This window comes from Syngnathus typhle, linkage group LG7 (assembly GCF_033458585.1).
Source record: "Syngnathus typhle isolate RoL2023-S1 ecotype Sweden linkage group LG7, RoL_Styp_1.0, whole genome shotgun sequence".
Taxonomy (NCBI): Eukaryota; Metazoa; Chordata; class Actinopteri; order Syngnathiformes; family Syngnathidae; genus Syngnathus; species Syngnathus typhle.
In genome coordinates, this window is record NC_083744.1 from 13335566 (window position 1) to 13473834 (window position 138269).

The 138269-nt window shown below is 39.7% G+C and overlaps 16 protein-coding genes across 30 annotated transcripts in view; 12 read left to right on the top strand and 4 right to left on the bottom strand.

The window, feature by feature from the left end:
* The first annotated feature begins 3754 nt into the window (after window positions 1-3754).
* Window positions 3755-13826, top strand: slc12a3 (solute carrier family 12 member 3). Its single transcript, XM_061283295.1, has 26 exons — window positions 3755-4030; window positions 4167-4295; window positions 4399-4474; window positions 4602-4697; window positions 5139-5278; window positions 5548-5658; window positions 5901-6012; window positions 6103-6233; window positions 6316-6400; window positions 6867-7027; window positions 7332-7439; window positions 7531-7654; window positions 8112-8213; window positions 8643-8798; window positions 8880-8979; window positions 9157-9268; window positions 9669-9794; window positions 10607-10713; window positions 10812-10894; window positions 10993-11067; window positions 11293-11397; window positions 11482-11593; window positions 12004-12090; window positions 12550-12688; window positions 13293-13360; window positions 13432-13826. The coding sequence occupies exons 1-26, from the start codon at window positions 3755-3757 to the stop codon at window positions 13571-13573; spliced, it is 3063 nt and encodes a 1020-aa protein (XP_061139279.1). The 3' UTR covers window positions 13574-13826.
* Window positions 13827-14521: 695 nt separating this feature from the next.
* On the top strand, window positions 14522-19236 carry herpud1 (homocysteine-inducible, endoplasmic reticulum stress-inducible, ubiquitin-like domain member 1). Its single transcript, XM_061283296.1, has 8 exons — window positions 14522-14917; window positions 15318-15395; window positions 15626-15703; window positions 16031-16194; window positions 16510-16620; window positions 16746-17120; window positions 17592-17706; window positions 17790-19236. The coding sequence occupies exons 1-8, from the start codon at window positions 14765-14767 to the stop codon at window positions 17973-17975; spliced, it is 1260 nt and encodes a 419-aa protein (XP_061139280.1). The 5' UTR covers window positions 14522-14764; the 3' UTR covers window positions 17976-19236.
* A 713-nt stretch (window positions 19237-19949) lies between these two features.
* Window positions 19950-28005, top strand: cetp (cholesteryl ester transfer protein, plasma). The gene is made up of 18 exons (XM_061284313.1): window positions 19950-20084; window positions 20815-21141; window positions 21966-22080; window positions 22155-22286; window positions 22888-22958; window positions 23106-23193; window positions 23272-23341; window positions 23415-23475; window positions 23754-23845; window positions 24035-24134; window positions 24708-24787; window positions 24883-24933; window positions 25013-25162; window positions 26019-26086; window positions 26373-26412; window positions 26994-27063; window positions 27484-27569; window positions 27638-28005. Exons 2-18 carry the CDS (start codon window positions 20997-20999, stop codon window positions 27731-27733), a joined length of 1515 nt encoding a protein of 504 aa, XP_061140297.1. The 5' UTR covers window positions 19950-20084; window positions 20815-20996; the 3' UTR covers window positions 27734-28005.
* A 2338-nt stretch (window positions 28006-30343) lies between these two features.
* chka (choline kinase alpha) lies at window positions 30344-45578 on the bottom strand. 2 transcript variants are annotated; one of them, XM_061283033.1, is made up of 12 exons: window positions 45062-45578; window positions 43299-43407; window positions 41231-41284; window positions 38108-38221; window positions 37488-37621; window positions 36038-36142; window positions 35736-35794; window positions 35556-35640; window positions 33755-33863; window positions 33559-33665; window positions 33404-33485; window positions 30344-32878 (listed from the first exon to the last, which is right to left on the bottom strand). In XM_061283033.1, the coding sequence occupies exons 1-12, from the start codon at window positions 45295-45297 to the stop codon at window positions 32819-32821; spliced, it is 1254 nt and encodes a 417-aa protein (XP_061139017.1). In that variant the 5' UTR covers window positions 45298-45578; the 3' UTR covers window positions 30344-32818. The 2 variants fall into 2 exon arrangements, with proteins under 2 accessions (XP_061139017.1, XP_061139018.1); XM_061283034.1 differs by lacking the exon at window positions 41231-41284.
* A 1173-nt stretch (window positions 45579-46751) lies between these two features.
* On the top strand, window positions 46752-50092 carry si:dkey-12e7.1 (uncharacterized protein LOC557553 homolog). The gene is made up of 3 exons (XM_061283035.1): window positions 46752-47012; window positions 47525-48141; window positions 48260-50092. The coding sequence occupies exons 2-3, from the start codon at window positions 47611-47613 to the stop codon at window positions 48845-48847; spliced, it is 1119 nt and encodes a 372-aa protein (XP_061139019.1). The 5' UTR covers window positions 46752-47012; window positions 47525-47610; the 3' UTR covers window positions 48848-50092.
* A 905-nt stretch (window positions 50093-50997) lies between these two features.
* Window positions 50998-62343, top strand: anpeplb (alanyl (membrane) aminopeptidase-like b). The gene is made up of 20 exons (XM_061282865.1): window positions 50998-51635; window positions 52838-52980; window positions 53066-53196; window positions 53577-53697; window positions 54723-54877; window positions 55055-55168; window positions 55412-55555; window positions 55650-55715; window positions 56075-56140; window positions 56203-56351; window positions 57101-57180; window positions 57304-57434; window positions 57825-57880; window positions 57979-58126; window positions 58331-58419; window positions 58988-59104; window positions 60169-60336; window positions 60477-60617; window positions 60952-61015; window positions 61359-62343. The coding sequence occupies exons 1-20, from the start codon at window positions 51031-51033 to the stop codon at window positions 61509-61511; spliced, it is 2841 nt and encodes a 946-aa protein (XP_061138849.1). The 5' UTR covers window positions 50998-51030; the 3' UTR covers window positions 61512-62343.
* Window positions 62273-65737, bottom strand: arpin (actin related protein 2/3 complex inhibitor). Its single transcript, XM_061282863.1, has 6 exons — window positions 65550-65737; window positions 64951-65026; window positions 64531-64663; window positions 63834-64040; window positions 63390-63553; window positions 62273-63222 (listed from the first exon to the last, which is right to left on the bottom strand). Exons 1-6 carry the CDS (start codon window positions 65639-65641, stop codon window positions 63214-63216), a joined length of 681 nt encoding a protein of 226 aa, XP_061138847.1. The 5' UTR covers window positions 65642-65737; the 3' UTR covers window positions 62273-63213.
* Window positions 65738-66340: 603 nt separating this feature from the next.
* Window positions 66341-69387, bottom strand: fam169b (family with sequence similarity 169 member B). Of its 5 annotated transcripts, none has more exons than XM_061282860.1 (7): window positions 69248-69387; window positions 68807-68932; window positions 68565-68667; window positions 68385-68470; window positions 67544-67706; window positions 67206-67388; window positions 66341-66995 (listed from the first exon to the last, which is right to left on the bottom strand). In XM_061282860.1, the coding sequence occupies exons 2-7, from the start codon at window positions 68930-68932 to the stop codon at window positions 66850-66852; spliced, it is 807 nt and encodes a 268-aa protein (XP_061138844.1). In that variant the 5' UTR covers window positions 69248-69387; the 3' UTR covers window positions 66341-66849. The 5 variants fall into 5 exon arrangements, with proteins under 5 accessions (XP_061138844.1, XP_061138846.1, XP_061138842.1 ...); XM_061282862.1 differs by having other exon boundaries at window positions 67544-67661; window positions 68807-68936; XM_061282858.1 differs by having other exon boundaries at window positions 68807-68936.
* A 68-nt stretch (window positions 69388-69455) lies between these two features.
* On the top strand, window positions 69456-78895 carry ldhd (lactate dehydrogenase D). 5 transcript variants are annotated; one of them, XM_061282854.1, is made up of 12 exons: window positions 69456-69616; window positions 70070-70182; window positions 70656-70797; window positions 71200-71341; window positions 71693-71852; window positions 71980-72179; window positions 72294-72422; window positions 72632-72759; window positions 73431-73521; window positions 73844-73955; window positions 74089-74307; window positions 78816-78895. In XM_061282854.1, the coding sequence occupies exons 1-11, from the start codon at window positions 69512-69514 to the stop codon at window positions 74267-74269; spliced, it is 1503 nt and encodes a 500-aa protein (XP_061138838.1). In that variant the 5' UTR covers window positions 69456-69511; the 3' UTR covers window positions 74270-74307; window positions 78816-78895. The 5 variants fall into 5 exon arrangements, with proteins under 5 accessions (XP_061138838.1, XP_061138839.1, XP_061138837.1 ...); XM_061282855.1 differs by lacking the exon at window positions 78816-78895 and adding an exon at window positions 74357-74553 and having other exon boundaries at window positions 74089-74277; XM_061282853.1 differs by lacking the exon at window positions 78816-78895 and adding an exon at window positions 74357-74553 and having other exon boundaries at window positions 74089-74270.
* znrf1 (zinc and ring finger 1) lies at window positions 74705-83652 on the top strand. Its single transcript, XM_061282864.1, has 4 exons — window positions 74705-76088; window positions 78816-78911; window positions 83138-83243; window positions 83537-83652. The coding sequence occupies exons 1-4, from the start codon at window positions 75695-75697 to the stop codon at window positions 83592-83594; spliced, it is 654 nt and encodes a 217-aa protein (XP_061138848.1). The 5' UTR covers window positions 74705-75694; the 3' UTR covers window positions 83595-83652.
* A 4566-nt stretch (window positions 83653-88218) lies between these two features.
* Window positions 88219-91817, top strand: LOC133157533 (NXPE family member 3-like). The gene is made up of 5 exons (XM_061284145.1): window positions 88219-88493; window positions 89183-89964; window positions 90531-90601; window positions 90672-90878; window positions 91209-91817. Exons 1-5 carry the CDS (start codon window positions 88407-88409, stop codon window positions 91769-91771), a joined length of 1710 nt encoding a protein of 569 aa, XP_061140129.1. The 5' UTR covers window positions 88219-88406; the 3' UTR covers window positions 91772-91817.
* Window positions 91818-93122: 1305 nt separating this feature from the next.
* gins3 (GINS complex subunit 3) lies at window positions 93123-95368 on the top strand. The gene is made up of 3 exons (XM_061283032.1): window positions 93123-93390; window positions 93484-93717; window positions 94805-95368. The coding sequence occupies exons 1-3, from the start codon at window positions 93220-93222 to the stop codon at window positions 95033-95035; spliced, it is 636 nt and encodes a 211-aa protein (XP_061139016.1). The 5' UTR covers window positions 93123-93219; the 3' UTR covers window positions 95036-95368.
* A 2872-nt stretch (window positions 95369-98240) lies between these two features.
* On the top strand, window positions 98241-122003 carry ndrg4 (NDRG family member 4). Of its 4 annotated transcripts, XM_061282111.1 has the most exons (18): window positions 98241-98397; window positions 105229-105319; window positions 105785-105934; window positions 107439-107477; window positions 109554-109659; window positions 111791-111911; window positions 112095-112157; window positions 112813-112873; window positions 112960-113046; window positions 113147-113203; window positions 113280-113383; window positions 113622-113678; window positions 113813-113864; window positions 115361-115408; window positions 116083-116118; window positions 116197-116248; window positions 116416-116454; window positions 117599-122003. In XM_061282111.1, exons 2-18 carry the CDS (start codon window positions 105242-105244, stop codon window positions 117751-117753), a joined length of 1305 nt encoding a protein of 434 aa, XP_061138095.1. In that variant the 5' UTR covers window positions 98241-98397; window positions 105229-105241; the 3' UTR covers window positions 117754-122003. The 4 variants fall into 4 exon arrangements, with proteins under 4 accessions (XP_061138095.1, XP_061138096.1, XP_061138098.1 ...); XM_061282112.1 differs by lacking the exon at window positions 116416-116454 and having other exon boundaries at window positions 98247-98397; XM_061282114.1 differs by lacking the exons at window positions 98241-98397; window positions 105229-105319; window positions 105785-105934; window positions 107439-107477 and adding an exon at window positions 108082-108254.
* Window positions 122004-122231: 228 nt separating this feature from the next.
* LOC133156422 (olfactomedin-4-like) lies at window positions 122232-125301 on the bottom strand. Its single transcript, XM_061282107.1, has 7 exons — window positions 125141-125301; window positions 124943-125065; window positions 124640-124858; window positions 124082-124238; window positions 123642-123869; window positions 123307-123475; window positions 122232-122946 (listed from the first exon to the last, which is right to left on the bottom strand). Exons 1-7 carry the CDS (start codon window positions 125258-125260, stop codon window positions 122511-122513), a joined length of 1452 nt encoding a protein of 483 aa, XP_061138091.1. The 5' UTR covers window positions 125261-125301; the 3' UTR covers window positions 122232-122510.
* A 1166-nt stretch (window positions 125302-126467) lies between these two features.
* On the top strand, window positions 126468-128965 carry LOC133156423 (olfactomedin-like). 3 transcript variants are annotated; one of them, XM_061282108.1, is made up of 5 exons: window positions 126468-126518; window positions 126794-126952; window positions 127115-127327; window positions 127528-127660; window positions 127779-128965. In XM_061282108.1, the coding sequence occupies exons 1-5, from the start codon at window positions 126471-126473 to the stop codon at window positions 128633-128635; spliced, it is 1410 nt and encodes a 469-aa protein (XP_061138092.1). In that variant the 5' UTR covers window positions 126468-126470; the 3' UTR covers window positions 128636-128965. The 3 variants fall into 3 exon arrangements, with proteins under 3 accessions (XP_061138092.1, XP_061138093.1, XP_061138094.1); XM_061282109.1 differs by having other exon boundaries at window positions 126515-126660; window positions 126791-126952; XM_061282110.1 differs by having other exon boundaries at window positions 126516-126660.
* A 151-nt stretch (window positions 128966-129116) lies between these two features.
* The window catches only part of smpd3 (sphingomyelin phosphodiesterase 3), a 26688-nt gene continuing 17535 nt past the window's right edge, over window positions 129117-138269 (top strand). Inside the window, exon 1 of the mRNA XM_061282106.1 lies at window positions 129117-132790. The gene's annotated coding sequence lies outside the window, so the exon portion shown is untranslated. The remainder of the gene's footprint in view (window positions 132791-138269) is intronic.

The following is a 138269-nucleotide window of genomic DNA, read 5'->3' on the forward strand; positions in this document are numbered from 1 at the left end:
ACAAGAGATAGAAAGAGGCCCCCTTGGGGCACAATCAAATTCTAACCAGCAATTTTGTTTTTTCCTAGCACCATTCAGCATAGGAATGGGAGTGATTATGTGACTATAATAATAGAAGCAAATTAGCTTTTGCCCAAATAAAAATCGATCGAAATACTCTTTCTCCATGCATCTCTAGTAGAAAATATGCAAATGGTTTCAAAGAAAAAGATCAATGGATTTTTAATCTTCACATCAACATCGTTACATATACAAATGTTAAGAACATATTTGTTGCTACGAGATGACTGGCCGATCTAACCAACTTGACCTCATTATAAATAGATGCTCAGCTGAATATTAAGACTGCTCTACTAGTCTTTTTCATCCGTTGGTTTTCATTTGGTGAAGAAGGTTGTCATGTCTTAATCAAAAGGCAGCACCAGGGGATAGTTTTAAATACCTTCAGTTTTTATCATCCTTTAACACATGTCGTCAGTTAGAGGGATAATTGGATGAGCAGCTTCAGATATGATCACTCAGATTGCTAACAGTTAAAGCTTGAGGCCTCACAAAAAAAAAAACCTTGATTGCTCCGTTAACACAGGTTCAAAGTTGGAATGCATCGTGGCTTTCATAGGCAACAAAATAACAGGGCTTCCTATTATTCCTACACAACACAAAAGTATCCATTTAGTGAATCTCAACAGTCCAAAAATGTGTGGTATTAAAAGGGTATTAAAAGAGAAGGTTATTGAGATAAAGTATACTGTTTAAAGCGAATCGGCAAGTGAAGCGCAACGTGGTGAGGGATCACTGGATATATGTAGAAGTTAACTCCGGCCACTCGAGGGCATACAGTATCTACATATATTCATATACAGTATATATGCATTCACTACATATAAATGAAAATAAAGTTTCTCCTGCTTCTTGGTGAATATTTTTAGCAATTTATGCCTCTTATTGTGATTTTCTCCATAATAAGACATATTGTCACATTTTCAGTTGTAGTCTATTGTGCAGCATTAAGGATAATTAAAATAGTAAATCTTATTGATTGAGTCCCTAAAACAGACGGTAAGAAGGAATATTAAACAATGCCAGTTCCCCAGAGATCATTGCTGATGATTGCCTATCAAAACATTGAAACTTGGAAATCAAAGGTCAGGTCACCAACAGTTTAAAAATACTGTAGTAATGAACGTTTACAAGGAAGCAAAATGTTTTCATACGTTTCACTTGATTTGAATTAAAATGAAAATATAAATGAAAACAAAAATACCTAGGCAACAAAATGTAAGTAATTAGTGCACGTAAACACGATGGCACAGGAGTCAACTAAAAGACTGTACTCCAAAGATCATCAGCGCCATCTTCAGGCATACTTTATGAATGAATAGATTGGTTCCAGGTTATGGATGCTGCTTGTAAATAAGCTACTAAAATATTTCTCACACATCACAGATTTCAGTAGTTTATGGAAAGAAGACAGTCAATAGTTAAAATATAAAAAATGATAATAAGACAGTCTAATTGACAATTACTTTGCATATTCCCCAGTTACTGGATGATCTAAATGAACTAGTGCCATAAGTCCTGAGCATAGTGCTAACTCTTAGGTATTGCCTAATCTGATTGCATATAAAACTTTATACATTTTTCCAACTACTATAGTGCACCCCTTGGTGTGCTGTCATGTACATCCCAAGGATACTAACCATACCTGGGATAATAACCAGGGTTTAAAAACTTATTATGAAGGCTGGAGATGTTTGCAGCAGTGAGACGCAAGAGATCAGTCAGAAAACTGGACATCCTCGTCGTACCACACGACAGCAGCAGCAAGCTTTCTGATGCAAGGTGAAAATTCAAGTGGATTTTAGGTTCGACCTTTATTGTATGTACTGAACTTGACTTTCTATTTCGAGTAGTGCTTTCTCGTCACTGACCTTTGAAATCATCACGTGTGAAAATGTTGTCTTGTGTGAGTGTGTTTTTGTAAGCTTGCATTTGCTTGTACTTGTAAGTTACTAATTAGCCCAAGTTTTCAGGCAATTAGGCAGCTTCTATTGCTTTAAGCAAAAAGAACAAGCCATTAGGTTTTATCAGAACATGAAAGGGTTTTTATACTCCAGTGGTCCTTGTATAAATTAGAGATTAAAGTTAAAATGCACAACTCATGCTAATAAATGGTAGTGAAACATTTGGTCGAAGTTAGTCGACATAAAAACAAAGACTCTCTCTGGGCAATCATCTTGGAGATCATGTGACATTGTTAAATTGCCATTCTCGCTGGGGTTTCTGTTTCATGCTGATCAAACAGGGAATAGAATTACAGAATTATGCCGTACATGCATGACTTAACGGTTTTAGGCAATTTAGGCAAAGTAATTCATATTTATAGAGTGCATTTCATACACAAAGTAATGTCACATGTGGAGCAGGATTTGGACCCAGAAGGAGACATTACACAATAGTTGAAAAGTAAGACGTGTGCTGCAGGGCATATATAGTCAGTGCTTGGCACTGCTGAGAACCCGGGATGGGGACCTGCAACTGCCGAGGTGTTGGGATGGGAGCATGGCGCAACCACCAGAACTAGGCCCACCGCTCTCCATGTAGGGGAGCGGAAGGAATGCAACTGGGGAAGGTTAACGAGCAAAAACAGAAACGAATAGGATGAGGTCAAGTAGAGAGTGTACAAGGTGGTGAAAAAAAGCAGGGACTTAAGTAGCTCGGGGACATTTTTGGAATGACGCCACTTGGAGAACCTTTCTTTTAGCGGCCTCGTTGCCAACTCGGGGAGGTCCCAGATAAATGGCAAACTGGTAAGGGTCTGAATGGAAGGGTTCTTGGGTGGACTCGAAGGATCATCAAAAGACAAATGTGACAAAAAATCGATCGATGACCAAGGAAGGGACTGGGAAAATAAATATTGTTAAGATCGGAATCAGAATCAGAAAAGACATAGGGGCCATCTTTATCGACACAATGATTTGAGTAACCCGAGCTTTTCTACTGTGAAACATCAGGCTTATATGACAGAATAAAGCTGACATAGTCGAAGGACACAGCACATAAAGGGAAAACCAACATCAGCAACAAACTGATACCTCAAGGAATCGGGCCTATATGACAGAATACACACATAATAAAAGGACACAGCATAAAGGACCCGCAACTGTACAGTGACTCATACGTCGAGTAACGACCAGTCACAACAGGTAATTGATTCACATAATTTCAAGAACATTTAAAAGCATTTACCGACAAAAGAGTTATACTTTTAAAAGCAAAGTAAAGAAACTTTAAATAGTAGCATACTAAAATTATTAGTGCAAGAATAAGATTGGAGAAAAATGGTTTGAAACTCTTGATACTTTCTTACTTTAGAAAAGGTCTTGGAAATGCTGACTGCAGTGTTCATTGATACAATTTATATTCTATCAAAAAAAAAGCCTACTGGATATTGAAGACTGATATTATGCACTAACTGGATTGTCCTTCATTTCCATAAGGACATTCCTGGTTGAGCACATTGTGGTGTGCTTTCATAGATCCTCTAATGAATTCTGTAACTGTTCATTAACATGGCCTCTTATATAGCCTGAAGCTCTTCCTGGTCTGTCTCAAGTGGAATATAAAACTGACTGACACAATGAAGCCTCCTTCATACGGCCTCGACAAGCCAATGTCTTTCTCCCCTTGACTGGCCTGTTTAAAACTGCTTTCATACAAATATATACATTTCAAGTATATATTTGTATTCTGAATGGAGCTTCAAGTTATCAGCGATGGCGTTCATCTGTCCGCATACAGACCCAAAATTGCACAATCAGTGACCGATGGCAAGACAGCATCAGCAGAGTCTGATTATTGCAATTTCTACGGGGACTGCAGTCCGATTGTGTCCTGTGGATCGGATGTCCAAAGTCGCTATGAGACCCTGGATGCCCCGCCAAACTCGGACTTCTACGCCAACACTGAAGTTTGCGGACGACGGAAGCGCTTCAGGCCGTCTCTCTACCAGCTGTATGCCAACCATGAGGTGAGGAAGCATTATGTGCCATCTATTCAATTTTCATTTCATTAATTTATTAATTTAAATTTAATTCTCATTTAATTTGAAGCACATTTGTAATTGTTCATTTCTTTTCTGCTACATTTTCATTGCCTTTAACTAGGATGACGCGCAACCTCCCATGTATGAGGAGACAACACCTGCAGGCATGGAAGGAGACAGCTCAGATGAAGAGGAGCAAAAAGATCCAGTGCCTGAACCGACGCGATTTGGCTGGTTTCATGGAGTCATGGTTAGTCGAGAAGAGTGGATGTTAGTGGTTAATAGCCTTTCAGGCTGAATAACATGTACTACCAGTATATTTGATAATATTCGGTCCGTGAATATCGTTCTAGATCCGTTGCATGCTAAATATTTGGGGTGTGATCTTGTACCTGAGGCTCCCTTGGATTACCGCCCAAGCTGGCATAGGCAAGTAAAATAAAACTTTTCCTGACCTGATAAATATGCTGTTTTAAATCATTATCTACCGAAGAAAAAAATAAAATCCTGTCATTATTTTGACATTTTCTTCCTTTCCTGTTGCGTATTTCTCCAGGTCTGACCTGGGTGATCATCCTGCTCTCCTCATGTATAACTGGCATCACTGGTCTCTCCACATCTGCTATCGCTACCAACGGCAAAGTCAAAGGAGGTTTGCTCCATCTGTGAATAATTGTTGACTAATACAAGCAACATGACACCTTGAAAGATAACAGTGGTGCCATGAGATACGAGTGTCCTGACGTTTTTTGAGCCGTTGGCCATTTTCTTTTTTTTTTTGCTTTGACTTACGAACACAAACTTAAGATATGAGCACTGACATGGTAGCGTCAGACAGTATTAGTAGATAATCTTCCGATAACGAGGCTTCAAATGAACATTTTATTGCAACTCTCAGTATTCTCCCAATTTTGCAGTGTCAATATTGTCAATCTGTTATTAAAAAAGCGACCGCACGATAAAGTCCGCTGCCTACTTGCTCGTGTGACAGGCCCGATGTTTACCCGATTGTAACGAATCTGAGTTGTTTTCTCAATTATGGATGGAAGGGCGAACGGATGATCAAAATAAATGGCTTCTCCTTTTTCTTCAGGTGGGACCTACTTTTTAATCAGTCGTAGCCTTGGTCCGGAGCTTGGTGGGTCCATTGGTCTGATTTTTGCCTTTGCTAATGCTGTGGCCGTTGCCATGCACACTGTGGGCTTTGCTGAGACTGTTGTAGACCTCATGCATGTAAGTGCCATACCGAGTGGACATTTCTTCAACTTTTTTACTCATTAATTTGCAATTATTGTGTGTTTCATTCAGCCAAGGACAGTTTATTTTTAAAATTGTTTGGAAACACAGGAAAGGTCAAATCCCTCATTGACCAATGCAATTGACAAATTATAATTTAGCATGCTCACCCCAACTAATTTTGTTTTTCATGATTGGGTGTCATTTACTTGGTGTTTAATGTTCTTTATCGTCGGTTTCAAACTCTGATTTACTTTGTCTCTCAGGAAAATGGCGCTGTGATGGTGAACCGAATCAATGACATCCGCATCATTGGTGTCATCACAGTCACATGTCTTTTAGGAATATCAATGGCTGGAATGGCATGGGAGTCAAAGGTAAGCTCAACTAAATATAAGGGCATACTTAAGTAGTCAAATCTTTAGGCTCCCCTGAGTACATCTAGTCAGAACTTCTCTGCCTCACATCTCAAATTATTTTAATAAACATTTATATGTAAACATTACATTGGGCTTAGTCATTACTGAGATAACGCTCCGAACTAGTGGTGCATTCAAAAAGCAGTGGCATATTTGAAGAAACCTTATTTCTATGTGAATGTGTTTTTTGTCTTCCAAAGGCCCAGGTTTTGTTTTTTCTGGTCATCTTGGTGTCATTTTCCAGTTACGTTGTTGGAACCATAATCCCTGCATCACCGCAGAAACAGGCCAAAGGTTTTTTTAGCTATAAAGGTGATTTGTTCTATTGTTGCATTTGCCCATACAAAATCTTGAGCCCTCTGACTTACTGTCTAAATAACAGACGGAATTCCCTCCCAATAGCGGAGATTTTTGCAAACAATTTTGTGCCCGATTGGCGGGGACCGGAGGGCAGCTTCTTTGGTATGTTCTCGATTTTCTTTCCTTCCGCAACTGGCATTCTGGCAGGAGCTAACATCTCTGGAGATCTGAAGGTATGTCGCATTTTCCTCTCCTCCCTCGTCTCCTCACCCGTCCGTCTCTTCTTGTTTGAAATATTGCTTTTCCCATTGTCAGGATCCAACAGTGGCTATCCCCAGAGGAACACTAATGGCTATCTTCTGGACCACTTTGTCATACCTCATAATCTCTGCAACCATTGGTATTGTATTGTCAGAAACAAAAGTCGTGTGGAAGGATGTTTTAAGATTGAGTTCATATTTTTGTGTCGCTACATAATCTTATAACAGCAGGGTCCTACTTTAAGCATTTTTGGGTGATGGCCTTGCCAGAACAGACACTGGCCCTGTATAACCACGATGTGATACGTTTCAATGGTTGTTTCATATTTAGTGACTTTATATTTTATGATATTGAGAAGGTATTGATTCTGTGTAGTTACTTTTTTGTTTTTGCGGTGGATTGTATAATTATTATTATTATTATTATTTAATTTGAGGTATTCTGGGCCTGAGCTCTTGTTTAAACCATTTCTTATGGAAGGATTTAACCTATTACAGTGCATCCGGAAAGCCTGTAAAGTACTATAAGTAATAAGTTTGTGTCTAAACCATATATCGTGTGTGTGTGTGTGCGTGGGCACCGTTTGTGTTTCTTATTGCTTTCAGGTTCCTGTGTGGTTAGGGATGCATCTGGACTGTTAAATGACACCTTGGCCTTCTCCTCATCCAGCAACCATTGTGTTGGTTTACCTTGTCACTATGGCTGGGACTTTACCGACTGCATCAAGAACAAAACATGCATCTTTGGCATTAGCAATTACTATCAGGTCAACATACGAACACACACACCATCAAAATGAAGGATATGTTTTTCTTGTCTTTCTATTGGTACATCTGTTAGGGGATTACAATATATTTCTTATACAGACCAACATCAAATGGGTTTGTTTCAAATAGTTCAAATACCTAAACAGAACAGTGAGTGGAAATTGAAATTTGTAGCTATTGCTGAACTGGGTCTATTTTGAAACCAAAGGTTTAGAGTTTTCCCTCTGTACTCTTCTAGTTTGCCTGAATGAGTTATTCTAAGATGCAATATGTTTGTGAACAGTAAAGAGAATCTTTTTACAGTCAATGAGCATGGTGTCAGCCTTTGCTCCACTCATCACTGCTGGTATATTTGGGGCGACACTCTCTTCTGCTTTGGCCTGCCTCGTGTCTGCACCCAAAGTGTTCCAGGTACTATACAGACTTAGACATCTGGAAGTTTGCGCACGTGCGTTGATATATCTTTACAATATGTATCTTATTCTGTCTCCGCTTTCTGTAGTGTCTATGCAAGGACAATCTCTACCCTCTGATTGGCTTCTTTGGCAAAGGTTATGGCAAAAATGATGAAGCACTCCGAAGCTACCTCTTGGCATTCATAATTGCTGTCTGTTTCATTCTCATTGGTGAGGATTGGAACTTAGGATGTGCTATTTTGGGTCATCCTATTTTCTTGATGTAATAATTTGCTGTTTTGGGTCATCTTATTTTCTTAAATTAATGAGATTTTTCTCCCCCAAAATGTAATTCCAATTGATTAGGCTGCATTTTAGACGTCGTTACAAATTAAAACCAAACTGTTTCCAAATTGAAGTTGTATCCGCTAAGTTATATTTGGCCCTGGCTCTTGACCAGTGTATACATCAGAAATTGTACACAATGACTGGGCTCTTATTAGATATATTTTTTTAGACGTACAAAAATATTGCAAAATGAAAAGGAAGACAAAATATTTCGAAGAAACCAGTTCATAATTGGGACACAAAGACTTTGAAATTACACAGCACAATAAGGTAAAAGATTGATATTGAGACACTGACAGATCCTTTCTGTTCTTGTCCTTTTCTTTTTATGTTCACGCAGCCGAGTTGAACACGATAGCTCCGATCATTTCCAACTTCTTTCTCTGCTCCTACTGTTTGATCAACTTCAGCTGCTTCCATGCCTCAATCACCAACTCTCCTGGTAAGATGGGACACGTTCGATACACAGTACTGTACCCACAGAGCTACCGTAATTTTCGGACTATAAATCGCACCGGAGTATAAATCGCACCAGCCATAAAATGCCCAAAAAAGTGAAAAAAACCACATATATGTATATGAGTATAAGTCGAAAAACTATGAAAATAGTTTGACTTATAGTCTGAAAATTACGGTATTAATTTTTTTTAAGTAAATTCATTACACTATGTTTTCATATTGTATCAAGTCGTGAATGTGTGGATTTAGGTCAAACAGCAAATACCTGTAAATTATACTGTGGACATAAATTAATACGTGAGGAATATTTTGTTAAAGATTTCATGGCGCTGATAACAAACACTTTACTAACTTAATTTCGGGAAGTAACACAATACAACACACTCTATCCTGAGATTTTGTCGTGTTACAGGTTGGCGTCCATCCTTCAGGTTCTACAATAAGTGGCTGTCTCTGCTGTGTGCTGTGTGTTGTCTGGTTATCATGTTCTTATTGACTTGGTGGGCAGCTCTCATTGCCTTTGGTGTTGTCTTGCTCCTATTAGGATACACACTCTACAAGAAGCCTGGTAAGCATGCTGCACACTTAGTTGAAAGACACACTAACTGTCGTTAACTCACGTGCTTTCTTTTCTTTACTTTGTGCCTAGCTGTGAACTGGGGCTCGTCGGTGCAGGCCAGCTCCTACAACATTGCACTCAATCAATGTATGGGACTTAACCAGGTGGAAGACCATGTGAAGAACTACAGGTCAATGACTGAGTATTATCCCTACTGTCCTGTCACCAGAATCATTCATTTAAATTTAAATAAAAAGAAATCTGGCATGTCGAGTATTTAGTTCAAGCAAGTTGTACGTTAGACGCGTTCTCCGACTGCTCTTAGTAGTTCAATATGTTGGCAAATAAGTGTGTGTCTTTATTGCAGACCACAGTGTTTGGTGCTGACGGGACCTCCCAGCAGCCGGCCAGATCTTGTGGATCTCGTCAGCTGTTTCACAAAGAATCTCAGTCTCATGATTTGTGGCCATGTGGTCACTGTGAGTACAACACAATATATTTAAGTGGTTAGCACATCTGCCGAACAGCGCTGAGGTTGTGCGTTCAAATCAGGGGCGCTGTTCGGCATTAAGGCCTACTGGTCTCTTAGAAAGAGGTCCACAAACACCGGTCTGCAGAGTCTGGGCTCAAACATGTGGGCCCGCAAAGACAAATTGTGGATCGACTTTATGTCAATACTAAAATTACAAATTGTCTTCACTGTTAAAAAATAGATTTGCTGGCAATTTTTATTACCATTCTTCTTTTAAAAAATATTAGAACAGGCTCTAGTTGATCCAAGACCATGATTAGGAAAGGTGCTATGATGGACAGATGGCTGGAATTGGAAAAAATACTTTCATGATTGTTCCTGACATTTTCTTTGTCACACTCTTCCAGACTGATCCCTCTGCACTTGTGAAAAGTGAAAGTCCTATTTCCTGGTTGACCCAAAGAAAGGTGAAGTCATTTTACAAAAGCGTGGTGGCTGCAGACCTACGATCGGGGGTGAACATGCTGCTACAGGTCATAAGACTTCATTGAGTACACTCTGCCCGTCCGTCCGTCTGTCTGTCTGCCAAGTACAATGCTTTCTAACCTGATGCTTCGCAGAACTGTTTTGGAATTCATGGAAAGCGATGAATCATTTTAATGACTGAAATCTGTTTTGTTTTCTTCAGTTTTACGAGGAAATATCACTCCTACCTACTTTTACAAACTACATTGTTCTCAGCTGATATGACATCTCCCTCATTTACTTTAAATTTACATGGCTCCGTTATTTGAGAAATGTGGATTATACAGGGTACGGCAAAAATGATCTGACACGTTTGTAGGTTTAATAAAATGCAAATTAAAGAAACAAAAAAGTTCTTTTTTTATTTTCGAAAAGTACATTTTGTTTCGTTTCATTCCATTTTCGTTTCGTTTTCGAATAATGTTATTTTGGTCTTACCGCTGCCCCATTTTCTGGAGTTTTGGTGGTGCGAGGTCGGCCGGTTGATTTTCATTTCAGTGCATTTTATTAAACCTACAAATGTGTCACATCATTTTGCCGGACCCTGTGCATTATAAGGAAATTAAAGAATGTGAATAGATGGATGGACATAATATCTCAGTTGACCAAAATACTAACAATACGACTTAATCATAATTTAACTCAACTATACGTAGGAGCAGTGACAATGTGGCCAAATACTATGCTCGTCATTGTTTTCGAAGGCAACACATAACGGAGCAAAATAAAACCTACTAGCTCACAAGAACTTCTGTTATGTAACAGAAATTAAATCAAGTTTTTCTTCTTTCTACTTGTAATGTTGTCATGTGAACACCAGGGAACAGGTTTGGGTAGGATGCGTCCCAATGTCCTTCTGATGGGTTTCAAGACAGACTGGCACAGTGACTCGCCACAGGCCACACACAGTTACGTGGGAATATTGCAGTGAGTGGTATTTGTATACATAGTCATGCACCATATAGAATATTCAACATCAAGACTACACAATGTGTCGTTGTGAACTTGCGCATCTTTTTGTCCAGGGATGCGTTTGACCTTCAGTATGGTGTGTGCGTCTTAAGAACAAGAGAGAGACTGGATGTTTCTCACATATATCAGTCACATGGTGACAATCTCAGTTCAAGTACATACATTTTAAATAAAACAGAATATTTAGAACTTCTAACCCCCCAAATTTGTATTTTGTTTTCTTTTTTTAAACAGCAAACCCAGGCTTTGATGGAGACCTGAAAGGCATTAACCCTTTATATGCCACTTCTGGAGTTAACATCATTTCATGTATGTAGCTAATATTATAGAGGTCATGAATTTAGTTATGAAAGTCTAGATATTCATTCGCACCGCTCGTGTATAAAATATGCTGTATGTAGATCATATGTACTGCATACCTACCTACCTACCTACCTACCTACCTACCTACCTACCTACCTACCTACCTACCCTACCTTCCCTACCTAACCCAACCCACCTAACCTACCTACCTACCTCACACTTTATTTGCAGCAGCTTCATCCATTGACACAGCGACTCAACCGAGTAGGCCTACAATGTTTCAGAAAAAACAAGGAAAGAGGACAATTGATGTCTACTGGCTGTCTGATGATGGAGGTCTGATTATGAAGATGATTACCTTATACGCAAGTCTGCATGACTGAAAAATGTAATTCCTCATGTTGTGATGTTTCTAACTAGGTCTTACCTTGCTGCTCCCTTACCTCCTAACTCGGAGGAAGCGCTGGTCCAAATGTAGAGTTCGAGTGTTTGTGGGAGGAGACAATTCCAACAAGGATGCGAGGAGAGAAGAGTAAGAAGTTTATGTTCTACAAGTTGTAAAGACTTCTTCAAATGTGGTCACTGCAAATTCATGAAAAAAAAAAAAATTGACAAATGTTGAACTTCCCACGTTTTACATAACTCTGGGTAGTCCATGTGCAGTTTGCAGGTGTGGACATAAGATACACTTACTGAGCTTGCCAAACCTGATAACATGCTTTTTATTCAAATATAAACTTTTATATGCTAGATAAATAAAATATGTAATGTGATTAATGCATGCATGCAAATAGGGCAAAAGCAAGTTAGTTGACTTGTTTGTTAGTACTGTACCGTAATTGGCTGTTGACAATTCCAGGCTGCCTCTTGACACACTTGGAAGAGGTGATAGAGAAAATGGATGGATGAAGTTTACACTATAGTTTTATTATCTCTCTCCAGGATGATGAAACTAATCAAGAAGTTCCGTCTTGGATTCCATGATGTAGAAGTGCTTCCTGACCTCTTTCAAAAACCCCAACCTGGAAAGTAAGCTTGTTGTGATGTTTACCACAATTGAGATAATAATGATTAATGAAGCCTTGTTTTGCTGAAGAAAGAAACACATACATTAGAGGACCATGCTTCCTGTCGAAAAGACAGAACCAACTATTGGGAAATTTGGCATTAGCTGGATGTTTGGAAGTCATGGTTGTCTAGAACTAGGTCTGGTCTCGAACTGGTGGCTTTCCAGACCATCTCTTCCTATAGGGCTAACCATTTACCACCCAGGAAGGACTGCCTTTTGGTCATCATTTGCTAACTTCATCATGGCCCAGCAATCGCTATAGGAGCCAGATGATGGAATCACCACCAGGTTTATCAAATTGAGGGGAACAAATTAGACCTTCCACAGCTTCGTTGCGTTGTTCTCCCACATTCAAAAAATAAGGATAAACGGTTCGGATGGACACTTGAACATGTGGTTCATTTTTCTCATTGTAACAGCATTCATCAGTTTGAGGATATGGTGAGTTCATTCAAGTTGGACACAAGCCCAAAAGGTGAACCTGAATCCAGCTCATCAAGAGTACAGGACGAGCCCTGGTGGATCACAGAACAGGACTTGGAGAGGAACAGAACCAAGGTGAGTCCGATGAGGAATATCAGCTTCTGGAAGTTTGCAATGCCCAGGGTGGTCCACATCGGCCTGAGGATGTTGCTGGCAGTGGACAGCATTGTGTCCATTTCAGCAGAGCTATGGAGAAGGTGTTGTTCTTGATGGAACAAGTCTTCTGTGCTCGCTGAAGCTTCCATTCCCAAGTGGAGAAGGGGATAGCTCGCGATAAACAAGCATTTATTATAGAAATCAGCAGGCTAGCAGATGGAACGGAGTACGGTCACGCTGAAATTTCTGTAAGTTGGACGGCGCTAACACAGTAATGGCTGCTGCAAAACATTATTTGGCCAGTTAGAGATGGATCGGATGACGGAGAAGAATCGCTTTAAGAACTTGATATGGCTTTTCTCAGCTAAACAAGAAGTTATAATGCATACAGTGTTTGGGTGTTGGGAAAAATGGCCACAATTCAACACAGAAAAGTCTCCACTTTGGACAGAGATCATCCCACATCCTTGTCCGAAATAATACCTCTTTCTGAAAATGCAGATAAGGGCACGCTACAGTTATTATTGCCAGAAATAATGACAATATTGAATACTCAACGCGTTCACATTTCTGTGTAAACCAGTCTTTCCGTCAGATTCGTCTAAATGAGATTCTGCAGGATTACTCCCGGGAAGCCGCACTGATTGTTATGTGAGTAATAGTATTTGTGCATATGCTACTCAATGTCAATGTCATTAATCTGGCCATATATATGTACCCAGCACCATGCCAGTGGGAAGGAGAGGAGTATGCCCCAGTGTCCTGTACCTGGCATGGCTGGAATTCCTGTCACGTGACTTAAGCTCCCCTGTCTTGTTGGTCAGAGGCAACCAAGAAAACGTCCTCACCTTCTACTGCCAATGAATAGTCCTCTTTTTTTTTTTTTTGCATATAAAATGAACAGCAATTGATCATTTCTGACAAATCGACATCTTAATGAAACAGTTAATCTGAGTCACTATGACTAATAATCACAACCATAAAACCATGTGTCATTTGCTAACAGTAGTAGTGGCTTTTATTTGGCATAAAGGGTCTTGCCAAGGAACCATTATGGTTTGTTTTAATTTACAAGCTATGTAACAAGCCGTGTGTTATGCATTCATCCTGTACTATTCACCCCTATATTATCCAGTAAACTGCTTATCACAAAAAAGTCCATCACCAGAGCTACTGTTCTTTGAGTAAGAAAACTCTAATAATAATAATAATAATAATAATAATAATAATAATAATAATATTAATAATAATAGGTTTTATATTGCGCTTTTCTAAATACTCAAAGCCCCTTTACATAGAAAATTCACGCATAATCGCGCATATACATATGTACACACTCACACACACATTGTTACACAAGATAGGCGAGTGCACCCCTACACCACCAGCGATCCCCATGTTTTGATAGCTAAATCCGTATATTCTATTAATGACGTCTTCCAGCCACTCCCAGATTATGCAATATGACTTTGTATATATATATATGACTGTCTTTTACATAAAAACCAATCCTGTTGTACAATGGTCACTCACTCTTTCAATTTCCATATGCACAAGACGTTCCCGGAAATGTTGTAATTTCCCAACATTTCTTGTAAACCGTCGGTTGATAACTGGAAATCACTCAATAATATTTTAACCTCGGTCAGTTCAGGCTGGGATGTGATCATTAATACGGAGTATATCATCAAAAGAATTTGCATTTCATTTGAAACGCTGTCTTATGATGTCTTTTAATAGACGATCTTTCTCTTAAGTATCATTTGCGCATGCTCACAACGCGTCGTGTTTTTGACCGTCCACGTAGGAACGCGAGCAAAAGCTAACCAATCAGAAGCAGCCACACTGTTTGGCAACAACATTCCGTCTCGTCGCAGTTCGACAGCATATTATGTACAGAAGCCTATTTAACAATCCAGCTTTTGTATCCACAAGTTTGAATTTCGACAAGAAACAAGAACCGTAATTTTTGGTGACCGTAAGACTGTTTTTTTCTACACACACTGTGCTGCAAGTTATCGCCGAAACGTGACACCAAACGTGAGAAGTGGAAAAATGGACGTGGAGGACTCTCAACCGAAGACGATAAGTCTTCTCGTAAAAACACCCAGTCAGGCTTTGGAGGATCAAACAATTGAAGGAGTCCATGTGAACTGGACGGTGAAGGACTTAAAGACACATCTGTCGTCAGTTTATCCGATAAAACTGGTGAGTGTTTTGAGGCGTTGGCTAACGTTAGCGGAACCAGCTAGCCTAGTGTTGGAATGTCAAGACGAGTTGGCTCGGTTAGGCTGACTGACGCCTCTGCTCAGCTGTTGCTTTCATCGCTGTTGGCACTAGCCAAATCTAATGTCATCTAATTCTTTAATCTGTTTTATTAGAATGCATCAATGTGTATATGGTATGGACCGTTGTTTTTGTCCGACAAAATAAATGCGATTGAATGTGTGTTATCTATAAACACAAAGATGTTTGGATATAGACTCAAAACCGAGCTTTGCATCTCATTCAATTATGCAAGTGGAACCTCTACCTGCATTAGGTCGTAATTGGTACTTAAAAACCTAAAACCGATGTCATTGGTTTTCTTCTCGTTTGTTCCCATCAGGCTGTTAGTGACCAGAGGCTCATCTATTCTGGCAAACTTCTACCCGACCATCTTTACATTCGAGATCTCTTCACACAGGTGTGTTTGTCTGTTTGCCCTTGCAAAATTCGATTCATAATATCATACAGAATGTATATCAAAGTGGATCATTTATTTAACTTGCACTCATAAGTAATTACTTTGTAATTGCATGTAAACAAGTAATTGGTTCTCGGGAGTACCTACCTACCCTAAGTTCAAGATCAAGAGATGTGAAGAAAAACTGAGCTTGCCTCATGAGTCATGACTCTCTCTCTTTGCCTTCCCAGACAGATACCATTCCCACACTGCATCTAGTCTTTGCTGTAAAGATGCAACCCAAAGCACATCTGGGGGCAAGACCAAAGGTGAGCAGTGTTAAAGAACTAAGCAGTGCTGTGAAAAGGTCTTAGCCCTCTTCCTAATGCAGCATACACTTTCATTAAGACAACCTTGAGACTACGCAGATAAATATAAAAAGCAGTTTCTAGATGGGGAAAGGAAATCGGAACTATTCTGACCACATGTGAAAAAGGAATTGCCCTCTTACCTGAACTTAAGTTATAGGCCCCATTTCCTCCAGAATTGATTAAAAAAAACAAAAAAAAACACCCGTCGTAGCAGCCCTGAAAAAGATGAAGTGAAAGTTGTCATTCAGGAAGTGAAACGTAACGGCTCTTGTTTGATTTGCTTAGGTTAAGGAAGCAGGTCAGCCGCATCCCTGTAGTCCAAGGCCCACGGCATCCTCAGCGTCCTCCAGTAGCACAGCAGAGCTGAGACAGAGGAGGCAGACGTCTTCAACTTCAGATGCCACGCCGGCATCAGCCCCAGGCGTTTCCGCGTGGCCTGCCACCAACATGTAAGACAAAGTGTCAAACACTCTTGTTAGTGTTACCTGAAAACTTAAGTGAAATCAGCAGGAGTTTGAATTGTTTCATCTTGTCGAATTGGATTTCAAATGGTACCTTCATCAATTTAATATTGAGTCTTTCTTCAGTCTTTTTGAAAGCAAGGGGTCGTATTTAGAAGCCGCAAAGACAAACAGGTGTTGACAAGCACGGCTGACCCGATTTGCATCCTGAAAAAAACCGACCTAATCACTCGAGCCTTTTGTAACAGACGTAAAGTGACTTTTGCTTTTAGACAATACAATTGACCTAATTTCTTCCTGCAGGACTGGAACGCCACAAATGGCTCAACCAGCATTTCCAGCTTACTCGCTGTACAGTCCCCAACAACTTCTGTGGCTCCAGCATGTCTATGCTCGACAATATTACATGCAATAGTGAGTTTTTTTTTTTCTTTCTCCCCGGCAAGTGATACATTCCCAACACTTTAAGGCTGTAAGCTCAGTGGAGGTACTCTTGTTAGGTGTGATGGGTAACTTTGGGTGATGTGTTCTACCAACAGTCAAGCAGCTATGGCAGCAGCTGCCACCGGCCCCTCCATAGCACCCGCAACTGTTGTCCATCACCCACCTGTACCCGCTCACCAGGTACCTGTGCCAGCGCCAATGGCTAATCAGAACCCCATCAACAATCTGCAACCAGCGAACCAGAACCAAGGGCAGGACGGTGCATTCATTGACCCTGGCGTGGCCAATCAGAATATGAGAATGAACGCCCAAGGGGGACCTGTCATGGAGGACGAGGACGACGTAGAGCGCGACTGGTTGGACTGGTTGTACTCGGCGGCAAGGCTCGGTGTTCTGCTCATGATTGTGTACTTCAACTCCAACCTGAGTCGCTTCCTTCTGGTGATGGGCACCCTCTTCCTCATGTACCTGTGAGTAGGAACACCCACATTCTATCGTTATGATGTCAAATTGTATCAAGCAATAACATCTGGTAAATTTGATCACAGAATCTCAGCCGTGACCAAACTTTGATTTCAAGCACATATTTTAAGATCTATGTAAAATAAGCGTGCTGTGCTGAACAACACCTCTTCAACCGTGCCATGGTAAATGGCATTTCTGAAGCGGGGAAAAAGTCAATGTGGCCAGATGTCTTTTATCTTCCTGTGCCCGAGTTATCATTTCTGAGCAGCTTGATCACGTCCTGCAAATATTTGTTTTGTCTTATATAACCCAAGCCCACTTATGTGTCTCTACTCGCATAGAAATTCTGAAAGCAGAATCATAATGAGGCATTTGGCTCTTACATATTTAGGGTTTTTGTTCTTCACATATAGTGTTCTCAACATTTCATTTCATTTGAAGTAAGTTCTCATGTTTTTTTTTATTATTTTGTTTAGTCACACCACCGGCTGGTTCTCACTTAGAAGACGACAGCAGGTCCAAGGACCCAACCACCTGCAGCCCCCCGAAGTCCTGCACAACCAGGAGAATGAGGACAGAATCCCAAATCCTGTACATAAACAACAATTCATGATGACTTAAAGCTACATTTACCTTTATTTTTATTGAGACCCTTTCATGACTTGTGTTCGCAGGGTGCAGAGCTTGCTGAAGAACAGAGAGAACTTTCTGCTGAAGGTGAAGAATCAGATGAACCCGAGCCCATGGCAGCTGTTTTGGTGCCTCCGCACCGGGTGTCAGTCTTTTGGACAGCCTGGGTCTTTTTCAAAACCTTTTTCTCTTCGCTCATACCTGAGGTTCCTCAAGGCGTGGCCAACTGACCTGCTCCGACAGACCACCCATCCCCAAGTGGCTTGAGGCATGGAATTTTTGTTATTCACAGTGGAAGAAAAACTTCAACTTGACCAAAAACAGCAGCATTATGTGCACAAGGGTGAGAGAGTGAGGCAGGATGAGGGGCAGAAGCCGCCCAGTAGCTCTTAATAATGAACTCAAGGAGAAATTTAAAATCGAACCAATATCCTGCAGTACAAAATTACATTTACTTACTCAGCCACATGAAAATGAGGTTGTGAACTGATTGTGCAACTTCACAAGTGCTTGTGATGCTCCTGATAAAAGTGACAGATCAAGCCTTTTGGCCTCTTCATCCTGGAAAAATAATTCTCAATCACAAATGTGCCAAAATTAGACCAAGCTAAACCTTTTGATTTTTGTTTATTTTTGCTGCATGTTAAAATGATCACGTGATTATGCCATGTCATTTGTGTAAAGCGGAAAAAAAAAAAAAGATTTTTAGTGTGGTGAATTTAGTTTGTTATAACCCTGTTCAGCCTTATTCCAAGCAATTTAAAGTGATAATTAAATTGACTGACTCATTACATATACATAGCATACATAAACGTATTCTTCACGCCAAGAAAAAAAAAAAAATGCTGTAATGCAAATCATCAGTCCAGCATGATTCGCAGAAGACTGCTTCGTTTTGCCCACTATTAAATTTGTCGGCAAAATAAATATTGTATATACCTTTTAACGCACTTTAATACTGTATGCAAGGATCTTTACTTTATTAGGTGTTATCTGAACAATTATTTATAATTTAAATAGTATGGATTGAGATTCGGCGTGAAACAGGTCCGTTGAAATCTGTTTGAATATGAGGAAAAAAAGCAAACTATTTACTTTTCAAATCACTTGAACGCCCAATGTATCAAGTTTCAACTCTTTACATCATTTTCTTTGTCATATCTGGTTGCTAGTCACTTGTGATCTTTGCTGACCGTGTTAGTGTGCTTTCAATACTCCAAGTATTGAAGGTTCGCTTTTACCAGATATTGATTTCAGTAGTCCTTGGGTGAAAAATGTTTTTCACCCCCTGTACTAAATCATTTGTATGTGGGACATACAATTATCCCCATTTGTTGGATTTATACCCTGGTGATGGAAATTGTGTGACCTTAGTCACTATGTACAGCATAAATGAACATTTGAAAGTTTGCTCAACGAAGTTATATTGAGTTTTGTATGTTGGGAATACTTGCAAAAAAAAGAAAATGCAATAAATATTCTTAACTTAAACATGTTTGGGTTTGTTGCAGTCGCGCCTCAGTTTGATAAGAGTATTGATTTCCCTGAAAGAGGACACATTTATTTGACACCAGGCTAAAATGAATGAACTTTGCACGTCAGCAAACGACGGCATGATAAATATTTAGACCATATGTGTACTCTAGTTTAACTTTCTAAAGACAACAGTGGATCATTCACATGATAAGTGTCGCATTTGCACTTGAAACAATTACTAAAAATCACGGTCACTTCAAAAGTCACTCTCAGTGGTTTTGAATATTTTGAAAAAGCGGGCTGTTACAGATATAAGGGCATTTTGTCACGGACATATTTACATTATTTTATATATATATATTTATATTTATATATTTAGTTCCTCCCCGGAACTCTGGCTTATCTTCTACATCCCAAAAACATGCTTGGTAGGCTGATTGAGAGACTCCAGATTGCCAGATTCTTTGGTACTAATTAATGAATAAGATACACACTTCTGAAATAACAAATTTGCTCAAATTACTTCTAATAATGTTATATTGTCATTAATAGCAGACAAAAGTCAAAATTATAATTTGCATGGTTATCGCTGCCTGGGGTAACCAGCCTCACAGTATGATGACTGTGATACAGATACTCCCACTAGATGGTGCTATATTATAGGTTCATAAATAGTACTTGGCTGTCAATCAGTTACCTCTCACAAGTACAAATGTCAGAAACTGGGTTCAAAGAGGCATATTGATGAACAGCTTTCTCATATTGGAATGGTCTCCTATATGTAGTCACACTCTTAATTGGATTATCCTCAATTTTGACACTTAATAGGAAACGCAAGGACGGAAGACGTTTGACGGGGGAAGGTTTGTTCTCTTCATATTGATACTGTTATGGTTTTGGTATACCAGGTCATTTTAGTCTGCCACAATGTGTGTGTGTGTGGGGGGGGGGGGGGGGGGTTGATGGAGTGGGAGATGGACAGGCAGTGTCTGCCGTGATGCAGACTCTGTACTCTGTCGTGGTTAAGGGGGGAACTGTACCGAAAGGCAACGCTCTCGATTTGCCGTTGATCGACTTTCCTCCCCTGTCCCATGGTCACAAGCTGAGCCCGGAACCTTAGAGATAGCGTGAAAAGCTCTGTCATCCAGAAGGGGCTCAGAGTCGAGCTGCTACTCTTCCATGTTGTGAGGAGCCAGATGAGGTGGCTCGGGCATCTGACTAGAATGCCTCCTGAATGTCTCCTTGGTGAGGTCTTCAGGGTATGTTCTGCTAGACATATGACCCAGGACATGCTAGAGAGACTATGTCGCCAGGCTGGCCTGGGAATGGGATCCCTCCAGTAGAGCTGGAAGAACTTGCTTGGTGGGGTACTTTGGGCTTCCTTGCTGAAACCGCTGCCTACGTGACTAGATAAGCAGTAGAAGATGGATGGATTTGTGTAAACCTGCTATGTTCAATTAATTCATGTTTTACAAGTCAAAATGACTGTTTCAAAGGCTTCTGTAAAAGGACAAAGTTAGCACTGGCCAAAAACCTTTGCACAGTACTATCTATACATATCTATACATTTTGCATTTTCTATCTTCCTTTCAGAGAGTTCAACATCTGTAGGATTTATGAGTGATACCAAGGACAAGAAGGAAAGTTGGAAACTGTAGCAGCTTCACCACAAGTCACGAGCGACAGTGGCAAAAGAGCCTCGCTGTGAAAGTGAGCCTGAACTGTCCAACCAAAACTCGTCCATCACAGAGTTCAAGAGTGTGTTTGCTTGCAAAATGACTCGTGGTATTTGTCCACCGTTACTCGTTCTACTCCTGTCATCAGCGTATGGATTATCTCATGGATGCTTGCAGGATACTGCCTCAGCTTACAGATTCACTGGAGCTGTGTGCCGTCTCACATACCCTGCCGCTGTTGTGTGTGAGTACCTAACAGCCTGTGCAAGTGTTGCATGCTTTTTAATGTGAACACTTCTTGACTTAGTATGGATGACACGAGGAATTGTGCCTCGCAAACCTAATGTTTTAGTTTGTTATTGTCAGAGGGAAGGTCAGCACCTCCACGTGTTTGACCTTGGCTCTAGCCTTTCGGTGTGCAGTTTACATGCTCTTGTGTCACACGAGAAGCTAATGTTTTGTTAGATAGTTATTCATTGACTCCAATGATCAATTCAATTTTGAAGCAAAAATGAAACTGGAATTGAACCTAAATCCACCAATGCCTCAGACCTTTCAAATTGCTTGAAAAGTGCATGGTAAATTTACTATATAAGATGTAATTCTTTTTTTTAGATGCTTTGTAGATTCTGTTCTTCTCCCCTTTTGTTGTATAAAAATACAGGATAGAGAAACAATAAAATATTACATACCAGGTATACAGTTTTATCCATCCCCTCTAAAATAGTTATTCTATCTGTTGTTCTAGCGGAAAGGTTTCTGTCTGTTAATTACCTGACAGGAAAGGTCATTCTTCAAAAGCTATCACTTTTCAGCAAACTAAAAACACATTTATTTGTTGAGCCATTTACACTGCATCAACAGAGAGCACAATCTTCAATACTTTGTATTCCGTTAATACCTACACAGGGACTGACCAATAGTATTGATTTGTTGGGGGAATGTGAAACTGACCAAATTTCAATATGGGAAGTTTTGGCTCGAGAGCAACAATTAGCAAGATCAGATGGAACACACTGTTGTCTCGTGTGATGTGATTTGTGACTAAACTTATCTCCTTTTTAACAGTGAATGAGAAAACCACTAAAGTGATAGAGGCAGCATTCCAGCATGCAAGATATCCAGGTGTTAAAGGAGCGAAGACCTTGCCCCTCATGGGAAACTTCTCATACAGCCTTGAAAAGTGAGTAAATGCATTACAACAGTTGGAAAACAAAATGCCGTCAAATCGTTTAACCTTTCCACGTCTTCCTCCAGTATGGAGATTCACAACCTGACGATCGGTCAGAGCTCCTTTGAGCTTCTTCCAGGTGAAGGTATCGCCATGAAGATAAGCAACGTATCTACAGTCTTCATAGGGACCCTGCATTACGGATATGACAATTGGTTGTGAGTGCATCTGGACAATTAAATTCATCGCGTCTTAGACAGTCAAGAGCAAGAGTGTGGCGTGTGTGTGTGTGTTGATTTCTGTCCCCGAGTGTGAGTTTGTGTGTCCCTTCATGCCCCTCCCCAATCACTGCTCAAACCCATTCTCGTGAGCCATGTTTGACTCTTCCCCAATTAGTATCATTGGTCGGGGCGGGGGGGGGGGGGGGGGGGCGGGGGGGGTTCTTCCTAAAACCAGATAAAATCTCTGCTTAACCTGCCTAGACTAGTGTCACCAGTATGGCGTGCTTGATGTTTTCAGTCTCGGAAGATTCTGTGAGCTCATAGTTTTTCTGTGGTAATGAAAAGAGTAGAAATGTTATTAGGCCAAAATGAGACTTAATGGCGCAATTCAAAAAGATTAAAATTCAAAAAGATTAAAAGGGGGTTGGATTAATCGTGTTGATAATGCGTTGAACTGATGCCACTATTTAAAACCTTAGGAAGAAATTGAGAGCAAACATTCACAAATTGATGAGGCACTTACTTCCCTACTAAAATGAGTGTAACTAATATTGTTAAAAGAGCAAATATTCATGCATTTGTTTTTCATGTCATCCAGAGTCAAGGGTGCGCAATCAATTAATTTTGAGATTGAGTCACAGATTGACCTCGGAATCAACCCCAAACTTTGTAAGTATTCGTCTATTCTGATTTAACTGTGAGAGTCAACTTGAATTAAAAAAACAGTCGGATATGTGTGACGAAGCGCTATACAAATGAAGGTGTATTGCATTGCATGATGTGATTTATTTTTATTCATTATTTGACTTCTCTCAGACTGTGGTAATGGGAAGGTAGCAGCAGACACATCATCTTGTTACTTGAACTTTGACAAGCTGCGTTTGCACCTGCAGGGAGAGAGAAAGTGGGTTACTCATACTTTTTAAATAAATTAATCGCTGTCAGCTAAAGACACTTTTTCACATTGCGTGTGTGTTGTCAGACCAAACTGGCTCAAGAAGCTCTTCACCGACTTCATCACATTCACAGTCAAGCTAGTCGTCAAGGGACAGGTAAGTCATCTCATTGCTACTATGATCCTCAAAAACATGGCTGGATTATTGTTTCGATTTTATTGTTATGTAGATTTGTAAGGAGATCAACAAGGTAGCAAACATCTTAGCCGACTTCATCCAGGAGAGGGCAGGTGGGTTCACTTATACAGTACCTCTTAAAGTAAATCCCTTTGTACTATATCCAATTTTCCCTAAATATTCCAAACTGCAATAACATTTTTCATGACATGAGTGATAGCCAATTAGGAATCTTGCTGTCTTCACTTATGTTGGTACCCAGCTAAAACTGGACATTTTATACACCACACATCTCCCAGCCTTAATTGAGCTCCATCATGCTTCACTGTACGTTAGTTGCTTTGTTAACTTGGAAGCATGAGAACATTGTCGTGTCTTAATGTGTTTTCAGAGAAGGTCCTCAGTGACGGAGATATCACTGTAGATATTGGTGTGACCACTGCTCCCACCATTACTGCAAATTACATAGAATCATACCACAAGGTAAACTATATCCAGACATATACATATATGACCAGGTGGGTTACCTGAGAACTTTAAAAAAAAAACATTTAGAATTAAAAACACTCATTCATCGTTCAATAATTTATTAACTGTAATAAATTATCGTACTCACGTTGTCACGTACAATGACAATAGTTTTCCCCTTTTTTTTTTTATTTTATTTTCAAGGGGTTCACAAACTACAACAATACTTCTGCTGTCATTATCGATTCAGCTTTCAAGCCCAGTCAGCTGACTGAAAACAGGATGCTCTACTTTTGGATCTCAGGTCAGCATTTTCACAATACAATAAAATACTCTGCATACCTCTAAGAAATATGACAGAATATTTCACGACATATTTTATCTGGTATTGCTGGATTATGTAAATGGGCGATGTAATGGAAATCATTATCAGACTGCATCACTCAACAATTTATACACTCACCGCACTTCTTCCTGTCACGGATCGGATGAAGCAGGGCGACCAAATGCGGCTTGGACCGGGGTTTCCTGGAGAACACAAACAGACTCGGCAAACTGACATGACTTAACAAACAAAACCAACAATAGGACTGAAAGACAAAGATGTGCAGCAAAAAGACATGACGAGAACAACAACACATACACAATGACCTGAAAGGTCGTGAGGGGCAGACAGGACTTATATACCCGACAGCTAACAAGAGGCAGGTGAGAATATTCACACTTAATCATGAAGGGGAAGGGCGAGCACACAGACAGAAACCATGACAACAGAGATACATCGTAACACGGCTGGGGACGAGACGTGACACTTCCTTAATATTGTGTTTGATATTATTTCGGCAAGTTCACTGCTAAAATGTCTTGTTACTCCTAGACCAGGTCATGAACCCCTTGTTAACTGCTGGCCACCAAGATGATCGCTTCCGTCTTAACATCACTGGAGCAGAGTTGATTGTAACACTTCAGATTAATACTCACATGATGTTCTAAAACAATACTTACCAGAAATAGGATGTGTCAAATAACGTTCAGAACTCTTATGATTTCAGGAACTTTTCAAGACAAACGTCTCTTCAACCATGCCTGTTTTTTTTAGAAAGGTAATATGGACAATACATTGTTGCATTGCTCGATGATATGATATTTTCATATTGCATTGCCACGTGTTTGTGTGTCAAGTGCCTTGTAGAAACAAGTTACCCCGAATTACGAGTGTGGAGTTCATCTGCACCCTTCGTAAACACCTCCACCTTATTTGGAACATCTGTCTGGGCTGAGGTCTCTGGTCAACTCTGGTGTGAAAGTCAAGAAATTCTCTCCTTTAAGACAGTAAGACTTTGCCAAAACTGGATTGAAACAGTCCAAAGTACGCTAAAATCAGAATAACAAAGATGAGTGATTACACGTTTTTTCACCGACAGTATTTGCGCATAAACAGTTCTATAAAAGCATTTCCCACATTTCGGATATTCATCTTTAAATTTTCAGCGTCTCGACAGCTATAGAGTTTGCTAGGGAGTTTCCCCGATCATGTGGTACACTTTTCAAGAGAGGGTGAGATTTGAATAATGCCCAATATTCTAAGATACAATCATATCTGCAGGCTCAGCGAGCACTTAATTCAGACAGGCGCAATCACAAAAAAAGGGTTTGTCTTTTTTCAGTGACTCAGTGGCATTTCCAACCCAAGAGATAAAACACTTCAACACAAAAACACATGAAAAATTAAGCACTTTTATTAAAAGCAGTATGAATAGCATTTTGTTATTGACATTAAAAAGAAACGAAAAGAGTTTATTCTCTGTTGTGGCTAGAGTGCAAAACATCAGCCCATAAGTCCCATCTGAGATATGTGTAGTTGTCCCAACCTGACTCCGTAGTGAAAAGTAGGGTGACGAATCTGTAACAATCAAAAAAAGTCCCAAAATGGCCCATGATCTAATTCACCTGCGAATTTAATGAAGTACGTACCTGTTTTGGAAAATAAATGCATGAAGTTGTGCTTTAAATAAAGGAGATAAAACAGCTCAGAAAAATGGAATTCACTGGCAGCAGGAATTTTGGAATGCAAGGCGTTAAAATAAAATAAAATCACCCATTACACCAGTGACATGGCCATGGAGAGTGTCATGTGATTAAAAAAAAAAAAATCATTTACGTGTTTCTGTTGTTTGTTTTTGTGCAGGGCATCACCACTGATGTCACAACTTCTTATGTCAACAAACATGTCATACTGCACAGCAAATCTTCACAGTAAGACCTTTCTCGTCCATTTGAATTATTACCAGACTACTGTTTGATACATTCTAATTGTGGGATGCTATGGATTTCTAGTCATTTATCAGGTGTGACTACATATTCACCTCTGTAGTGTTAAAGAAGCTAACGTTGTTGCCGTGCATAAAAACAATTCGAAATTGTTCGTAATTGATCATGCATTTCTATTGTTTAAAGATGAACTCAGGTTGCCTTACTAAGTCGCTTAAGAAAACCAAAGTTTTCATTTTTGATGCCATTGACAAACGATTTTATCTTCCAGGGTTGATATACAACATGCTGATTTATACCAATATCCTCGGGTAAGTGTTTGCATGAGTCTTATAAAAGGCCTCTAGTCAAAGTAACCAAATGATAAAGCAAAATTACACCACTTTCACGCCTAACAGTCTGGTTGAAAGCATTTTGTATTATCGGATTGTCATTCGTGGTGGAGGCATCACTTCATCACCAAGATGACAAAGTATACTCATTAATTAGCGGCCGGATCTATCTATCTATGCTTGCAGTAGACACTTGGCTAAGCACAAATGCGCTCACCGCTTACCGACAACTCGGTTGAATGTTGGAGTTAGTTCCAGCTATCAGAAGCAAACACTGATAAGCACTCATCCGTGCAAACACTGCGGCTCTGCTTTTGGCTTTGACACATACAGTCAAGAAGAAAAAAAATCACTTTGTTTTTCAGTTTCTTGTACATTTCAAATGCCTGGTACTCATGAATATAATGCTGAAAACAAGAAATACATGAGCAGCAAATAAGTGTCAATTTGCAAAAAACGCCCTGCAAAATATTCTCTTGAAGAGCAAAAGATTTACATTCTGATTATTATGGAAAATCACACGTTTAACAAACACTTGATTTACTGATTTGTCTGTTCAGGTCAATGAAGAACAACTGGATTTCCTACAAGAAGCTGTGACGAAGATAGGCATCCCCAAAGTGTTATCCGGTAAGATCATAACTATCGAATGATAATGTCTTTTAGTATCGATAATATCAAGATGACCCCAATTATATCCTGCCACACTTACATATACCGTAATTTTCAGACTATAAGCCGCACCGGACTATAAACCGCACCAGCTGAAATTCGCTAAATTACATTAAACTAGCGAGCTACACGTATAGCTCCAGACTGGGAAAAAATCCTATATAAGCCGCAGGTTTCAAAATTTGAGAAATAAGTCGCGGCTTATAGTCCGAAATTTACGGTACTTTTCTATGTGGATGCGCTGCACCATCATTGTGGGAAAAAATAAAATATTTCAAAATCACAGGATTAGAAAACGTAAATCCAAAACGTGAAGCGTATGAAAGAAATATGTTGTTGTTCTTTGGGATTGATCTTTATTTCCGTTTGCTGTTCTAGTGCTTGAAAGGGAAATAACCAGGCTGTTGGACAAACAGGGAGTATACTTGTTTGACATCTACAACCCGGAGGTGCTTCCTCGGGATGTAAGTGTGACACACACATATTGTCATCTGCCCATTTCTTAAACTAAGTCTTATTCCCTTTTGCTCAGGGATTTGTGATTATACAGATGGACTTTGGTTTTCCTCATCATCTCCTCGTTGACTTCCTCAGCAGGCAGTCTTCAACAATAAAGGCTCCATTATGATGACAAACGTTTTGGCACCTTTTCACTCAGCCCATTTCAGAGACTATCTAGAATTAATTGTACATGCGTCTCTCAATTTTCTGTAGTGATTATCCTCCTGGATTATATGCTTGGTGACAATTAATAAATGAATAATCTGGAATAATAGTAAATTGATTAAATATGCATGGAAGGAAGCCAACAAAACATGTATGTGGAGAACATAAAAAAAACGCCACATAGGACAGCCTGAGCCCGAATTAAAATCAAGAACATCTTGACCGTGAGCCTTGGCTGCTTTTCACTATAACACTGTGATGCCTGTTCGATTAAAATAGGATTAGGATATTATTACATCATAAATCATATATTTTACACGATATGTTGATTTACACACAAAAAAAAAAACCCTAACGTTTTGGTCTTTCCATCAGAAGTTCTTGTTGAGGGACATCAAAAGCTGATCGACCGCTAGGTGGCATAGTTCTGTTACTACTTCGGTACTGATTCCCATGTCTGGGAACGTGACAGCAGTCTTACCTCAAATTGCCATCAGACAGTCACCCACTAGGTAGCGCTACTTTCTCAATTATAATACTCTGGAATTGTACTCGTAAAGGGCGGCTCGGTGGAGCACTGGGTAGCACGTCCGCCTCACGGTTAGGAGGGTGTGGGTCCGATTCCACCTCCGGCCCTCCCTGTGTGGAGTTTGCACGTTCTCCTTGGGCCCGCATCCTTCCACATTCATAAAACATGCTTGGTAGGCCGATTGAGCACTCCAAATTGTCCCTGAGTGCGAGTGCGAATGGTTGTTTGTCTCTGTGTGCCCTGCGATTGGCTGGCAACCGGTTCAGGGTGTCCCCCGCCTACTGCCCGATGACGGCTGGGATAGGCTCGCGACCCCCGTGGGGACTAAGCGGTTCAGAAAACAGATGGGTGATCTATAATTGGTCGAATGGCTTAGGTCTTGAATACATTACAACAGTGCTAAGTAAATATGCACCGACTTGGATCAATTAGTGGAGCCCGGAGTTCAAAGCAAAAATGGTGAATCAGCATTTTTAGAGGTTGGACACAAATTGAATAAGCTGCCAACAGAACTGAAGTCAGCCTCAAGTATAAAAATCCAGGTTACAAAGTCTTGCGTAATTTTAGAAAAGTACTTTTAATGTCTTTGCTTTTAGATTTTGTCTGTCTGTCTGTGTGTGTTATTTTTTTCCCTTTGCTTTAAATGTCTTCTTTTGTTTGTAAATGCCTTTTAATGTTGAATTTCCACTTATGTGAAGCAAATTGAGTAACTCCAACATACCAAATATATTTTTCACCACGCTGTGTCTCATTTAATTCATACACAAAATACAGGCTCCCAAATAGATGAACTCTCCACCACATGAGCTGGCAAATGATGTGTCGTCATAGCAACAGGACAGCACATAACTGACTATCATGCAGCGATCAATAATCGCCGTCATCATCTTAAATCCTTGCGCGGTGGTCAGTTGCACTATTGCCCTGGCTACATCTTGTACAGCTGTAGACAGGACAGAGGACTCACGGATGTAAACAAGCAACGTGTCTGGACAAACGCCCCAGCTGATCATTTCAACTATTTAACCTCGCAGACCTCTTTGTCCGTGATAACATTCCTCTACGCTGCATTCTTGCCCTCTGTTTGTCTGCGTGTCAGCAGATGTTACATGCCAAACCATTCCTTGCTTAAACTACATATCAAGAAGGCCAAAAATGCCAATTCATATTTTGGGACACAGTTTGGCAGTCAACTCTGCTCGTCATATACACGCAGATTGGCATATTTGTCGCGAATAATATCACCGCTAAGTTTTCTTGTGGCTGCACTTCAAGATGGTTAAAAGAATTGGGCCCTCTAAGTGCTGGTCGGTGGGCTTCATCCCTTCCCCCATTTTTTTGTTTTCTCTGGCTTTTGCATTCCTTTCAAGTTAAAACACTCAGTGGTGGAAGGTCGGGGCCAGTTAGGACTTTTCTGCCGCAGCTACATTTACAACCTAAATGCAATTTAATTTGCCAACATTCAAATGGTACTAATTTAATCCCAACAGTTTTTTTATTTTATATTGTTTCTCCTCCAGTACATGTGATTTTTTTTGGGCATATTAAATTTCTGCCTATGTCAATATAATCTGCCCAAGATGTTCAGAATGATTAGCCAATGGGATTTCTTTCAAATTCGTTGTCAAAAAGCCAAAGTAGCCCCTCAATGACTTCATTTTTGTCCTCTGTTGGGTTAAGAGTTCAAAACATGTTGTAATAAACTTTGACCATGATACACATATCTGTAGCAATGTGCACACAATAAGTTAATCAGTGGCACAATTATTCTATTTTTGGTTTTTATAACTGACAACACTTACCGAAGGTCCATGTACCCAACCCTTGACATGTGTCCACACATTAAGTAAACATGACCTTCACACTGTAATGATCTCATACACCAGATATATATTTTTTAAAAAGTTGCCTTTACCTTTGTTGCTAAGTTTATTATAACAGTAGTTGTAAAGCAGTAGAAGAGAAACTGTACTTGCAAGTGAATGCAAGCACATTGTTTGAATTGGATTATTTAGCTCACCCAAAGGACAAAAACCGCCATCATAGTTTTTGCATTTCTTTTTATTTGTGCAAAGCAGAAATACAAGTGAGGTTCATGCTTGCCATAATGCCGTAACTGAACTTCATTTCCCAATTTTGCATTAAGGATTAAAGGATTAAGGATCAAATCCATAATGTGTATTACAAGTACAGTATATCAACCAGAATAATAATCAGTTATTAAACATTGTAACTGAACGTGTTACTTCAATTCTCTTTCTATTGGAGCAAGTTAGCCCAGAATGATGCAGCAATAACAGATTATTATAATCATTATTATTTTTTACATAACATAGAAATGTTTAGCATGATTGAAAAAAAAAAAAAAAAAGACTCAAAGCTATATACAGTCTAAAATTAAAAACACACAGGAACCAGTGAAGCAATTAGGACGTTTGCATGAACTTGTAAATTGTTTGGTCTCATTGGAGTTTGTCCAATTGAAGACTAATTGCATGTTGTATTAGTTTGACTTAATGACGTTCAAGGTTTGTGGCACTTGTTAGTTTGCAAATGTTTTTTTTAGTCTTACGGACAATTTTCTGATGCATCCCGGTCCATCTCCAAATCACTAAACTACAAATATAATACATAAGTTAAACAAAATGAAGGATAATAGTCAAGTAAAATAAAAAAACAAACCACGCAAAACAAAACTACTCAAATGAGTCCCAGTTCAGCACTAAAGTACTTAAAAAAAATAATTCTCTCCAGTCCTTTAAGATCAAAAGTGCTACACTGGACATTCAAACACATTTCCATCGTTCCAGCATCGGACAACTGGCAGAACACAGAAGAAGATGACGATGGGAATCATCTCCCTATTGTCTGTGTAACTCACATATCCTAAGAACCATGACTCTTAACATAAACAATATGAGGTAATACCAACGGCACACTTCACAGGGTCACATTTTTGGGGTTTTCCAAAATCAAACTGAGTGGCCCTCAAGGCAGACATAACTGTCGATTGCTGTTTAGATAGCTAAACAAATTTATTAGACCACCACCCAATGTAAGCTTAATAAATGCAGGGTTGCCAACTAAAACAATCTGTCACTATACATACTTTGCGAGTCAAATGTTTTTAGAGTAGCTGCTCACAATTAAAGGAGTTTAAAATGATCGTTTTAATCCTATATATAAATATTACTCTCTTGAACTCCTGAACTGAAAACTCGTTTTAATGGTTGAATGCTATCTGACTTCTCTGAAGCGTTCAGTTTCTCATCTTAAAAGCACTTCATAACGTTAAATGGTGATCTAATGCATTTGTGAAGCGATCTAAGTCCATCAACTTTTTAAAGTAATTGCACAGCTTTCAGTACATCAAATACAAAGCATTTTGACAGTGAATATAAAATATGAAGTCAAGCAGATGCCTACTGAGCATGGCGTACTTTTGTTTTGATTTCTTTGACGGCTCTTATGGGCATTGACAATTTTGCGATAATTTTAGTTTTTTTCATATTCAAAAACAAAACAAAAATGCACAGATGTAAGGGCATAAGATACAATTTGTCTTCTTCACTCAACACTATACTGGTCTGGTATTGAAAATGAGAAAAATCATTTACTGGCATACATAATTCATTTATATCTCAACTGTAAATACTGTGCAGTGCATCAAAACAATTTTTTTCTGAATTATATTGACGTGCAACTCTCCACTTACCAATTGAGAAGAAGGCAACGAGTTATCAAGGTCATAACGCGTAAGATGGAATGTTGTTGTTTTGGTGAGCTGTCACTACTGGCACTGCTTTTTCCCGTATTCATTATTCACATTTAGACAAAGTGTGCCTCGCTGTGTGAGGAGCCATGTCGGATTTTGCGCGCCGTTATAGAACATAAGACGGTTTCACATTGACGATTTGAATCGGATCGCGTTCAAGTCAGAACAATTCATACGCGTGAAAATTCAACACAATCCCTTTCCCTGGCCTAAAAGCTAAAATTGCATGTTTACCAACTATATAATGTCAAGTGATAATCTCACCAGTAAAACAGTTCATTAGTAACAGAGAAGGCCAGGTTACTGGTACTTTTAGATTTATATATAATATACATAGTTGGATGCTTAAGTAAGCAGAAATCTACCACAAGAAGTTGACGTTTTGGCTCTTTCCCACAGAATGATCAATACATATACATTGATGCAATGTTAATATGTCCAGTCTAGCTTCAACTGAAATCCATTTTCAACCTGCTTCAGTCGTAGCATACTGTATATTAGTTGATTCACTCAGCAATGCAGAAGCGGAGATAGGCCTGACAAGATTATTTGTCAGCAAGCAGATGAACTTTTTGAGCTGCGGCGGAATTTGGAGCACCTAGACTCGTGATTCAAATCGGGCACCGCCGGTACCAACAGCAGCCAGCATATACTCTTGTGGCAGAGTGTAAGTAAAGCATGGAATCTGTATCAGATAGTATGACCTCGCTCAGCTCGGAAGCTTGTCCAACTTTCTTGCTCGATTAGACAGCCCACATTTTCTTCTGCTGGAAGTAGGCGTCAAATCTCTCCTGGGCATACTCCTACGAGGAAGAAGATTTTCAGGAAAATACAGATTAGACATTTTGGTAGATAATTCACTCGGCATTTTCAATCTCAGTGTCGTAAATTTACATATTAAATCCAGCTACTACATTCAGAGGAGAAGAACCTTATGACATGCGTGACAACAGCCAATCAGCGACCCCCCTTTTACTTCCTTGCTCCTGTTGCCGCAGAAATTTGGGAGATCGACTTCGGCCATTGTGACCGCAGACTGCAACTCATTGATTTGACAACTGAAAAATGTTAGACCTTGGGCAGAGGTCTATTGCGTTCATGAGTGCATGACGCGCAAATTAGAGAGCAATGCGCCCAAGTCCAACACGCAGACATTTTGACATGGCAGTCTGACCTGACCTATGCCGACCAGTTCCTAAGAAAAATATTAACTGCCCTACTCATCGAGTCAATTGTGCTTACTGTTTATTTTTGTCATTAATTCATGTTTGATTACTTTTCTTAATCAAATAGAAATGTAAAAGTTAAGGTTAGATTGCATCACTCACCATATATCCAAACTTGATGGTGGATAGACGGGCCTGGATGATAGACCACAAACCCCAAAAGAAGTGAGATGCAAGGGAGAACCTGCGGTCCAAAGCAAAACACGCACTTGTTTTAGACATTGCCAATCCAATAAGTCTCGGATGCGGTCACTAACCTGTTAACCTCCATGTAAAGGTCCTCCTTCATTTTCATTTGGTCCTCTTGACTTAAGTGGTCAAATCCTTGGTCAGACGCACGTAGGTAATTTTCAATGAAATGGAGCTGTGCAGAGACGTCGCAAGTTTGGTTGAATCAGTATTTGATGCGGAAACCGCCCGTGTGTTCAAGACAAAATATTCACGACAAGTCACCTGCTGAGCTTTGGAAGGATAAGCCTGAGCGTTCACTTTGAAGAAAGGAAACTCGTCACAGTTGTAGTCGTACATCCATTCGCAGAAATGGTTACCAATATCAAAGCCCCTGCAACAAATGAAAATAATAATATGGCGACCGATTTATATGAAAGGGCTCACAATGGATATATTATTTCAGAGAATTTGTGACAGCAATATATCCGAATAAATGCCCTATGATAATCTGCCAAATTTTCCACATATGGAATCGGGGGACCAGAACAATATTATCTTTTTCCAGCAGTAATCTCATGTAGCAAGGGTATCGCTTGCTCTAAAGATGAGCATGTTTCTGACCCCCACATAAATAAGAGTCCTCGGTCCAACTCGTGTGTGTTTTCCTGCACTTTCCTCCACTTGAGGAGAGCAGAAGATCATGTTTTTCCATTGAGGTTCACTTCTTTGTTGTTAGGCTCCCTGCACTGAAGCGCTGTGGCTTGAGAATCACAGCAGATGTAACACAGTAGGCTAATTTCAGAGAAGGTTCAACCAAACGGAAACAAGAAACTAACAAGTTGCCGACTAGTTATGGACAGTCTGGCGCCTGATAAAATTATCTTTCGTCTCTACCGCTACTAGTGGCACTTGTTTGTTATTTATCCTTTTCTAAATTTGGCACTTGCACTCTTGTACGCTGCTGTGACAAGTAAATTTCCCCGCTGTGGGATGAATAAAGTTCTATCATCATCATAATAATGAAATGCTTTTCATTACATAGTGCAAAATGACAAATCCTAATGAACGTGTTTCATCGTTATTTGTTTCAATTGATGGGTCGTGGACAAACATACTACGTGTGTGTGGTATGCCATTTGTTTACAGTACGTCACATGACCACAGTATGTGAGGAGCCTCAAAGGGGCTGTGCAAGAGTGGAGTGGGGGCAGCTGGGGGATGGGAAAAAAGGACTGTGGGAAAAAATGCAAGCTTTGTCTGCTATTCAGTCGAGACTAGTGTAAGCGATTCGGTTTACCCTTGTAAAGAATGATACACAAGCGCTCAAGGACGACCAGGCTGTCGACTCTTTAAACGCAGCACGGCAAGCATAATGCACCGTCATTGCATCGGGCTCTGGATTCCGTCGCTCTATGCTTTTAAACTGCTTGCTCTCTCTGGCCAGTCAAGTTATGGTTACATAACTGCAGACACGACATGGCAAGCACTTAGTGGCCATGAATTATGACTGCTGGGAGGATATATTGATTCCATCCAGGCTTTGTGCCAGGTGGTGTTTTTTTTCCTCTCCTTTGCCCCATCCATCTAGACATTTCTGCTGAGTAGGTTGGGGTTTTTGAACATTCTGTTTCTCTATCAGCATGCACATATCCTTGTAGCTGCACAGCAAGTTAAATAAGAGTATAAACTTGAGAGAACGAGGGAAGTTGATAGTTGTCTTTCAATTCTGCAGACAGAATGAGTATCGGTATAATTTTATGCTAAAACGTACTTAAATCTTCAGGTTTTCAAACACTATTTGGAAAGGTGTTGACTTTGTTTTTTTTTTAAGGAACTGAGAGAATCAGCTATTTTAGAAATTGAGAGAATCCTGACTTTATAGACAGGGCCAGACTGAGATGTACTTTTTGAAGCCGATGCTGATTCTGATACAGATTTTTGGCAGAAAGAAAAAAATACTGATGACTGATTCATTTGCAACTTAAAACAATACAACACCCATTTTATTCTATATATTTAAGCATACAAGGTTATGAACTTGAATGGCTTCTATTTACAATTCGTGTGGAGAGTGAAAAGATACCTGTAATTGTAGCTGCTGTACTCAAAGTCAATGAGCATCAGCTTCTGCTTGTCCGACTGATGGTGATTAAGTAACAAGATGTTTCCTAAAACAAAAATGTTTTATATTTCTGTCTGTTTGTCACTGCAATGTAGATTTGACGTTATTTTGCACAAACGGGATCGATCTGCATATTTTTACCTTCTTGACAATCATTGTGGCAAAACACCACTGGGGAGTGAGTGGACTCCAGCAGAGACCTGGAGTAAAGAAAAAAATATGTCAAGTAGTGCACTTTGCAAAACCTGTGTTATGCTTTAGCCACATTTTATAAATTTGTTTTGCTGACTGACAGCCAACAATCTGTGTTGGAAAGGTCATCCGGGAAGAGGAGAATATAACACCATCCAGTATATCATCGCTTTCTTGATGTTTCTTTCCATTTTTTTTTCTAGCAGCGAGAGCACTACCTTCACATACCTACTTAACACCAAACAACTTACTTGAGCGAATCCATCTCCTGTAGTAGGTTGTAGCCAAGCAAGCGGTTGAAGCGGCGCAAGTGAGATTCTCGAGTAAAGTTGAGCCTCATGACTTGGCTTAAATACCTGGTGACAAACGCAAAGAAATATTCACTTCACATATGAATTATGTCAGTCAGCACACCGCATATTATAAAAGAGGCACCAGGAATGTCTCAATACTTGTATGTTGATTCACTGTAAGTGGATGTCACACACAGAAAGGTCAAAAGGTTACTAGGGCATATTTTGAACTTTAGAGAATTCATGTACATGTCAGTGGTGACCTAATGACAACAAAGCCTTTATGACGATGGTGCTGCGACCCAAAGAGGGTCTTGCTTTTGGTATTTCTAGGAACTTATACAAACAGCATTGTTGGAATACATATGGCTTAAATGCAAACCTGAATCATGTGATTTAATTTATTTCATCTCAATTACAATTGTAAGTAAACCAACAGAATTATTCTTGATGTTACAATTACATCTGTGTCGTAATATGTTAAGATTGAGTCATAACAAATAAAATTGCAATTTATTCATCTTGATGTATAATAAAAGAAATATAATATTTGCACAAAGGGATCTAAAATGAAACAGCAATCATGCCGCACGACGAGTAATATGGGTACTTCTCACATGTCATAAACCTCTATTTTGGAATTTTCCATGCAGAAAAGTGGAACAGGACACTGGACTTTGTCACTACACAGTGACAAGCGTAATCTTTGTAAACACCTACTCGACATACTTTGAGTCAGTTCGAACGGAAGTACAGCACGATATCAATGAAGTTATCGGAATCTAGGCATGTTATCTTTAAAAGTGGGGAATGTTGACTTTGGCTGGACGTAAAAGTGGTGCAGTCTTGTGAATTGTGTCAACTGAGTTAGCAAAAACTGGTTTTACAACTAAAAAGGAGACCGGCGGGGTAATTAGAGGTTGTACTATTTTGACCAGCCTACTTGCTCAGTACTATTTCCAGAACCACGGCATGTAGGAAAACTACTGGACAGCTAATAAGTTATAGCCATGGCCTATGTTAAAGAAGATATAAAATACACATTCAGTATAGTTATAACTGTCATATTCTTACTAATCCTTTAATATATTGAAAAAATAATATAACAGCAGTAAGAGTGTAATTCTAAAGTTCATCACAAGTAATGTATAGCGTTAAAAAAAAAACTTCTATGCACTCCCACTAATTTAATTGTGATTAATATCACATTTGTGAAATATGTATTAAGCGGCAAAATCTCACGATATAACCAAAAGCCCTGGATTTTGAATTAAAATATGACATTCATGAATACATTTGAGTACTTCAGAGAAAAAGTGATTGAGCCAGTGGTGACAGCATCCGGACAATGAATGACACCAGCTCAATTAAGGCCAGTAAAATCCACGACTCAGTTTAGTAAACTTACTTGTCCATGGTTCCAAACAACCATTTGGGCTCCTTGTTGAAAGGCATTCTCATTCCATGAAACTTGGCCATTTTCTCTGCAACCTCAGCCGAAATGCTTGGGTCACTCAGCTCGCATGTTTCCAGCTTACGGCTCTGTCAATACATACAGTCATACGTTTGAATTAAATGATGTTCAGTTATGTTCTCTAATATGCACAGACTGGCTACAAAATTCAAAGCAAATCGAATACAAGCGTCGCCTTTCGAAATGAGCTGACCCAATTCAAATTCTAGACACAGTTCTCCACATGATGAAGTGAGGTTCTAAAATGCTGAAAACTCCAACCACTACAAAACCAAAATTATAAACATAATATATACTTCTCTGAAAGTGTGAATATAAACGGAATATTTTGCAAGACAACCTCTTTGATTTAGTCCTCAGAGTGTCATTGAGTTCTGGTTTCCATACAACCAAATTGAGTGAAATCTGCATTTATTTCAGCTAACGAGAACAAAATATTACATGACTCATAAATACTTTGAATCCATGTGCTACAATGCTAAGTTTGACCTCAGAGTGCAAGTTTCCAAACTTTCCATTCAAACGTAAGACGTTAGCAATAAGTGGTAACCTACAGGCATATATTGCTCCAGTCGTCCCTGAGGGAAAATACCGTAGAGTTTAGGTCCCAATTCCCTCTCTGCCAGGATTGCAAACATCACACTCTCCAGGACCATGGCCTCTGCACCCTGAAACAGACATGCAATAAACGGAAGTAAGAACTGCGGAAGTCCGACACTGCCTTAACAAACAGGCCAAACAACGTTTGCTGACAAAATGATTCACCACAAAGGAAAACAAAAACAGGACATTTAGAAAACTGAGAGGGTAAATAAAACAAGATGTAGTCTTTGGGCAAAACAAATCATACCGGTGATTCAAATCGCCGATGGAACGAGCCGAAAGTCACGACTCGTTGTTTCGACATTTAACTCACCTCGTTTGAGTCAAGTAAATGCCATTAAGCAGATTTTGTGAAACATTCTCATCTTAATACCTTAGTTCTCTAATGTGCGTTTATCTTATTCAGTATAAATAATATTGTCTTGCAGAATTGAACTTTTTTTCCATCTCATGCAAGTTTCAGTTGACTTAATATTGTGACGTTTATTTGTCGTCTTCATTTTCTACAGCTATCTTTTTCAAAGTCAAAGTCTGCTTTATTGTCAAATAGTGTTCAAGAAAAGACATGTTTTGTAGTAGATATGCATATATTATGTATTAAGGTATACAGGCTGAAGTAAAGAAACAAGATGGAGGAGAAAAGCTGGAGAATGGAGTCAAAGGCAAATACTCTGTGCTTGCTGGCTAGTTGCATTTGCTCGTCAGAGTTGTGCGGGAAACACAGCAGATGGATTAAAACTTCCAAAAAGCCTTGGCCCACTGACAGCACCAATCACCATTGAAGCTTCTGAAGCAAAGTAGACAGCCTCGTCTTTCTTCCTTTATCTTGGTAACACACAAATCTCACACACCGACGTACTCAATGAACTCCAGCAGAGACCACGGTTAACGGCAAAAAAAATAAAATAAAATGCATCTTGGTTCTCCTTGACAGCTCCATTTCACATCTAATTGATATTCATTGACTAACTGCAATGTCTTGGGAGCTTTAATTGTCTACAGGGCATGTGAAAATAAAGCCATTGCTCACTGAAAAGTGAACTGTAGCAATGTCAGTTTATTAATTAGCAATGTGCAAAATGCTACCACTTTTAACTTTGACTTCAGAGAATACCCTTGAGATGAATGGCTGCAGAACATTAGGATGACTACTGAGTTCTTTGGCCACCAGCCAGGGAATGTAGTAAACTGTCCTGTCTAACAGGAAACAGCTCTGCCTTGTGACAATAATTGATGGATCTTGACATTTTGATTTTCTTTAAGGTACAAATGTCTCTCGAAGACCTCTAGAAGACAGGTGAAAGTATTACGATTGATACACTTTTGTGAATTAATTCCAAGTACAAACCAGAAACGATGACAGCTTGTCAAAGGGGTCATTGAGAATTTGGTATCGCTTTCGAAAGAAACGCAAAAATTCCGACACAAAAAGCCAAGTCTCTTTTGATGATGGTTGACTTACAATCTCAAACCAGCCAATTGTCAAGCAGCAACAACAAGCAAATGTAGCAAGAAGCATGACGATAATAAATCTTGTAATAGTGATTGCAATTGAGCCACAGTTAAGTGTGTAGCATATGAAGCACGCCGCCAAACCACCACCAATAAATACGATCCAAATTACGCTTGAAATGCATCCACAAAAATACTCAACGTGCTTCATTTATTTATTTTTTCTCAACATATATATCTAACAAAAACACTCGGAAAACTGCTGGACAATAATGCTCAACCAAACGCTAACAATTCCACAAAGATATACTGGATAAAGAAGAGAAATGTGAAGTAAATGGGAAAACAAACTTCCACCAAAGTAATAAAGCTTCACAAAAATATTATCTGTTGTGTTTTTTCTTTTTTAAAAAGACAGAACTATGCCAGTCAATTACCCACACCTCCTCACACATACTAATTGTGACTGGAAATTGAGCTGATGTCAAATATCAATGCTACGATATAACATTGGAGTGTTTCAGCGGGTCCACTAGTGGAAGCTGCTCCAGCAACCTCAATACTGTGTGTCAATAAGCCAGTTTAGGTAAAGATGATAACTACATTTTACCTTCCGCAGGAACTTGATCTAAAATGAGACCCTGGGGACCTAAAAGTCAATGTGGGTCGGATCTGACAAGGCCGCAAATACGACCTCTGAGTTGGTGTTATGCAACACTGCTCTGCAAGTCTAAATACAACTTGGCCAACAAAGTGGAAGCAGATGCTGCACGGCAGTCGGCTATAACCCCAAAACGATGAGCGCAATGTCATTCCGTCGAAGACAAATAGGATTTACCTGGACCAGACACTGCAGACCATCAAGGTTAATTTATCTCTGCAGCTCAGTCACTTTGCGTCAGAGACATAAGAGCTACAACCCGCAATCTCACTGTGGAGCAACACAAGGATATTGACAATTGTTGAGGAGATGTTAGTTTGCTTCAAACTATTCAGATGCCGGTAGTGAAACTGCCAAAAACTGGAGTGTGCTCCAAAAATGACCTACTTCCATGCTCTCTGGATCAATTGATACTCTATGTGTTTGTAATGCATGCTACCAGTGTGTGTTTGGCTAATGAATGGTAAACAAAAGAAAATGCTGTTACCATTCTATCCCAGAATCTAATGACTTCATTTCAATCACATGATGGAGCGGGTTGTGAGTCACCCTCACAATTGAGAGGTCAGAATGACTAAGAGGTCATTGTGAGGCTTACGGATGCCTCAAGCTGCTATCTTGAACTGAACTCATTCATGGGCCTTCTTTGTAAAACAACTTGATTAGTCATCCACTGCCTATTGTGCCAAACAGATTTAATTTCCTGAAAAGTATCACAAATCATCCACTCCCTATTGTTCCAATTAATTTCTTGAGAAGTATCACAAATCATCCACTGCCTATTGTTCCAATTAATTTCTTGAGAAGTATTACAAATCATTCCCTGAGGCTGGAGAGATGTTTATTTTGGAACGTAAGCGCAACCACCCACAGGGTTGCCGAAGAAGGACATTGATTATTGAATGGGTTTTCGATGAACATAGGAACATGCTGTACATTGGCACCATTTTCTGTTACTTACTTGAAAGTGATTCTCTTTGTTTGACTGTTGGGATTCCCCTTTATTACAGGACATCTATCAACAAAAGAAAGAGGAAGAACTATCCATGAATACATGAGAAAGCATCCAAATACGTATGGCGCAGATAATATAGTATGAATTCACACGCACAAACACACACATGCCTGCTCACGCACATACACACACACTTGGCTGTTTCGTACACAACTCAAGAGAACGATAAAGTACTATCCCGGTGTGCTTTCCGACCCCGACCTTATTGAAAGTATTTACTGAAGCTGAGCTAAAACGATCAACATGGATTTTATGAATTTACTCCTGGTACAATATTCCATTCGCATACCTCCATTGCTGAGAAACGCCATCACCGGCGTAAGTAAAGTTTGTTTAATCATTAGTAGCTGTGCACTGTGGCAGTGAAATCAAACGCCTTTAATCGTGTTAGCTTATGATTAAACATCACTAAGTCCTAAAATGAGACACTGTGTTGCAGAAGATGGCTGCTGTTACCTTGGTGAAGGACACAGTGTCTCTGCTCTCCTACATCTCCAGCAATAAAAGCCAAGTTTAGATTAGAGTCATTATCACATCCATAGCCAGCGGTTATTGACTAGTTTGGGTCTCATTGATGCTGAATCTATTAAGCACAACCACAAAAAATGGCTTAATCGATGTTTAACGTCAATAATTTGTCAAATGGGATTCCTTTTGGGTTTCAGTCATCGTGTCAGTGCTTCTTCATAAAAGTATCGACACATTTGTGAACAAAGAAACCTTATGACTCAAGTGTAGGTAAGTATTACCATTTGAAATCTTAATTATTGCTAAGCGCTTATTTATCAAAATATGCTTTACTGTGGGTGTGGCTTTCTTTGGAGCAGAAAGAGAAAAAAAAGAAAGAGAGAGAGAGAGAAAAGGGGGGGGGGGTCCTGTTAAAATGCAGCTGTGTGTACGTACGTGCGTGCGTGTGTTCACGCGCGTGACAATTTGAACATAAACAATGGGAAAAAACACAACCAGAAGCTGTGTCCAACTGTCAAGCATTCCTCTAACATAGGAATTAGCCCAGAAAATGCCAGTATCCCTAAATTCAGCCTTCAAGTAGCACCCACCCCCCGTGCTTTTTTTGTATTCAATGGAAAAAAAATATTGCAATGTGCATTGTGAATTTAGGATATTATTCATGCTTATTTATTTAAACCTGTTGATTGATATATTGACACTTTCATCTGCTGTCATTTATTCAATCACGGGTATCTATTGCATCTACCGATGTATACATTGTCTATCTGTTTATGTATTTAATCGTTCATTCATGTTGCTGTCATCTATCCGTCCGTTGGTGACCATGGATGTTGTTGAAGCCCCCTTAAAATCAACTTGTGTTCTGTAGTTTTTTTTTTTTTTAATTCATCCTATGCCCCCTAGTTTAGAACATCTTGCAAATGTTCTTCCGGGTGACTTGCCAGAGTATAATCACTTGGATGTTTCGAAGAAAATGGAAATTGACAGGAGAGGTGTTGAACACTTTTGTTTTCTCACTGCACTGTAACTTATTAGTGTTGGCAGTGTGTAATACGACTTTGTATTAGTCTGAGATTTTCAGAGATCTCATACTGTACCGTGACTTTTGGTGGGTTCAACAGGGGAACAAGAGTGCCCAAGGCAGGCTCCTTTTGGAAGCCTACGGCAAAGAACACATGCATGTACAGCCATGGGGGTACATCACTATGTACGACAATGGCTAACACGTGCGTAAACACACAGACACAACAGCAGTGAAGGCATCACTGCTCATGCATGCATACACTATCATCAGCTTATGACCTTCAGACAAACACCGGCGTGCGCACAAACACACACGGTACCACAAAACCTCTTCCACCTTTTCTCTCTGTCCCCCATCACATTGCTACAGTGATTGCCATTTGTTTGTTTGTCGTCTGGCAACCAAATACTGTTTGAGCAGATACAAGAGTAGTATCCCATCCTTATTTCATTTTTAACTGTGTGTAAGAAAGAGAAAGCCGTGAGCTGTTAGACAAATTACAATAATAAAGACACCCACCTGCAGGATGGCCCCGTAAAGGCGCAGCAGGATGCTCCTTGGCTCATCCCCAATAGTGTCCACACTTTCTGGGAGGCTGCACAGGAAGAGCTTGTTACTCAGTCCACCCCTGGAAGACACATTAAATCTTAGATTTACAGATTACAAAGAACCAATAGCAATGCTGAATTATGGGGTTGGGAGCACAATGCCAAACCAGATCCAGCACTCTGTGCTATTTTTCTTTCTTTCTAGTTTGACTCAGTGAGGAAATTGTTTTCTGGTTTAGGTTAGGGGACGTTCGCAAGCTGAGCTGTGATTCGTCATTACCTGAGTCGTGAGCATTTGATGTCATTTTCAGTCGACGACAAGGGGCAGAATGGATTTTAAAAGTATTCATGGTACATGTAAAATCATGAAATCACCAGATTAACTACAGAAAAGAATATTTACTTTTTACTGGCTAAATAAGTAAAATATCCTTTGGACAAGCATTTAACCTACCAAATCATACAACATAAAATGAATAACAGTTACATTACCTTGTCACTGACTATCTGATTTCAAACTGAAATTGTTGTTAAAGACAACACAAAATAATGATCAAATTCAGGGGCAATGAACAATTTAGACATCAAATAAAATAGATAAAAGTTTTAAACAAGCTTTTTTTTCAGGCACAATTTTGTTGGTACGTCAGTCTTGTGAATGTATGTAGGTATAATGTATCATTTTGTCCCAGACACATTTTAAATAGAAAATATCCTTTGAATCTGTCTCAACATTGACACAACAAAATGGTTTTAGCCGCCAATTCAGGGTGTACCCCGCCTACTGCCCAAAGTCAAGTCAGCTGGGTAATGCTCCAGCATGCCTGTGACCCTCGTGAGGATAAGTGGATCAGAAAATGGATGGAGAGAGGAGGAAGGAAAAGGGGCATTTCTCTGACCATGTGTTGACCTGATGATTGTCCGCGCTTTATTTTTTGTAATGTTCTCAGTCAAAATAGTTTGTCATTTTAAACCAATGCAACCATGTTACTCATTTTAAAATTATATGAGCCATGTTAGTTTGTGACCAGGCTAGCAAAAACAATTCGATCAGTATTTTCAACTCTGTTACGGACTGATTCAAAACACTGTGAAATTTAATGCAATGAATAATGATTTATTCTGCAATCTTTTTTCGGACTTTTTTTTCCTCAAATGTCCCGAGCCTTAAGAAGATTGCACAGCAAACACAACAAAAACATGACTTGACTAATACATCCTCTGTGGGGAAACTGCAAATAAATATAAATATATGAAATAAATAAATATATTAATTAAATAAATATATTAAATAAATAAATATATTAAATAAATAAATAAATATATTAAATAGATAGATAGATAGATAGATAGATAGATAGATAGATAGATAGATAGATAGATAGATAGATAGATAGATAGATAGATAGATAGATAGATAGATAGATAGATAGATAGATAGATAGATAGATAGATAGATAGATAGATAGATAGATAGATAGATAGATAGATAGATAGATAGATAGATAGATAGATAGATAAATAAATAAATAAATAAATAAATAAGAGCTTGACGTCCCCGATAGTATAGCTTAATGGATATAACAACAATAACATTGTTTCAATCAGATTTCAATATATGTGCACGGCACAGAAATGTCATTTTAAAAGCAGATTTGCTCCCACTGCGTCAGGGTGCACAATTGCTAAAGATGCGCCTTTGTAATCAACGACAGAAAAAACAACGAGACGTACCTTATAATGGAGATCTCAAAGTCGTCCTCTGCAAGTGTTTTCCAGGCCCCATTGAGAAATTCTTTGCACCAGAGATAAGCATTTAACCGTGTGTCCTGGTCTGGAGTCTCGGGGCGGACCAGCTCCTTGCAGTCTTCCTGAGCATCGGGCTGAACCTGCAAGGCATTCTCTGTTACCAGCAAACCCAGCGACATGGAGGGGGAAGAGGAAACCCCATTGATAAATTTAGTCTTCATTTTAGCTTTTTAAACAAAATACTCAAAAATAAATCAAAAGAGTCTACGTCGAATTCTATCCCTCAACTAAGTATTCACTCTCAAAATGGAAGGATTGGTTGACTCGTTATCTAATTTATTTTCAAGCAGTAGACTATCGTTTTTCTCAATTTTTAACCTGGAAAATTGCGACAAAGAGCAATGTGACGTTCGGCCTTTGTAAACGAGACAGCAGCAGCAAACGTAGAAATACTGCTTGGGAATGAGTGAGACGCGATCGTCCGCTGGATTTACACCGAAGATGGAAGGGCAGGATGGTGGAGGGTGTGGTCACATGACTCACGTACGCCAATTTTCCTCTCTTGATTGGTTGGCCAAGATGCGGGATGGTCATTGTGGGCTGGACCAAAACAAACCGGACTTCCGTCGTAACCGTCCACTTCAACATGTAACACACGCAACATGCTCGTCGACATGACAACGTTGTTTCTGTGAATCCAATATTATAAAGAAAAAAAAGATTGATTGTCTGCTGACATACACATTAATACGTCCTATATATGTATGAAGGTATAAAAACGAATGTTGAGGGTAGCTGACTAAAATAAGTAATTCAGCAAATACCAAAATAGATGACAATTAGGAGTTAACTATTAAATCACTGACACACTAATGAACTAAAATATGGTTGAATCTATTCTTATCTGCTAAAATTGTGGTTAGATTAGCAGAGTACAGGAGCGTCGCGACCCCCAAGACGAGACATTCCCCGCAGCTTTTAAGTAACGGAGTTGTCATGTTTCTGGATTTGAAGGAATTATAGTAGAGTAGCTTGCTGCTTGCTCTGTAAACAGTGAAGCTAGCTCCTAATTGGATTTTTTTGTTGTAAATTCCAGTTTTTGTGTGTGTGCACATCATTCACATTGCATATTAAATGGGATCTCGGGTCTGTGGGCCAAATGTGTCCCTACAGTGTCCCCGCATGGACAGAAGATGCAACGTCACACAACATGTTTACAATTCATGGCCACATGTGGAGCACAGAAGATAACATACTACATACAGGACTGTCTCAGCCTTTTTATTTGAAAAAAAAATTCTAATTACCATCATTAAAAAATATTTGCCTGCATTTTCCCATCTCGGATGCTTTAACAAAGCAGTAGTTTTAACCCGCTCAAGACTGTGGAGATGAAAGTGGACTTCAGGAGAGACCCTTCACCCCTTACTATCCTCAGTAATGCTATTCCCTCAACAGACAACTTCAAGTTCCTGGGATCCACAATCTCTCGGGACCTGAAATGGACCGGCCACATCGACTGTCCAGAAGAAGGCCCAGCAGAGGCTATACTTTGAGACAGCTCAGGAGGTTCGACCTACCACAGGAGCTGCTGAGGACCTTGATTCCGCTGCAATATTAAGCGGCGCGCGCCCTCTAGGCCTCCACTTTACGTACTACAAATACAACCGGCGGCTTTTGATGACATCATGGGCAGCGTAGCTCTCTGCATTAGCGCACAAACGCAACAGAATGTGCCAACTACCGCTTCATTTCAAATAGTTTTGTCCCCTCCGTGCTACCAATACCAACGCCTGATGGATCTCTATTAAATTTACGGGACAACAAGGAAATAAATAGTTTTGATCGGAAACGCCTTTGTTTTTTGTTTTTTTGCATTAGCTAACAGCTAGCAGGCTAACTAGATTGAGGGTGCCGAACCTGTTCGACCAAAAAGGTAAATACACGAAGTAAACATATTAGTTATGAAAGTATGTAAACTGCTACAGAAGCTACATATTGACTTAAATTAATAGCAGTAATGTTGTCAACTGAATACCACACATGCAGTCTATAAAGTGATGATCAATACATTGATTATCTTGGTAAACTATAGCCCGTGTATGTGGTTGTTTGTACCGCATTGCAATTTGAGGAGACATGCTTTATTGAATGCATTTGAGTGGTTAACTAGTATATATATACAGTACGTATCCTATATTTGAGAACAAATTATCCCGTAGAAAGAATAGCACAGAAAACTGCTAAAACATTTAATTCATCATAGTCTGTGTGGTCAATATTGATTTGACTGCAAATGCATGTTGACCAGCTTCCTCTAAGATGATTATTTTTATCCCTTTGTAAAAACATACATAGGCCTTTCAAAAGAAGTGTTTTTTTTTTTTTTCCAATGACCAAACAAATGAAATTCCTATCTGACATGACTTTGCTTTTCACCAATTTAAGCTGAAGAGACAGATTTATGGCAAAGCCACACCACAAGACTTCCCGGTGGAGATCCTGACTTCCACCGTTGGTTCTGTGCTATCAACATGTCCCCGCGGAAAAGACCCTTGGCTCCTGTAAACAACCGCCGCAAAGCGGGGGATGACTACTTCCCTTTCAACTTCCTGCCAGTGGAGTGCCAGCTCCACGTGTTGTCTTTCCTGAATGAGGTGGATAAATGTAGCTGTGCTTTGGTTTGCTTGAGTTGGAGTTGCCTTGTTCGTTCATGGAAGCTATGGCGGGTTGCTGACTATTCCCGTCGAGGCGTCTTCCACCTGGGGCAAGAGGGGGTGCTGGTGTCCAATCGAGAGTTTGAGAGGTGGAAATCCTGGGTTCACCTCTACACGCACCATCTCATCTCGCGCCGGGCCAGTCTTCTCACATTGAAGGCCAGCTTTGATTTGGGGGATCGCTGTAATAAGTGGGGTGAGCTGCTAAGCCACCTGTTGGATAATGTCCACTGCAGGGACCTTGGTCAGCTAGACCTCAACTGGACGTTTACACTTCTTCAGCCTCTGGATCTCAGGGTGCACTCCAGCTCCAGTTCTCACCAGGACAGCATCACTAAGATGGACCAGGTAACACTTCATATAGAATTGATTCTACGTAAATTGTAAATATTGATGAAAGATAACTCTAAAAAGTTTTGTTGGCTTATTTCTTATTTCCCTGAACTAATGTCATTTGTTTTGACAGGTGACCAATTTCCAGGAGCTGCTGACCAAACTCACTCAGAGCTGTCCTCGTATCAGCAAGATGAGGTTACACTTTGACTGGTCGGATTTGTCAGTGTCTCTCCTCACCCAATTCCAGCAGCTCAAAGTGCTTGAGCTGAAGTTCTTCTGGGTCTTCAAAGGAGTGACTCCATCAACACTGCAGACCCTAACGACATCCCTTCCTAACCTCAAATCACTGACCTTACACATTCTGGTGCCGCTCTGGAATCTAGGTATTTCCTACACTCTAGAGTCGCTTTCTTTGGAGTTCTTGGACGTGTCGCCCAGCAGAGGCCTGGTCTTCTCTTGTCTAAAGCTGCCCGCTCTGCGTGAGCTCAGAGCCAAGAAGATTGTTCGTGGCATTACATTGGACAGGCGCACGAGGCTGAGGATCCAGAGTCGTTGGCCCTGCTTGTACCATGTCCTTCGGGAAGGGACGCCAAGACTGCAGGCCCTCAACAACGAGAGACTTCTTCCGACCTGGAGAGAGAGGAGCTACGAGGAACTGTCGGCCATCCTGGACGGCTCCTGTTACTGTGTCCAGCATCTTGACAGCTGGCTTTGGTAACCAACCAACTCTGTGAATGTAATTGTATTCCTCAATTATTGTTTTACATAACTCAGTTTACCGAGTGGGACACAAATAAGTCACATGAGTGGCTGCTAACTTTAGAGCGTCACCGGCCTCAAAGTTAATTGAGAGCACTGGCTATGCACGTAACAAAAATGCAAGGTCCAAGATACTTCCATGGGAACAGTCACAAATGTACACAAGTTTGCTTTCAAAGATGTCAGTGTTGCCTAGCCTAAGAAGATTGCAACAAAAAATGAATGATTAAAGTAGGTCGTATATGAAAATGAATGAACTCAGCAGTACCGATAATGCAAATATGTAAAGGTGTGCATATTTTTACTTTGTATATTATTTATGATAAAAGAAAACTGTATTCTAAGTGATCTCTGTAATTCAATAATAAAGACCAGAAAAACGCCTTTTCCAGGACTACCAGCTTCTATAAAATCTTCAATTTGCAACTGGCTTCTGAATATTTGTTTTGAAGAAATGCATTAAGATCTTGTGATTCTGATTCAAGCCTGTTAGGAATGCAGATCAGCTCAGTTTGGGTTTAAGCCAGTGCTGGACCAACTGTTAAATGATGTGTTAATGTACTGGATGTGTTTCTTCTGAATTTCCATTACTCTTGTAGTTGTGTAATATTACTGTACTACAGTGCAAATTTTCACATGAGGTTTAGATTTTAGATTATGCACTGTGGATGTAAATTATTTTATCCTCAACTGGATTTTATTTTGATTTCAACTGTTTGGCTCCTCCAGCTGAGAAACCCAAGCAATGCTCTTGCTATATTACACATGCTGTTCACTAGAGACCCTTATTGTCTATGTTTTGCCTGTGAACACTTTTGGAGCTCTTTTTGCACGATTCTAGACTAACTTTGTTGTCAGAACTAGTGGATTGTGATGATTTCATAGGTTGATGTCAATCTATTTAAAATATTCTTTACTGACCAATTATACTTTGCTTTCTTTCATTTCCCCTTAAAAACTGGTTTAAGTTAATTTCTCTGAATTTACTGTTCAGCACATGTGATTAAACCAAGTCATTGCAAAATTACTTTGCAAAGATTTATGCACTACATTTATAATTTACTAAACAATGGTGTGTTTTGTGTTGAGTTGGAGGGCCCCCGAGATTAAGACTAATGTCATAACAGCAGTTTAGGGAATATAAATGGGTTCAATTGTACTTGAGTTTGTAAGCAATAAACATTTTTCTCTTGCGGCCTTTAAATCAGTGAGTCCATGTTATTGTGCCACCAACCTGAGAGTGAAACTGTTTCGGCCAGAATCAGGCAATTTAAATGATAGAGGGGGCCACTACTGGGGAGCCCCAAACAACAGCGCACTGCCTAACTAGATGTTTGACAAAAAGGACATTTGAAATAAACCCACACTATGTGCATATGTACATTTTTTAAAATATTTATTTTTACTTGAACCAATGTATAGAAGACTATTGTACGGAAGAGGATTAGGCCCAGTGAAGAAAATACTTTATTCTCAGAATTCTGACTTTAAAGTTAGAATTCCGACTTTAAAATTAGAATTCAGACTTTAAAGTCAGAATTCTGAGAATAAAGTCAGAATTCTGAGAAAAAAGGTCAGAATCCTGTCACCCCTCTTCTTTTCTTTTTTTTCACCGGCCCTAATCCTCTCCCGTACACTTCACCACAAAAATATGGACTTTTAAAAATATTTTTGGGGGTTGGTGCACAGGTTGTAGGCAACATTTATGGTTGAAAAGTTTCGAAATTAACTTTGGAATTAACTCCCATTTTTTTACATCACAAACTCCTGCCATTTAAACAGGTGTGTGGAGACTTTCCATAGCCACTAAGTTATAATGATCCAGCTGAGAAATGGGCTGCGCTAAGCTTCTTGAGAGTGTGTGTCTGGACCACAGAAACCACCTCCAGATGTTTGAGCACTATCTATGACGTCTCATTTACAACCTTCCAGACTGAATCACTTACTCTTTGCTCCCTATGCAATGTCCAGGTTAATGCTTAATCCAAACACAGACTTGAGATAGTGGGGCCAAGCCCTATTTATGGGAGGGTGGTTACTTGGATGCAGATAAGGTTTTGCAGATCAGAGGTAAAAGTACAGAGATGTGTCAGAATAAGCTCAGCAAAGCAAGCGAACAGAACCGCCGATCAAGCAGCCACCATGTTGAAGAGCTCGACGTCTAAGGCCTTCGCCGCTTCTTTTGGGATCCTGACTGCGTCTGCCATTTGCAGCATGGTCACTATGGTCATTTTTTACGAAATCCAGATCGGACCGATGAACGCAACAGAAAAGCCGACCGACCCACCCCCCATTATTATACCGCCACCTGTCATGCGGTTGCCGACAAATCTGGTGCCTGACAACTACAAATTATTTCTTCATCTTCAGCTCTACTCCAGAATCATCGAGGAAGTTAATGTCACCACTCCAAACCAGACGATGGTGTTCACCGGTACCTCAACTGTACATTTTCATTGTGTTGAGAAAACACAGAGCATTTACCTCCATAGCCGTGACCTGAGGGTTTATGATCCATTTGTGAAGAATAAAATGACAAATAAGAAGATCGAGATAATTAATATGAAGAATCATGTGAATGAAAGTGATTTCTTGGAGATCCAGTTAAAGGAGGAACTGATGGCTGGAAAGAACTACAGCTTATTTCTGGAATTCCAGGGAGAGATCTCACAAAATCTTCAAGCTTTATATCTAAGCACATATAATGAAGATGTTCCACATTTTGAAAATAACACAAATAGAGAGAGGTAAGTGTGAAAAAGATTTTGATTTATAAATCTGTTTAAAGATAGTTCTTTAAATGTTTTTTCTTTTTAACTGATATAAATGGTCAAGGATAATTAACACGTTGACATAACAGTCCAAATGTGTCCGCTCTACCGTATAACTCAGAGAAGACCAGTCATGGCTGGAAATACAATAAATCCGACTGATCTCATAATGACAGTCTGAATCTATTTTGAAGGCAAATTAATTTGTTCTCATTCAGGAGTCGGCCGTCTTTTTGAAAGTGAGCGTTAGTTCCTGGCAAGTGGCAATTGGTGAATAAAGTTGGATGCGTCCATCTGAAATTTATTTTTGCTCAAATGACCTTTATTCATATGATTTCTATTTATGTAAATAAACAAATCTTTGATTTCTCAGTTAAGAATCAATTATCTCTTGTCGAGTTATATGGTGGATAGGATGGTGCGCGAGTGTGTATTGGATTTGGTCCAGACAAATTGGCTAAGATGAAATTCCAAATTTCAAAGCTTGACATGAAAAACCTGAAGAAGGGGGCCTGAGTAGGGGTTACTTAAAAGTTAATTCTTCAAAATTAACTATTGTTAAATTGGTAAAGGGGAATTTGTTGGTTGAACCACTAAACCTCCATTCCCGTTCCAAATGGTGCCAAAGTTTGACCTAACAGTAAATTAATAGTTTAAAAAGTCATCGATTAGATGAAGACTTGTTCTGAAGCACAGCAACACACAATTTTGAATTATGTTATATTATTTTGCTATAATATATTTTGAAACTGCTTAAATATTTTAATTTGCTAACTAGGGAAGCCCATGCTCATCGTTAGCTCATGAGAATGAGACATGTTAATCACAGTTAGAGTAAGCTGCTATATACTTTATTTTATTCTGCTTTGCAATATTGTATAGTTAGTAGCAGCATCATAGCACTGATGTTTCATTTACACATGAATGTATTAAGAGTTATAATATATAATATACTATATGTTGTGACTGAGCAAAATATGACTTGACTTAGAACATACTCAAAACAAGAAACGACGACTCAACTTGCTTGAAAGTTGGTAGTGACTCTACAAGAGTTGCTTGACTTATTTCCACACTAGCTTGGGACTTGCTTCAACATTGACGGTTACGATTTGAGACTTACATGTGACTAGTACACGTGACTTATTGGTGAATATTAACCTTTTTTTATTGCATAGATTTCTTGCCAGTACATTCCTGCAGCCAACAGCCGCCAGAAAATTGTTTCCTTGTTTCGATGAGCCGCAAATGAAGGCTGTGTTTGATGTGACAATCAAACATAGGAAAGAAATGACGGCACTTGGGAATGAAGCTGCGAAAGGTGAATAAATATGATTTACAATCAGGTAAATGTAAACAAAGCAAAATATCTATTACACAATATACTTTGCACCCTTTTCTTTTAGGCTCAGAACTTGCAGAAGATTGGGAAGTCACACAATTTTATCCGACACCGAAAATGTCCACCAACTTATTGGCATTCACAGTTTCAGAGTTCACACCCATTAAATCAGTGCTCGAACGCGTGACAATCCAGGTAAGTTTGCTTTGACTTTAAGACTCATTGAGTTGTTTTACTGTGTTGACTGGCAGTATGTTTTATTTCCCTTTACTCAACCATTCAAAATTTTTACTACCTTTCTGTTATGGAAAGAAAAACACAGGTGCCATTTTGCCACAACACTCAATGTGCAGTTTAATTATAAATCAAAACTACTCTGTTTGACCACAAAAATAAAACCGTCTGCTTTTAATTGTTTAATTCTCAACAAATTAAGATCATTTTTTGTTCTTGATGAACTTGATGTCTTTAATGGAAGGGCATCAACAATTTTGTGCATGTGTGTAAATGTTTCAGTTGAGGATAAGACGAAACAAGACCTCATGTGCCCTTTATGATTTTTTTTTTTCATGCAGATATATGCTCGGCCAGAGGTTACTGATGCTGGGCACACTCGATATGCAGCAGATGTTACCGGAAAGATTCTCAAGTTCTATGAAAACCACTTTGGAATCCATTACGTTCTGAAAAAGCTTGGTAAGAATTTATGCAATGGATCAAATTCAGTGTGTGTCTACGGTTAATTATAGGCATATATACATCATGATATATTACGTAATTAAATGTTTTTATGAAATAGGAGTTATTTTATTTTGGTGGCGATTTTTCTCATTTTGAAGTCAGACTCAAAGTTCAATCCCCACTTCCACTGTACGTACTTCGACACCCATCCCTAGATTTGAGGTGCGTTCATTGGCCAATCACAAAGCAAAATACTCTTTTAGCATTTTAACATGGCTAAAAGGTCAAAAAGTTCATCTAGCATGATATAGCTCCTTTAATGAGGTATGAAACAGCAAAATATCTACATGCAACACTTTTTAATAATCTCTCAAGTGTTTACATTTCCAAATGGTTACTTACAACAGTTCCGTGTCAGGAACGGATGGAGCAGGGCGACCAAATGCAGCTTGGACCAGGATTTATTGGAGGACCTCAAAAACAGAGTCGTCAAACTGACATGACTTAACAAAATAACCAGAGGACTAACCGACAGGGGCGCGACGCAAAGGACGTGAAGACATTAAGACAACAGGAACCGTGAAGACATTAAGACAACAGGAACCAAAAAGACATCAAGACAACAACAACAACACACACACACAATGACCCGAAAGGTCATGAGGGGCAGACAGGACTTATATAGAGGCAGGTGAGAATATTCACACTTAATCATTGGCACACAGGAGGGGAGGGGCGAGCACACAGACAGTAACCATGACAACAAAAACATAGTGGAACGGCTGGGGACGAGACGTGACATTCTGGGAAATCACAATGTCTGATCATTGGTAAACCTTTTTAGAACAGGCTTGCCGGTTCACTCATGTAGTCCTTGTGGACAAACTGAGGTTTTGTAGCTAATTTGTCCAGTTGTGTAGTTGAAACATGTTCGCAGGTTCCAAACATCACCATTGTTTTCCCCCAATGAATGTGCCTTGACAAGATTTGTGGAAACAAAACACTTTGCAGATATTTATTATGTCTGATCATTCCCCCAGATCAAATTGCACTGCCAGATTTATCTGCTGCAGCGGTGGAAAACTGGGGACTGATAACATATCAAGAAGGAGCCTTGCTGTATGAAGAAGGGGTGTCATCCCAGTTGCACAAAGAAAAAATCTCTCATCTCATTGCACATGAACTGGCACACCAGGTTAGTTAAAAGCTTTTGCTCTCATCAGTCTCCCCTGAATTCAAATGTAAAGAGTCATTTTACCGTGGTCACATGCCACGCCACAAGTAAATAAGAAATGCCTCATTCACAATTTTTTTGTGTCCCATTTTGACATATGTGTTCAATGCTTCTAAATTGCACCTCTTTTGCTTGCAGTGGTTTGGAAATCTCGTGACAATGAAATGGTGGAGTGAAGTTTGGCTAAAGGAAGGCTTTGCCACCTACATGTCAATCTTGGCATTGGGCAACGTTGAACCTACATTTCAAGTTGTAAGTTCGGATTTCTAGATAATGTACAGTACAAGATTTATTTGAGAATGGGTAGGTGAAAGAAGAAAGATGAACTCGGGTGCGTCTGTATGTTGCTATTTTTTTTGTCTGTTTTGATCACCGTATCGCATTTCTGATTTACGAAACGTGCCATCGTAATAATATTTGGTCTGAAAAGTTGATCCCTTCTTATTAGTCTTTCATTGAGGCAGTATTATTTGATGTGTTGTCCGTCTCCACCAGAAAGAAATGTACATCATGAGTGAACTTCACGCAGCACTTGAGCAGGATGCATTGGCTTCTTCACATCCTCTTAGTGTCCCACCTAGCAACGTCGAATCCACTTCACAAATCATTCAGATGTTTGATGATATATCCACCTACAAGGTATGCTCAAATGAGTAGAAAAGAAATACAGATGTCATGTACAAACTGTACTTTTGATATTATCATTCATATGACTTTTTTATTCATGCTGTAGGGAGCAATGGTGCTGAGAATGCTGGCAGACGCCGTGGAGCAAAGAGTTTTCGACAAGGGGATTAAAGTAAGTGTTAGCATACCCTCATTTGATTCAGGAGTAGTTGTATCCTAATTGTTGTATGTGTGTGGCATGACTTTTTTGGGCATTTTATGGCTGGTGCGACTTATACTCCGGTGCGACTTGTAGTCCGAAAATTACGGTAATCAGTTCTGATTTCAAAACAAATTTGAAAAATTGGTCACTTGATGAGCACACCGGCACCAACTCACGACCATTCAAAACCATCAATAAAATGTTATTTCTGTAAATAATGTTTGAGAGGAAAGCAAAACAAACCTCATGGTAGATCATGACAAAAAACACTTCTGCTCTTGCTGGCATAATTGTAATGTAATGTTTTTCTCTCCCTTTCATCGTTCCAGATGTACCTCAGTAGCTATAAATATGGAAATACTGACCAAGATGACCTTTGGAAATGTATACAAAAGGCAAGTTAACAAAATCCCCCCCCTCCCAAAAAAAAGTTTTTAAACCCTCACGTTACAAACAGGCTGTTGTTGAGGACGGGGGTCACATTAAAGTTGCCGAGACGATGGGCACATGGACCAATCAAAATGGATATCCTGTTATTACCATCAACACTACAAATGGCGAAATCAACCAGAATCACTTCCTCTTCAACAGTACTTTGGACTCCAGGTATGTCATGTTTTACATTAACTAGCAAAACAGATAATTACTTCACAAGTAACTCAAATAGCGGAAGATAAATCACATAGGACAAATTACCAACATTGAGCAGCTGAATTTTCTAAAGTTAAAGTGCACATACCAAGAAGTACAAAAAAATAATTAAAATGTAAAGACATGAAGTCACAAAACAACATTTACTCAGAGAATTAAAGAGACGTCTGTGGTTAGCAACAGTAGAAGAAAGGAAGGCATGAGTATTACCAAACATAAACAGAGGAAAATTTACTCAAAGCTTGCTTGAGATTCTCACCTTAGCCACATTTTACTTTCTCTTTCATTTCTCATGTGCTTCTACATTTCTGAAATATTGTAAGAAGTACTCAAACTTGAATCATTGCATTTAATGGCCCCTTTATTTTTATTTATTTTTCTGATCAAACACCATAAACCTGATAATAATGAGCAAATGCGAGTGAATGCATCTGACATGAAATGTTATGGTTAATTTGACTACTCACAATATACTTGGTTAGAACCAATCTAAGCCATGCTCACTTTGCATCGATAGAGTTTGCGATTACTGTCAGAGTGATCTCCAAATGATCCACATGATTCATTTTGTAACATGTTAGGAGTGTGGATCAACCCTGAGTCATTTGATCTGTAAATGATGTCAGGACTGCCTCCAGTTTAGTTGGCTCATTTTACTAACCAGGAAAGACTTCTCATTACTATCTGTTCTTTTGACTGTTCAGTCGTTTGTGGCATATCCCAATCCGAGTGATGTCAAATACATCAGGAAGTAGTTTCATCTGGCTGAACACCAGAAGTGCAGGTAAGAGAACAGCAAATATTTTTTTTCTCCCCCCCCCCCCACCTCAAATCAAACTCAACGATCAAAATGGAACAATTACATTATTTATCAGTCTGTTGTAGAACTTATCTTCTCCCCTCCCAGTTAAAGACCCATTCCTTTCTAAGCACGGAGAGTGGATCCTTGTAAATGTCAACTGTACTGGATATTACCGGGTCAATTACAACCCAGAGAATTGGGAAAAACTCCTCAATCAGCTGGAATCAAACCCAAATGTGAGTACGAAGCCAACGTGGCAAATCGTAATAGAACGTCTGCCTGTCTATTTTATATTTAGATTTGAAAATTATAAGTGAGAATGAGTATGTAGTATTTAGCTTCAGATATTTGTTAAACAGAAAATTATGACTGTCAGTTGGAATACTCTTGAGCAAGGCACCAGACCTACGTAGCCCCTAATGCAGGGTTGCAGGTTCAATAGCTGTTCCTCGTGGCTCCCTTTGAATTGTTCAATTGTTCCAAAAATCTTTTAACACAGCGATCCTATGTTTTATATCCATTCCGTTAATTTGCCCCCGACACAAATCTGAATTGAACCTGTCATGTTGTCAAACTGTACATCATACTCAGTTGTTTTCAACATCATCTTGTTTTTTGCTTTCTAGCGCATTCCAGTGATGAACAGAGGGCAGCTCATTGATGATGCATTTCATTTGGCAAGGTATTATTGCTGTTTTTTTTTTTTTTTAATCTGACTATTGACGTATTTGGTCAACGCAATCACACTGTTCCTTCACTTTGCTAAAAATTCTCTTTTAGGGCCAAAATGGTCAATGTGACTCTAGCTCTGAATACAACGTGGTTCCTTCGCAATGAGAAAGCTTCCATACCCTGGGAGTCCGCAGTTCGCAATCTTGAGTACTTTGTCCTCATGTTTGACCGCTCCGAGGTGTATGGACCCATGCAGGCATGTTTCATTATCTACCATTATGAGCAGTTCAATTACTTACAAAGCATTCATAACATCACTATTTGCCACATTTTTGAGGGTCTGTTGTCTTTAGAACTTTTTACCAGTGACATCAAAATGTTGGTTGGCTATAAAATCAAATTACCGGTAGAATTGTGCTTGACTAACATTCCAAGGTTGGAAACATGCACTCTGTTTCAGGCTTATCTTCGGGCGCAAGTTAAAAACTTGTACAGTTACTACAGGAACTTTACAGACAACTCTGAAATTCCAACGAGCCACTCCTTACAGTAAGGAAATGTTTCCCTTGCACTAATGTTCTGTTTGTATTTTGATCAGTTTAATGTTCTGTATGTAGTTTAGCAAGCATATTAGTATTCGTCATATACATATTAAATGCCATTTTCATTTCTTATTTAAAAAAACAATAACAATAATGATGTCTGCCTAGTTAGCATCTTCTTTTTCTACTGACACCCACAGTCCCAAAATGTGATCCTAAATTGTCCATAGGTGTCAATGTGATTATGAATGGTAACCAGCTGTACTGGTGAAGCCCACCTCTTGCGTCAACTGGGATAGGCTCCAGTTAATCGGCGATCTTAATGAGGATCAATGGTATTGGAAAAGGATGGAGGCTTTTGTTGCAAATTCTTTGTCTGTTGGCCTGCTGAGCGAGAGGCCAGGTCCGCCACAAAATGACCTCTGCTGAGTATCGTTAGAAGATCCCTCTCATCTGAAAGTTTTAACCTTACCATCATTTTGTTTTAAGGTTCATTACCCATAAAAGTTGATATTTGCCTAGAGAATGTTAACTGATCACTTTCCCAAAGAAATAATGCTGGGTTTCATTTCAAGGCACAACCAGATCACAGCCATTGACATGGCTTGTTCCAATGGACTCCAAGAATGCATTGAAATGGCCACGTTGATGTTTGACGAGTGGATGAATAGCAATGATACCAACACCAACAGGTATGGCCACACCTGGCTAATAAATAATTAAATGTGGTGGTGATCTTAATTGTCAACAAAGAAAAGTATCATTTTTAGGCTGGTGACTAATTGTCAAAAATATCTTTTGTTTTTGACCTATCGGAGGCAGAGCGAAACCTAACAATCTGTAAAATCGGTCATATACAAAATGGTTTAAAATGCTAAGATTAATTTACTGCAAACTTTGTTAAATTTAGAAATATTTTTATACATCTCAAACCTACACAAAAAAAAACCAACATAAATACATATTGGTCATATGAATGATCAAAGTAGGCTGACCAAATGACTGCATTTGGTCCTAGAACCAAAGTTGCATACGTGTGTCATTTTATAGAAAGGATTATCAAATCCAAAGTTCAAAAATACTGTCAACTTGTATTCTGTGTGTGCTATTACCAAGCCATAAACCTCAGTTAGTCACATGATTATATTTTTAATCTTTGTTTCCATGGTAACTGTATAATATCATGTGTCAGATGAAACTCTAATTTATTAACTGTATTTAATTACAAAACCACTTGCTGAGGTTGATCTTACACTAAACTGGTCAAGAACCATATTCTGAAAGGCGCTAGTAATTATTATTTTGTGTAATATACATTCCAGACCTTTAGGAACATAAGGATTAAGTTGGTAACAACAGACTTCTAAACTTTAAATTGTATGAGAACTCAGTTTGGAATGACTGGAACAACTTTTGTCATAATGCAAATAAGTTCCTTTCCCAGCCTATTGTCATATTTTGTCCTTTTTGACCCCATCGGTTGATATTTGTTGAGGCAACACAAGTAAACTCACAAGAAAACGACTTTTGTCTGCAATTCTCAAGATGAAATCAAATCAGTGTGACCTCTGATTAGCATTTGACTTCAGATTTATGACACCTAGTTTCCTGAATTGTTTTTGTGTTCCAAACTGGATCAACTTTAGGGCAGTTGACTTCCAAGATTCCAATTTCTTGGATTTACCGAAAGTCCATATCAGAAAACAAAGCATCTCAAAAATTGCAATAATGTTTCATGTGTGTTTGTGTGACTCAGCATTCACCCCAACTTGCGGTCAGTCATCTACTGCCAAGCTCTGGCCGCTGGGGGGGAAAAAGAGTGGGAGTTTGCTTGGAATAAGTTCCTGACCACGAGTAAAACCTCAGAGAAAGAACAGCTTCGTAAAGCGCTGTCGTGCACCAAGAAGATCTGGCTTCTAAACAGGTGAAGCTAACAGTGGCGTTCAAACTCGATGATGTTTCACGTTAAATACGATAAAAGCTTTAATAACATCTTATTTTATTACAGCCGCACCTTCAGATAAGTTTAATTCCACATTAAAGAGAGTCTTGCTTATCTTGCAGATACCTGGACTACACTTTGGACCCTGAGAAGATACGACTGATGGATGTTACGACTACTATTAATTACATTGCCTCAAATGTGGCGGGACATGGATTGGCCTGGAATTTCATTCGAGCAAAATGGGACTACGTTCGTCAGGGGTTGGTTCTTCTTTTACTCTTCCAGAATCTGTGTTGTCATGATGTGTCACAACATAAAATGGAAGCTTGTTGCCCATTTACATCGGCCACTGAAGTGAGCAGTTCCTCGAACAAACAGCTGCCGTAAAGCTTACAATCCACAGTGGCTTTGAGTTGTCATCTCGCGCAAAGGTCATGAATCGTAATCAGTCCTTATCTTGACTTCTTTCTCATTAAACCCACAAGGAACATTTCATTTCAAACGCTGTGATAGTAATGACATTATCCGGCTCTCCAATTTTCGGTCCAAATATTTTCAGCATTTCAATTAGATTTTGTTATTGTACGTCACCAGTGATGGAGCCAAGCTGATCGAGGGAGTGGCCAGGAGGTTCTCGACAGAGTTCGAACTGGAGGAGGTAATTTACTATGATGCCTAAACAAACATCTCATAACCTTACAACTTATCAGATGAGTCTTTCGACCGGCTGTCATTATTATTGGGTTTTATTGATGCGCGCTTGAGCTATGACGTAAAATGCAATTTTCTTTTTCATCAACAAAGCTGGTTGGTGTGACAAAGTATTGAACCAACAAGGCACAATAAGAGTTTAAGGGTTGCCCTGGGTTTCTATTTGAATTGTTCCTAGTTCCTATTTACATTGCTTGGTTTGAGCCTTAGGACAAATTTTAGCTGATGACCTGAAAGATATCGCATTATTCTATTTAAAAAAAAATGTCCATCCCTCTGAACCTCTGCAGTTGGAGACTTTTGCCACAAAGAATGACATTTCTGCTGTTTCTGGAGCTGTGGAGCTGGCAATTGAGCAGGTCAAAGTCAACATCCAGTGGGTCAGCGAGAACAAGGCTACCGTACGGGAATGGTTTCTAAGCAAAACCGATTACGACATTTAGCATTTGTTCGGACCGTTAGATGGTGGGGGGGGCTCATCTTTGAAAGACCTTCCTCTGCTACTAAATTCAGAATGTAAAAACTCCAACAAAATGGATCAATGATCTGACTGATGCACTTTTCTAAAACCCAATTCCAGAGATGATTACAGAAATTACAATGAAAAAGTAAACATAGTCCTTTCTGCTAAACACAGCAATCAATATTTGTTATTTATCTAAAATACATTATTCAAATGCAAGTGGAAGAAATGAATACTGCTAATGTCCAAGTCCATCAGAGCCAAAGAACACTCTGACTAGGTTATAGAATACAGATAACTTGTTTTAGATAACCAAGATGTTTGTAATGTGACCAAATAATTTGTGTATAAGGCAGAAATTGAGTCCTTCTGTTCAATGGAGTGCCATCAGAACTTATTGGGATATTGTGGTCAGTGGTATCTCCTACTGTACAAGTTCAAGCGACTTATTCATCAATTCCATATAGCATGTGTTGACCAAAATTGAGTTGAGAAGTACAAAGGAATGCAAAGAATGATGACAGTATGTGCTATTTGTTTATTGTTTACATTATTACAGTGTTTTAGTAAAAAAAAAAGCTACAGATATTTTGTACATTTAAAGGCAAGAATTGGATACATTTGTATTTAGTGTTTACGTATGTTTGTAGTTGACAAGAAAAGTGGGGACTACTCACCGACAAGTGATGTATACTAAATAAAGAGTTGAAGAAGAATAAAATGACAGTGAATGAAAAGGAATGAGTATCGCATGTCAATTTATTTTACATTCTGCCCCTTTACGACAATAAATCACGAACTAAGCTGACAAAGTCGAATTCAAGTTAGTGTTCTGAAAATAGAGTTAGTTCATACGTACATACCAAACAGATCATTTGCAATCACGCTGTTTGTTTTTCCTATTTTCACTGTGGCAAGCACTTTGCAGCTGTTGTCAAATGTGCTGTATTTACTATAAAGTTGTATTTTACTGTATTTGTAAAGGATTTAAAGAGTGTAGTTTCACTCATGTAACTGAGGAGACAAAATTGACGTGAGAATATTTTGCTCTTAATATTTACCCTTACTGCTAATCACTATTGCGTTATAACTTTCTGTTATACAGTAAATCAGCCACATGTGTTCAATGGAAGTAAAAATATGAATAACCAATGATAGACAAATAACATTATTTTCTATTTCAGTTATCGGACAAGGAAAATAAACATATAAACTACTTTCATTAACGGATCGCGCACACTGATGGCAACGGGTGGATAAATTGATGGCCACTATCTTATTTAAGACTTTTGTGCCATTGATGCGGCCAACAGTTTTGGCCGTGGAAAATTTGAAGTCTGAAGTCATGTATGTATTTGGAAGTGTTAATAGAAGAGGAAAACGATGCACAATTCGATGGTGGAATTTAACCAACGTAATGTGACCAAATATGCACGAAAGAAGCAGAGCAAGTCAAATAACAGAGCTTGTCTAGGTGACCAAATCAAAAGCAGATCTTGTCGGTTTTACTCAGAGAGAAAAAAATCACTCTCACTTTGTAAGTGCAAAGGAACGATTCAAGCCAAGGCCACGCGTGCAACAAATTTGGTTTCTGGTGGGGGAACCGAAGCAATCTGATCCAAGACATCGAACTGAAGTTTAATCTGGAGATGGGCCAAGAGCTCGAGTCTACAATCTTCTCTTTAGTCATCCTAAGGATCAAAATGGTGAGCTTTTTAAAACCTTTAGTAGCATTTGCATTATATCCGATCTTTAACCATGACTGATGCTATAAAAACGATTTTGCTCTTCCCACTGTTCTTGCAGTAAACAATGTACGTATGTCTGAATTAGGTTTAGTTTGAAATTGTGCCCTCACCCATTCATCTTCCTGCGATCCCTCTCCTTCACCTCCAGGCTTCTGGGCGTAATCTGCTACGGCCTTGTTGGCCATAATCTTGTCTGTCCACGATGCTCCGGTCTTCTCATCTCCAGCAAAGTTACATTTGGACACTGTGCCATCCTCTACTTTAGCTAAGGAGACTAAAAATAGCAAGAAATAGTGTGAAGTGAAGAAAAGCGAATTGGTCTTAAAAGAGTGTGAATAAAATACCCATCTGGCCAAACATAAATTGGTAGGTTGAAAAGGATTTTTAAATCATTGTATTTTGGTTTTATTTACATTTGGCACAATTTCCCAACTTCAACCGAACCCCGGTGAAATATGACAAAATATAACTTTGTTTTGGCACCAGTATAACATGCATGTTACATAATTGTGGCCATTTTCCTCATCAATGACTCGAATATGATAGGTACTCACATATAAAGGGGCTGTTTCCTCTCGTCTTCAGCCGAATGTCTGTTTCAGTCTCCAGCTCTGTTTTGTCCATCTCACATTCAGGGTACCAGAAGGCCCATGTGCCGTCGGGTCTGTACTTGTCAGTTATTTTCACCAGCTCGGCTTTACGTATCAGTGCTGACAGCTGCTCCTCTGACAGTATGTCTGACTCCCCTTTAGCTTCCACTTCTATATATAAGTAAATGAAGACACAGGCACACATATGGACACATGGGTGAAAGTCTTTTTAACTAGTTTGAGTCTCAGGAGTTTACCCCATTTCCATTCTTGTTACTATCCATCCACCTGATTTCTGAACCGCTTTATGTTCATGAGGGTCGTGGGCGTGCAGGAGCCTATCCCAGCAGACTTCGAGCAATAAGCGGGGGACACCCTGAAGTGGTTTCCAGCCAATCACAGGGCACGTATAGATGTTTACTATTTACCTTTAATAATAACTTATATTGTTAATAAATAGTAACAACAATAAGAGTCTGATTCTGTGGTGTTTTGAGAGTTGCTGCAACCCAATTCTGCCTCCTGGGAAGCCCCGTCCTAAATTTTCCAAGTTGGCAGATTAATTAAATATTCCATTTGAGGAAATGCTGAATGCTGATCGTGACAAAATGAATGAAAAGGGAAATATTGATCATGTTAGTATCTGTTGGTCTTTACTTACTGTAGGAGGACATGAGGAAGCCTGTGTTGACCTTTCTGGTGTCACTGAAGTTTGGTTCAATCTCCTTCCCACTTGAGTCATACTTCCTTCGATGGACGCGTTTAGGTTTGATATACAGTATGTGGTAACGAACCTGCCAAAAGAAAAAATATATACATTATGTAGGAACGTACCTGCCAAATGAAAAAAATATACTTCTGTTGAACTGTACAGATGGATTCAACTTGTATGACTTTTGCAATAAGTTTGATTGGAGGAGAAAACACAATACACGCATGGTAAATAGTTCCGTTTTTAAAAATTTCTTGAGATAAATTTCTCAATGACAATTTGACAATGGGGTTGCTAATCTCCCAAAATAGATTTCTATATTAGCCTTGCATACACATCCATTGTCATCAGTAAGTATCCAACCAATACCTTCTGATTGTTGACATCAGTCAGCACATGTCTTGAAACATCAATAAGGATTCCTTCAACAATCACTCCAGGACCACTGTAAAACAAAACAGTAGCTATACATATAATCACAATATAAACAGTATTCCAATAATTTGTGGCATTTAATCTAATAATCTCCCTGAAGGCGCTGTCTCTGGGGGTACTTCCAAGCATTCTTGTTCAGCTGTCACAGCTGTCAGTTTTTACTATAATATTATTATTATTTTTATTAGATTATGAACATTTCACGAAAAGCAATTGAATTCCGCATTAACGTAATTGGGCAAGCGGCCGCTCAAGCGCTCGGAACATCATGTGACCGCTCTCAGCCAATCAGCGTCCGTTGCGACGGGAAGACGGACGCTCTTAAATCGGCGCTGTACAAGTATGCCCCCTAGTGGATGCCAACACTCAAATTCCATAAGAACACTCCACAAATGCTTTTCCTGGATTCCTGTCCGAAGATACACACGAATTAATTATATTCCTTTAACAAGATCCGAACATTTTCTCCCTTGGTTGCATCGTTAAACAGGAAGAACACTGTGTGGATTTGCTAAATTGCATACGTCACCTACCTTTCATGAGAGCCGGGTAACCACACACTGTCATATTTCTCATTGTGCACTGGTTTGTTTTTTAAAGATGTGTTATGATAAATACGGCTCATTTTCCACAGATTATTCAGTACACTTCAGTATGTAGTCCAAAAATTCCCGTCAGTGTTTTCCTGAAACTGACATTTCCGGTTCCTCCCACATCCATGTGCGCTTGTTTTGAAACATTGTGCGTACCGTAGGTCTTGTATGGTGTCCAATTTAGTAACAAAAAAAGTGTTGCTATTTTGTAAATTGAGAGAGTAAGGGGGAATCCTATCTATGCAAGCATTAAGGCGAACATCCAAAATTCATACAGAAGGACATGAACCCAGGTTCAAATACAAGACCTCTCAAATGTGTTCCTCCACTTCCCCAAGGCCTCCATGGAATCTAAAAGTAGAAAAAAAAAAGATTAAAAGTCACAGACTAGATTGCATGTGGTTAAAATAAATGTTGATTTTTTTTAAGACTACCATACCAATATTGTTGTTTTTCCAAAGATTTCAAAACACTTCCTAAAAACAATGTGTGTGTGGGAGGATGTCTCCTCCAAATTGTCTGTTATACTTCACATAGAACAAATATTACACATTATTACTTGACACTTTGTACTCACACGGAAATATTGAAGTTTCTCAGTTCTTGCTCATTTCAGGACCAGTTTTTGGACTACTGTTGATCCAGTCTTGCTGCCAAGCCATGAGTTGATGAAACGTTGTAGGACTTTACTCGAGCTGACACGTTTTTAAAAATACTACACCACTAAAGAATTCCTTGGTAGTGTATTTTTTTTTAATTTGGGGAACAGACATTAGTTGATACCCAACTATTTTACAAGTGAATCAATGTACATGTTCTATGCCCCTCTAAGACAATGATAAAAAAAATAGTGAATAGTATACAAACAGGATTGATAAATCTCAGGTACTACACTGCTGACGAACCCAGGTTAAGAACCACTGATGTAGGAGGAGTACATTTCACCAGTTTTGATAGCAATCTTATTTCTTCTCAATTTTTTCACCCAACTCATCTGTTTCGTGCTGGGTGTTCTCTGCTCCTCAGCTCGGTGTGACATAACTCCTGAAGGAAGAACTAATATGGGCTGGCAACCTATCCGGAGCGCGCCCCGGCTCAAGCTCATCCGTGTCGGTAAAACGGATAGATGCAATAAACCGTAAATCAAACAGTTACGATAGCTAAAACAAAAGAACTTCTACCAACTTGTAGAAGATACAAGATATATGGACCCAGTCTTGGATCAAATGAGGTTTCCTACTCAGCCAACTTGTTCTCCACTGTGCACATAGCGGGATAGTTGGATGTTGAGCCAGATGTTTCGCCGTTGAGTCCATGCACCCGGAGCCTCGACTTCATACAGAAGGTCTCTGTGATCTTCATTCAGTTGCAAAAAGTGCCTACACACTTAAAACAGAGGTATTTTGTAGAAAGCATTTGATGAAAATCCAAATGTTGTCTAGTACTAAATGCCACTGAGCTTCTCACTGGAGTTAACCTTCAAAATGAATTAGTTAAAATAACTATCCGTAATCTTTTTGGGCTTATATGCTGCTGCCCTTAAATAGAAAGTTTTAAATGTTTTTTTTCTGGGGTTACACTAGAAAATGCTCGAACCTGCAACCATGCTGGCTGAAAGTGGCACACTGATTCCCAGCACCTCCTCGCTGGGGAAGGAGGAGCAGAAGTCACTCAGCATCTTAAGGCCCAGTCCTCTCCTCCGCCAGCTCGTCCTCACCAGTATAGTGTCTAGAACAGGCAGCAGGTAGCAGCGACTACTCCAGCTGTCGCAGAGACTGCCTGGAAAAACACACAGATGATGTTTGTGCATAATTTGGTTCATATTTAGTTACTCAAAAATGCAAGAGAAGTATAATAAGTAAAGTCCACCCATGCACTCAGCACAAAATTGTGCCCAGATGCAGAAACTCAAATGCAAGGTTTTAGTATGATACCCTTGCGCTTGACAGTGTAGAAGCCGACTGCTTGGCCATCTCTCCACAGCAATTTGGCGCTCTCCGTGCGGGGGTGCAGGGAGAAGAGTGCTTCTTCCTGTGACGGCCGCTCCACGACCTGACTCAGCAGGAATATAATGAGTCTCTCCATAAGTGAGTGCACCTAAAGAAAACAGGTTGCCCAATGGTAAATTTGTGTTTCTTTGTTGGTCTGAAAACATTTTTGACTTTTGAAGATCTTTTGAAGATCTTGAACACTACCGTGCTGTCACCGTTACCTGATTCAGCAAGATTGGTGGTGGAGCACGTTTTGAGACGTGAATATTTTCTATGGTTGGATGTATTGTGGCAGCTGCTTTGATACAAATTCAAACATAATTACTGCAACTCTCTAACTTTAAAATGAAGCCTTATCAAAATGAATAGTACCATGTTGCAGAAAGTTTCTTGAGAAACATGAACCAAAATCATCACGTGATTCTTTCTAGCAAAGCTCCGATTGGAAACATTTGAATCCTCAAATTCTAAAACAGTTTTTTTTTTATGTTCAAGTCATTCATTTCGAGATTTAGAAATTCAGCGTATCATCTGTATGTAAAATATATAAATATGTTTGGGGGCCTTGATGTAATTCCTCACTCTTAGTTTTTTCTCTTTCCAACAATTGAATAGAAATTACAACATAAACAGTAAATGTGTTTAGGTTTTCCAGATTGTTCATGACCAGGATCAAGGTTTAAGTTTCAATTTCCACACAATGAGTCCCTCAATATAATTATATGCATTCAATACTGTGGTAGAAGCACATATATAAATATATCAAATATGAAAGTGGGATTACTGGCAGCAAGTCAGTTCTTGTTTTGCAGGATGTCCGTAAAACGTCATTCACACGCCACCAACTTCCATGCAAGTATAAGGCCAATACTAGAAGGCAAATGGACAGGAGGGAGCGTCAGAGGGAGTGTGTGTGTGTGTATGCATGTTTGTAATATGTCTGTGTGAGAATGTGTGATCGCACCTTGAGCTGGATCATCGGGTGGATGAAGTGCCAATAATGAACATCTAGCTTGGTCATCTTCAAACAGTTGCAACCATTTTATGTTACTTGCTGTTATTTGCAACTAATTGGAAAGACAAAGTATAGGTTCTTTGAAAACATAGAAACAAACGCACCTATTCTAATATAAAAACAACATCATTTTGCTTGAGGTAAAATGTCTATCATACAATACAAGACAATATGTGGGGTTTCAAATAGACCTTAGATGTGCTGGATGACTGAAACCATTCATGACCTTCAGGTCTGGATTCAAGCGACAAAAGATATTTTTCAGATGCTGACGTCAGGTCAGTTTCATCTACAGGTGGAAGGTCTACAGGGAACATCTTCCTGCACAGAACATTAACGTTGACGTGGAGTCTACATTCTGGACAATAAAAATAACAAGCATTCATTTAATATAATCAACAAACCTTCAACCCACCTCCCTTCAATGTTCATTTGAGCCACCATAATAATTAATATAAAACACACAGATACAATTTTTAAATTCATAATGACCTTTTCAGTCAAATGAGCGCTTAAGTGACACATTCATACGCCAGTCAGTGAACTTTGTCTTGCTCACGTAAAACAGAAAGCAGATTTCATGCAAAACAAATTGTTTGAAAGATTCACTCAGCAAAGGCAAGATAACCTACTTTCCGTCAGACTTAGCTGTGACAAAATCGAAGGACTTTCATGGTATTTTTAACAACTACTGTATTTCCTTGACAGCACTAGTCAAGCGAGGAAATGATCTTGTGAAAAACCTAAAAGGTCCAGACTTGAACAGGAAAAAAAACAACCGGAAATGCTTTCAAAGTAAAAGAGATAAAGCCACTGAAGAAGGGAAGTGTTTTAATTGCCACTTATTCTGAATCTTTAAACGGAAAACCTTGGCGTATTGATGAGAATGGACTAAAATGGTGGTATGGTACAGTAAAGGCAAAACAATGTTGCTTAAGCTGGCAGCAAGTCAGCGACTTTTTTGTCAGCGTCGCAGTTTTACAACGATTAACATCGCCAGGGTAAGTTTGCAATCATATAAGTACACGCCCGTTTTTTGTTGTTGTTTAGATAGATCGAGGTCATGTGGGCTATGTTAAATGTCAATGTACTGTGGGTAATATAATTCCAGAGTAACACATTTATTGCACGAAGTAGGTCCGTTTATGTTATTGTGCAGAAAAATGCATTTTGATATAACGAATGATTTGGTGCTAGCCGCAAATGTACTGTGTTAGCCTGTGCCCCAAGCTTTTGCAGTACTGTATTTTTGTTGGATTTATTTATTTATTTATTTATTTATTTATTTATCTATTTATTTGTTTATTTGTTTATTTGTTTGTTTATTTATTTATTTATTTAAATATTTATTTATGTATTTATTTATTTAAATATTTATTTATTTATTATACGAACATAATAAATTGAATATATATTTCGTTTATTTAATATATGCCTGTTGTGTGTCTACACAGAGTGCTGCTTTGGACAGTGCACTTTCTACATTCAGGTCAATATGTGGCGAGGATGGGGTGTCGCTGGGAACCGCTGTCAGAGAGCAACACGGCAAAGATGAATCTGTACACAGGTCAAAGCTACACGAATGTATTTGGAATTTATGTTGAGATATGTAAGCATGGCAACATTAACAACATCTATAGACAGTTAGTTCAGCAATTGATGTATGACAGCATTAGTACTCCATAAATACAATCTATTAATAAGCACTGAGCATAGAGGTAAGTGAACATGCCTTTTTGTGCCAAATTCCATGTAATTCCTTATGTGCCATTCCTTACCTTGCAATGCCATTTCCTGGGACTGTTGTAAAGCGATACACTATTTTGTAGCTTCAAACTCAGATCCAGAAAGGTGCTTCAAAAAAGCCGGAAGGTAAACGAGCTCCAGTCGGTTAATTAGAAGGATGTGGCTATAGCCCGTGGCAGGGTTTCTATTTTCTGGATCTTGATTTGAAACCTCGGCTTTTGACAAGGGCTAAACTGCAGTTTCATACCATAACTTCCTTCAGTCTAGTAATGTCCTATGTCAATGTCTGTCTAGATGTCGTCCACCAGATGTGGTGGTTTTTCCACATTGTGTGGAGGAGGTCAGTGCTCTGGCGAAAGTCTGCCATGAAAAGCGCCTGCCCATGATCCCGTTTGGTACTGGAACTGGCCTGGAGGGAGGGGTTGGAGCAGTCAAGGTGGGGGAGAATAAAATCTCATTATCAATAATATCACTAAGAACACTTTTGTGTAGTTGCTATCACCATCACGGGAGATGATCTGCACTGTAAAAACACAAATGGTGTCTCTAATTCAAATGCTTCCATACAACTACTCACCATTATGCATTTTCTGAAAGACCACACTTAGGTGAAATTCTTTAAAAAGGTCAAATAATAGCTGTAAAACAGCTATAAAAATTATAGCCCACTCCCACTCACTGGAGTGGCCCTCCGGGAAAATTCCCGGCTCTCCGGATTACCCAGCAGACCATTGATCTCTGCTGCCTCAGAACTGGTTGCAATCAACATCCCCTCAAAACCACCACAAGGGGACGCACTTGTAGTAGAATACTGAACGCATCATCCCTTTTACTTTAGGGCGGTGTGTGCTTCAGCCTCAGGAATATGGACCACATTTTGGATCTCCACCAGGAAGATTTTGATGTGACCGTAGAGCCTGGTGTGACTCGAAAAGCCCTCAATGCCCATCTGCGAGACACTGGACTGTGGTTTCCTGTTGGTCAGTCAAATACAAACCCTATGTTAACATAAGTCTCTCTTTAGTCCAGAATCTCAAATATTTATCCATATTTTTGGAATGCTGCATGAATCATAGGTTAACAAACTGCATCTGTTACTAGCCATTATGCAAATCTGCATATTTGGATTTAAAAAAAGGGCCCTCTAATTTGCTTTGTATTGTTTAAAAAAAAAACATCACCATCCACATAAAAACATTTGTTGGCTCTCATTTTGGCCATCAAGCGGCTCAATCTTACCCTCCCTCCCGCTCTCTTTCTCTCTGACTCTCTGCAGATGATTTTGCTACAATAATTTGAAAAAAATGATACTGACATCCATTTCCTCTTAGATCCTGGAGCTGATGCTTCACTTTGTGGGATGGCAGCTTGTAGTGCATCTGGTACCAATGCAGTACGCTATGGAACCATGAGAGAAAATGTTATAAACCTGGAAGTGGTACTTGCCAATGGTACTATTATTCACACCGCTGGCAAGGGCCGACGTCCCAGGTAGGACACAGGATTTGAAACATTATTAACGTTTCAAATAATGGATGGATGCCCAAGCAAACATTTGCTCTATTCGGAGCAACAGTATTGATATGCTTTTTTTTTTTTTTTCATCCATAAATTATAGGAAGACTTCAGCGGGGTACAACTTGACGAACCTTTTTGTTGGATCAGAGGGCACTCTGGGAATTATCACTAAGGCAACTCTACGCCTCTATGGTATTCCAGAAGCCATGGTGTCAGCAGTCTGCTCATTTCCTTCAGTGCAGGCTGCTGTGGATAGCACTGTGCAGATTCTTCAAGCTGGGGTAGCCATCGCTCGCATTGGTGAGCACAGGTTGCATGCGCTCGTAGACGTTAGTCTTGCCAGCAAGACTGCCTGAAAAATACTTAGATCATTTAGGATCATTGATGGCATATTTCTTTATTTTGGTGTTAAAGAATTTCTCGATGACGTGATGATCAACGCATGCAACAAGTTCAGCTCTCTGTCGTATCCCGTTACTCCAACCCTATTCCTGGAGTTCCATGGTTCTGAACAGAGCCTTGCAGAACAAGTCAACACAACTGGTGAGTTGTCAAATAATAGTCATTCGTATATTTCGATGGTCTACTTTAGTTGAAGGAAACTTATGTTAGCTCTAGAATGCTGTATAATGTATGATTCTACCACTTGCCTATATGACCACAGATTCAATTAGCTGTATTCTGCTGTCTGCAGAATGATGTCATTTTTACTTCCCAAAAATTCATGCTCGGTCTTTGTCATGTACCCACAGAAGAAATCACACAGAGTAATCATGGCTCTGATTTTCAATGGGCTAGAGATGCAGAAACACGAAACCGATTGTGGAAAGCTCGTCATGACGCCTGGTATGCTGCACAGGCACTAAGACCTGGTTGCAAGGTAAGATATTGTAGCTCTGTGCTGCTTTGTGGAATGAAGATGTTCAGCGCAAATCCCACAACAGAACAGAAGTGAAAAATAATAGCGCACCTTATTTGTTTGGTTGACTACCATATTGTTGCAAGCAGCAAGTTCTGTAAGCAGCAGTATACATTCAATCAAGAACATAGCTGGACATGAAAATACGGAGGTTTTATCGAGCAGCCATATAAAAATCAAAAGACCAACATTCAGCCTATCCCAGGAGTCTTTGGGGGAAAGGCGGGGTACACCTCGGAACCTGTCACTAGCCAATTGCAGGTCACATATAGATGAAAATCCATTCACTCTCACAACGGACAATTTGGAGAGGTTGATCGGCCCTACCATGAATGCCTTTTGGAATGTGGGAGGAAACCTGAGTCCCCAAAGGAGTCCCGGAGTAAACATGCAAACTTCGCACAGGAAGACCGAAACCGGAATCGAACCCTGCACCTCTAAAGTGTTAGACGGACGTACTAACCAGTGTTTCACCACAACAGTATAACATAATGAATTTGGCATCCTGTAATTGTGAAAAGTCAACCTAGCATTAAAGCACTGTGGTTTATAGCCAGCCCTTTAATACAATTGTTGTTTTCTTACAAAAACCTTTTAAATGTGGTTGACAAATTTCCCGTTTTGTGTTGTAGGCCTATTCTACAGATGTCTGTGTTCCTATTTCCCAACTGCCTCATATCATTGTGGAGACAAAGGCCGACCTGATTCAGAACAAACTCACAGGTGAGCACAGTGCAATTGCGAAGGTTCTTTTCTTCATGCCATCACTGCCACACAACATAAAGTTTGTTTAAAATAAAACGTGACGATAAATTATAACTAGAAAATGCAATTTCGGGTAAGTGGGAAGTTGTGGAATAGGTAGGCAAAAGATGCACAATGTGGACATCATCGAGCGCTACCGTGGATGAATCTGATTTCTTCCAGAATTTCTCATTCTCATGTTTATCACAAAACAACTGAATGACAGTGTTATTGTTTTGCAAGTAAAAGGGATCCCCCTCCCCCCCCCTCCAATGTTCTGCCCTCTGTAACGCTCGTGCAGGTCCCATCGCAGGTCATGTGGGTGATGGGAACTTTCACTGTCTGATGTTAGTTGATCCCAATGACCCAGAAGAACTGCATAGGGTCCATCTGTTCAGTGAAAGGTTGGCAAGGTAATTTCTTTCAACCTCTTTGTATTGTTTAGTGACCAATATATGCAGAAATCTTGGCAATTCCAATGTTCTCACACTTTTCCTTGACTTTGTATGTTTGGCCTGAAAACAACATTGCCTTGTTTTCTTCCAGGCGGGCCTTGGCTATGAATGGTACATGCACAGGGGAGCACGGAGTGGGTCTGGGCAAGCGAGCACTGCTCCATGAAGAGATGGGATCCCTGACGATGCAGGTCATGCAGAGCATCAAGGATGATCTTGACCCAAACAACTTAATGAATCCGGGGAAGGTTCTGCTGCCAAGAGAGCCTTGAAGTATGAAGCAAGTAACAAAATTGTGTGCAAAAGTATGGTGAGTATAAGTGTGTATAAGTGTGGTAAATTCTTCTATTTTTCTGCAGATTAAAAATCTGGGAGTATGACAGATGAATATATGCAAGGGATCAACATTTCAGATTTTATTTCAAGTTATTTACATCTGGATAGGAATTTAATTAACGAATTATTTATCATTCATGAACTCTGGGTGTTAGTAATTAAAAAAAAAAAAACTTTCATATTTTCATTGTATACCTGCCAATAAAGGCATTCTATTGTATATTTATGAAAAAAATCATTATGACTTGACAGTGGTGGCTCCTTTCAGCGTTTCCCTTCAGGCAGATCATGTCTGTTGTTATGACAACAGCATAGATTAGCATCTATTGCATTAAGTATGGTTTATTTTATGACGGTTGCAAGGCAAGCGCACATATACCCACACACTCTTAGAGAAAATAATTTGTAACAAAACATTTGACCAAGTAATTTAGCATATGGTGGGGAATTTGACAACATAGAAATGGCAGAAAAAAATGGGATGAGATATAAGAACCATCCCCATCAATTAAGAAATAAATGATTTGTTTTTTGTGCACCTTGGCAGTACATTGACCCTGTCCAAAATATCAATGTACAATAAGAAAGGCACGTGTCGCAGACTCCTCCACAAAGTTCGATTACATGTTTATTTTGCTACATATATCAGATCCAAATATTCTTGTAAATTGAAGTCATGAATTGTTGCATGTCGGACAGTCGACCTATCTATATTTATTATCGGAGTTTGCGCCTCTTTGCATTGTCTGGCGTGTCGCGGCGGCGGAAGGTACATGAGGGCGGGGCAAGAGATCCCAATTTCCAGTGCGACTGCTTGGTTGGATGCTGGCAGATCGAAGAGATAAACACCATCGCGGACATATTGCCGTGTCACGGCTGCCAGACAGACCAGCAACAGTTGTCACCATGTCTGAGCCGAGATGAGACAGGAGCGGCGGAGCGAATATTGCGGCGGCGCTGCTGCTGAGACGCAAACTCGTTTATCACCTGGGACGGTCAGGGGGAGTCTTGTATGTGTGTCACCGTGCGTGCGTGTGTCATCCTGGACTATCTGCGTCACTTAGCGTGTCAGCAGCATCCTCCCGGTGCTGTCGGGGGTTGTCTGGGAGAGCTGAATCCAGACGACCGGGCTGGCCAATGATCCGCTCAGCGGGGAAACGAGCTGTTGCGTCTGCACCGAGTCACAGCTGACGAGTCTGCGGAGTCGGACACACAAGAGCGCCAGGGACAGACAGACAGACAGACAGAGGGGAGCGAGAGGAGGGGGGCGGACAGCCTGTTACGGCTCCCTCGACCCTTTGCGGATCGAGCAGAGCCCCCTCCCGCTTTGACCAACAAACCCCCCGCCCCCCGTTTGTTGGATGGGGGGGAAGCAGAGCACGGCGGGGCGGTCCCGGGGTGCTTTTCCCGGTGTTTCTACGGATGACAGCGCGGTACCACCATCGGCCCATTTCGGCCACTACCGGTCGAGCGGCACCATGGGCCTACGGAGCCGCTCGGTGAGCTCCGTGGCCGCGATGGACATTGAGCAATCTCCCACTGTGCCCTTCGGCTTTTACACCCCCAGAGGTACGGACTCGGATCGCGCTGGAGGCGGGTCAGGGGGCACACCTGCAGGGTCTCACGGAACCGTCCACCAGGACGGTGGCGGTGGACGGCATCACACAGACGGAGTGCTCTATCTGGGATCCCGGGGGTCGCTGGCTGACACCTTGCCCCTGCACATCGCTCCCCGCTGGTTCAGTGCGCACAGCGGTAAGAGTGATCCGCACACGAGAGGCGCGTAGCACTCCCTCACGCCCCTTACAGCCAGTAACGTGCAGGGCAGGCAGCCTGCAGCCAAACGTTTAATGCGATTTAAGGTTAGTCTTGTTCACTGTTTGTGGAAGACCCCAAATGCAGACTGAACTGAAAATGACTGGTAACTTCAGTGCCGCAATACATTTTCCTTTTAGCTTTTGAATTTTATTATGTTAATGTCGTGTGGTAAATGGGTATTCTTATACACTACATAGAAAATATTCCAAATGTTTCATTTGAAACGTTTGTTTAGCCGTGATGGATATTGTCAGAATCATTTATTCTGCTATGTTCATTAGTAAAATTGCATTTTAGTTTAGAGTTGTCTAATCCTTCTGTTTGGTCTAGGGACAAATTTCAGTCGAATGTACAACCTCCATGATAAACACACATTCCAATTGTTAATTCCAATTCCAATTCTCGATACAGCTCTTTATCGAATCTACTTCCAAGTGATCATAGTGTTGGGGCTGGGCAGTGAATGAATGTGTTGTGTTGAACTTAACATTGGAAGTAGGTTGTGTGTCAAAAAGCCTTGTGGCGCTGTCTGTATACAGTAGGTCAGTCCTTGTTGTGTGAAATGACATGAATAAGCCTGTTGCTAAATCTGGCTGAGTCAATTAGCTCAACGATTAAAGTCCAAGGAGGGAGGGAGCAGAAACCGGATAAGATGGAAAATAGTGTGAGGCGTGGAAGCATGGTATGAAAGGGAGGGAGCAGGTTGAGCAGGATTTGTGCTTATCTGCAGATTGCATGATTCACTATCAAATATTTTGATGTGAGATTTGGCATTTCAATCACAAATTCCTAACCACATGACCACAGCTCCTTCAATGCATGTACATACAATAGATGGGCAGAAATCCAGAAGGGAGATGCACACCAACATCCACAGCAGACACAAACAGGCCCCTAGGCTCTCATTACTGAAGCCCCAGCCAGCTCACAGCAGGAGAATAACAACTTGGATATCCGTCAGCAGCTCGGTTGTTTTGCCTTTGCCTGGCCACTGATCTTTACGTATGTGTGAGGAGGACAGAGTTGGATGAAAGGAAGTCGGGAGTAGGTTTGAAAATACCAGGATTTCCATCCATCCATCCATCCATCCATCCATCCATCCATCCATCCATCCATCCATCCATCCATCCATCCATCCATCCATCCATCCATCCATCCATCCATTCGTTTTCTCATGGGAACTCTGGGTTTCTTTCTCCCACCTAAAAAAATACATGAACAATGTATATGTAGCTGTAATTTAAGACTAGAAATTGGCCTTCGCTGTAAATGTGAACAAATCTAAAGGTACCCTGAGATTGGTTTGCCAAAAGCCAACTGGGATAGGCTCCAGTGCCAGAGGAAATGGATGAATGGATGCCCCCTTCATTTTTGTTGCATCATAAAGCAACAGCATGCTAAACTGGATTTTTCTGGTCAATTTAATAAGTTAAAGTGCCCATGTTAGGTAGAATGTGAAGGCATTTGTGATGAGGTCTATGGTTTTCAAATATACTGCTCCGACTTTTAACATTGTTGCGGTCACATCTTCATTTTTGTCTTGTATTACACGCTGATAACTGCTGGGTTGAAAATTGTACCCACCCAGGAAGTCAGTTTGACCCAACCTTTGGTTGTTTTGGAAAAAAACATGTTGGGTTCTTTTGTACAAAAATGGATTGTTTGTGCAATTTTCACTCAGTATTTTTAAGGGTGTATGGAAGAAAATTGAGAAAACCACTTCATAAATGCCAACTGGTTCAGGTGTCCCCCGCCTACTGCCCGATGACTCCAGCAATATGTAATTGAAAGCTCTCCTTTCTACACTCCCATCATCCATCCTCTCCACTTCCCCTGTCTCCATCTATCTATTTCTTTCTCCTGTTCCCATGGAAACGGTTGGTCATTTCAGAAAGGTATTGAGATGTTTTTGGTGAGAGTTGTAAGGAATGATGTCATAGAGCTTTTTTGGTGAGAGTTGTAAGGAACGATGTCATAGAGCCAATGTTTTTCCGGCATGCCGCTTTTGGTTATGATGGCAGACGACGACAGATTTTCTGCCTGCCCACCGTCGAGAACAGAAGGACTTTCTGGAGTGATGTGTGTTTTCTCTTTCACATAACAACTGTTTTTGAAGATGGCACATCTAAAAGGTAGAACGAGCTCATGATTGAATGTGTGTTCCCATGTCAAGAACAGGAAGTGGCCACTTCCATTCACACACAAACAACAGCACACATCTCAGTTAAGTTGTTGTCTGCAATATTGACAGCAGTGAAATCAGGCGATTGATTGTAAGCCAAGTAAATAATGACACTTGCTGTGAGTCCGAGTCTGAGCATGGAGAGAGACAGAAAGTAAGCATATGGTTACTTTTAAAGTGCTGTAACTGGTGACAAATACAGGATTACAATTTGCAATTAAATTTGCAAAACTACAACTGTGGGGAATATAGACTTATTAAGAAAAAGATCTAGAATTGTGCTGCAGACTTTAATAAATTTTGCATGAAGAAATTTATTGTGAGAAATACGTGATATATGGATATGTGTTACTAGAGTACTGCCTAAAACATCATTATGGCTTATCTACAAAAAGACACAACAAATGGACCAAGAGCAAATACAACTGACACAATTTCTTTTTTTCTTTTATTCCTTGACTTATTCTGTGGTGTTCTTTTAGGATTCAAGTGTCCTGTGTGCTCCAAATCTGTGGCATCCACTGAAATGGAAGTTCACTTCATCATGTGTCTGAGCAAGCCTCGACTCTCATACAATGGTGAGCATCATCTCAGCAACTTTCTCTTTTTTTAAATGACTAATTTACCCTTGAACAAAACATGGAGTCCGGTTCCCTTTCCTGGCTGCTGCTCGATCGAGGGACAAGATAAATGTTAGCTGAAAGGATGCTTGAAAGAGGCATGTGTATTTCCCCACCCAATATAGGCATGTTTGTAAGACATGCCAAATATTACAATTACAAATATGCCAGTGACATACAATTTGAAGGCTTATAGCACCTGGAAAAATATGCCTATAAAACCCGAGTGATTTATAAAGCACTCCTGAAACCTGTTTTTACTGGAAATTCAACAATACTGTCAATGCCTACTAAATAATCTCAGCCCCTGTAGCAGATAGAAACATAATTCCAAAAAACATTTGAGAGGTTATAAAATAAATGTAAGCTTATGTCTTTCAACATCCAATCGAATTTTTACAAATTCTACCTTCATCTCTGGGGATAGGTGAAAACAGCCTTGATTAAAATGAGTCCTCCATTCTGACTCAAAGCCTTCCAAATCTTCTTCTTCTCCTTCCCTGTTGTCTGCAAACCTAATTTTAGCCCCAAATCCAGATCGAATGGTTCCTCTGGTTTGAAGTCCTCAAGCGCGTGGTCACTTATTTTGGAATTCCTACGTCTTACCATGCTCGAAAAAAATACCCCGGGGATGAGCCATTTGTGGTCGGGGTTTAAAGGTCGAAATGTATAACAGCGCTCTTGGCCGTAGTGGTTGAGACGCAGTAATTCACTTCGGATTTGAATGGGTTAATAGACAATAAAGCAATCAGTGGTTCAGAAGATGAACTGATAAATTAATAATTATATCCTCTATATACAGTATATACACTAAGATGGGTGCGTTACCAAATTTTGCCGCTTCATCATTCGTTCTTAGTACTTGATCTGGGCAAACATTGTCGGTCTGTCCTTTTTTATAATGTAATAATAATAATACATTTTATTTATAAGGCGCCTTTCAAGGCACTCAAGGTCATCTGTTTGTCCCCAAGTAGTTCTTCAAGCCACAGTCGTTCAAGAGTCACATAATTCACAAGCAGCTGTGTGCTTGAGGGATAACAAGAATAAAGTAGCTGTGGTTGTTATGTCTTTCATTGTTGCTTGAGGAAATGAAAAAAAGTGTATCTTTTTCTCTCACTAAAAGAAGTAATGCCCCACTTCTTCTCTGGTACATGTGGTAGGAGTGACACTGCACAAGTAAGTGAACACCTGCGAACAAATTGACCTGAGGTTGTTGCAATGTTATGAAAAGAAAGCATGTCTTGTTTTTCAAATATACAATACGAGGAGTCATTAAAATCGGTAAAGCACGAGCAGGAAGGGCAGAACATCACATGGTTGCTGCGCAAGTATAACACGCATTTGCGAGCACTTTCAGAACATGGGTAACTTACAAACACCACACCAAATCATGATTACATTTTGATCAAGAATCAGCTAGACATGGCAATGCCTCTTGTTTGTTCTTTGAATCCAGTTCCTTTTTCATTTGGGTGATGGACTTCCTCTTCTCCTGCTGGAAGGCATGTGATTGACAGCTGCCATGTTAATTCTTTGTCCCAAGCAACTGAGATTGACAGTGACATGGTTTGCTCAAGACTGTGCACATGTACTCTGATATGAACCAGGAGGTCACCTTGTCGATACCAGTGTACGTGGGTGTGTGCCATACATCCAGTAAACGTGCAAATGTGGTATTTCTCTCGATAATCGTGATGATGTAACTACTCGTAAAGGGGTGGGGCCCAATTTCCAGCTCCGCAAATAGCACCTTGCTAGGCCCATGAGACCCATGCTGTAAAAAAAAGTGATGCAAGTTTAAGGCCTGAAGCTGAATTTGGGCTTAGGCAAAAAAAGAAGCTTGAGTGACATAGACAGAGTGAGCAGAATAAAACTGTCTTTAAGAAGATGGGATCCGCAGTGATGGAGTGCCCTGATGGCTGATAATGAATACGACAAGCGAGGGTAAAAGGAGAAACTGTCTCATTCCTCTTTTTTTTTTGGTCTGAAAGTCTAGCTGACCAGTCATTTTTTATTTCCAGCAAATTATTACATTTCACATATTTTAAGGCCCGGCTGTCCCCCTTTTTGTTTTTCACCCAAAGTGAGACCAACAAGACAAGTGCAATCATATCTTCTTTCCCAGCATGCCTGTATTGTCAGTCACCTAGCTCTACTACTTAACAGCCGTTATGCACACAGACATTCCTTGTACCTTACGTGTCACCATGTCCTTGTCCGCATCGATGCTAGAAAGCTTGACTCCCCGTTTCCTTGTGATTCGGTCCTTGTGAATGTTTGAAACTTTGCAAATGTATTGCTTTTTTTTTTATGTCTGGAAAAGTAGGACTGTAGCTTGCAGAATGTTACCCTCTGTAATATTGGACTGCAATGACCCAGTTTTGAAACTGAGAAGGATATTTTCAGCTCACAACAGGGGTTAACAGATTAATGCAAGATACATACATAAAAAAACATTTTTAATTAATCATCACATCTTGGACACTCAGAAATCCTAGGTTTCATTTGATGTTAGATTAAGGCGATAAACACAAAATGATGTGTATTTTTTGCTGAGCTTTTAAATTGACCTAAATCAATGGGAAGATTATCTTTAATTTAAGAATAAAAAGCCTGAAGTAGAAATTGAATGTTAAATCAGTTGATCAGTAGCGTCTAGGGAGTTGATTAATCTCCGCTTCCTATTTGGATTGACACACTGGAGAAATTAAACAGGAGAAAGGGCCTGCTGCATAGACGTGGGCTTGCTGCATGGACGTGCCCTGCAATTTCATTGAGGTGTTTTCAGAGGGATGAGAGATGCTGAGAGAGAGCAACCAATAGAACAATAGAAAAATGGGAAGAGAGGAGAGCAGGTTGATGGAAGCTTGTTTGAGCAGCTAAGCTGATTTGCAGTCAGAGCATATGTCTCCTGTCTCTTTGTGCATCTCACAGTCTATCTCTCTGTCCTTATCTGCCCCACATTCTGCCTGGAACACTGCAAAACACCTTTTATGCTGCTCTAGAAACCGCTAATTAAAAATGTATATGCTATAATTAGGTATGATATATGATGGGGATTTTTTTTTTTTTTTTTGAAGAATATTTTTCCATACAGTGTCATGATTATTTTGTGGGTATTGATGCATTGGCAAAAATGTAATTGTCCTTCATGTTTATTTAATGTGATGTTTTTGTAACTTTTGTAACTCGGTTCCGCCTTTCCGCAGACTGACTTTTGACTTGCTATGCCTCGCGTCAGCCAGTCAGCTTTAAGGAATGTGTCACGTGATTTTCTGTGGGCCAAAGGTTTTTGATCAGGCTCTTTGACGAAGATGATACGACGACCTGGTTGTCCGGAGATGTAACTGTACTGAAGCTGAACTCCAGTAGAACACGGCATATTGTTGGCACTGACTGCTACAAAGAGAGAGTGTGCGTGTGTGTGTGTGTGTACTTAAAAACGGGAAAGTATTGATCCCTTAATAAAAAACATTGATTTAATGTACGTCTGTCATATTGTACACCAGAGAAAATTCTATATTCAAGCCAAGGAAAGTTCAAATTGTTCTGGACCACTTTTTTGAATATCGTGGCTCATCTTGAGAAGCTCTCAGACTAAATCCATTCTTTTTTTTTTCTATTTTTCCATGTACGTATTATGTCTCACGTGTCTGTGCAATCAGCACCTTGGATAGTTCTGTATCTCAGGTCCTGCCCCTCCCATCCTGTGACTGACATTGCTTTCAGCCAGGCCCTGCAAGTAATCACCACTTATTGCCTGTTCATCACCACACCTGCCCCCGGCTTATAAACTCCCGTCACTCCTGGACGGTTCTTCTACCTTTCGGGTTGTTACCTGTTCCTGCTCTTTGACTATTACCAATTCTGACGCCTGTTGGCGACCGAGCTTGCCTGTTTTCCTGACCATTCCTGAACGCTGCACGGCATGTCCCTGACCATGTTCAAATTTTGGCTGGTGCAACTTTTATGCAGGTTTGGTTTATAGTCCGAAAATTACGGCAATTTCTGTATTGTGAAAAAAGGCATTTTAATTGTGTGGTATTTTTTTTTAATCTCAATAACGTGCAACTGTGTACTGACTAATCAACCTTTTCTCCAAATGACTGTTTAAAATGGTTGCGTTCAAGATGCATATATTTAGCGACTTTAATCTCTTTATGTATGTTTGCCACCTTTAGATGACGTGTTGATGAAGGATGCTGGCGAGTGCGTGATCTGTCTTGAGGAACTGCAGCAAGGAGACACCATAGCCAGACTGCCGTGCCTGTGTATCTACCACAAAAGGTGATGCAAAGATGAAAAATTGTTATTTGTCTTTATTATGCTTTGATTTGACATCAATTTAGACTAGAATGAGATTGACATCCCTGCTATGCATTGTTGGGTGATATAACATGATTTACATTATGCAAGTATTCAGAACGGTTTTGCTGTTTTAAAACAATGTTTTTGCGTCTTCTCTTTTTCATCTTTGTGTTTTATGTGTCTGTGTTGAATGACATTTTCTGAGAAACTGGTATTGACTTCACTCTTATCTTTCAAAACATTAATTGTGCATGTTTCCTCCGCTTTTGCAGCTGTATAGACTCATGGTTTGAGATTAATCGGTCCTGCCCAGAACACCCATTTGACTGACTGACCATGGGCCCGCTGACAATATTGTTCAAGGTGAAGTAACTGCCTCCTTTGAGGGGTACGCAAACACATAACGGTGAAAATATCAAATTAGGAGATCTGAAAAACAGTTTGTACTCTTATTTGTCATGCCTTGGCACTCAATGAAATGAAATTAACCTTACCACACTGTTTTCAATAGCGATAACTGCTAAGTGGGTCAAACTAATTTTTGCTCGTAGTCTAACCGAGGTATGTTTTTCAACGAGTTAAAATGACTCAAGGATCTCTCTCTGCAGATGCAACTACCAGAGACATGGTCAGGGATACAATAAAGAAGACTGTCAAAAAAGTTTTGCATCCTATGTTGCTCAATCTGCCTTGTGAAAATATTTGCTTACCTCCACACCCCTTTTTTTCTCTTTCTGTCACTAGGGTAGCTCACAGTCGTGCCATGGAAATCTGGACACACATTCAACAAAACCAGAAGAAACAAACAAATATGAATATTCCATCCAAGGAAGAGAACTTCTAAAAATGAACCAACCAAAATATTTGCCACACGAACAAGTGGCTCATGATGAGAACTTTGGATTTGAAAGAGACCTTATGCAGTATCTGCTGAATAGAATGAAGACAACCCAGTCCGTCAAAGAGCTTCACCTGCCTCATCTCGCTCCCCATACTTGTGTGTGCCCACTTGCCTCTGTCCCGTGTCCAGATCCTCCTTGTCAAGATCAGGATCTGCCAGTACTTTCTCTTCAGCGCTCTCCATGGCCTTAACTGGGGAAGAGAGAGGAAGCAGACTTGAGTATGAACGGAAACTGGAATCAAATGACACCAGGAAAAGAGAATAGGAGCACAAGGAAACCAAGTTGTAATGAACAAGATGGAAGCATCTTGTACAATATTCAGTGCGTCGCTCACTTGTCAACTCCTCAATGACGTCATAACATACTGGGTCTCATTGCTCAGCCGTTCTGCCCCCCCCCCCCTTCTTCTGCGCTCTTCCTTGCCAGTTTGACAAAGAATAATCTGAATGTTCCTTAAATAGTGAGGGGAAACTGATCTGATTTGGAGAAATGCCAACCGCATAGATTGAGGCAGGATGGAGTGGAGGTCTGCTGAGAAACAGTCTAAGCGTGCTAACTCCCATTTGAGAGAAGACAAAGGCCAGTAATGTCTGGCAACATTGTCTCTCTGGCTGTGTAACACATTTCGGATACTGCATTGTCGGGCTTTCATGCATGTTTGTCTGAGTAAAAGGTTGGAGGCTGACTGGGACAGTGCTCTGTGTGCCTGTGTGTTGGTCCGCTGATTCAAATGTTGACAGCTAGACGTCGATGTCCCCTGTGTCTGACTGGCAGTCCTCCCTTTACTTTGCTGATGTTTACAGCTACTGCGAAGCTACGTAAGTGACAAATTGTACACATGTACCTCTTGGTTTGACTTTCTTCTTTTAGATGAGCTGGATTTTTCATATGCTCTTACGTTGTGAGAATCTCAAGAGTATGAGTGTCTCAATGTGTTCCACTTTTTGATCAATGCTACTCTTCCTGCTAGCGTGGATAAGATTGCTTGAAGCTGAACCGGAAATGTGAGCCAATTGGTCCCTAAAATAGACGCTGCGGTCCCATTGTAGATCAATCAAAGGGGCTCATTTGCTTTTTTTGTTCATATATTCACAATATTTGTTCAATATTGCAATCATGCCAGCTGCTACTCACACTTTAGAATGCCGAGAGCTGATTTACGAAGACTGCTACAAAAGCAAAACGTGCATAAACAAAGCTACTGTAAACAAATGGTGGAATAAATTGTGCTAGATGACATTCTGCTTCGATGGACATGCGCTTTGTTTTAATTGAATGTTTTAATCATGTAAATGGTGAAATATTTAAAATTACATGAAATACATAAAATGCTGCAATATGAGCAGAAAATGGACGATATTTGACCAAAGTAAGATGAACGAGAGCATTTCTGAAGACACTTGGTCTGCCATCTAGGTTTTTTAACAATCGTCATGCACAAGCATAAGAATAGTTTGTTTAAAAAGTTGCCTGGAGAGGTGAAAACTTAATACTGGTTCAAATAATTAGGCTGTTCTGTTCCAATGCTTTAAAATGAGGGTAGCAACACATTAAAGAAAACATCCATCCATTTTCTGAACCGCTTATTAATTTCATAAAACATCGTTTTGGGACAATAAAAGTAGAACAAATACAGTATATCCGAATTCATAAAAGTAACCAATTACAGTCAAAATTCAAATTATTCAACTGTAGCAGGAAAAACCTGAGTCAATTAAAGTCACAAAATTTTACTTTCATAAAACATTGTTTTGGGACAAATAAAGTACAACAAATACAGTACATACTAATTCACAAAAGTAAACATATACATTGAAAATTCAAATTATTCAACTGTAGCAGGAAAAATGATATTTGACAGAAAAAAACACGGAAATCCGCGGATCCAGGGAAAATTCTCATCCCTGCTCCACAGACACCTTTGAGTTCCAGGGATCCAAAGTCTCTCGGAATCTGAAATGAACCGGCCACATAGACGCTGCCCGGAAGAAGGCCCAGCAGAAGCTATACTTTCTAAGACAGCTCAGGAAGTTCAACCTGCCACAGAAGCTGCTGCAGACCTTCTATACTGCCATCATTCAGTCTATCCTCTGCACCTCCATCACTGTCTGGTTTGGATCGGCCACCAAACAAGACAAGCACAGACTGCAACGGACAATCAGCACTGCAGAAAAGATCATCGAGACCAACCTCCCATTTATCCGGGACTTGTACCTCTCCAGGACCAGGTAAGGTGCAAGTAACATGTCTACAGATCCTTCTCCCCCAGGTCACAGTCTGTTCGAACTACTCCCCTCCTGGGAGTTTAAGATCAGGGGATGTTTGAGAAATGTCAATTTTCACACGTCCTGAATGTTGTTAGTCACCTACATTTTGAACGGAGGCTGAGATCTACCGGAGTCAAATTCCTTGTTTGGCATGCCCTAACGTGGCCAATAAACTTCTTGAATCTTGATAGCAAACAATGTAGCCTACTTCAATAACTTATCAACATAATCTAAGTTAAATAATTCAGAAGAGAGGATTTTATTGGTCATTTGAAGAAGATAACATGTTTACGTTGCAAAAGTGTGAAGTTTTGGACTCCTTCCCTTTGGTATTGTGTGGCCATCGAGATACGCCATTGTCCATAGCCATAATGTTAGCACTGAAGTTTATGTGTACCGTAATTTTCGGACTATAAATCGCACCGAAGTATAAATCGCACCAGCCATAAAATGCCCAAAAAAGTGAAAAAAAAAAAGTGTATAAGTCGCCCCTCCACCCAAACAATGACAAAAACCGCGACTTATAGTCCGAAAATTACGGTAGTTTTTATGTGGTCTATCCGGAGGGAGTGACATTAGAATTGGGGCAGAATAATCCCTAGGGTTCAGTTCGGAGTGAGGGAGTCCACCCTCTCTCTGTAGATAGCACGTCCATTGTTGGATAATGCGTTATATATCAAAAGAAAAGAAAAATTCATTATTGTTCACTGAAGTATTGATGTGCCTGCAATTTTTCATAAAAAATGTATGTTGTTTGTTACTATGGCATGTCAACAGTAAGGGGGAGGGAATTTCGTCTCTAAGCAACATGCCGTGGTGCTTGCCGGGTATTGTGGGATAATGACAGGTGTTGTTGTAGTGTGCCGTTGAACTACAATACAAGCTTGTGAGTACGGATGATCGCCTCCAGTGTCTTCATTCTCGGCCAAATATCCGTACCCCGAGTTATAACAGAGTAAGTAAATATTACGTCTTATTAAACGTGAAAGATTAAAACAATAGCAAAAATAGAACAAATATGCTGAAGTTAAAAACGAAGGAGCAAAATTTGTGAAATAAAATCCTCGCACAACTACAGTAAATGTGGGTAAACTATTTGATCATCGTCTTCTTCACAATACCCCATAGTTTATCTATGGGGTTGAGGTTAGGCACGTTTGCTGGCCAATCAAGGACAGGTATGCCTTGGTCCTTAAACCAGGTACTGCTGGTTTTGGCACTGTGTGCAGGTGCCAAGTCCTGTAGGAATGTGAAATCTGTATCTCCATAAGGTTGGTCAGCAGCAGGAAGCATGAAGTACTCTAAAACGTTGTGGGAGATGGCTGCATTGGCCTTGGACCTCAAAAAACAGAGTGGGCCAACACTGGAAAATGATATGGCACCCAACACCATCGCTGACGGTGGAAACTTTACACTACACTTCATGCAACATGGATTCTATGCTTCTCCGCTCTTCCTCCAGATTCTGGGACCTTGATTTCCAAAGGAAATGCAAAATTTACTCTCATCAGGGAACGTAACTTTGGATCACTCAGCAGCAGTCCAGTCCTTTTTGTCCTTAGCCCAGGCGAGATGCTTCTTACGCTGTCTGTTGTTCAAGAGTGGCTTGATACAAGGAATCCGATGTCTTTCATGCGTCTCTTTGTGGTGAGTGTGTAGTATTGGTACATTCAAACATCTCCCCACTTCCCCTTCAGGTGAACTCAACAGAAACAAAACAAGAAATGAATGTCACCTGACATCATTGTTACACAATAAATGTGGGGCAAGTTCACTAAACAAATGCATTATAAAAGAGTCCTGTCAGGACAAGGCCTCTCACCCAACAGACCAGTTTTTGATGGGGTGATATGTTATCGGTTGTCTGTTGTTTCTAGCCTCACTTGTGGACAGACGGTCCTTTTGGCAGACTGGTTTTACAGCAGACTCGTAACCATCTTTTAATACTGCGGCGAAGTCAGGACATCAACGCCATGTCCCTAAAAGTTTGGAAGTACGTACTCATCATTCTCATCTTGCTCGGAATCATCTTCCTGGTCCACAACTTTACCATTGGGAAGGTGGGAGAAGTTTATTACATTTGTTCTAAAAAGCTGAACATACTCAAAGACAGTGGTTCTTAACCTGGGTTCGATCGAACCCTAGGTTCGGTGAGTTGGTCTCAGGGGTTCGGCAGAGCCTCCACTGTGGAGGTCCGAACATACCTGATTTATTGTGTAAATATGTGATGACGCTTATCTGAACTGGTCTCGCAAAGGCAACAGCAGTAGTCACACTGATTTGCAGGTGTGTAATTTGTTATGAGTTCATCCATTGTGTAGGTTTTGTTTTTTGAACAACGTGATCTTGATGCATGTCTCATTTTGTGCACCAGGAAAAAACATCGATGTCTTGAAATTGAGAAAAAATTTATTTTTCACTAAAGAGGGATATGGTAAATGCGCATAAGAAACTGGTAGAGTTCGGTACCTCCAAAAAGGTTAAGAACCACTGCTCTAAGAGTTTGTAAAATGTGTAGCTTATAATATTTCTTTAAAAACCACATCTGAGCGGACAAGATTTATTCTTGCATTTTCTTTAGACTTAGATATTTTCAAAATAATAAACTGGATTAAAACCTTATTAGAATACATCAATAAAAATAAAAATCTAGCTGAGAGTAAAACACATATATATATATATATATGTATATACACTGTGTGTGTGTGTGTGCGCGCGTTCCATAATTAGAATGTTGTCATCTCTTCAGAACTGGAAGACTAATGTAGTGTCACCACCGTACGACAACCGGAATTGGAATCGGTCATCGAATCTCTCTAAAAGCCTCCCAACACTTCACCACTATCGCACCTTCTGTCCCCATCTGGGCAAGCCTTCATCACCCGAGGAAGAGCTGGAGGAACGTAGCCTGTTGAACTCTATCACCTGGCCCCAACTGCCCTCTGGGTTAGCATCACTCAACTTGGTTCAGACGAGTGACCCGGCCCACAGCCTGTTTACAATCGAAACCTCCAAAATCAAGCCGAGTTGGTACGTGGGCGACCAGCTAGAAGTGCGGGTCCAACTGCGCGACTTCAAGGGCCGACCCAAGCGCTATGGCGGCGATTTGCTGTTGGCCAAGTTGCATTCCCCAAAGTACAGGGCAGGTGTGGCTGGGCAAGTGTTGGACCATAAGAACGGACTTTATTCCGTTCTCTTCCCGCTGCTCTGGGAGGGCTCGGCTAAGGTTAACATCATGATGGTACACTCGAGCGAGGCCATCGCTGTGTTACGCCGGCTGAGGGACTACCGGCCCGATCGGGTGTACTTTTCCAGTTTCTTTCGCCGAGGCAATCATTCTGAGAGGATGATCTGCAACATGTGTCTGCCGCCAGACAAGGGGCCATTGTGCAACTATACGGACCTTCACACTGGTGAACCTTGGTTTTGCCACAAGCCCACACTGCTCAGCTGTGAGACCAGAATCAACCACCTCACGGGAGGCTACACCCAAGGCATCATTACTAAAAAGGAAGCTTTACTCTTTCAGAGGTTTGTACACTCAATCGTTGAATGGTCTCAGCTATCTCAAAGGGGTTTCATACAGAACAAGCTACTGACCAAAGATGGGAATCGTCCTCCGTCCCCTGAGATTCCGTCCTTATTTCGCCCTCGCCCAGTCAGTCTGAGTCAGCAAACTGCCGTAGACATTCATAGACCTGACATTCAACCAAATGCTAAAAAGGAAATAAAAAATAAAACTGTTGTGGATCTTTTGGTCCTGCAGACAGCAATGACGTGTCCCCATATTGTTGGCGCTCACCGATGAGAGATGGGCTGGGCTCACGTAGGTCAGGGAGGCAAAACTCAGAGACACCTCTGCTACTGACCACCAAACATCATTTGAAAGCTCATTTCGAAAATTGTCCAAGTAGGACTTGGCGCAACCTTCCATTGAAAAGCTATTTGAAAAATACAGAGAAGGAAAATGCTGGTCCACAAAGTAATAACCCTGCCTTAAGTTGTAAGAATACCTGATGCATGCCTCAAGTGTGGTTGATTGTATTTTTTGTGGCTTTTTCTCTTGCAACCTTTTTAATCTGTTTCTTTGACATCAGTGGCAAGAATGTGAAAGTTACCATCCATGCGTCCAAAACTGACACTATCAACGTGCTCCCTCCTAAGAAAGGTATTGTGAATCTTCAGACTACTTCAGCTCTTTTTATTAATTCACATCATTGGGTTTGTTGTGAATGTAGAAAACGTCAGTCAAATACAGGATCCCGTGAAGCTGGCGACATCTGGGTACTACTATCAGGGCTTGTGGAGGCCATTGGGCGGTTTTTCCATGCATCAGTTTAACAACGCATCTGCCATTACTCAGTGTTTGACTAACAAGTTGGTCTACATGTATGGTGACTCCACTATGCGCCAGTGGTTCGAGTATCTTGTCAGTGTCCTTCCAAGTAAGTGCTTCCGTCTCATAGCATCGTGTGAGTCACAACATCAGAATTGACCTTCAGTATAAACATTACCCAATATAGTCTTCAAATTCTGTTGTGGTTTAAATCACATACAGAAGATGGGCTGTGTCATATTCTTTAATATACTACAGAAATACTGTATACTGTCATTACATTGCACAGATATTTAGCTTTCAAAGTAACGCTGGAAGAATGACACTGTTGTTTCACTTTTTCAGAGCTCGGGACCATCCATAGCGTTAATACGATAAAATTCTACCGAGCCCCGAGTTGTCCTTACCAATTATAGCTTCATTTTCTTCTGCCCTACAGACTTGAAGAAAGTCAACTTGGAGAATCCCAAAAAATCAGGGCCCTTCATGGCAGTGGACAGCACCCATAACATTCTGGTCCAGTACCGCTTCCATGGCACACCCGTTCGAATCCAGCCAGTCTTGATCAGCGAGTTGCGCTACATTGCTAACGAGCTGGATGGTGTGACTGGCGGTCACAACACAGTGGTGACGATTGGCATCTGGGCTCATTTTGCCACCTTCCCTGTGGAGGTGTATATAAACCGCCTTAGGCATATCCGTAAAGCCGTGGTACGACTCCTAGACCGGGCGCCGAAGACGCTGGTGGTGGTCCGCACGGCCAACCCTCAGGCTCTAAAGCAGAAAATTAGCTTGTACAAAAGTGACTGGTTGACACTCCAGCAGGACATCGTGCTTCGCACCATGTTCAAGGATCTAAATGTTATTCTGGTGGACGCCTGGCAGATGGTCTTGGCGCACCATGAACCTCACAACCTGCACCCTTCGAGAGTTATTGTCAAGACCATGGTAGACATGATGTTGTCCTACATTTGTCAAGATGGGACCAGGAACAATGTATGAAGTGAATACAGTGGTGCCTCTACTTACAAACCTTTTGAGATACGAACAGGAGTTTTGATTGATTGAACATTTATTGATAAGAAATCTGCAGGAGCGCGCACGCTTTGAGTGAAAGGCAGAAGTCGTTGCCGTGCGGCAGACAGTACCATCTTGATTTCAATAAAATTATATAAATAATATATATAATAAAAATTGCGTTCTGCACCAGGTGCGTTCAAGACCACTCATACAGTCATAAAACGTATTAATTGTTCCAAAACATTAATGACGAGTACATGAGCACATTGCAGGGAGTACGTGGAAGCATACAATTATTTTTTCTGTATCTTGTTGGGGGTATTTTTAGCAAGCGTAGAAAAGGAGAACAGGTTCCCCCTTCCCCAAGCAAAGTTAGGATGTCAAGAATGAAGTGAAATTTATTTTTTGTTGTAAAGATATAAAAAAGCAAAAGTAAAACTTGTTTTGGTTTTCTGTGTTTTACACAAAGTATTAGGGCAAAAGTGTGACTTTTAAGATAGTCTGGCATGCATTATTTGCTTTTACATTGATTCCTATGGGAAGTTTCGCTTCTACTTACAAACGTTTCTATTTACAAATTCGATTGCGGAACCAATTAAGTTTGTAAGTAGTGGTACCATTGTAAACTGCCAAGGGTTGCAAGAACAAATGAATACTAGGGCCTCAGTGAAAATGGGGAAAAAGTGCTATTGTATTAAAAAACAAAACTTTGAGATTATTTTATTTGCAAGAATTTACTCTACATAAATAGCAAATGAGTACTATTGGGGTAATAATAAACACAATTGTGTTTGGTTGATTTTAAAATATTGATTATTTGTTTATTTGTTCATTTTGTGTTTCACGTCTCATTTCTAAATTTCCATTTGCATTTAAAGGCTTTTCATCTGGTTGAAGTGTTAACTTTCAAAATAAATGAAAAAAAAAGAAAGAAAGCTGAATGAATTCCTGTCCAAACTTCCTGAGGCATGCAGCCTATTCCAGTCTGCAGTCAAAACCCCCAAGTGTTGAGGATCACTTGCCAGTGTTTTCAAATTGATGTCAGTGTTATTAAACAAAAAAAGGCAAAATACTTGAAGATTCTTATTTATAATTTCATTCAAGCAGGAATGAATGCTTACTTGGGCAAACTCTGGTCTCTGGTTCGCATCTGACATGTCAACAGTCACTGCCCTTGCAGTGTTCATGAAATAAAAACAAAACAAAAAATAAACAAACCGCGATGTAGTGAGGGATACAGTACTTGCTTTTATTTACGAGACTGGTCCGACACATCCAATATGGCGGACATCGTGACGTACGCAGCGGGTAACCAATCGCCGAGCTGGGCGCCATAAAAGCAGGAAACGCAAATTGTCAACACAAGCTCTTTGCTCTTCTGTTGCACGGCTTTTCAAAAGTTTCGGCGTCAGACAGTCTGGTTTCCAAAAATGGAAGCACAGTCTTATTTTCCCGTACAACCCGGCATATGCATGGAAGAGAATTTATTTTCTTTGGATGATATTTTGCTTTCGCACGAGCGACTTCCTATCTGCACTGAAGTTACTTTTCCTCGGCTTGGATTCCTCGAGAAGTCAAGCGACTCGCCTGATATTCCGAAGGTAACATTAATTTAAATCGCAACGTTTGGATACAGTGTGAATTCTAGATAATGCGTTTTGACAGTTCTTACTCTCCTAATGTCTCCTTCACAGGGCACAAAAATGGAATTGCCTTTGTGGCTGTGCAAAGGTTTGTATGAGCAGAACAAAAGGATGCTGTCAATCGAGCTCCCTAAAGTTTATAGAGAAGGCTGGAGGACAGTGTTCAATGCAGACCCCAATGTGGTGGATCTACATAAGTTGGGGCCTTATTATTATGGCCTGGGATCTCAGATGCTGCGCTTCGACAGTCCAGACAACCCAGAAATAGCACAGACGTTGCTTCAGGTAATGCCCCGATTGCATTCACCAATAGACCCTTCTCATGGGACATCACGTTTGTAAACAGTTGGACTTTGCACACTCACTGGTCAACATTCTGTGCTTTATCCTGTCTTTTATTGTAGATCTTGGAATACATCCATGTTGTACCGCTGCGTCATACTGCATTTATTTGCATCAAGTCAGTTAGACTTGGTGTAATTTATGCAGTTGCAGGATCCATTTGAACGTAACGTGTCGTCAACTCCATTCAACAATATATTTCATAATAGCTTGGTAGTAAAATAGCATCTCTTGTATTATGTCACTACAGCGAGCATGTCCAGTGTGCAACAAGATGCAACATGCTTCTACTGAGAGTTGTTTATTTGTCACGTGTAGGTTTGGTTTGCTGTAAATCTGATGTGTAAAATGATTGAATGCAATCACTGAACAAAAACATGCTAATCGGTTAGGGTGCGTTTTAAACCATCAAACAAGTCGCCCATCTGGTTGTACGTACACCCATCTTGGTGTACGACAACTATTAATGACGACACTGGGAACTATCGGAAACAGCACCCAGACATGCAAAAACACGGGGTGGTGTTCCTTACAACCGTAGCAACATCATAAAGGTAACAGATTGAGTAGAAATGATCGAAGACCGGTAAGAACGTGCTTATGACTTGATCAAACAATACAAACTGGGAGTATGTTATCGCTTATTTTTGTGCGTTTTACTCTTTAAGTTAGTGTTTTTTTTTACTGTGCAATGTATCGAAATCATTAGGAGTGCCTTAGCAAAGCTAAATTTATTATCAAAACAAAGTGTCATTTTGAGACTTATCATTGTGTAGATCTTGTTAGTCAGGAGTAGTTTTGATGATCATATGATCACAATGTCTGCAGTGGCGGCGATTCAAATAAAAAAATCATTCACGGCTAGCATTTAGTTGGTAAAATACAATACCAGTTTTAGCTCATTCGCTGCTTCAAAGACAAGACCACTAACAACAGAAGTGGCGGTTTAAAAGTAAATTGAAAAAAACAGGCAAACACAAGCTTTTGTGTCGCTCATGGCAGGTAACTCTGATTATTGTTTTTTATGTAGACATTCATTGGGCGTTTCCGACGAACTATGGACTCTTCCCAGAATGCCTACAATGAGGACACCTCAGCGCTGGTGGAGCGTCTGGATTGTCTTGAGAAATCACTTTTCATGTCAGGGCAATTTGGCCTCAACAGCTTCCAGGACTGGGAAAAAGGACAAGCCTCTCAGCTCTCTGCTTCAACCATGGTGCTCAACTACCGCAAGAGAAAGATAACAGACGTGCAATCGTGACCTTGCCAACCTGCTGCATGAAACCAATTGTGTAAATAGCCTCTTCATATTGTTTTCTGGTCTTGCAGAGACTGTACTTCTCTGTTTTCTTTTAACAACACAATGCAATACCGTGTTAGGTATATTGAAGACTCAAAGTATTAGTTGTGAAGTCAGTCTGCATGTGCCTTGTGATTGGCTGGTGACAAGTCCAAGGTGTACCTGGCATAGATAGACTCAGTCTCACCTGTGACCTTAGTGAGAAGTGGTGTAGAAAATGTATGGACTAGCATGTATGTTTACTTGTAATATGTTCTTGTAACATTTTTTAAATAAAATGGAGAATATAAAGGGTCCTTTGTACTTTGCCTTTATTGCTGTAATAACATGCATCCGTGATTGCAAATATGTGATGCTTATCTTTCAATCAATTTGTCATTTGTCTGTTTTTTTTTTTAATCCTATTACTAATGCCCCATTAGCAAAATGAGAAACTGAGGTGGCTTCATTTATTAATAGTAATTAAAAGTGTGAGCCTTTGTTTGCAGAGGATGAATATTGATTAAATTTTGCTCTTGAGGTTCTTTTTATGTACTCATTACCCCTTATCCCTCTGAAGGCTTGCTATTTTATACCAAACATTCAGATATGTATCTCTGTATGAGAAATTATGCAACATTGATGACAACATTGTTACGACCTAATTTTAAAGGACAAAATAAAGGAAGACAGACTGCGTTAGCTTTAAAGTCAATACAACTACTATAGTTGTTCGAACAATTAACTCAATTGAGCCAAACTATCATGTTAATTTAGCAACTACATATACGTACTATAGGGAGCATGGGCGTAGGTTTATATAAGGACAGTTAGGACATATCACAACCAATATTTGGGGAATACAAAATAGTCCCTACCAATTTTTACCATTTTATTTTAATACAGCAAAAAATCTATATCTATATTTATCAATGTAATATTTCATCATACTACGCAGTAGTCACATGAATTTAAAAACTATTTTAAATGAGTTGTTCTTATGAGAGGTTTTGAGATTTATTCGGAGCCGTGACCCCCGTAAGAACAAGCGGTACAGATAATGGATGGATGGTTGTGGGGATGGAGGGGTAGTAAGTTGTCATGTCCCTATCAAAGCTTAGACCAAACCCTTAATAGGGACGATGCTAAAGATGGAGCAAATAGACAAGAGGAGAAGAGGGAGGCCAAAGAAGGAAGGAATGTGGTGAGGGAAGACATGCAGGTGGTTGGTGTGACAGAGGATGATACAGAGTGAGATGAAAACGATTGATCTGCTGTGGCAACAGATTTGTACACAACAGGTGCAGCAGGACGAGTCAGTGGATGAAAATTGGGTTTTATTTGTGAAATACACATTTGTGTTTAACCTTTCTCTTTTCAAATTGCAGCATACCAAATATCAAGAAAGAGGTGTTTGTTTCCATATGTGTCTGTGGGGGGGGCGCTAGGAATTCACTGGGGAGCCAAGGGGGCGCCAGCCTGCAAAAGTTTGGGAACCATTGCTTTAACCCATAGTGTGAATGCTTGATTCGGTCATCCCTCACACATTTATCGAAAGAATGTCAGTTGTCATTGTCCTAATTCCACCCGTCAGGTCAGTGAATGAGTTGCATAATACTGGTGCAGAGGCACACAAAGAGGCCAAATTTGCTTTGAAAACGATCCATAAAAAATTGACAAAGTATTTTTTAAAGATATCTGCACATACTTAATATTTGGTTACCAATGGCAATAGACTGTCGAGTGTTTTCCTTATGCTTCAAATACTAATGCTAGAGTAGTTTATGGCGTGACATAGTGATGAGTGATAATAACAACAGAAGCTGTGAACACCCAGAGGTCAGCCTATCTATCTGTGTTCTGGCTCAATGTGAGTTCCTCTGGCATTACTGCACAGTGTGCTTTTAAGATAGAGTCAATAAAAATGGATTTGGAGGCCAACCACTGCCACAGTGGAGTTTGACCCAGTTTATAATCTTTGCATGTAGTATGTTTTAATTGAGTCTCTTTCATAATGCGTTACTGCGCATGTAAAGATTTAAAAAGTATCAGAAATGTGTATCAATGAGAGGTTGGGGTGACACGCATACTGTAGATAGGTCAAATGTTTGGTTGAGCGGTTTGAGTCTGAAGAAGGTTGGTTCGGCAAATATATGATGCCAACAGATTATTGACAGGTTGTTTTGATTGTTTTTTAAATGGGGATGGACCTATAATAGACTGGGTTAATTATTGCCACGGATTGGCATCGGCCTTTTTCAAAATTCTGAGAACTATCAGCGCTCATAGCTGCTGTCCCGACTCCTGGACGGCAGTGCTTTTTCCCTACATCATTCCTACAGCCAGCCACGCATCCAGCGCTTCTCCTCAGTGAAGCACATTGCTCAGAAGCACCCCCACCCCCCGCTATCAGGGCTCATTGCTACCGTCCTAACCCATGGACGGCAGTGCTGTCTGCTTTGGCACACGCACGCCTGCCAACTGATTCCCGTTTGCTGTTCACAGATTGTGTAAACACTTTGATAGTGCCAGGATGTCATTATGAAATTATGCATGGAAGATAGATGCTCCTAGGAGTACTGATGCCGTTGTTCTTGCGATGATTTTCCTATGCATGCTAATATTTAATGACACAGTTAGCCAGTTGTGGTTAGCTCCTTTAAAGGCAGCTTCGACAAAACAAAAAGGCTCAAGTGGGTGCCTGCAGGCTGTTGCATGTTGGTGTGTCTGTGTGGGTGAGATGATATTCAGTAACACCATGTGAGAATTGGATGTGCAGAACAATTCATCGTGCCTCCCTTTTGAAAGAATACCGTCGTATTTTGATAGTGTGCTTTAAATGGTAAAAGCAATTTTGGAGCTTGCGTACATCCGTCACCTCATAGCTGCAGTGTCCCTCTTTTGAGAACGAGATTAATATACAAATGTGTCACCGGGCAAAGCAATCACTCAAACTGCATTTCCTCCGCCTCAGCTCCATGGCTGCTTTCATCTCTTTTAGTTCCATTTCGCCCTTCGCTTGCTGTGCTCTGGTATTCGTTGTGCTGCATTAATGGTGAAGCCACGTGTTCTCTGTTTATCATCAAAAAGAGGACGAGAGAGACAGACTCTCTCTCTCTCTCTCTCTCTCTCTCTCTCTCTCTCTCTCTCTCTCTCTCTCTCTCTCTCTCTCTCTCTTTCTCTCTTTCTCTCTTTCTCTCTCTCTCCAGGTCCATCCACTCCACAGACCCACACACCCTTAGTTACATACACGCGAACAATCCTCAGCAGCCTCAGGGAGATACATTCGACAAGAAGAAAATCTCAGAATCTACCAATCAGAGAATCTCCTAGCAACACTGCAGGTACAATGAATCTTTATTTCTTCGCTCTACGAATTGATCTTCAATTAGATTCCCATTCATGAGCATGATATTTGAAATGATATATCCAGAAATGTGACCATAAAAATGTGGTGCTCTTGCATGTTCAACAGGAGGGTGTAAAAATGAGGACAGTATTTCTTTTTGACAGTATATTTTTTTTCATCTAATGTGTGAAGATCGCTGCTGCTTTTATTTATTTATTTATTTTAGCCCAGACTCCTGCCATAGCACCACATAAACACCTCTCAATGCCAGACTCTGCATTGGCATGAATCGGGTGTGGATAATTAATTATATGAACTATAGAGCCTCATATAATGGGACATTCGACAGCATATTATAGCTGCCATTAAACATTACAACAAAGATGCTAATCTGTAACAATCTAAAATTGCTTAATGGTTTTAGTTTAAATCAGAGAGATGATTGACTGTATTTGAGTCTATCCTGTGTTTGCATAAGCTGCCCTCTCCAATTGCATGCAGTTCCATCTTCAGTTAACTAAACAGTATTTGAAAGAGTGTTGATTTTAGGGAGCCATGTTTTTTGTCCATGCACACACAGAATCTTTTTCTGTTACATGGCTGTAAATGGAAGAAAGAAAGAAAGAAAGAAAGAAAGAAAGAAAGAAAGAAAGAAAGAAAGAAAGAAAGAAAGAAAGAAAGAAAGAAAGAAAGAAAGAAAGAAAGAAAGAAAGAAAAGACAGGCTAGACATGAAATTGTCACTAAAGTTGAGGCTGTCAGCACATTGCAGTTTGTTTTTTTTTAGTTTGAAGTTTATAAATAGATTCATAACGAGTGTGTATGCTCCAACACAAAGCTTCACGGAGCCAGTGAGTGATTAGACCCCGACACTGTTCTATGTGACTCTCTTGTGTTTACAATAGCACCCAACCAGCATTTTAAACATAATGTGGAACTACTAACTGGACAATAGACAGCAGTACTCTGGAAAAGTCTTGAGACCACCAGTGATTGTTCTTGACCATATATGATTGCCAGAATGTCACTTAGAACAGGATGGAATATCTTCACTATGGGATCTAGTTAAGTATACATACTGCTTGCCTGGCTCGTAAGATGTCAAACAGAAAGATTTGGCTCAGGCTCAGTTCGTTGGATACCCTGTTGGTTTCTGGAGCTAAATTCCCGATAACTGTAGCTGTAACTGTCAGCCTAGATTAAAAATTGACCGCATAATATTTTCAATTCCAGTCCTCTATGTTTTTCCATTTTAGGCTGAAAAGGGTGCAACGTGATCTACGGAATTCCCAAACACACTAAAGTAGACTTTCCCCAAGCTGGAAAATAAAAATGTGTCTGTTTTTACTCCGAGTGCAATTTACAAAGTACTGTCTGACCCCAAATGATCAGGATCATACAGTGAGCCCCTCCCTAGCAAAATAGGCCACAACGCTCTGTTCTCTTTTGTCACATGCTGTTTGTATGTGTTGCTGCTTTGTATGTGTTTTAAAGTAACATTTGTTTGAAGGTTTATAGTAACTACCGTAACATCTCAGCCAATATCTGTTAGCCCATGTATGGCATTTTGATTTATATGTTTAGTGTGACATAGCGAAAGATTAAGATTAAGATTTTTGTAAAAAAACAACAACCTTTAACTGTTCTTTAATTGCCTTCGATTATGCTTACAAATCGGTACTGCACACCGTCTATTTGATCAAATTTCTTTTTCCATTCTTTTGCGTTGTTTTATTTTGTACAAAGTGTTAGAATTACTCTTAACGAATTAAAGGTAGTTCACAAGGGGTTTTTTTTCCCCTCAGTCCTTTAATTTTTTGGTTTCCTACTGGACAATTAAATTCTAAGTCCAGCACAGCCATGCACTATGGAGCCTCTTAGCCCAGGGGTCCCCAAACTTTTTCCTGTGAGGGCCACATAACCTTTCCCTTCTCTGATGGCGGGCCGGTGTCAGTTTGTAACAGAAAAAGTGTGACGATCGTAGGGGAGCTTAAAAAATTTATTGTTTTCCAGAAAGCCACACATAACCAAATAACGGTTATTTAATAACCCTTTCCTGTGTTCACCCTGCTTTACTTGGGCGACATTTTAACGGAAGGATTCCAGGGGAAGGTTTGTGGGTGGCTTTAGCGCAAAACTGCATCTGAAAGCTCAGCGCGCAAATTACAAAAATGCTGTCGTCACAGCCCACGCTCTAAATTCGGGACTGATACAAATAGAGCGCGAGTGCGCCATGTCCGTACACGCACTTGTGAGTGTGCACCGAGCTTTTTGACACGGCTTCCGGTAGTAAATGCGCAGGCGAGCGCTTCCCCATCTACTGGGGAAACGCAGTCATTGCAGGCAAAATGAGCAAAAAAAAAATAGTTTAATAATACAATTTGTTCAGGGTTGGCGGGCCGTATTAAACGGTCCCGCGGGCCGTATCCGGCCCGCGGGCCGTAGTTTGGTGACCCCTGTCTTAGCCCATTGCACTTGCAAATGTTCCCAATCAGTGACTGAGTGGCATTTTGGAGTTTGCAAAGTAAAGATTCTTTGGTTCCTCAGTGATGTGAGGACAGTATTAGTCCAAGTATCAATATTTATTTAGTAAGACTGTATTTACATGTACTCAGTGGTTTTGAAGCTTTGCAAGCCTGCTCATTGTTAGATCTGTTTGGAAACAAGTCATGTTGCTACTTGAAGCCCACTTTCAGCTCCCACCCCCACCCCTACTTCACTGCATGGCATTTGGAACAGCTGAACAATGGAGGGTGGCAGCTAGTGAGCTGCTTGGAAAAGCATTGTCATTAACGTATTTAACATGCTGATAAAGCCCCTACTATGCTCGATCCAATTTACACACATTATCCACTCACCACTAACTAGTTTTACGGCATGATAGGCCTTGTTATATCATATTTATAAGGCACTAAATTCCTACTTGGTAGCAACCTACACTCGGCATGATAGCCAGGACTTTTTTAGGGGCCTTGAATGGCTGTCTAGAGGTCCCTAAGAGTGCAACCATGTGTTTAAATATTTACATACGCATTTTCTCATATATTCCAAAACCAGGATTTACTTACAGTGATACTTGCAGATGCACTTACCAGTCATTTTGACTGCTACACTACATCAAAACAAATAAATAGGCCCATCAATTACAAAATCTGGATTAGTTCTTTTTTTTTTATGGGTTTAGTACTCCTAACCTTTACATGACTACATTTATATAATAGTCAAATCCGCATTTGTGAAACAAATGCAAAAGTAAATCAGTTAATCAGAAATAATCACGAAGCAAGACCAACATTTGCAGAAAAAAGACAGCATAGATAATGAGTGAATGTTCTCCTCACTCCTGGTTCGGGTGTTGTTATTTTTTGACAACTGTCCAAGTGTGCTTTGACACCGATGACTTCTCTGGTCGGAATCCGTTGATGGATTTGTCAACAAACACCCCTACCCCCGAGCAAACGGCAATCACATAGAGGGCACATAGAGTATAGACAAATACAGATTCAAACTCACATTCACATTTATCGACAATGATATTGTTTGCCTTATAATATATGATATAATCTCTCTCTTATATCATTAGATATATTGATATAGATATATCATTAGGGTTAGGGTCGGTTTTTATTGTCCGGCGCAATGTGAAAGAACCTGTACAACATAATTCCATTGACTATCACAAATGTTGTTGTGGTTACTGGAACCTGGGTGTTTGCCATAATATTGTAGAAGCAGACTGAGTGGAGAAATGGGTAAAGTGAATAAAAGGTATGTTGTTTTCCCTAGTCATGAAATCATAACCTACAGTATCTGTGGTGCTGTAGAATGACTGATTTCTATTTCAACCAGTGATGTGATGTGATATGATGTGTCAACAGTGACAGTAGAGTCAGACCATGGAAGAAGGGACTTAAATAGAATCCCAGTGGGCATGTCTGATGAAAAGCCAGTCAGCCATGTCACTAACTTGTATTGGTGTTCACTGAGGGCTATTACTTCCTCTTTCACGAGTAAAACCAAGGTTTATTTAGGAATCAAATCATCCTATCAGTATGCTTCACTAAGCATTGATAACTTGACATCTGGTTGTATGTTCGGTTCAGGAAGGAGTCCAACATTCACTACCTTCCCCCTTTAGTTTATTACGGGTAACTACCTACTGTGACCGTCTGCCCTGCTGGCATACACCCTGCATTCCTCTCAGTGGACCATAGACACAACTCCAAGACTCAGAGCTTTCATACGGTCAAAACATGACCATGTTGACGTGCACAAACTGAAATTCTGTCCGCGTTTCACACTTCCTAATGAACTCCATTAACAGTAAAATATGACTTGCAATATTTGATCCTTGCCCAGAATATGTCTGCATCCACTCCACTAATTATGCTCCTTTGAGCGGTACAGAAAATGGATGGATGGATGGATGGATGGATGGATGGATGGATGGATGGATGGATGGATGGATGGACCACAAACTATAAGATCTCCCCCTCTGTCTGGGCTCGTAGATTGAGCAGCATGCCTACAAAGCGATCAGGTGGCATTTGTTTAATTTACAAAAAGAGGTGAGAGGTGTGGCACAAGTTATGTTTGCTTCATTATGACAATGCCTTGAGCATCTGACAGTTCCTGGCCAAGAAAAACATTAGCAACCTTGCTACTCAGGCGGCGTAGCATTTTGTGATTTTTCTTTTCTTTCTTTTCGAAGTTTAAGGCGTCATTAACTGACCCCTACTGAAGATCTCATCAAGGTGGTCATAAGAACAGAGCTGGGGAAGATCACTGAAGAATGCATGAAGGCCTGGCAAAAAAGGCTTGGAGAGTTTATTCGATACCAGGGGGAGTACTTGCAAGGGGAAAACTTATAGTTTGGGTGTGGAAAATAAACTTTGGGACATAGATTTTCTAACACACCTCACATGTTAATGTGTACATAACATGAGAATGCAGAAGTGAGAAGATATGAAAGCGCTTTTGTGTTATAGTGAGAAAAAACAAAAAGCAGCAAAGACTTGAGCCCCTGCTGAATAGGATCATGCTGGGTTGTCATAGCAACTCTCTCTGCATAAAGTTACGAGCCAGAAGTCAGGAGAGGAAGAAAAGGCAAGACCAGAACGGAAAGCAGAAGATTTTGTCTAAATGACCACTTAGTTTGCAAATGTACTGAGCGGAAAATCCTGTTGTGTAGTTAATAATTTCTCACCCATTGAGAGTCAGGAAAAAACAATGTTCTGCTATCATTTCACACTATCATTATGTCAGTTCATTCGGTCATGATGTGCTTTGCTGATCATCAAGTACACACTCGTAGTTGAAGCGTTGATCAAAATGAGGGGTACGAAGCATCGCGTCTATTGTCTGTCTGTCTGTCTCTCTGTATGGTAGCAGGGATAATGACATAGATCTGCTTGGTCTTGGTTTGGATTTTCCTGTTTACGTCACACATTTTCCAAGCGACCTGTTGCCATGCGGCGCTATAGGTCAGCTGAAAATGTCACATGCCATTGACCGTCACTAGGCTCTTTATAAGGTAAACAAGGAAGTGGGACAAAGGAAAAAAGAAATAACAAATACAATGAGAGATACCAGAGACACATTAAGTTTTATTTCTATTCATACATTTAAGCAAGTGTTGTAGGGGAAATACAAACCGATAATCCAATGCTCTGCAAAAGGAATGAAGACACATGAAGAAAACATGACCATCTTTGCCAAATAAAGGATCGGCATGATTTTATTTGTTTTTACAATTTTTTTCTCAGGCACTGTTTTTTCAAAATCATACTTAATGTGCAAGACAGGGTCAAGAGGGGGCTTAATTCATTTTACTGTGAACTACTGTGAGGTCAGAGGAGATCTACCAAATATAATAAGAAAAAGTTATTATTAAAAAAAAAACATGTTTAACTCCCCTTACTGAAAAACATACCAGACCATAACATTTCAAATCAAATTAAAACGCATGGCAAGGAATGTCACGGTTTGCCATGATTGTTTTTCCCCCCCCATCAGTTAGATTGTTTACATATTTGATCATGTAATTAGTCATCCTAAAATAGCGCAATACTAAAAGGGTAACAGGGGACATGTTGGTGGTGATATATACAAGTGTGTACTTAACAATTCAAGTAGTCGAGTTTAATTATTTAGTTGAGCCACTTCTGTAAGGACTTTGTATATACTCTATATGGGTCTTCGTCTAAGTCCGAGGCATCATTTGTCCTCTATTCTCTCGTTGGAATTCCTCCAGCACAATCTGTGTTTTTATCACAAGGGCTAAAACAACAAAGCCCAGATGTCACTTCCAGTTACTCCCAGCAGCTGATGAAGTATGTGACCCTGGGATGTCAGTGCCAATACTTGGAATGGAAAGTACACAACATTCCAGCACTGTTTTATGTGTTCAGGCACTTTAAATACATAATTGACCAATACAAAATGTCAAGTCAAGCATAATTCAACTTAATAAAGATGAGTCAACTTAAACAACACAGAAAGGCAATGGGACGAAACAAAACGAATATTTCTTGAATTTAGGTTTGTGATTAAAATGAACATTAAAAAAAAAACAGTAACAAAAATTGAAGTATTTCCAATTGCTGCATTATTTCTTAATGAGCTACATTTGCAAATATCTGACAATTCAAATTTTTTGAATGATTCTGTACAGATAGTTATAATTGTACAATCGTTCAACTTATTTGCATCATTTAATAAAATGGACTGAATCTACTTATTTATTTCCGTACTTTTCCTTGAAGCCTATATCTATTTTGTGTGCGTGCGTGCGTGCGTGCGTGTGTGTGTGTGTGAGATGATTTTCAGGTTACTGCCCAGGATGGCGGGAATAAAGGAACAGCAGTTCCCTGAGGAAAAGCCCTTGCTCCCAGAAAAGAGAGGAACTGATTCAGACATGGTCAGTTAGCTTACTTGAAAATACTATTCTGAATGTATTTCATATCATGTTTATTTGAGTAGGAACAGATGCCACAGCTTAGAAGAATGAAAAACAAGCATTTATAGCGCTTGTCCCAAGAAGGGCTTTTAAACAAAGATCAAAAAGATATAGTTGCGTTACTCTAATAATTAAAATAATCTCAAAACTAATAATTAAGGTCATTGACAGCCTGAATGATTCAGTGCATTGTGAGACCCATTTCGTTGTTAAGCGGAACCGAAGCTGACACAGAGTCGACATATACTATCGCAGCGCCAATGTTTTCTTTCGTAAATTCTCATTTAGCAACAACTTTCTCTTCATTGATAAACATTCGGCGCACTCATCTTTCATGTAACTCATGTCATTTTACTGCTTTATAATAAGCAGTTGTATATGATGCAAAAGTGGATGTTTTGTTTTTCATGTTGTTTCACCATACAGCAGGAAAAGGCATCAGGAGGGGAGCCATGCCCTTCGAACCCTAAGCCCTTCAACAACCCCCCTCCTCACAGTCGTCCCACTCATCGTTGGCATGTCATCGCAAGACATTGGCTCCGCCAGACCCGCTGTCGGACCAGCGGAACCCTTCCGGTAAAAAGCCAAAACACAAATTTGTTGATTTCAGAAAACATAAGTGATATTTTCTCTTGATACAAATACATATGGTGCATATGAAATCCATATATTTTCTTGCTTTAAATCTGAAGTTTACGATTTATCAGTGACTTTATGCGGCAAATTAGACCAAATATGAAAAAAAGGTTTAACAGAGCTGTAACGGATAAATTCATGCAACAGCCTATGACTTGTTTTCATGTCAACATAAGCATACACTTTCATACAGTACAATATGACTTAGTTGGTAGGATTGAAGAAAACATTCATGGACAAATTCAGGGTTAGACAACATGCTTGAATTCCGTCCGCCCGTCTGTCTGTCCATCCATCCATTCATTTTCTTCCAATTATCCGGGGTTTATTCACGGGGTCAGCAGCAAAAAAAACAGCGCAGAGAGAGCCATGCGGTCTATATGGCATGTAGATGCAGGTGGACCTTCATTATCTATAATATTAGATAAGGTACATGAATAGCAGTCAGTTTCTTTCCTCGCCATCATTGGAGGGCAGATAAAATAGAGAAGAGTGTCACCTGCTGGCCCAAACGATGCTCTCTTGGTATTGTATTTTCTTGCTCTACAATCTGTCCAGCCATCTATTATCAACATCGTTTGTGGTTCTTTGGGCTGAACCATAAGCCAGCTGAGGGCGAGTCTGGCATTTCTTTGCTCTCGTAATGTCTATAACATGGGTGCTCAAATCTGTTCCATTATTCTGCCTGTTTTAAATGTTTCCCACCTAATTCAAATGATCAGGATCCTGATCAGGCTTCTGCTGATCTTGCTGATTGACCTGATCATTTGAATCAAGTTTGTTGGCGGGAAACATGGAAAACATGCAGGATAGTGGCCCTCCATGACCAGAGTTGGAAATCGCTGCTCCATGTGGTCACTGATTAAAAAAACAGCAGAACTGGTAGAACACGAGTTTGGGTGTAATAAACATGACGGAAAATGAAATCAAAGTACTCACTGATAAGATTATTCTTTGTAAGAACACTAGAATCAGGACGCAACAGACCAATGATGAAAAGGTCATTTTTCATCAAGTTAATATATCTTGTGTTCATATTTTGGAGATTTTTAAATGTTGGCCATTTGTATTGTATTTTGAAGACAGTTTACCCTTAATTTGTGCCTTTGGATATTTAATTGTAATAGTTTGGCTTCAATGTTATAACTTATAATGCTGTACATTTAGCCACATTCATACCTGTAAATAACATTTTGTGAAGTACACACTGATCAGCAATATTGAAGCCAGACTGGGTGTTTGTCAACAAAACTAACAAATAAACCATCCATGAAAACTCCAAACATAATGGTGATCAAGTGGCGATGAAGTGCACTGTTTGTGATGAGTTCCAATGGTTTTGAATACGGATTAAATGTCAATTTAAAACAATTAAATCATGTTCCACAATTCATTTGTGTACCCCCACCCCCCCACCCCCCTCCTTGTCTGTCTCTCCCGGCAGGAGAACTGTGACCAGCTGATGCCAGTAGGCGATTGGAAGGTATGCTGCTATTGTTAACTTGATCTCTTAATCTTTTTGTGCCGCTGCCATCTGTAAAGGTCCAAAAATATACTGTATTTTGACATTTCAATCATTACAGCGTCCATTCTAATCTCAGTAAAATCGAAGTTCAGCTGTATTATAAATATCATTGTTGTTCATGACTTTATTATTTTGTTGTAATTGTGAAATCAATATATTCATTGAATGCACATGTGCATCATCCACATCCATTTTTACATTCTCTCTGCTATCTGACTTATTGAGCGAATCCACCGATTGTTTCAGTAATGACCTTCTATTTCCTGCTGCAGTTGATTAGATTTGGCTACATTTTATCATCGTGATGACCACGTACGGTAGACTCACAATGTGAATGTACTAAACACTGGTACATATATGTAGCAGTGGTGCTGATGAGAGAGGATGCATAAAAGCCCAAGGCCAATATATGGTACCCAATCGTATGATGGCGAAGCAGCATTCTGAGCCAATCCTCGACTCCCTACACCACCCCCATGGTACTGTTGCTCACGGAATGTGAGATGAACGCGAGGCGAGGGGGAGGGCTTCAGCTTTCAATTCTGGGTGCGGAAAGCTCCCAAGCAGACAAAGGCACTGCAGCAGTGTGCACCATCTATCATTCAGCTCAACTCCGTTTTCCAGCGGGGTGTTGATCAGCAATAGTCCTCTCAACTGCCTGTCTGTATCTTCCTCATTTTTTTTAGCCACTGAGAGAACATTTACTGTGGAATCATGCCTGAATGCTGGGACGGGGTGAGTGGAGTGAATTTAGGGCATATAGCGAGTGACGTAGGTTGTCATATGGCGCATTTGTGAATTTGGAATTGATCATTGTAAATCATTTGTAGTTGATGACAAGAAATGGAAGATTACAATGTTTAATATTTGACCACGGAACAGACCAAAAAAAAAAAAAAAAGGCGCAAATGTTGAGTACAATGCTGATTTCCACTTTGTTTTCATGCAAAGCAGAAACTGCAGTGTCAGAGGAAATAATGGGTCATTCTGTTCCTTTAGCCTACTGACACACTTAAGAATGCCACCACGGATGCTCTTTTCCTCTGCGGATGAACATGCATCCATGTGCCGATGTGTACTTGCGCGTGCTTGTTTAAAGAAAGCATTAAAGATCTTTGCAGCCATGTTCACCTTGAAATTAATCACGTGCAAAAATTGCCATGCAGTATTCTGAATAAACTAATATTTAATGTCTCTGATTTCGGTGAATCTCTTTGACCTTTTGCATAATGAATGTAAAATAGATCATTTTTTCCATCTCAAAAGCTGAAGGTCATCATGTTAGCAACCCTTAATGATTTGTAATACAATCGTACAAACAATCTCCTAACGAGTCTGATGCAGTGACTGTCTGAGATAGAACAGTAATTCCATTTGATCCAATTTTGAAGTCATAATTAGCTGAATTAGGTCCTATCGCATAACTGCAGAACTGCAATACTATCCGTGGCCAAGGTAAAGAGGGTTATGCATTGTTTGTTTTATCATTCAGCTTCAAGCATAGTCAATCATTTGGACATTATGTAAAATAAATTACTCCATTGTGAATGTATATCTGTTTTTGACATTGTGGGCATGCAGCATTTGAGATGCTACATTAAGGTGTCAATCAATAATAGGTGTTTGGAGAGATTCAGCTGTTTAACTGGTGGAGTGCGACATACTGATGATAAGAAGGAAGAAATTATGAAACCGAAGCCCCGTGCTTGCTTTCTCTATAGTTAAATACCTAAATATGTCCCTCCTTTGATTAGTTATGCATACAAGTATCTTCACCTCCATTTTGAATGTTGATGGTTGTGATTGACATGACTTATTGCAGAACGTGTGTTCTTTAGAAAATGTAAGAAAGAATCTTGATTACCTACAGCACAGACGGTATTATTTAGGATGAATTCTATATTTACTGGATTTTTTTTTAATGTGTTCAAAACACTTCAACTTACATTCATGGCTTCAAATTCTGCACAAGTGGATATGTTTATTATGAAGTCAGGTGACCAACCAGGTGAACAAGTGTGTTTTTCTTCACAGGAACATGATGTCGAGACTCCTTTTGGGATGCTGCATGTGGTTATCCGCGGGGCGCCCAAAGGGAACAAGCCTGCTATTTTCACCTATCATGATGTGGGACTGAACCGTGAGTCGTGTGTATTTCTTTCTCGACAGATGTGCCAGTATGGTTTTTTATAAAGGTGTTTCTGCCCTTGCTTCACGTGATAATTGGCTATATCAGAAGCTCTTTTCAGTCACACACACATATGCATATACACACACAAACCCACACAAAGTGAGAAAGAGAAGCAACACATTTATTTTTAAAGGAAGAACAAATGGTTGTGTGCTGTACAATAATACACAAAATAAAATGTCATCATTACATACTCTTTGAATTAGCTACAACATAGTAGTGATAGTTTTTATACCTAGGCTAATTTCCATCACAAGTCACCACTTATTATTATTATTTTTTCACATTCACAAATGATTTCCATCTCACGATGAGGTTCCCCCTAAAATCATAACGTGACTGTGAGTTGAGAGTTGGCTGACACGCTATAAATGTAAATGTTCAAAGTTGCAGCAATGTGAATCATTTGAAAAACAGTAACAAAAAACAGTAACATTTGAGCAGGTGCTCACTCACATATGACAAAATAAAAGCACCAGAGCAGGGATGAAAATGTTGAGGAGGTGAAGAGACAAATGAAAGAATGAGTGGGAATAACAGTGATGAAAAGTAGGTCAGAAAAACATCCATGTCCTTCGGAGGGAGGCGGGGCGGAGCCAGCAGCAATGCAGATGCTTTATCGACAGAGATTGGGGGTTGAGTATATTAGCACAACTCTCATTATTGCTGCTTTGCTGTTTGTTTCTTAAAGGTGGCAACATTGGTGAAAAAAAACACATATGGATAGCATCGATTATGAACTGTGAGAGAGAGAGAGAGAGAGAGAGAGAGAGAGAGAGAGAGAGAGAGAGAGAGAGAGAGAGAGAGAGAGAGAGAGAGAGAGAGAGAGAGAGAGAGAGAGAGAGAGAGAGAGAGAGAGAGAGAGAGAGAGAGAGAGAGAGAGAGAGAGAGAGAGAGAGAGAGAGAGAGAGAGAGAGAGAGAGAGAGAGAGAGAGAGAGAGAGAGAGAGAGAGAGAGGAAAAAGTACAGAGGGAGAAAGTAGGTCATTGAGTCTGCAACGTGCAAAGCGCGATGAGAGAAATGTCTCACCTATAAGTATTTATGCGGCAGTGTTTTCTGAGCCTCATCTATTTTATTTCTGTAACCCAGATGCCAGGCCAATTAAACGATTTAACTAATGCTGCTTAGTTTGAGCCTCAGAAAGATACAGTGTTGGTGACACACATGCAGGCTCAAAGCAGGCCAACCAAAGCCTGAAGAGAGGAGTGCACATGGAGGGCTGACATCTGTAATCCCTCGCTATATTTGCGGTTCATTTATCGCGGCTTCAGTACATTGCGGATTTCTCACACCAAAAAAAAAAACAATCAAAAATTAAAAATAAAAATTCTAAATTGAGGAATTATGGCATGAAAGTTGCCCGCACGCCAGCAGAAGGCAGGGAGTGCCCACACAATTGCAGTACGTACACTTGTGCCTTGTTATAAAAAAAAGTTCTAAAAACACATGTACAGTATTGTACCTTGTTATATTTTTTTTCATAATAATAAAAGAGTTCTAAAAACATATTTACAGTATGTACACTTTACCTTGTTATTAAAAGTTAATAATAAAATAGGTCTAAAAACATATTTACAGTATGTACACTTTACCTTGTTATTAAAAGTTAATAATAAAATAGGTCTAAAAACATATTTACAGTATGTATACTTTAGCTACATCTACATATGTTACACACACACACAAATATTTATATTTATATTATTTTCTGTATGTCATTTATACTGTTAATATAGTATTTACATGTTTAAAACTACAGTAATCCCTTGTTTATCGCAAATAATTGGTTCCAAAAACCACCCGCGATAAGTGAAATACGGTCACCCTCTCATCTGAATATTTTTTTTTGTGTGTCAATAAATGTATATGAAACCATTTAAGTGCCTATTTTATTATTAGAACATTAAATAGTTGTTTCAAACATGTAAATAATGCATTAATTGTATAAATAACATACAGAAAATGTTGTATAAATATTGAAAATATAAATATTATACGTGTGTGCGTGTAACATGTTAACAAGAAGTACTGACTCAGCGGCAAGATGCTAATTCGCTTTTCACTTTCTTTGCTCCTGCAGACAAGCTGTGCTTCAATTCTTTCTTCAATAATGAGGATATGCAAGAGATTACCAAGCACTTTGTGATTTGTCACATCGACGCTCCGGGGCAGCAGATTGGAGCGTCGCAGTTGCCGCAAGGGTACACACAAGCAGATTTGTACAAATATCGTCACTGAACTTGACCTACTTTATTTAAGAAAGAAAAATAATCCATTTGGATTTAGCCTTGTGGTTTGATAGATGAGTCACGAATGCAGCAGTTGTCAAGCTTCATCACTGATGTAGGAATGTACAGTACATGCATGTCCATTTCCTTCCACAGGTACCAGTATCCCACTATGGACCAGTTGGCGAGCATGTTGTCCACTGTGGTGCAGCATTTTGGGTTAGCACATTTTACATTTCACGAGCACATGCCATGTTTTCGTCGTGCCGGCCTTGCCATTTCCTGGGACATCATGTCCTTGTTTTGCTGGCAAAGATGATCTACTGTATTTCTGCACTGCAGAAAATCTGTTAATAAAATGCCTTTGAGTGAAACACACACACTCACACACACACACATGGCTATGCCAAGCGTTAAGTGAGTTGACTGCTCTTGAACTCGGTATTAGTCTAGCAAATCATGAGCTAGTCCTCAGGAGTGCCAATATTTTACAAATTCTGCCACAGTATTACTTTGTATTCACAAGTAACAGAGATCGTTAGAGGAAATGGATCTGTGTAGAAGTATATGTTTCATTTAAGTTTAGGTTTAAGTGAAATTTGCCAGCTGTATAAATAATATGGTACAAAATCTAATTTCTACCAAACTACAGTAATGATGTATACTTATGTTACATTACAAAACAGTTTTTCTCTAATTTTATTCATGAAGCCTAAACTTGAAGAACTTGGAGAAATTCTTAAATTCAGGCTATTCTACTGGTAATTTGTTTAATGATATGATGGCAAAGAAGAAATTCAGCAAGGGTAGTATCACTCCCAAAATATTACATCTACTGTGTCTTGAATAAAAAAAAATCATTGAACTGTTTTAGATTCAAGAGTATCGTTGGGATTGGCGTTGGCGCTGGATCGTACATCCTGGCCAAGTTTGCTGTGAGTCCATTTGACATATTGTATAAATACACAGTATTCCTCGAAAGTGGCCAACTTGTGAAAAAAAAAAAAAAATCTGTTTTTAGCTGATCTTCCCTGACCTTGTGGAGGGTTTGGTTCTGCTCAACATTGACCCCAATGGTAAAGGATGGATTGACTGGGCTGCTACAAAGGTATCTGCCAGAAAGTTTTTCTGTGACTGAATTAGCTTTCCAAACTGTGACTGAGCATCCTGAAAATACTTTTAATATGCAATCTGTGTCCTTCCTCTAGCTGTCAGGACTGACAAGCGCCCTGCCAGATACTGTACTGCCACATCTTTTCAGTCAGGTATATTGAGGATTCCTTGTAGCACCGGCCCTTGCGTAATAGTCGGGAAAACCACGAAGCTTTTATTTGTGCACAGGAGGAGCTTATGAACAACACAGAACTGGTGCAAAGCTACCGGCAACAGATTAACAACACCATCAACCAGTTCAACCTGCAGCTTTTCTGGAACATGTACAACAGGTAGAAGAATTGTTTTGTCATCGTTCCAAGATTGCCCCGGACAAGCCAGCATCCCCATAAACCGCTTTTTCATAATTATGACATCCAAAATTTAATGCTTACTCAGATCTCTCCCTACCCTAAGCACCACACACTAATCTTCAGATGATACTGACATTAATTCCAAAGTTCACCATCAGTACTTTTCATTGACAGTCTGTCAATCAGCGCAATATTTGATTAATCTTGTCCTTTCTAGTCGGAGGGACTTGGAGATGAACCGCACCGGGACTGCACTGAATGCCAAAACCCTGAAGTAAGTCCAACACACCTTTCCGTTACAATGCAGTGACGGCTGAACCTTTATCAGTTTAGATTTTTTAGAACATAATTATATTAGAAATATCAGACACATGAGTTCAGTAAAATGTTTACCATTTCTCGGTTTAGGTGTCCGGTTATGTTGGTTGTGGGAGACAATTCCCCTGCTGAGGAAGGAGTGGTGAGTCCCTCTTTGTTCCCTTTCAAGATTTTCTAACTAAAAAATCCAGTTGTCTCCTTTTCCATCCATTGTCAGACATAACTAATTTCTCAACTCTCTTGAACTCGATCGTTAAAGAAACATTATCTGCAAACAATACAGTTATTGTCTATTTCATTTAATAACATAATGGGTAATAGGGACTAACACGGGCAGGAGAAACAAATAACAGGTCGGGCAACATACAGGTATGAAACAGACAGGTAGCAAGACAGACGAACTGAGCCGAAGTGATGGGTTTGCAGGGTCAGAGAGTGAATGAGCTGGGAGTAGGTGTGGTAATGAGCAGCAGTCAATGCTGACCACTGCATGATAGGACTGGAGGGGCAGGAGCAGAGAAAGAGAACTGTCTGAGGTTCTGGTCAGTGCCAGACATGGCTGAGAACAATCGACGGGAGGAAAATCACTGGTCAGATGGCAGGTGGCACGGCCACGTGACAGTAGAATGAAAAGGAGCGTTGTTTGATCTCTGGCTGCAGAAATTACTAATAGTTAATGTTTTTGTTCAACCAAAAATCTGCAAAAAAAACAAAACAAACAATAACAAAACCACAGCACATAATCAGATCAGATGGTCATGTTATGACTTCCCGGCCTCTCAATCTGAAATACCGTATTTTCCGCACCATAAGGCGCACCTAAAAACCTCCAATTTTCTCAAAAGCCGTGCGCCTTATATATGGACCAATATTGAGCCACTACAGCAGGGGCGTCCAAATATATGGATTTAAATATGGACAAAGTTTTAAAATGGGCCATTCATTCAGTCCTTATAATCCGGTGCGCCTTATAGTGCGGAAAATACGGTATATTCTTCTGTAATAGCTGAGCTGCTGCATGAAGAACCTTAAATCAAACCAATTGTTTTGAAAACAGGAGAGTAAGATGGAGTACGGGTTGGCGTGAGAATAGATGTTGCATAAGCAACTGCAGAACGATAGCATGATAAAAAGAGCAAGAGGAAGCATTCTTGAAAAAAGGTTTTTCTTAGATGTGATAGATGGAGGTCAGCAGTTGAGGTAGTGTTTTCTTCTAAATATATACAGTCACAGTTTATTACTTGGAAGCCACAAAAGCTTAGGAGAGAAGGGAACATGTTACCTAATAATCATGTATTATTTTAAGCTGTTTAAGATATACTTTTGAAAGAGCGATTTGCCAATCTATTTGGTGGATTTAGGTTAAACAGCAGAATGCAGTGAGCAAACGCACATGTGTGTTTGAGTGTGTGTGAGCATCCGTGCGTGACTGTGTTTTCAGCCCCACTGGAATGAGTCATCACTGCAGCACACTGAAGTATCTGGGTCACTCATAGACCCTTTTAAAATGGACTCCATACCGTTGATGTAGTCACTCCATTTGCAGCGTGTTGTCTTTTTAACAGTTACAGCTCAATCCAATGATGTGAAACACTTCTTATTATTGAGGTCGCTTATTATGTTTAACTTGCTCTCAAGGTTGAGTGCAACTCCAAGCTTGACCCAACCAACACCACCTTCCTTAAGGTAAACAAAATGTCTGCATGCTTTATGGTAATCTGAATAATAATGTACATGGAATGTGTATCATGACGACTATGGGCATCAGTTTTTGTTTATTGTTACAAAAGTATCAAGATGTTTTTTTTTTCAACAAATTACAAAATCACTATCTGCAATGAAAGTCAATCACCAGATTAAAAATGAAAAATTAGAATTATAACCCAAGCATTTCATGTGACGTTCTTGTTGTCATAATCATACACAACTTCAAAATGCTTTAGCTGTTTAAGCAAAATAATAGCTGCCATGATCAATTATGACCTCATAATGCCGAAGTTATCGTCCCCTAATACTAGAACGTCCTGAACATCTTCCATGTTGTGTTACCACTATAGGGTCCGAATGTTTTATAATAACTGTCAAGTACAGGCATGCTCCCCAATCACCGGTCCGCGGCCAACCATTGAAATCCTTTTTCTTTAACTCATTTACAGCCAGCTCTGTTGAAATGAATCTTTGACGTCCATAGCTGTCAATGGCAGTATATGAGTCAAATAAATAATGTTGAAAATTGTCTTGAGTGTCATAGATAGACAGAAGTCACTGATGGTAAAATACAAGCTGAAATGCCAAGAAGTGCAGACAAGTTTTCAGTGACAAAGAACTTGGATCATGGCTATTTATTTTTCTTGTGACAGATGGCTGACTCTGGTGGACTACCCCAGCTTACACAGGTAACAAAGAAACTCTCATCACAGAACGTGAGTCACTTAATATATTAAAATATTCATGTGGATGTTTTGTTTTTACAGCCTGGGAAGCTCACTGAAGCGTTCAAGTATTTCCTTCAAGGAATGGGCTACAGTAAGTATCCTCAAGTACTTATTGCAGGCAAGATTTGATCTTTGTCACAATATATTTGTCAAAATTCATTTTAGCAGCAGTATTCAGTATTTGAGGCCGGGTTTTGTCCGGAAGAGACACAAACTGTATTAATGTTGGCCTCTGTCTCCCTTACCCTGTTCTCTCAGTCGCTTATGTGAAGGATCGGAGGTTGAGTGGAGGGCCAGGTACTTCCTCCTCCACATTCACCTCTGACCTCTTATTGCTGCCCTGTATGATGCTCTTTTCCAACGTTGATTTCAATTTGCTTTAAGTGCAACGATTTGGGATGTTTTTTTTTTTTTTTTTTCCGGCATTTGCAAGATCCCAAGGCCGTTCATCTCTGAATATTTTTTCCTTCAATGGAAAAATATAATCTCCTTTGTTTACCTCCCTTCATCATGCCATTTGCAAAACTGTTCTGTGCATGGCCCTTAACTGGCTTTGCTCATTGCATTCATGACAAATGCAAATATCTTAAATTACCAACATGAACAACTGCAATAGATATTCTTATGTATATTCATATATAGTATTTCTATTCATATATATACAAACATAAATCACATATTTTATGCGTCTACTCACAGGTGTCAAATAGTTTGACTATAATAGCAAATTATGTCTATTCAAAATATTCATCAATTGATTTATTGTACTGATTATAATCCCCAAAGGGAAATTCAATGTACACTCTGCTTTTTATTCATGCTTCCTTTTATAAATCTGAACCAAAATTGCAAATTGCCTTCACTTTTTATAACACTGAGGTATTTTACAATTGAACAATGATTAACAGCTTATTTGCCTTGACTTAAAAGTGATTATCCATCAATCCTTTATCCATATGTAAATAATATTGTGAGGCCGTTGTAAATTTCTATGGTTTCAGTTATAGCAGCCCTTTGAGGGAAACCATAACGACAATGTGGCGTGCAACAAAATTGATTTGACATCTGTGCTCTCCATGGTCATGAGACGGTAATGAAGAAAGGTAGCAAGTTAGCTCAAAGTGAAGTCAAAGCAGCTCAAGAAAACCATCTCAAACTATCTCTTCAAAAAAAATATCGAAAAAAGCAGTGCTCACTGCAATGAGCTCCGCACTATATCATGTAATTCCCAAGCTCCTCAATTACAAGCTACTCATAATGCATTTGTGAGTAGACCAACAACACCAACAGCCACATTGACCAGGCTCTTGTTTGATCATCCACAGCATAATGGGGACACCTTAATTGCACTAAGAGCATGACCTCCCCTCATACCAATAATTAGAAGCACCTAAACACACGTGAAAGTTCTTTTCTTTACCCCATCTGCTTCTCCTCCCAGTGCCTTCTGCCAGTATGACTCGCCTGGCCCGCTCCAGGACCGCCTCTCTGACAAGCGCCAGCTCCATGGATGGGTCACGTTCTCGTGCCTGCACCCACTCCGACAGCACCGAGGGAGTTGGTGCAGTCACCCAAACCATGGAGGTTTCCTGTTGAGGTGGCAGGGAAAAAAAATGGGAAGGGAGGGGTGGAGCTACAGAGAGAGAAGCCATAGGGGGTAACAATCTCGGAGACTTTAGGATATTAATGTGACAGGTAGACGTTAACAGCCATGATCGCTCTCTGTGTTCTCATCCCCGAGATCTTTTGTCTGCTATTTTCTCTCCTCCTGTATTGTAACAAAACAGTTAATGTGCAGTTAGAGTCAGAAGTACACATACTACATTCATCGTGGGCATGAATGTCACATTCATTCCGTATCTTTCCGTAATGATTGATTTGAAGTTTCCTTTATCCATGGTGGAAAGATTCTTCAATGGGTTTTAAAGCCTTGAATTGAGTGTGCACGTTTAAATTTAAGAATTTTCTGTAATCCACACAGAGCCAAAATGTTTTATACATAATGTAATATATGCACACATTCAACTAAATAACACAATTGTCTGCAGATGATCGTTTCGCTTTGCCATTATTGAGCTTGACCTTAAGCATCTGATTGAGATAAAAGTCACAAAAGGTACATTTGAGCAAAAGATGTAATTGTGAGTAGGGCTGCAGCTATTTTTTTTCCATGGTTTAATAATAAAGAAAAGTAAAAATAAGACATTTCCTGTTAATATTGAACAACAAACTGGTTTTCATTTTTACATAATTTATACTCAAATTTAAACAGTGCAAAGGAGTCCACTAGCATATTACACTAGTATACTTTCCTTTCTAAAAACATTTTAAACAAATCTCTCCCCGTAGTTTTTGGTCTCAGAGACAAAGTGAACGTCCAGTGTACACTTAAATAAACGGGTTGGGGCAGGGCAAAAATGCCTTCCACAATTTTTTGAGCAAAGATACTAAAATTTTCGTTTCAGCCCTATTCGCGAGTGTTGTACTATATGCACAGTATTTTAGGACACATCATTTTGACCTGTGTGGATTAAAGAAATTCCACCAAAAAATGAAAATGTGCATCCAATTCTTGTTTTAAAAACTCATTGACAGGACAGTTCCTATCAATCATTAAAAGCCCTGAAATATAAGATTTGTGCCAATGATGAGTGTTTTGAAACTTCTGAACGCAACTTTATATTCAACTGCTATTCCCAACCCCCACCTTCCTAATACTCTCCACAAACTCACTCTTGCTACCCAGCCCTTGAATTTGTATTCTTGACTATCTCATAGTTGTGTTTGCTAAGTATCCCCTTATTGGCTCAAGCCCCTTCCACCCCTCTCCCCCCCAGAACATGGCCCACACATAAACACGTTAGTTATTTCTGTAGCAATATTTAATAAAGAGCTGCTCGTGTAAGGATATGAAAAGTAGAATTTGATCAAGTCAAGGAACATGTAAGGAGTGCAAAAATGTGTTTTGTATCAGCACATGGTGGTCACAGGATGTCCAGAATTTGACAGCCAACTGTCAAGTCGTGCTTAGTCTGTGCGTAATTGTTGTTGCATTATTGCTAGACGACTCACAACCCATGACACGGACTACTTTAAAGCTTCATTTAAGTTGTGTGTCTTAGGGGTTGTATAGACTAGTTTAGGTGTCGACTTTTCTCCACAATGACCTCTGGTCCGTGATGCTGACTTTAATAATAATCCTATTTTCTTACTTGAGAAGGAGGCAGAGCTGCATGCAGCATCAGATGAGTGAAGAACTTGAAGTGAAAAACAAGTGATGTTATTTGGCTGTTCCAGCGGAAAGCACAGAGCAAGAGAAAAAAATATATATACATATATATATGTTGCTATACTAGACGTCGACTTGACTTTCATTAGATTGGTGTCGACAATAAAAAAAAAAAAATCTGAAGTCACGCTCTCCTGGTGTGTGTAATAACGTTCCAAGCTGAAGCCAACTCATCATTTTTATTGACCTAATTTTAATGACATATTTTACAATTATGTGGCCCAAGTATACCTATACACAAGTTCAACACAAACACATACTGCCTGACTTCAAGTGGAATGACATTGTATGATTTGTGAGCTATTGAAATGTATGCATTGTTTATGATCACATCAACAGATATTGCCTCCAAATGCAATTTATTTACGCGTAGAGCAGCTTTAATATGAGCGCCATGTGTAAGTCTAAGACAATCCACAACAGTTACATAGTGTAGAATTGTACTTAGTAACGTCTATATGCATGCGATTCGTAATGCTTCATTATGTGGGTAGTCGACATAGTGTTAGAGGGTGGTTTACTCCATTAGAGCCAAGATAGTAACTACTATCGTCAGTCTGTAACTTCACTGCATGGTTGTGGTTCTGATTGTAGTCAACTCTTTGTGGTCTCCACTATGACAATCACATTCTGAACAAACAAACAAACAAAATAATCTGACATGTACCGTATTTTCCGGACTATAAGGCGCACCTTCAATGAATGGCCCATTTTAAAACTTTGTCCTTATATAAGGCGCACCGGACTATAAGGCGCATTAATGCATCATGTCAGATTTTTAATCCAAATCAAATCATTCTCCATTTTATCTTTTTTATTTCAACTTCAGACGCAACAAATCGCAAAATAATGATCCATAGTCTTTTTGATTCATGATTCATAGTCTTCAGCGGGCCACTTATGATTGATTTCATGACATAATGCTTCGGGCCAGTTTAAGTTTAGGAATTTGGTCCATATATAAGGCGCACCGGACTATAAGGCGCACTGTCGGCTTTTGAGAAAATTTTAGGTTTTTAGGTGCGCCTTATAGTCCGGGAAATACGGTACTTCCCTAAATGTAACTAGCTCCTCTTTGACCAAAGTTAAACGCACACACACTCACACACACTCACTATAAATATAGTACATTTTACATATTTATACATGCCATACACAATTTGATGGGCTGGTATTGAATGCCCAGAAAAAAAGGCATAAGGTCACACATAGTATTAGATTAGTTCATCACTTAAAGTCAGTATTTTTGTTGGGTGTGCTATGTAACCATAAACTCATAAGTATTTGTATGCTTTTAGAGCTTTAGAGTAGGAAAGATTGTGTGTGTTGGCCCGCTCTTATACTGGGCCGCAATAGGTCCCCTGATTATTGGATTATTAGTGTACAGCATCAATGCACCAATGTCTCCTATTACAAAATGTTTTTTGTTCAGGTCAGGCATAGCATTCTATTGCTGAGGTGTGCACATTTCTGAGATGGCCTGTGAGGAGCGGGGCTGTTTTGGAGCCATTTGGGCACCAAGCTCAGAATGTAGGGCAAACCCCAACCACCTTAAAAAAAATATTCCCACTCCCTAAAAAAGGTGCCCCGATTCTCACAGGTGAACCCGGTTGCACCCTAAAGGGCTATCAGCTGAAGTCACTTTTATGAAAATGTCTGCCACTAGATGTGTTTTTTTTTTCTGACCACTGAGGGACGGACAGACTGTGGGATTTTGTTGATATTGGAGAATAAACTGTCCTGGAGTGTAGAAATCATGTAAAGTTCAAAAATACTTAGGAACATAAAATAGAGGCGTTAGAATAAGATATTGCATGGAAAACAGACACCTCAATCATTTGCATGGAGTGGAGAGGATGTGGAGTGTATCAAAAAGCAACTTTCAACATAAACTGTCCACGGGGCTGGGCGGGGGGTGGTAGGGGTGTGTGGTGTTCTCCTGAATGTATTTGGTCCTTTTTTGAAGTGCTGTACAGTATTGTCACCCTAAACCTTATCCTCTCAGAATTTCTACACTATGCTTTGTATTTCCACTTAAGCCAACATTAATGACTTTATGATTTGCCCTTCACAAAAGTAGTTTAGATGACGACTTGTGCTTTGGCACTGAACGAGTTTAGACCTTGGCCCTCCTTGCACTTGTAGATACATATATATATATATACATATATTATTTTATTTTCTAGAGTAGGTTACTAACACCAAACAAACATTGATGTTAGTATATGGTGAAATGTGTTCTTATTTGCCTTTGTGTTTGAAACATTATTTTAGTCAAGTGATTTGTTCACGTGCATTAATACATGTATTCTTCTTTGTGTCATTAAGATTAATTTCACTTGAGCAATAAGTATGGTTTTCTTCTTGTTTGCATTGTTTCATAATGTCTTCCCTATGAGCAATCACACCAGTAGACAGATTTTTACCTGCTTGGCTGTCATGTGTGATGTAAAGTTTAAATGTTATACATACAAATATATATACAACATAAGCTGTCACTGTCCCATGTACTAATAACAACTACAAGTAACAAGTAAATAAAGACCTGATGTCAGTATTTGCCGTGTGTAACGGAATCAAATTTGAATCTCTTTCTACCAGCTGTATTTAGTGAAGTGTTTCTTATTGGTCAGTTTGAACAGTATGTTCAAACTTCTAATTAATCATACGAAAAATTTCAGTTGCCATGCATTCATTGCCAGAGCTTAAATCTCTTGGAACGGTGTAATATTTGTGTCAAAAAGACATGTGCGTTTCTGCTGAGTCACAATTGCATACACGACAATTTAAACGCAACATTGAATATTTATTAATGATGAATGCACACACAACAATAAAAGAAAACCTTAACATTTGTGCATATAGCACGAGCACGTGATACAAACAGGTCAAAGCAATCGGTAAAAACTGTCATTTCGACACAAATCCTTCTCTCTATAGAAATGTTCTCTATATGGAATTGTGTCTCATCCCATCCCTCCTAATGCAACAAGCCGAAAGAAAAAGATGAAAATATAACTTTATTTTCAAGTTAAATGACTTCAGCCTGTCGTACTTACAGTATTTATTCGAACAACACGTCATAAGAGACCATGTAGCCGTCACAGTAGACGTACAACATCTGGTCCCTTGGGCTGTAATTCAGGAAGTTAATGTTGGGACACATCTTGTGGAGGAAGATGCCAAGGTTGAACTTCTCTTCTCCAGTTGAGGTGTCAAATGAATAAAAAATCTCTTCCATGCCACTATTTACAAATCGTGTCACATAGAGGATACCACAAGCCATGAAGGTGTTGGTGACCGTTTGCTTATAGACTGAGGTGTGCCAAGTTTGGTTGAGCGTAGGTGGATCTCCTTCTTCCACTTTGGCCAACACCAGGTTACCAAAGTGATGGATAGTGCTGTAGATGAGCCACACACCTGACTCATCTGTTGCAAGGTCTATGTCAGTATATGAGTAGCACTCGCTTAAATGGCAAAAATTCCCCTTTGAGTTATACCTGTAGAAAAAGTTTAGCATATTTTTAGTTAACTGGTCTCTTATCCTAAACATACTCTGCATTACAAATATAGTATATAACAGAGGTCACCAAAATGTAGAACGTTTTGTAAAATACTTTTTTTCCTGTAGTGTCAATTAGAATCAAAATAAATGTGTTTTCCCTGATCACTACGTATACGTATGTATATATATATATATATATACTATTAACATTATAAGCGTCTTCACACGTGGGTATCGTTAATTACTAGATTACCCTAAGTCTTTGTTATGATTCATTACCCAAGAGGTAGCTGCCAGTTTCAAAAAAGTTGGTGACCCCTGGTGTATAAGAAAACAAGACAAAACAAAAATGAACCTGGTGCCTTCAGGTAACTGTAGGGTGGAAACGGTTTTGGATGTTACGTTGAACCGACAAACTCGGTCACTGTTATAACAATTGTAGAACAAGGCGTCACCATATAGAACAACATTTGGTCCTTGAATGGTGTTGGTGGTTGGATTAGAAGAATGGATGTAGGAATTATCTGCAATGAGACAATATATTATGTTGCACCTGTTCTGTCACTCAACTATGTTGATGTGTGTGTGTGTGCGTGTGTGTGTGGAGAGAGAGACAGAGAGCGAGAGAGAGAGAGATGTACGAATTAAAAACAATGTAGAGAACATCTGTTTTGGATTTCTAGATGATACCTGGTAACTTAATTCCTACGGTCAGAGAACTCAGGCTGGAGTAGAAAGTGATATGGTTGGCAAAAACGTTGTTGACATTTAATATCACCCGCCAATACCAGTTCTCTTTCCCCAACTCAGGTTTTGGGTCACGGCCCCAGCCTCCATACTTATGGTTAACAGTAGATTCTCCATTGGAGTAGAATCTAGGCCCAGTAATATTCACAAACTTGCCATGGGGACAGACATCTACAGAAAAAATGGAAGTTGAATTAAAATGTATTACCTGTAAATCAAACATATGTCATATATAACATGTCTCTGCATTATATCAATTATACAAATCAAGTCGTATTGTGTTGCATTGTATTAATTTTTGTAGCGAATAGAAATCAGTAACGGTAAAATGACTGCTGTTCACGTGTTTATGCCCTCTCGAAACGTTTGCTGATTAATTTTACCTGAGGTCTCCCCACTGTCTGGATGAGGAGTGGGCTGTGCATCATTCCTGCATATTTCCAGGTCTCTTTTTAGGCGCTGGTTGGCTTTACGGCTCTTTTCTACCTGTAAGATGTCATATCGCTCCAACTCCTGCAGCTCTTCCTTCAGCTGCATCAGCTGAGATAGAACAACAATTAAAACAACAACAACGGTACGAATAATTACATCAGTGAACCCAAGACTGAAATAACACACATGACGGTGGAAAACATGCAAATTTAATTTTTTCCTTTTTTAGCAGGTTGCAGAAATGGAACATACGTAAGTTTATTAATTTTGGTCTGATAATGGAAGTCAGGCATTACATGTTAATAATGGACATTGCATTATTTACTTTTAATTGTCTCCTCCAAAGCTTCAAAAACTGTCCATAATAATATATAACATATAATAATAATTATTATTGTTATTATTATTATTATTATTATTATTATTATTATTATTATTATTATTATTATTATTATTATTATTATTATTTTAACTCATTGTACTCAAACATGGCATTAACGCAAATTTACCTGTTTGCCAGAATCAGTAGTTAAGTGCTGGAATTCCTGGGTGGTATTGTTGAGTTTGTCAACCATATTCTTGATCTCAACGAGTTCATTCTCTATCACCTGAAGACTAACCACTCCATAAAGCTTGCCGTCATCCTCCTTCTCTAGTATTGACACATCTTTTAGAAGTTGGGGCAAACGGAGCTTCAATCCAAACAGCTGATTTTCAAGTTCCAGAGCCTACAAAGAATACCACATTATATTCAGGATTTTTTTGCGTGTGCAATCATTGATATTAGGTATTGATAGATTGTGGCTAGTTACCTTTTGTGGGCTGACAGCGTGAGAGCATTTTGATGCATCTTCGTTCACTGAGTTGAGGGTTTCATGAGGGAATGCCTTCTCTTTGTTCGTCAGTTCACACACACAGCGATCTTGTTGATTGAGCTGACGACAAAAGAGACAAGTTCCCAAAAAACATATATAAGTAATATGATTTTAGAATCAAATAAACATTCTCACCTGTTGTGTGAAGTTGAACAGACAACACAGAAGAATGAGCGTGTAAAACTTCATAATGGCTTTGAGGAGAATAAAAACCAGCGCTGACAAGCACTGCATTTGGATTCTGCATGTGTTCATCTTTCAATGTTGGGGTGTTGCATATTGACCACATTCTGTAAATGATCACTTCCTCCTTCTAGTTTCACTTCATGAAACTCTGGAATTGTTTTGGACATGAAGAAAACTGATGAAATCCAAACTTGTTGTCACTTCTCGACCCCAGCCGTTCCACTATGTGCCTGTTGTCATGGTTTCTGTCTGTGTGCTCGCCCCTCCCCTTCATGATTAAGTGTGAATATTCTCACCTGCCTCTTGTCACCTGTCGTGTATATAAGTCCTGTCTGCCCCTCACGACCCTTCGGGTCATTGTGTGCGTGTTGTTGTTGTCTTCATGTCGTCCTGTCTTTTTGTTGCACATCTTTGTCGGTCAGTCCTGTTGTTGGTTTTGTTTGTTAAGTCATGTCAGTTTGCCGAGTCTGTTAGTTTGTGTTCTCCAGGAAACCCTGGTCCAAGCTGCATTTGCTCGCCCTGCTCCATTCAATCCGTGACACTTGTATTCTGCATGAAAAAAATGTTTGTATAATAGTCATCATCATCTTCTTTTCCTTTCGGCTTTTCTTCTCAGGGGTCGCCACAGCGTACCGTCGGATGCCATTTATGTTACAGATTGGGTTCGCATCATGAGAAATATAAGAAATAAGACTTTCACTTAACTGGTTGGGAACCTGGTCTGGCTCCTGCATTTCATCCCAGCGTGTCAACATACAACGTTATGTCAGAGGTCATTGACACCGATCCTATTGCCAGAAAGTCTCGACGACACGAATATGGGGGGCCCTGAAAGGAATAGTCGTCGATTCATCCATTCTGAACCAATTATCTACTTTAGTCAAAGGAATTTTATATTCCTCCATTTTGTTATTACAGGTTAGTTTTATGATAGAAATGCTTTCTTCCATGCAATCATTCCTTCATGCAAATAGACTTTTTGATAGATAGATAGATAGATAGATAGATAGATAGATAGATAGATAGATAGATAGATAGATAGATAGATAGATAGATAGATAGATAGATAGATAGATAGATAGATAGATAGATAGATAGATAGATAGATAGATAGATAGATAGATAGATAGATAGATAGATAGATAGATAGATAGATAGATAGCTACTTTGACTGTCTCCCACCGTGGGAACTTTGTTATTTCCCAAATTACGAAACCATAAACTATTTGTTTCACAATTATGAAATATCTTCTTCCAAGTTTCACATCCACATCTTTGTATGCTGACTCAGTGGAAACAAGCAGCAAGTTTGACGAAGTATAACCAGGTATGTTATCGACTGCGCACAAGAGATGTGGAAGGAAGTTTAGTATGATCATTGTTACAGTTCGACTACGTAGTCAAGTTTAGTCTTCATTAGATCAGTTGTCAACATGTTGTTGTTGTTGCTTCTCCTACTGGCATCCACAGTAAGTAATGTGTGTTTGTTAAAGTCCTCATTTTGTGGCTTAGTAATAGTATTTTTCAGTGTTCTCGCGCAATTTTTTGATTTCATGGAGTGAGCCCATTTTCTAATGTAGCGTGCTTCATGTTTGACAGCAGGGTAACAGCCAGGTTCAGCGTGTGTCGGGTCAGATGAAAAATGGCTCATGCGCATGTGAGGTGAACACCAACATGTGGTTATTCCCTGCAAAGAAGTATGAGGCCGCACTGCAACAAGTTGAATCTTGCGAGGATTCACTTCAAAAGCTACAAGAACAGGTAAAGTTAAACCATTTCATATCTCTGACAGACTATCTTTAATAGAAACCCATTTACATTGTTCATGTGTTTTTGGGGGGGGTGTTTACTGTACCGATTTATAATTCGGGTTCAACAAGCCACTTTCATCTGCAGCCAGCAATCCGTTTTCTTTTCCATTAGGTGCATCTGTCAAACCAGCGTCTCCCTGAGTTATATGCGGTGCTTGATAACATAACTGGACGGTTGGAGCCTTACCAGTACTTGAATTATAAGGGCATCTATTCTGCCTTATCGCTGCGTCGGCTGGGTGAAGAACTCGACAAGCTGGAGGGTGATATTAATGCCATGTCCCTTCAAGTGAACAACGTAGATTCAACAAAACTCTCAAAAGAGGTACGTCATGCAAAATAGCAACATATCACAAACAGTAATATAATAATTGAAAAACAATGTAAATCTAATTTTAGAAAAGGTTCTCTGTGTAAAATACCGGAGCAAAAGAACCCATGCTCACAAAACATTAGGGACATTCAGCATGAGATCATAGAGAGCAGTACACCGTATAAAGTATTACTGAACCTTTGTTTCACTAGGTCCACAAACTGCGAGAAGATGTTGGCACGATGCATATGGCAAACTCGATCAACATGAAGAGTGTAAAAGAGAGACTCCGCTACCTGAAAAACAGTGTTGAGTCATGCTTGTCGATTCCAAAAGATTTCAGAGGTATTTCTTGAGGAGGGATCCATCATATATTAAAGTTTGTGTTCATAGTGATGTTATAGATACAAATAATCTTCTATGTCTCATTTCTCATGATGTTCTTCTCCTTTATTGTTTCCAGGTCAGCAAAGGTATTGCCTTAAAGGTCTAATGACCAACGTCAGTGCACCGGTCATAACAAAAGTCAGTCCATATGGTAAAAACATCATCTCTGGCTCATGGGGTCATCAAGTCCTCACGAACAACGAAGACCAGCAAAATATCTTCTGGATTCAGCCTATGCTCCACGGCCACACCTCAGGCAATATCCTGAGAACCTACCAATCTTATGAAGACTTCATGGCCTCTACTAACCACAAAGATGTTACCATAGCTCCATCCAACGTCCACGTTAATACAGTCGAAGGCCCCAGTGCCGTCATGTATGGAGAGGCTCTGTACTATCACTGTTACAACTCTCCAGATGTTTGTCGCTATGATCTGAAGAGCAAGACTGTCACAAGGGTCGAACTTCCCGGAATTGGGAAGGACCACAGAAAGTTCCCTTATTGTTACTTTGACTGTCGGCCTCATAGTGATGTGGACGTGGAGGAAGATGAAAGCGGACTATGGGTCATCTATGCCACAGTAGGTAGCCACGGTAATCTTGTGGTAAGTAAACTATCATGGGATGAGGAAGCTGAAACGCTCAATATCACACAGACGTGGGAAACGAGGCTGTTCAAGAAGGCGGTAACCAATGCTTTCATGAGTTGTGGTGTGTTGTACGCGACTCGTTTTTATGATGATTTCTATGAAGAGATCTTTTATGCTTTCGATACAGCAACAGGTAAAGAGGACAACACGCTGGCGCTTCGGATGGAGAAAATCAGTAAGGGAGTTGCCAGTCTGAGTTATAACCCAATCAACAGGCAGCTCTACATGTTTAACGACGGGTATCTTCTCGCTTACCAAGCCCACTTCTTCAATTCAATATAAATCTAAAATAGGACGACAGCAGAATGCACACACATGAAACGTATTGAACATCAAAATGGCAAGTTTTTGTCTCAGTACCTGAATATTCATAATTCACAATCAAAATGGCAGAAACAATTTGACATGACATAATAATATGTATAGCACCAACACAATGTTAAATGTTTCTCGATTTAACGGAAACATTAACTAGATTTGTTTTTCTTTCGGGCTGATCCTTTGTTTTTTTTCTCTGCATTAGTATTGCTGTCTGCTAGTTAATTCACAAAACCTAGCCTCTTTCTGTTCCCTCGTTTTCAAGATATTAACAAAATAAATGTGTCCAAGAGATTTACAGTTTTAGTCCATATTAAATTTGTATCATTTTGTGTCGTTGAATTGCAAAGAATGAACGGAGATTCACAACTTCTTTTGGTCTTTGGTTGAACGGAGCTTTACATTCAAGCCTGCAAAATCACTTAAAAGCAGTTAATCATGGCTCATCTGTCATCTTTTAAACTGCTTTGTATTATTAATGCTTTGGATTACTTTCTCTTGTAATAGATCTAATGGTTGCTTTGTTGAAAAAAACATCAATTAATCAATCAATCAATAAACATAAGTGTAAAGAACTGCACATTTACAATGGCAAAGCGCTAAATCGAAATGATCAAAATGATTGATACCCTGGTTTGCAACAAGCTACTTTATTTCTGCAGAGGAAAAATTTGAACTCATTTGAGGGTCATGTTGTAAAAAGTAAAAGTAGGCTACTCATCTGTTTTGCCACTAGAGTGCACTGCAAGGCAGATTAATAAAACAGCTGAAAGGTCATCTGATAGGCTCCTCATCTACAGAATCGCCTCTAATAACAAGCTCTACATAACTGAATCATTCATTAGACGTAGTAAGAGGCAATTTGAGCCACTATACCTTTTGAGGTCTCCAACATGGACAGCTGGTTCATTTTCTGTGACTTTTTTTCTTTTTTTGTAGTTTCTGGCTGACTCCCGGTCAGATACGCCCAAAACTCTTCTGTCATAATGACAGAGCAAAGAACCCAAACAGCAATCGGCCGGTTTTGTAAGACAGCTACTCTTTACTTTGAGTGTGGTTATGCCCATTTGATGTCTCTTTGAATGGAAAATGAAATAGTGGGAATTTGTAACACTTTGAAATTCTCTATGATCTGTCAGCCAGGTGGTCCTGCTAAATTTTAAGTATTAAAAGAACTGGGGGGGCGATTTCCCCAAATAAAATGTGCCGGAACGACTTCCTTTATGAACAAATCAGGTTCTACATGAAACTTTCATTTACAAACTACCTCATTTGGCTTTTTGCCACGCTGCCTCACCAACATTAGCGTTGTGTGTGACGTGTAGCCTTGTTTCCTCTTAATTAGCTAAATTACTTGCATTGACTTGTATTGGGACGCTCTTGGCATGGATACACTATAGCGCAGCAAATCCGGCCTGCCACATCATTTTATATGTGGCCCACTAGAGCAAATTACGTGCACTGGCTTTATTTCTTGCCGAATGTCCTAATTTTTAAATTGTCTTCACATTGAAAAAAAACGGTGTGATATTGGAAGCACCTTTTATTACTTTTAAAGTAAATATAACATTATTTGAACCTGTGGGACACAACCACTGTTATTAAAAAAAATCACTCATCACTTGATCTGACACTGTTTTCATCTCCGTCTGTCCTTGCTTGCTCAGTGTCCTATCCTCAACTCTTAAAACACTTTGCGTCTACTCCAATTTAGTGTGAAGATTTTTGACAGCCATTCTTCACCTGCATACGTAGGTAGTTAGTGCCAATTAGGAACAAACAGCCTTAGTTTCTTATATATTTGAGTTTTCTTAAGCTGTATGCCATAATCAGCAATATTAAAATAATAAAAGGCTTGCAATATTTCAGTTGATTTGTAATGAATCCAGAATGTATGACATTGTGGTTTTTTTAATTGCATTACAGAAAATAAAGAACTTTATCACAATATTCTAATTTTCTGAGACAGTCCTGTATATTACCTTGGTTTCATTGCACTTATTGCTTGGGTGAGGAAGAGAAACTGATTATTAATGCACGTACTGTTCACCGGGAATTTGCCATTTGCGACCTCACTGAGCATTAGAGCCCCACAATGGGGTAGGCTCTAAGCCCACTATTGTTTCCTTCGATGACCGCTACAGTAATGCAATGAAGAAAACACCACAATATAAAATATGCAAAGGACCTAATTGAATAGATCCATACAACCAGGAAAAAGAGGAAGTGAATTAAAAGTTGAAGCAGAGAATACTTCTAAATCTTTATTAAATTAAATAATAATAATAATAATAAACTCTTTAGACACCACCACCCTGTGCAGTCCAGCCACACTTTCTCATATAGGTTAACATCAAGAAAAACACAATTCTCATGTTTAACCAAAGCCTCAAAGTATTGGAAATGATAAAAATGAATAAAAGAGCAAAGGAGAAATGGACAGAAGTGAAATGGGAGAAAAAATGCAAAGGGTGGAGTCATCGTTGCTAAATGAGGGCTTGTAATGACAAGGCGTCTTGGAGTTTAAAAGGTATAATTACTTCAGGAAGGTTATTCTGAGGGGAATCTGGGAATAGGCCACCCTCTATGCTGAAAATGACTGGGTGGATGTGGATGGGGAAAGTGTGTATGTGTGTGTGTGTTTAAAAAATAAATATCCATTCCATATACATTTCTATATCACAGTGGGAAGATCAAATTTGATATTTAACCAAAAATAGTTAAAAAACATGTTTTCTTAAATAGTTTAAAAAAAAAAATCATTAATGCTACAAGTCAATTCAAAACATTCATTGGTGAATGCTCCTCTGAGGTAGACATTTGCATGAATCTGTGGTGAACATAAATTGAGTGAAATCCCTTGTCCAATGGGGTTTGGAACCTAAAAGAACCAACACTTCCAAAAGGGTCTGAAAGTGGAACAGTCAAATTTTATGTCAATGCTTTGAACAGATTACATGTCCTGCGTTTTAATGGGGCCATTTGCCAAAGGGTATTCAAACGTAATCTAATTCTGAGAGAAGTTTCCTGAAGTCCTGAAGAGTTTCCGTACTGCCACCACCAACTATTGACCTGGCGTGCACAAAACAGTATAATCATGGTTCAAGAACTGAATCTGTTCAGAGACTCCATTCATGTACGGATATATTCTCAACTGAAGAAGAATCCAAACAGAGGACTAGAACAACTTAGCGTTCCGCTACGTACGCAAGTTTCTTTTTTGTGTGTTTGCTCCTTTATTTGATCAAAGATGCACTGTCTTTAGATTGCTTTTGCATAAACATGTGAGATTTCCATCCCTGCCTCCCTCATAAGCAGAAAACCAAAAGAGAGAGAGTGTTGATGGCAGAGAAGATGCAGCTGTTAAGTGCCACAGTTCGCTACATCAAAAAATGTCAAGTCGACCATTTTCTTCAGTGCCAGATGAGAGAAAATAAGAGGCCCAGCATGTTTTCCTTCTGTACACGCCTATGTGGTTGACCCAAACTAGGGAGGGGAAAAAATCCCCAGCAGGCCAAGGAGCAGTTAGCACAGTGCAGGCCACATACTGTAGTATGAGGAAGTCACATTTTAGCCTCATTACTAATCAGACACCTTACTAATCAATCATACAATACAACGACAATCCGTCCGGTACCGGAGTCAAATTCCTTATTTGCCATGCTCAAACTTGTCAGATAAAAATGGATTTGATTTGATTCTCAATAAATTAATCGACCATGAAAGTAGCATTAAAAGTTTAGATTTTCTTTGAATGTGACAAATGATAGATATCATATTAGTTTTTAGGATTGCTGTTATTTGCATTTGAATTTCTACTCAGCGTTGCTTTTGTTAATGATTCAAGATCCGCTGCCTGGCATGTCAACGTGGGAGTAGGCGTGGCGTCGCGGCTTGGCAGTGACGTCATTGGAGAGCTGTTCGAAGTCGTACGGTGCTGAACAGACATCGCTCGTCGTCTTTCTCTTTCGCTCAGTCTCGCTGGCCAGACTGCTGGTTCGGGAAGGTTGGCTTCCCATCAGCTCTTCATTGGGGAGATAATACACGCACGCGCACGAGGACCCCAGACGATGCACACCTTGCCTTCAACAAATGTAGGCGAGATTCCCGATCCGTACGGTAAGTCATATTCTCTTTCTAGTGCTCTTTTCAACTAAACATAATAGATTGCTGGTGATGAACGGACTATTCTTTCACAGTGGAGCTGAGCTCGCGCTTAGCTGAGTGTTCTATGGTCAGCGGTCTTCTAGCCGCGCCTAAGGCTCAGCCTAACCGCCGGGGCTTCAATATTTGTATCATATTTGCATGACCCATCTCGCTCCCTGTCTCTCCACCCAAACGTCCCCTTTCTTGTGCGTGGGTACACAGTCAAGAGAGATGACCACAGACTGCGATCACAGTAATATTTGTCTTACTCTGAATCAAGAGTCATATTTATATGATTTTGAATCAGAGTACGACAAATGTTACTGTGCCCACTCATGTTAATTTGGTTTCCATAAGCACATGATTAATTCGATTCGGGGGGGAAATCCCCTCACCTCGCGATTGAAAAAGAATATTGGCTCCTCCCCTGTTATTTTTGTGATAAACAGAAATAAACTATTAAGTGTAAATATTTATTTGACTTCCCTCCAGAAAATATGGTCTGTACTTCAGTCACCAATTTCGTATATATTATAATGCTAGTAAGCCTATAAAAGGGTAGCAAAAAAAACTGTGAAGCTCTCACCCTTTTCCAAGCTCCTATTATATAGGTCACGGTACCAGTGTGACCATGAAGCACGACCTAAACAATTTTTGTTGTTTGTACAGGCTTAGATCTCAATGTCTCTGTTGGAATGGTAGCATCACTTCATATCTCAGGAGGGTTGTCCGTGCAGTCTAGGGTGAAAGTAAACGTGGACATTTTACGGAAATGGCAGCAATGAAAGCATGATGAGGATAATGACAGTAACTTCAGTCTAAAAGGAAAGGAATGGTTTTGTTGTTTCCTATAGATCCGGCTTGGGCCTGAAGCCCAATTCTTTAATGGTTATAGTGGGTTATAATAAGGGCTTTGATAATCAGGATAATTGCTTTTATTCTGGTGATAATAATAATGGCTGTAGGACACTATTCCTGAGGACAAGCAGAAATATGCTGACATTTTCCAACCATCAAGAGACTAACCTTTACAGGTTGTCATCATGTACTGTGTAATGTGTGTGTGTTCTCATCAAAACTCTGAGGTGTTATTTGCCTGTAGTTAATCCTCATGCACATGTACAAATCCTTTTGATGGAACTTCATTAACATTGCAATTTAAAAAAAAACTCATAAAGTTCAACATTCTACACCAGTAAACCGCATTAAAATTACATTTTCAAATGTTTTCGAGCAACATGGGACATAAGATACACTGCTATTGTAATCAATATTAACAATATCAAACTATTTTTAAGCATAAGGAAAGTTAAGGGCATACACAAGTGATGGATCATCTACTAGCGGCCTGGGGGCCAAATCTTGCCTGCAGAACAGTTCAATCTGTCCCGCGACTGGATTCCATAATTTTGAGGATCAAAAAGAAAATATTGTTTGTGCCTTCTTGTTTTTATTTTGTGTTGTTTACTTGTATGTATATCGTGTACTATGTCTTGTCACCGTGGGATAGTGGGAACGTAATTTCGATTTCTTTGTGTGTCTTGGCATGTGAAGAGATTGACAATAAAGCAGACTTTGACTTTGACTTTGCTATGGGCATAACATGACCATGTCTAGTGGTAAATGTACTCAGTTTCGAAAGTGATCCTTTAGTGTCCAGCAAACTGGAGCAGACAGGTTGTATGGAGACCGATGACACCTGATAGTGTAGGGTCTGGTTTCTACAGTGCATCCGTCCACTAAATGTGGAACATGTCATATAAAATGATCGTGCATACTGTGGCTATTGTCTGCTCAACTGCAAATTTGATATTAGCAAAGGACGATTCTAGAATATGATTGTTGCATGTTCTCCCCGTGCCCGTGTGGGTTTTTTCCGGGCACTCTGGTTTCCTCCCACATCCCCAAAACATGTTTGGTAGGCCAATTGAGCAGTGCGAGTGCGAATGGTTGTTCGTCTCTGTGTGCCCTGTGATTGGCCGGCAACCAGTTCAGGGTGTCCCCCGCTTGCCTACTGCCCGATGACTGCTGGGATAGGCTCCAGCACGCCTCCGCAATCGGTATAGAAGATGGATGGATGGATGGATGGATGGATGGATGGATGGATGGATGGATGGATGGATGGATGGATGGATGGATGGATGGATGGATGGATGGATGGATGGATGGATGGATGGATGGATAGTTAAATAATGTGAACACTGAGAATGAAGTGTCATTCGTTGAGGTCTTGACACACATCTGTGGCAATACGCAAATATGGGCTGATCCTGATTTTCATGTCAAGGCAGGGCTCGCACATGGTTGCCAAATGCCTAGTTCAGGCCATGTCTAAGTCTTGGTGCAAGATAGACTGCTGGGCTGACACAAAGTTAGTGATTTAATCAAGGGAAAGGCAGACAGAGACTGACTTCTACAGTCTTGTGTGTTGGATGTCAGACTTATTTCATTCATAAATATGTGAACAGCTGGCATCAAGCTCTCTGAATCATTGGGAAATTAATTTAATACATTTCTTTTACTGCTTATCATGATTATATTTTTATTATTATTTTTAAATCCCATTGGCCAGCACAGCTCTTATGAGTGAGGGGGTTATTTGTGAATGAACGAGCAAAGTTGTGAGAGGTCCACTCCAAGGCGAAGATGTTTTGAACGTACCGTATACAGTATGTGCCTGCTTCGACCCCCTCCTGATTGTCTACACCCCATCATGTCGAGATTGTCAATGTATCATTAGCAGGCCACGGGAATAAGAGGAAGAACTTTTGGTTGGCCATGACTGAAGCTGTGGTCACTCCCTCATCGGCGCAGACATCCATATATCTGATCCTACGGCCTGTGCTTGTCTGTGTGTTGGTAACATCTGCCTCCGAGGGAGGGAATTACACCGAAAATAGAGCCCTCTTAGTCTGCATTCTACAACAGTCACTTTGCATGGTCTGAATAGCTGTTTTGTTCCACTCATTCCACCCACCATGTTTGTTTCCATTTGGTATGTTTGTCTATCCCTGACCAGTGGTGTGCTCTGTTTGCCACCATGTTTGTGCTCTTTTTTTTTTCCCTCATTGAGACATGAGGTACAGGAGAGGTTGGATGGAGCAGTTTTGTTCTTCTATGTTTGAAATCAACATTTATTAAGAGTAAAAAAAATGACATTTTCCACCAACCGTATACTGTGACCGAATGGTTATCTTGATAATCTCAATCGATCCAACTGTAAAAATAGTTTCATAAGGACAAATATGTATTCCTCTCAAATGTCAGTCTTCTCAATAACCTTTGGAATTACATTTAAACATTGATTTGAACTCATCGCATCCATTGTAGGTACCTGACCCGAGTTAATCGTGAGTCTGCCAAATGTTCAAATGCGTCAAATTTCCACTTCCAAGCACGTGAATGGGCGATATGCTTTCCGTCGATTTCAGCACAGAACAGATCAGACAAGCAGATATTCTCTGAAAGCCTTTGGGATTAGCTATTTCATTGGCTTGTCACCCTGATTCTCTATTCAGTCGCCCTACTTTTGACCACATCTGGTCATCGCATTGCAGGCTATGCACACTACTTTAATCTGCATTCAATGAAGGGCTCCTAAAGACTGTTTGGTAACGGTAGCAAGTCTCAATAAAGCTTCAACGACTCACTTGAATTTTAGTTTCATATCCAAAAAGTCAGCAATGTAACCAAAAATAAAATGGCCCATGGTCAGGGAGTGTGTTGAGCCAGCCAGCCTGCATAGACTGTAGGCTATCTTGGGCACACACTTAAGAGTTCCAGCCACTATATGATTACTGCATTTGACTGTTTTAGCCCAAATTGGATGTTGTAGCGCTGATTAGAGACGAGCTATAAATTAACATACACTTACCATCCTCCTCCACCCTCTTCCTGGTCCTGCTGCTCTAGGATGAAGGATAGCAGGTGACATTAGTGTGAAGCACAACAAACGAGAATGTTGGAGTGAGAATCATTGAAGACATGAAGAGTGCTTATTTTGTCAAACTGTTATGAGAGTAAATAAAGACTATAGTGTTCGAGGACACTACGGGAAAAAAAAACACTGACCAAGTCAGTATCAAAGAAAAAAAACATAACTTGATAAACTTTCTGCCTGAAGTAATCGGAATAACACGCACAGAGGAAATTCAGCTTCTCAACAACATTAGCTTGTCCACAAGCTCATTTGCCAAGTAAAAAAATCACCAAGGTATCTTGTGTTTTATCTTCCTGTAAATGGGCTTTGTCCGGGTACCCTGTTTTTCCTCCCACACTCCAAAAAACATTTTTGGTTTCTTGTCCTACTCTATGATGAAGGACCTAGTTGCAACATTCATTATAATGGCAGACAAAATGGTCTGGTTGAGTTCATTCTGCTGTTGCCATCATGATGAATATGTGATGCATAAATAAAAATGTGTGAGGCTGTCCTAAAAGATACCATGCAAGTGCTAACCATGATGAGCATGCCTGGTTGGAATCTCAAGCAACTTGCCTTTCCATCATTTGTGGTGAAACATTGTACCGGCATCTTTGAGTCTCAACCTCGCACTTACTGGAGAATTCCAGCCTTACTGTTTCATGCTTATGACATTCAAATCCTGTCCTTTCAAGTTTGTTGCTGAGTTGTTTTCATTCCTCAAATTGTTTCTGTCGTTTATCTTGGTGTACCCATTCGACGTGTGTTACTTGTCGTAGCATTTCTGTTTTTCCACACATTCTCAATAGTTCTACTGACTGTGGTCAATGTTTGCTCAATGGCTTTGATTCATTTTCCGTCTTTTCTTAGCTTCACAATTGCTTAATTTTCACCCATTGACTGCTTTTAGTATTTGTAACGCACTCAAATAGCATGCACGTAGTCTACACAACAAAACCCAAATCTGAAACGGAATGTACTTGTACACACCTCAACAACAAAAACAAAACAATCAGTCACAACACAAATGGATTCAGAATAACGAGAAGTGTAGACAAAGGGAAATACGTAACCAAGCCACCACGGTATTGTGACCATCTGTGCAATTTGAGGGAATCCATGACCTCTATCGGCATCATTTTTCATACATCTCTTGTAGAACATTGCATTAGTGTTTGCTAGTGTTGTGGCTTGTCTGTTTATACATGAATAATAGATGAGCCCACACTAAGTGATTGGTTTCAGCGAGTTTAATAAATAAAACAATAATTGTTTTATTTTTTTTATTCGCGGCTCGACAGGGGACCAGTATAAACACTACTGTTGTGCCATTATATGACTTTCCTTTCTTTCACTATTGTATGCCTGCCATCCTCCCGTCATTCACACTATCAAATAATCAGTCTTATGGACCTTACTTTGTACCAGCAGCATGAGAGTATAGCTCCTTAAAAAGTATGTGGTTTCAATTTTTTCCAAAGAAATAATTAAAAATAAAATAAATCTGAGGAACCTTTCTTTTCAAACCTT

Excerpts from the sequence above, each read along its gene's own strand:
- chka (XM_061283033.1), bottom strand. The coding sequence starts at position 45,297 with ATGAAGACTAAATTTATCAATGGGGTTTCCTCTTCCCCCTCCATGTCG. Across the intron at positions 43,408-45,061 it reads TTTGAGATCTCCATTATAAG|GGGTGGACTGAGTAACAAGC; the intron begins GTACGTCTCGTT and ends TGTGTCTTCCAG. Across the intron at positions 38,222-41,230 it reads ACAAAGAGAATCACTTTCAA|GGTGCAGAGGCCATGGTCCT; the intron begins GTAAGTAACAGA and ends TGTCTGTTTCAG.
- ldhd (XM_061282854.1), top strand. The coding sequence starts at position 69,512 with ATGGTGGTATGGTACAGTAAAGGCAAAACAATGTTGCTTAAGCTGGCA. Across the intron at positions 70,183-70,655 it reads AAAGATGAATCTGTACACAG|ATGTCGTCCACCAGATGTGG; the intron begins GTCAAAGCTACA and ends ATGTCTGTCTAG. Across the intron at positions 71,342-71,692 it reads TGGACTGTGGTTTCCTGTTG|ATCCTGGAGCTGATGCTTCA; the intron begins GTCAGTCAAATA and ends ATTTCCTCTTAG.
- herpud1 (XM_061283296.1), top strand. The coding sequence starts at position 14,765 with ATGGACGTGGAGGACTCTCAACCGAAGACGATAAGTCTTCTCGTAAAA. Across the intron at positions 15,396-15,625 it reads TTCGAGATCTCTTCACACAG|ACAGATACCATTCCCACACT; the intron begins GTGTGTTTGTCT and ends TTGCCTTCCCAG. Across the intron at positions 17,121-17,591 it reads ACCCTCTTCCTCATGTACCT|TCACACCACCGGCTGGTTCT; the intron begins GTGAGTAGGAAC and ends TATTTTGTTTAG.
- ndrg4 (XM_061282111.1), top strand. The coding sequence starts at position 105,242 with ATGGCGGGAATAAAGGAACAGCAGTTCCCTGAGGAAAAGCCCTTGCTC. Across the intron at positions 112,874-112,959 it reads ACATCCTGGCCAAGTTTGCT|CTGATCTTCCCTGACCTTGT; the intron begins GTGAGTCCATTT and ends ATCTGTTTTTAG. Across the intron at positions 113,865-115,360 it reads CCCCTGCTGAGGAAGGAGTG|GTTGAGTGCAACTCCAAGCT; the intron begins GTGAGTCCCTCT and ends CTTGCTCTCAAG.
- cetp (XM_061284313.1), top strand. The coding sequence starts at position 20,997 with ATGACTCGTGGTATTTGTCCACCGTTACTCGTTCTACTCCTGTCATCA. Across the intron at positions 23,342-23,414 it reads AGCTAGTCGTCAAGGGACAG|ATTTGTAAGGAGATCAACAA; the intron begins GTAAGTCATCTC and ends ATTGTTATGTAG. Across the intron at positions 24,934-25,012 it reads TGCCTGTTTTTTTTAGAAAG|TGCCTTGTAGAAACAAGTTA; the intron begins GTAATATGGACA and ends TTGTGTGTCAAG.
- anpeplb (XM_061282865.1), top strand. The coding sequence starts at position 51,031 with ATGTTGAAGAGCTCGACGTCTAAGGCCTTCGCCGCTTCTTTTGGGATC. Across the intron at positions 55,716-56,074 it reads TTTTCGACAAGGGGATTAAA|ATGTACCTCAGTAGCTATAA; the intron begins GTAAGTGTTAGC and ends TCATCGTTCCAG. Across the intron at positions 60,618-60,951 it reads TGGGACTACGTTCGTCAGGG|TGATGGAGCCAAGCTGATCG; the intron begins GTTGGTTCTTCT and ends GTACGTCACCAG.
- si:dkey-12e7.1 (XM_061283035.1), top strand. The coding sequence starts at position 47,611 with ATGTCCCCGCGGAAAAGACCCTTGGCTCCTGTAAACAACCGCCGCAAA. Across the intron at positions 48,142-48,259 it reads GCATCACTAAGATGGACCAG|GTGACCAATTTCCAGGAGCT; the intron begins GTAACACTTCAT and ends TTGTTTTGACAG.
- znrf1 (XM_061282864.1), top strand. The coding sequence starts at position 75,695 with ATGGGGGGGAAGCAGAGCACGGCGGGGCGGTCCCGGGGTGCTTTTCCC. Across the intron at positions 76,089-78,815 it reads CTGGTTCAGTGCGCACAGCG|GATTCAAGTGTCCTGTGTGC; the intron begins GTAAGAGTGATC and ends GTGTTCTTTTAG. Across the intron at positions 78,912-83,137 it reads GCCTCGACTCTCATACAATG|ATGACGTGTTGATGAAGGAT; the intron begins GTGAGCATCATC and ends TGCCACCTTTAG.
- slc12a3 (XM_061283295.1), top strand. The coding sequence starts at position 3,755 with ATGGAGCTTCAAGTTATCAGCGATGGCGTTCATCTGTCCGCATACAGA. Across the intron at positions 12,091-12,549 it reads CAAAAACCCCAACCTGGAAA|CATTCATCAGTTTGAGGATA; the intron begins GTAAGCTTGTTG and ends TCATTGTAACAG. Across the intron at positions 12,689-13,292 it reads TGGAGAGGAACAGAACCAAG|TCTTTCCGTCAGATTCGTCT; the intron begins GTGAGTCCGATG and ends TGTGTAAACCAG.
- LOC133156422 (XM_061282107.1), bottom strand. The coding sequence starts at position 125,260 with ATGAACACATGCAGAATCCAAATGCAGTGCTTGTCAGCGCTGGTTTTT. Across the intron at positions 123,476-123,641 it reads CGTAGGAATTAAGTTACCAG|ATAATTCCTACATCCATTCT; the intron begins GTATCATCTAGA and ends GTCTCATTGCAG. Across the intron at positions 122,947-123,306 it reads CAGTTACCTGAAGGCACCAG|GTATAACTCAAAGGGGAATT; the intron begins GTTCATTTTTGT and ends CTTTTTCTACAG.
- arpin (XM_061282863.1), bottom strand. The coding sequence starts at position 65,641 with ATGAGCCGTATTTATCATAACACATCTTTAAAAAACAAACCAGTGCAC. Across the intron at positions 65,027-65,549 it reads TTACCCGGCTCTCATGAAAG|TGGTCCTGGAGTGATTGTTG; the intron begins GTAGGTGACGTA and ends TTTGTTTTACAG. Across the intron at positions 64,041-64,530 it reads CTTCCTCATGTCCTCCTACA|AAGTGGAAGCTAAAGGGGAG; the intron begins GTAAGTAAAGAC and ends ACTTATATATAG.
- gins3 (XM_061283032.1), top strand. The coding sequence starts at position 93,220 with ATGGAAGCACAGTCTTATTTTCCCGTACAACCCGGCATATGCATGGAA. Across the intron at positions 93,391-93,483 it reads ACTCGCCTGATATTCCGAAG|GGCACAAAAATGGAATTGCC; the intron begins GTAACATTAATT and ends TCTCCTTCACAG. Across the intron at positions 93,718-94,804 it reads TAGCACAGACGTTGCTTCAG|ACATTCATTGGGCGTTTCCG; the intron begins GTAATGCCCCGA and ends TTTTTTATGTAG.
- LOC133157533 (XM_061284145.1), top strand. The coding sequence starts at position 88,407 with ATGTCCCTAAAAGTTTGGAAGTACGTACTCATCATTCTCATCTTGCTC. Across the intron at positions 89,965-90,530 it reads GAAGCTTTACTCTTTCAGAG|TGGCAAGAATGTGAAAGTTA; the intron begins GTTTGTACACTC and ends CTTTGACATCAG. Across the intron at positions 90,879-91,208 it reads TCTTGTCAGTGTCCTTCCAA|ACTTGAAGAAAGTCAACTTG; the intron begins GTAAGTGCTTCC and ends TCTGCCCTACAG.
- LOC133156423 (XM_061282108.1), top strand. The coding sequence starts at position 126,471 with ATGCTGACTCAGTGGAAACAAGCAGCAAGTTTGACGAAGTATAACCAG. Across the intron at positions 126,519-126,793 it reads GTTTGACGAAGTATAACCAG|GGTAACAGCCAGGTTCAGCG; the intron begins GTATGTTATCGA and ends GTTTGACAGCAG. Across the intron at positions 127,328-127,527 it reads CAACAAAACTCTCAAAAGAG|GTCCACAAACTGCGAGAAGA; the intron begins GTACGTCATGCA and ends TTGTTTCACTAG.
- fam169b (XM_061282860.1), bottom strand. The coding sequence starts at position 68,932 with ATGTTCCCTGTAGACCTTCCACCTGTAGATGAAACTGACCTGACGTCA. Across the intron at positions 68,668-68,806 it reads AGTCATCCAGCACATCTAAG|TTGCAAATAACAGCAAGTAA; the intron begins GTCTATTTGAAA and ends CTTTCCAATTAG. Across the intron at positions 66,996-67,205 it reads TTCAGCCAGCATGGTTGCAG|TGTGTAGGCACTTTTTGCAA; the intron begins GTTCGAGCATTT and ends CTCTGTTTTAAG.